The sequence below is a fragment of the Cynocephalus volans genome, chromosome 9, assembly GCF_027409185.1.
Source record: "Cynocephalus volans isolate mCynVol1 chromosome 9, mCynVol1.pri, whole genome shotgun sequence".
NCBI classification, from domain to species: domain Eukaryota; kingdom Metazoa; phylum Chordata; class Mammalia; order Dermoptera; family Cynocephalidae; genus Cynocephalus; species Cynocephalus volans.
The window spans coordinates 91,588,884-91,733,062 of NC_084468.1; the positions used below are offsets into that span (position 1 = coordinate 91,588,884).

At 36.6% G+C, this 144,179-nt stretch overlaps 1 protein-coding gene and 2 non-coding genes across 3 annotated transcripts; 2 read left to right on the forward strand and 1 right to left on the reverse strand.

The window, feature by feature from the left end:
• Nucleotides 1–4,743: 4,743 nt before the first annotated feature.
• Nucleotides 4,744–107,123, forward strand: TET2 (tet methylcytosine dioxygenase 2). The gene is made up of 11 exons (XM_063108152.1): nt 4,744–4,831; nt 42,846–42,991; nt 73,727–77,151; nt 78,739–78,829; nt 80,232–80,325; nt 80,958–81,166; nt 93,757–93,907; nt 96,306–96,395; nt 98,987–99,124; nt 101,403–101,757; nt 103,999–107,123. Exons 3-11 carry the CDS (start codon nt 73,773–73,775, stop codon nt 105,480–105,482), a joined length of 5,991 nt encoding a protein of 1,996 aa, XP_062964222.1. The 5' UTR covers nt 4,744–4,831; nt 42,846–42,991; nt 73,727–73,772; the 3' UTR covers nt 105,483–107,123.
• Nucleotides 22,388–22,522, reverse strand: LOC134386701 (small nucleolar RNA SNORA70). The gene has a single exon (XR_010024527.1). It is a non-coding gene; the product is annotated as a small nucleolar RNA SNORA70 (small nucleolar RNA).
• Nucleotides 50,275–50,432, forward strand: LOC134386732 (U1 spliceosomal RNA). The gene has a single exon (XR_010024550.1). It is a non-coding gene; the product is annotated as a U1 spliceosomal RNA (small nuclear RNA).
• Nucleotides 107,124–144,179: the final 37,056 nt, after the last annotated feature.

Sequence of the window (144,179 nt, forward strand, 5' to 3'; positions counted from 1 at the left end):
ATTGATTATTGAAGCTCATCATCAGATTGAAAAATCATTCTCAAAATAAAGTAATATTAAACGAGTCACCAAATTTGAATGAGAATTAAGAGTGGTTACTGGATTGTGAAGTAAAGAGGAGAAAAAGTGTTCTCCAAGTTGTAGGAGATTGGTATTAGCAACGTATTTGCAATACTTCTGGAGGAATTTCCATAGTGTTTGTCCCACTAATGATTCCAATGTTTTTTTTTTTTTTTAAAGATGACCGGTAAGGGGATCTTAACCCTTGACTTAGTGTTGTCAGCACCACGCTCAGCCAGTGAGCGAACCGGCCATCCGTATATGGGATCCGAACCCGAGGCCTTGGTGTTCTCAGCACCGCACTCTACCGAGTGAGCCATGGGCCGGCCCCCCAATGTTTTTTTTTTCTAATGCCTTTGGCAATACTTTAATAGGGCTAAACTTTCAAGTTTCATCTGATATTTTACTTTGTCCTCCATTAAATTAGTACACACATTGAATAGCTCCTGATTTGAGTAATTTAGGGCTATATCATTTATATATGTTCCTTTAAAATTTCCAAATTATATAAAGAGAAATGAACCTTATAAAATAAGATCAGGAAAAAAGTAAAAATCATATTAATAAGAGACTATCGAGACCCTCATATTATCCCTGGCTTTAGACATTAATGATTTTTATTAGACAATAATGCTTTTTATTAGTAATAATAATTTATATCAGTAAGTTAAAGTGTCATGTCTAAATGTTTCATCTATTGAAGACTTTTTTAAAATTAGCATTCTATCTATGTTAAATATGTACATATGCAGTGAAGTAACCAAACAAAAGAAACAAGAAAGCTGCTTCACAGTGATGACTGCTATGTTGTTTGAAGGTCAATTGTCTTTTAAGCATACAGAGAATCTTCACAATGTTATACTTCAGAAATATGTTTTTGGAGATGAGAAACAACAGGCCATGATTTAATGTTTTTGTTAAACCACTATAATTCTTTCAAAGCAGTATGTATCACAACTCCTTCTCTCTTAAAAAGAAAAGCAAATCCTTAGAGAAAATGTCATATTCGGCAGGTGGGGAGGAAATTAAGAATGCACCTATCGTTTTTTCATTAGTATAATACAAAAAAAAAAAAAGTAAAGCAAACTGCTGTTGTCAGCTCTTTAATGGACAACAGCAGACAGGAAGCTGCTTCAACCCTAAGAGGCTTAGAGACCAAGCAACTAAGTTAGACAGCAGGTGCTCAGGCCAATCAAGTCAATTTTCTAACACAGAATAATAGCATGCTCTCAGTTGGTTAGAGCACAGTCCAGTAACACCAAGGTCAAGGATTCAGATCCCCATAGAACACAGCCTAGTAACACCAAGATCAAGGATTCAGAGCCCCAAACCCGCCAGGTGCCAAAAAAAAAAAAAAAAAAAAACAGCCATAAAACTTGTTCTTGAAGTCTTTTTTCTCTGTTAAGGAAGCAAGGATTTCTCTGTGTGAAAGCAGTGCTGCTATTTCTACTTTGAGAAAAAATGGTAACAAATTTTATAACAATTCTGTTGTTAAACAGCAAATTATCTTTTAAAAATAGATTATCCACACATATAAGAGGAGGAAGCTTAAGAATGCACACAATTAATAAAAGCCGGCCCTGAATTGTCCTTACAAATGTGCACTAATGTCCAGTAAACACTGATTATGCACACTATATGCTTTCTTTCCCAGAAATAGCAGCTAAGAAGTTTTTAAAAATAAACAAAACAATATCTAACTAAAATATTTTTAATTTTGAGACCTTCAGAATTTTACTTCCTTTTGCTGTTGAAGAGTCACCAAGTAGCCAAGAGGAGTATGTATTTTCTTTTAAATTAACAAATGTCATAGTGGTTAAGGATAGGGTGGGAGTGCAGAGAAAGAAGTTGGCAAGAAAAAGTTCAGGGCCTGTTGCAAAACCAACTGCAAGCCAAGTATGAGTCTAAATAGACAAGAACCACATGTTACAACAGAGAGGTTTTAAAAGATGAAACGAGGAGGTGACCTTAAAGGTCATTTTTCCAATTATAATATAAAGGGACATGCAGATACTTGTATCATATGCATGTGAATACAATATTTTTCATATATCAAATGTAAGAAGGCATATAATTATTTACATATTTCTATAGTCAGAGAAAAAAACCAAAAATCTCCTGGAAGTAAACAGTTTATTATCGGTAATAATAATTACCTCGACATTTACCCATTGTCTTATTTAATCCTCACAACAATCCTGCTGGGTTTTTTGTTTGTTTGTTGGGGGGAGGGGGCTGCTGGCTGGTATGGGGGTCCAAACCCTTGACCCTGGGGTCATAAGAGTGCCCTAACCAACTGAGCTAACCACCAGCCCAACCCTGCTGATTTACAGGGTGTTTAACAGATGAAGAAACTGATACAGAGAAAGTTAAGTAACAGGCTCAAGGTCACACAGTCAGTAAGATGGAGTCAGGCTTCACTCAGGTCTGTCCAACTCCAAAGCCTATGCTTTCAACAATTCTGCAATACTGTGCACATACATAAATGTGTGTCATAGTCTTCGGAGAACTTCCTGGACTTGAAAAACAAATCACAAGGAACCTTCCAAACAGCTGAGGTTTTGAAGTGCATTAACAATTGACAAGATCTCAATGACACGTTAATGTACAGCTAGAAAAGTGGAAATTTATTTTCACGTGAAATGTTTTAAAATGAACGATTTTGGGGCCGGCCCGTGGCTCACTCGGGAGAGTGCGGTGCTGATAACACCAAGGCCCCCGGGTTCGGATCCCATATAGGGATGGCCGGTTCGCTCACTGGCTGAGTGTGGTGCTGACAACATCAAGTCAAGGGTTAAGATCTCCTTACCGGTCATCTTTTTAAAAAAAAAAAAAAAAAAAAAAAAAAAAGAACGATTTTGCTTAGCCTATGCAAAATCAGAAATCTGAGTCAACTTTGTTTCAAAATGGAATAAACAATGTTTCATTAGAACGTACTTTAAACATTCTTCTTAGTAACAATGTGGCACGTGTGAAGAGTTCCCTTTTTTAACACTTTTCAAAGAGGAAATGTTTCGATTTTGTAAAATTAGGGAAAGGCTCTTCATTCACTTCTAAAGAAATTACAGACTAAAAACAAACAAAAAAAAAGGTGGGGAAGGGGGTCTACACAATTTAAGTAGTGTTGACCTAAGGGTATCGTGATCACAATGCAGTGATGCCATAAAAGATGTGCCCCAAATACCTATCTAAAATTTGAATGTCAGTAATGAGGGAGCTTATTAAAAGATGGCGGGTATATTCCAAAAACTATTATCTGACATAATATGATGTACAGGGGCTTCGTTCTTTACCTCATCCTGAAATTAAAAGTTGATGATTAGAAAACACAGTATTATAAAAGAGAAGTAAATGAAACTATTTGGCAATGGGAAAGAAAAACTCCTGTCAATGGAAGAATCCCGAATGACAGGGAAAAAATCGAGCGTCCGTCATTCGAAATCTAGCTCCTTACGGGTCGGTTTCTTCATTATGTGCGTACATCTATTAATTGTACGAGTGAAATTTTTTCAAAATAGAGGCACTTACGGGAGGCAACTTCAGCATTTGAAAGTGCAGGTATATTTCTTACTGGCGCGAAGTAGAGGGTCACTGGTGAGAAACCCATCTTGAGTGTGTGACACCCTCTCCTTCCCAGCGCACGTGGCCAAAGTAAACAGAAGTGGGCCGGGGCGGGGAGAAACAGGACTAGGTCAATTTCCTAATTTGTCGAGTCTTTAAAAACACAGGCCCCTAAAGCACTAAGGGCATGCCCCGGCGAAACTGGGGAGCGCTTTTGCTGAGCGAGATCAAAGCGACAGAGAAGGGAGGACGCCAGGGCGGGGACGCCAGGGCGGGGACGCGTGGACCTGAGAGGCGGTGGGGGAGCGGGCTTTCGCGGGGAAAGGGGGTGCGAGCAGGGGTATGTGCGGGGATACGTGCACGTGGGTGGCGGAAAGGCGCAGGGAGAGGGCCCGGGGCTGGGTGCGGGAACACCTGCAAGGAGGTGAGAGGAAAGGCGCTGGGGCGTGTGCGCGGGCGCCGATACCCCTGAGCTGGGTGGTGGAGAGCGGCACCAACAAAAGTTTCACAGGAAAATCTGCGATCTCACGTCCCCGTCCAGGCACCCACTCCACGGCCCCTTCGCGCCGGCCCCACGCCTCGTCCGCGGTGGAGGAAGGGGGGGAGACCCGGGGGCGACTCCCGGGGCCCGGACCCTGCCCCGGCGCTCTGCGGCCCCCGCCCCGCGCTCCTCCGGGCGCGCCGCTCCGCCCGCTCCACTGCACAGCGTTAGGGCAGCCCGGCCTCGACTTCCCGCCCCGCTGGACCCCAGGTGCCGCCGGCTTTTGTGGGGGACACCCCGGGCGAGGGGCTGATTGCCGCGGAGCCGGGGCTGAGGGTCCCAGGGCCGCGGCGGAGGCCGGGGCGGAGCAGGAGGAGACCGGGGCGGAGTAGGGGAGCCAGGCGGAGGAGGAGGAGGTCCGGGCGGGGGAGGAGAGCCGGTGGCAGCGGCGAGACCTCGGGCGGCCGCCGCCGCCTCCCCGCGAGCGCCGCGCGCCCAGGCCCGGCTCGCATGCGAGTCACGTCCGCCCCCTCGGCGCGGCCGCCCCGAGACGCCGGCCCCGCCGAGTGATGAGAACAGACGTCAAACTGCCTTATGAATATTGATGCGGAGGCTAGGCTGCTTTCGTAGAGAAGCAGAAGGAAGCAAGATGGCTGCCCTTTAGGATTTGTTAGAAAGGAGACCCGACTGCAACTGCTGGATTGCTGCAAGGCTGAGGGCGAGAACGAGGTCAGAGCGCGTCTCCTATGCCGCGAAACCCTCTCTTTCCTCTCCCCCGCGTTTTCTCTCGGGCTTCCAGGGACGGGGGAGCAGACCCTGCAGTGTCACCCACAAATACCAAGAGGGAAGAGGGAAGCTTCACAAATTACTGGAGCCTCTTCAACATGGCTGACAAATATAGTTTTAATTTGCCCCCTTTAAACCTGTAGTTCTGTGTTCTCTTCTCTCTCTCTTGCTAATGCTTGTCCCCTCCTTACCCAGAAAACTTACCTTTGTGCCTCTGACGAGCCGGTTTCCCGGCTCTATATCTTCAGGAAAGTGATCTTTTTCTTTGCTTTTCTCTCTAAACTTGTTCAGCTTTGGGGGACACTACTTTTCCCTTTAACCCTCCCCCTCCCCCTGTCTTTCGTGTAAGTCAGACGAGTCTCGTTTGTCCTAAGCAGCCCCGGAGAGAACACTGACGGGGTGTTTTTCGGTAAAACTGCTGTAGGGTCTGGGTCGCGTCTGCCTCTTCCTACCCCCTGGTCCCCCTCCTTTTGGGGGGGGCTGTACTAAGCGAATGTCACGGATAGTGGAATTGGAATACACTTAGTGGGGTCTTGTCTTTTTCTTAAGTCCGCGCGTTTTGTTAGTAGCGCTGAGTGAAAGACGAAAGAACAGTTTCTCTGGTCCCCCAAACAGGACCAGAAGCCACTTTTCTCAAGATACGTAAGCTCTGCTCTGGGTTGTGCCTCCCAGCCCGGGCGATGTGTGTAAGAGAATTTGTGGGCAAATCTGTGTCCTGGCTTTGTGCTTCTCCCGAATCAGCTTCGTTTGGTTCCCTGGTAAGTGACAGGCAGACACAAAGGCAGGCGCAGGCCGGGGGAGGGGGCGGGGAGCGGGGCGTTGAGAGTTGCAAGACTGCAAGGTCAGGGGCGCCCAAAGAAATGAAACCCAATCCCGGCAAAGAAGTGGAGAGCGGATTTCTAACAGTCCCATCCAAATTTCTCTTTCTGCCTTGGCTTTTCTCTTTCCTTTGGTCTTTCATCTCTCTGCCTTTCTCTCCATGCGTCTCCTCTCTTCTTTCTCCTCTTCTCTCTCTCACTCTCTCAACACACAACATTCTTCACTAGCATCTTGCTGAATCTTTTTACGGGTACTGTCTACTGTTGTTAACTTAACAGGGTTTCTGTGGAGAGTTTTCTACCTATGACAAAATAAAGTGTGGCCTGGATAGACTCCTGGGAAGGTTGAATGTGAAATATAAGTGTTTTTTTGCTGATTATTACCCTCATGATATACTTTTAATTGCATTGAGTGATTCCCCCCCCCCCCCCCCGCTTCATTTAGTTCAGGGATTGAAAAAAGGGTTATTTTCCACTTGTTTGCTTAAAATTTAGTGAAATATTTTTTTTACATTTGCCTGACTATAGAGTAGAATACATCCATGAATTTAAAATCTCAAATCACACATTGTGCTTTTCCCGCTCCAATCAGGGATTATAATGGCAAATCCAAATCCGGAAATATTCATAAACAAATGATCCAACATAGAATTAAGATGGTATCTTAGGGGAAGTTGGGATTCACAGAGAAAAGATACTGGTTTGGTTTGGTTTAAGACTGTGGGTATTGTTGCCTGGCTAATGAAATCATTACATTTGCATTTTAATGAAAAGTTGAAATACTAAAGGGGAGTTATATTGTTTTACATGTTTGCAAGTGTTTTTCATAGTAGGTTGGGAATAGAATATAAATTTCAACACAACAAATATTGATTTTTAAATGTTACTAAGCAGAGAAGTGTTAGTGAAGTATTGGAGAGTCAAACTTAAGTTTAGGAGGCATTTATAGAATTAAAAGATAAGAAAAAGCAAAATAATTGACGTTAGTCAGTAAATCAAACTTCCAAAACTATTTGTCCTCAGTAGTTTACTTTGTAACTGTCTCTATTTTGATCTTGGAAAAGCAGTTTAGTTCGCTTTAATCATTGATGCTAGAGGGTTGTTTTTTTTTTTTTTTTTTTTCTTTCATGATTACAAGGAAGAAGTATTACTCATCTCTGTGGAATAGAAACAGTTTATTGGTTAGTTCTTATTTACCCTCAATAAAGAGAACACTTAGGATTTATCATAAATGCTTACTTTTGTTGCGAAAACTATGGTTAATTATTACAGCAATTCAGAATTAAAAAAAACAATTCCTTTTGCTAACAGGCTAGTATCTAACTACTTTTTTTTGGACAGCTTTTCAAATGTTGTGGTTGTCAAGCTATTCAAGTAGTAATATATACAATATTTTTCACTCATTGATAAATAAAAATACATACACTGGTTAATAATTTTGAGTGTGACTATGAAAGCTTATTTTTTCCTAGCGTCACATTTGAACTCTTGTTATTTTATGTATCCTTCTTTATGCTGAAAATAGTTACTAATTAATATTGTATGAGGGGTTTCAATGATTATAAGGAGATGTATATATTATTCACCAAAAGTAACTCTTCTCTGTTAGAAAAGAGGAATTATTTGAATAAGTATGGGGCAAATCATTTACAATAAAAGACATAACCCCAGTTCTTCACTTACCATATATGTGACAGTCAGTACCACCTGGATGCTCCAAAAATTCCATTCAGCTGTCTTGGATAATTGAAGTTTAGGAGTACTAATGAACAATAATAAGAAAGATAGCTTTTCTTACACTACAACATTGTTTTGCTTACTTTCTTATTGAACTAATTGTTAATGAGAAAGAACTTAGAATGAGAGAAGTCCCTTGATTTGTTTAAATTCACACATTCACATCTCTTCTTTATGCTTTAATTAGATCTGCCATTGTGTTGGTCCGTGCCAGGAGCCAGAAGGATTGATATGGTTTTGATGGAGTGGCACGTGGTCCTAGACATTGGCAATTCAACATTACTTCCAGAATAAGTGAAATGCACCTGCCAGGGAATTGTTATGACAGACTTCCAAAGTCCTTATTGGCCACTGTACTTGTACTAGGTAACAAAAACTGGAGTTTTGGTTTCATTTACCGAAGTTAGAATTTCTCTATCAATTTCTCCAAGGCTCCACCTACACACAATGTTATAAGCCAGACGTCACTGTTAAAACGTATTTCCTTATTTGCTGACCTCATTAAGAAGCCATTCTTATGATTCACAGACACATCTAGCAGAAACTATTTTTCATCCTGCCCCAAGTTCAAGTTAGTAAATTCTTAAGAAATTACCTTAAAATAAAATGTGTTCAGAAGTTATGGATGTTTGACATTGTAGAATGTAAGTGTTTTGGAATGTCTAATATTTACAAAATATTAAATCTGCTTTTTATGCTCTAATTACTGCTTTTATTATTTTTTTTTTTTTTTTGGAGGCAGCTTTTTTTGGGAGGGGGGATCAAAACCTTTAACCTTGGTGTTATAACATCTAATTGCTTCTATAAAAGTTTGGTTGTTTTTGTTATAGTTGTTTTAACAGTCTTACCTAGCCAACTAAAGTTGCTAAAGGGAATCTTCTTTGCTTTGTAAATAACCATGTAGACTATTTCAATATAGTTTCTTCCTATCATGGATACAGGCTAAAACTTTGGAGTAGCTGTCAGTATTGGTTCATCAAAATAACACTTTCTTGATGATTATGGTAATTCTTAAGAGTAGTAATAGCACCAAAGCTAGCAGCAGGAAATATGTTCCAAGTCAGCTTTACAATTGGACCCTTAACTGTGGGAGAGTCCAGTTGCCAAGCAGAGCTGGTGGTTATCTTGGAAACTGCTGAAGAACACAACTACAAATGGTTTTGCCAAATATACGGTATTTACTTAGTCTAGATCTCCAATTTCTATTTTGACTTACTGCCAAACTTAGTGAATACTGTGACATTATTGAAGGAGGTTGTACAGTACATCTGTTGGTTTGATGTAGAGTAAGAGATAAGGATTCTACAAAAGGAGGGGATAAAGTGAGAGACTGCAAGCCAAAAAGAATTGTGTATATCTGCTTATTTTCAGCATTATTCTGAATAATGCAGTATCTTTTTTTTTTTTTTTTTTCTTTAAAAGGTGACTAGTAAGGGGATCCCAATTCTTGACTTGGTGTTGTTAGCACCACGCTCACCCAGTGAGCTAACTGGCCATCCATATATGGGATCCAAACCCATGGCCCTGGCATTCTCAGAACCATACTCTCCCGAGTGAGCCACAGGCCAGCCCCGATTTCTTTCTCTTTTTTTGATGGCTTGCTGGTAAGGGGATCCAAACCCATGACCTTGGTGTTATAAGTTTGTGCTCTAACCAACTGAACTAACTGGCCAGCCTCCAGCGTTATTATGATCCTAGACTGTACATTGTAGAGAATCCCTGACTTAAGATAAACATATAATCTTTGCTCAATAAAATGGATTTTTGGTTGTCCATTCCAGAATAGCAAATCCTATCAGCTTTGATTTATGTTTTCTCCATTTGTCGTGAAGTATAGTTAAAGGTGTCAGGCTTCAAGAAGTAGAAATATGTAGTAGGTAGATTTTCAATATTTTGTATAAAAATAAGTTCAGTGTTAAATGTCAACCTACCTGCAGTTTTAAGAATTTGGAACTCAATGATTTATATTCACTGAAAGTTGTTACTCAAAACTGACTCGAAATCATGTTCCAAATCTGAGAATTAAAATAATAGATTAATAAATTAGGATGAAGTGTTTTTGAAAGACAATTTAGGACATAAAATGAATTAGTTGCTTCGCTAAAAATGCTACGAATATTTCTTTTAAATTAGATTTCTTTCTGTCTTTTGCAAGGGAGGCACTGATTTCCATGTCTTTGCGTTCCCTAATAGAACTAGTAGTGATGTACTCAGAGTCAAGATTGAATGAATGGCATAGAACTAGTGAAAAACAATATATTTAGCTGGAAAATGTGTTATCTATTCTAAATGCACGAGAGAAAAATAACAAGAGGTCTTGGTAATGGTGTCAATGGTATTGGTGATGGTGCATTTTCCCAATGTAATTTCTGCATGCTATGGTAGTTTCCCCATAAGAGCCAACTATTGTAAGCGTATAGTTTAATGGTTTTTAGTAAATTTATACTGGGGTCATATTTTTTAATTGAAAATTTTATTGATAATTATAGATTCATAGGTAGTTATGTGAGAGATCCCATGTACACTCTGCCCAATTTTCACATTGATGTCGTCTACCAGTCTTATTTAGATTTCCAGTCTGACTTGTGTTCATTTGTGTATGTATATTTAGTTCTGTACCATTTTATTGCATGATCACATATTTTTAAACCTTTTTTTTCCTGAAAACAGAAGATTAGCACAGTTCTACTTTATCAATTATGTGATTGTGCTATTATGCCTTATCAAAATGTGTATCAAAATGTTTTTGTTTAAGTTTTGTTGCATAGAATGGCCTTGTTCAAAATACTTTAAATGTTTTGTCACACTGTAAGCTGATGTCATTTAATTCTCATCACAACCCTAGAGATAGATATTATCTGTTATTCCTACTTAAGGATGAGGAAACTGAAACATGGTGAGGTTGAATAAGTTGCCCACATTCATACAGCCAATCTGTGACTTAGACTGAATTGAATTAAGAAGTCTGTCTAAAGAGCCCTGTCTTAATCACCATATTGTACTGTCTTATTATAATTAATAATAAAGGTATAGCTATAATGTAGACTATGTAAGGAAAGTCATAAAAAGAAACTTTATTCCACGCAAAAAGCTTGTATCCAAATGTCTGTAGCAGTATTATTAAAAATGGAAACAACCCAAATGTCCATCACCTCATTAATGGATAAACAAACGGTGTTATATCCATATAACGTAATATTAGTCAGCAATAAAAAGAAACGAATTGCTGATAAATGCTACAACATAGGCGAACCTTGAAAGAACTAACTAAAGGCCATATATGGTGTGAATCCATTTATGTGTAATGACCAGATTAGGCAAATCTAAAGAGACAGAAAATAGAATAACCATTGCTAGGGGCTGGAGGAGGAAAGTGACTGCTAAACCCCATAGCTGGGGTTTCTATTGGGGATGATGAAAATGTTCTATAATTACATAGTAATTATTGCACAACTCTATGAATATACTAAAATCCACTGAATTGTACACTTTAAAAGGATGAATTTTATTGTATGTGAATTATATCAATAAAGCTGTTATAAAAATGCATACAATTAAGTTAAAATACTTAGTTTTCAGAAAATATCTCATGTCTTATGCAAAAGAAATGTAGATACTGTTTGAATTGAATGGGATTAAGCATATCTTTCTAGGAATATGGTTTTATGCAGTTAAATTGCCTTTCTCTTATAGATGAGAATACATATGACTTAAAAGTTTAGTTGTATAAAAGCCTTTAGAACTTAACTGGGATTGACTAGACAGATGATAGGTTAGGTGACTTGGTAAACAGTACTTTAATGTATTATTGCAAAAAACTTTCTCAAATATATTCACCTACCTAGCCATTTTCTAATTAGTCAGGAGATGTAACCCAAGTGTTAAAAGGAATGTCTATAAAAATTGCCATTCTTGTTTAAATTGCCACCAAATGTATAGTTTAATCTAGAAGTGAGGAGAAATTTCTAGACTGCATATTTCAGTAACATTACAGATTGTTTTTTGTATTAAAATGCCTTCTACCTAAAAACAAAAGGGCACTGAAGGACATAGAAAGTGGGCTTCAAAACTCTGATTTTGTTAACTGTTTATATCTCCACTTATTATTGTCATATTTCAGATTTTTAGATTAAAATAGCCAAGTATCTCATAGGGTTTAAGCAAGTGGTTCTATTTCTGTGTACTGATATTTATGGCATGTGGTAGATGTAAAATAAGGTTGAAGGAAATTGCTCTGAGCAGTCTTTGTCATGCCAGGAAGAGTGGAAATTAGGGTCACAGTGATGATGTGATGGTTCTCCATGTTTTGCTACACATGGCCACTATATTCACAAACACCAGCAGAATGTTTACAGGCTTGTTAATGGTAAAATGAGTGCAAATTTTTAGGACTAGTCCTTATGAAATTAGGACTTGTAATTTTGGATACACATTGTGAATTACTTGGAGTTGCTTGTAGTTGAATGTCTAATCTTATGTAATTCTAGATACCAGACATTCTTGTTGTGCAATGCTTCTCTTCCTTTTTATTCTGATGAGAATGTTGGATCATTGCCAGTTGCATCCCATACCTTGGGACCTTGACTGATAATGAGGGTGGGGAAAATGCACTGATATGGAAGCACTGAGCTTTAGGGTTTAGAGACAAGTTTAAGGTATACATGTTATTGTACTCAATAAGGAAGTATTCTGGCTTCATGCAATTGCTATAATCATCGCTTTTTCAAGGAACTGCTATAGAAATGACCCAGATTTCTACTGTTTAAGAGTGTAATGATAGCACCTACGTGTAAGTTTGTTTTATATTTGTGACAAGCACAAGGTAGACATTCATGTTAGAGCCTTTAACCCATCAAGAAGGTGGTGTGGTGATTGTTTAGGGAAAGCAGTAAGGTGGAATTTAGGTTTTGGGAAATGAGTAGTTTATTTGTTTTTATCCTCTTGTTTCTCTTAATACTTTGTGAGTCACCTCAATTGAAAATAGATTTTTGTACTAGAAACTCCATAATTTAAAAAAAATTGTTTACTAAGTTTGAGTGTATTACTCCTTATTTGCTTTTTAATGCACTTACAAGAATTGTGAATCTTTTCAAAGAAATTAGTAATATTTTGATATACTGATATTTTTAGCTTTGCTTTTTTATAAATAATTGGTATGAAAGACACCCTATATCCAAAAGAAAAAAATTGGCCTGGGAAGTTTTGCTGATAGACTGTTCTCTTTAGAGAGAATTACCTGTGGTCAGGCATAAATGTAGGCAGGTATTCTGCCATTAAGATATGCCACACATTATATTGATGTTTTTCATTTGCTGCTTTTACCATTTTGAGATTAGTCACAGTTTGTTCTGTGGGTGCTGCAAAGTAATGATAATTTTAATTACAATTATCATGCTTCATTAGTCATTGCTAAAATCTAACTTATTAAATCACTTGTTTTCTTGATAGAGTATTAAATCTAGTTTCTATGTCCAGATTGTACCTTAATGGAAACTATTCACCCAGCTCTTCAAATGGATTTCTTTTAAAATCGTATTTTGTCTTGAAATCAGTGTATTTTGTCTCAAAAATAGAAGGGGACTTAAATAATAATAAGGAAAGCCAGATTATATAACATGGTATCTTGTAGTTATTCCTCCTGTTTTTCTTCCCTGTCTGCACTAAGAAACAAAGGCACCCATTAAAAAATAACTTAATTATTAGTTGTGCTGCTTCTAAAAGTAAAGCACTAGAATCTGCAAATAATACAGTGATACCACACCCAGATTCCATCCTTAACATACTGTCTTGCTCCTATTAATTTATTTTTAAATCTGTTTGTTCTTTCAGCACTTTTTCCACTTTTGTTTGAAGTCTATTACTTTGAAGTTATAGAATTTTCTATTTGCCATTAGCTATAAAGTTCTCTCAGCTCCTTTATAAGCTTTCATGATTTTTGCATTAAAGATCACTTTTAGCCACCCTCTAATTAGTTCAGATGATTATTAGCTTTTTGTTTGTTTTACTGCATGTATCATAATAGAACAAAAAACCATTTCTGCAAATAAAGTATCTGATAGTTTGAAAAATTAAAGAGAATTCAGTTATTAAAATACTAATTCACTTACATTTCTATTTTAACGTAATAAACATAACTGAAAAGGAAAAATATCATAAGTGGGCACTTTTCAAATTTCAGGAAAGAACAAATCTTCTAACTTATTAAGTAAAAACAAAAGCTGGTATATGTTAACAGGAAAGAACATATTTTAAATTTTGTACTCCAGATTTTATCTGCCTTTATTCCAATCCAATCACCTAAATGCTTATTTTTTTTCTCATAAGTTATGTTACCTATATGTTTAAATTAAAACAAGGTTATATTTTAATTTTGGAACTGTCTACCACATTATAGCTTGTAGAAAAACATCAGCAGAAAACAAATCTAATAGACATTTTTCTAATGGCTCACCTTATTAATGGCTGGGATTTAATTATATTTTTCTACTGAAAATCAAAATTGGAAAGGACATTTGGTTACTAATTTGGGGAACTAACTTTTCAGTATTTTGAAATCTAATCTGCTTACACTTGAAAATGTGATTCTTATTTCAAATAGGAAATTTCATGGCCATCAACTAATTTTTAACATACAGTTTTATCAAATGTATTTTTCCAGTGTATAAGAAATACAGGATATGGCATTTTTAAATGACTTAAACTATGCTTGGGATTTTGTTGAAGTCAGCTGGCCGGTATGGAGACGCAGCTGGCCGGTATGGAGACACAGCTGACCCACATGGGGACCCGAACCCTCAACGTGCTTTAGCCGACTGAGCTAACCAGCCAGTCCTATTTCATTTGTTTGTTTATTTTTACATTGTTTTAATTTGTCATGTTTTAAATAATCCTCAAGATTATGGGAAACTTCAAATTTAGGGGTAAAATCCTTTAGTTGTTGACAATTGACATTTTCATTTTTCTCTTGTTTCCTGTTCACAAACCCATTGTAAAAGACAATGAATGTAGATGAGGGTAAAATTTGAAATAAGATAAAACACTAAATTGTTTTTCTCTTTTATTGGATACTTTTTGCTGAAGGGGTCAGGTTATTATTTTATTTGATGTGATTTGTCAATTTGCAAATCATTTGCCTACCTAGTGTGTATCTCTAGTGGTTACGTAATGCCACCTCATAATATCTCAGTTCACACTGAAGTAAATGAGCAAAGAAAAATAATTTTGGCGTAAGGGGAAGTAGTAGAATGTGCATTCAGAATGCATTGCTGTGATTACAAAACTTGTCCTAGATTGAATTAGATAGATAGGGCAGTTAATTATGACCCTGTTAAAGAAAGGAATGGGATGGGGAGGGAAAATTGTAGACATTTTTGTCCAGTTCTTCCCTTTAAAGATAATTCCTTAACATCCACAGGGTCGTTTATAGAGCCCAAGAAATAGGTTTCTCTTTGGAACTTGTTGAAGCTTTCTGCCTTCCGATTACACGCGGTCACAACATTTGACACGTGGATACTGTGCGCATGGCAGCGCTATTTACAAACACAGTACTAGGATTCCAGAGACTCTTATGTAACAGCCGAGAGAGTAGGCTTTGTGTGTCTGTGGGCGGAGGAATCAACACAGTTTAATTCATAGTCCGGGAGCCCTTGTCTGGCTCTGACAGGGTCACGGACCAAAGATCAAGGTGTCTAGGTCAGTATCACCCCAGTGTAGTTAGGCTACCAAAGCCTCAAGGGCTATGCCTAAATACAGAATTAATCTTTTTTCCTTCTTCAGCAAACGGAACCAGCAATGCCAAACCTTTTTCATTATTTGGGAAATGTGGGTAAATTATGCCTTGGATCTGATTATAATTTTACAGTACCCCTGTGAATGAAGTGTGCACGCCTGCCACCCAGCCTTTTTATTTGTTCCTTGAGAAACAAGATAATTCATAATCTGACTTCTCAAACTGGACAGTCCAACCAGAGAACACTAAAGAAAACTCTTAGTTGATCATTCTCCATATCCCATCCTATGCCCAACTTTCCCCCTCCCACTCCCACCTGTAAATCTCCTTCACCATACCTCCCTCCACACCTTCCACAACCCTGTCCATTTTTCTTTCTTCCTTCCTTTCTTTCTTTCACCCTGTCCTTTTTAAATTGCACATCAAGACCTGGGGTTAAAACAACAAAGCTTTAAGTCTCTATACTCAGGAAATTTTTCCTCCTTTCACAGATCAATTTTTAGAGTTTTAAAATTCTATAGTTATTAATATAAAACAAAGTATTGAGTTAAAAAAATATATAAAGCACCAAGAATTTAAATGTCTAACTCTGTAATTGGTGCTATTCATTAGTTGTAAGCAGAGCAGATAGAATATTTAAATTATTGCACCTAAGGATAATTTTAGATAGATATCATAATTGATCAGCCAAAAATGGAAACCTTGCCTAACAAAGAATTAAAATTCAATCAAAAGATTAACTTGTAGTTAAATGAAAAGTTGGCTTGTTTGAACTCTTCTTTCATGGAAATTTTTTTTTTTTTTTTTTTTTTTTTTTGTAATTACACTACCTGTAGTGTACTGAATTATGTCTTCCCAAAACTCACTGAAGCTTGAATTGTGTCCCCCAAGTTTATGTATTATAATCTTAGCCCCACTGTGACTGTTAAGAAGGTGGGAAATCCTATTATGGTAATTGAAAGGTGGGGCCTTGAAGAGGTGACTGGATTGTAGGATGGTGCAGTAGTGAATGGATTAAAAATGGTGGCCAGGGGCGTGGTTCTGAGGGCTTTAAAAAAGGAGAGTCTGTCTCTGCTCTCTCTGCTTCCACCATCTTGCAATGTGAGACCCCTGGTTCGCTGTTACCACCACCAGATGGGCTTTGAACTTCCCAGCCTCAGAAGCTGTAAGCAATAAATTTTGTTTTTCTTTATAAATCACCCTGTTCTGTGTATTCTATTATAAGCAACACAAATGGACTAATACACTACCTTTCTAAAAATATGAAATATCAGAGTCTTTGAAATGTGTCACTATAAATGAAAGCAATTTTTTTAAAAATAAAGCATCTTTTCCCAAAAGATAAATGAAAAACCAAATCTATCTTGTTTTAAGTAATAATTAGTATAAGAGAATTTCAGATCTAGAATAATTTAGAGATCATCTGCCCAAATCCATTATTTACGTGTGAGACCCCAGATTAAGTTTTAGCCATTTAACATCTTAATCTATTCTCATTTGGAAGAAATTATCAAAAGAATGACTCATTTAACTACCAATGAAATTGATTCTTTTTATCTCTGTTGCAGAGCAAAAAACCTTCTGGATTTGAAAAGATATAACTATTTAGTGTTTATCTGTTATAAGTTATTGTACATTTTTAATACATTGAATTAAGATGATGAAATTAGGTTACAGATTTTAGAAGGTTCTTTTTCCTTTGCTTGTTCTATTTGCTTGCTCTTCATTGTTTTGGACTAGAAATGATATATTTATCTTAATCATGCTAGTTCCAAATAGTGAAAGCTTGTGTGAAATTATTTTGAGTATTCTTTCCTGCACAGAGCACAGCCTTGTTTTTGGACACTGCTGAGCTTTAACAAGACTCATCCTATCTTATGTTAAAACATTAATATTTTCCCTTCTTCTTAGACCTTTGTTGGACAGTAAATCTTATATGGACAGAAGCCAAAAGTGCTCAAAATTTGATTAAGGCTATAAGGTAACACATTTCTGCTAAAAAGGGGATTTAAATATAACTTTCATTTGACTTTAGTTTTACTTGAAGGGGCAAGCATGCAATAAACATTGATTTATTTGATGGTGGCTGTCTCTATAAAGATAAGACTGAGTAGCAATTATATTATAAAATATCAGAATAGTAGATTGAATGTGAAAGGTGCATACCAAGGAATAATGTGAAAATTTTAGGCTGCTTATCCCTTTTCAATTACTCCTGTGTGTGTGTGTTGAACTTTTGGAGTTAAATCTTCTTTGGTAAAACTGATTAAACAGTGTAGTAAAAGTCTCTATAAATATGAAATGAAAAAATACTGTCAGGTAGTTTTCCATATATCTTGAAGGTGCACAAAATCCTCAGGATCTTTTGTATAGACTACTTTTATGCGGTCTGTGTAGAAGACAGGCATCAAATGCACCCTCACACAGGAAAGACAAACAACTGGCTTGGTGATAATAAAATTGATGCCAGAGTGTTTCCTCTTGCGTAGAAGTTCCAGGTTATCCTGATACCTTTTCAGGTAGCCAAACACAGGTGGCTTTAATGTTTACACACTGTTCCAAAATTCTGAAGACTAGTGTTGTAACAATGGGGGAGTGGACGAACAAATGGTCTGTAGCTCACAAATTGTTTAATGACTCGAATCATGAATATTGAAACAGCATAAAAGTACTGGCTGTAGTAAAACTTGGTAGATGCCTGAAGGAGGTTTTCCCCCCACCCCACATTGTTTATTTTAAATTCTCATTACCACCTGAAAGGAGCTTTCCACTTTGAACTTAAAATAGTAGCTTTTAACAAGTGAGTAAGCACTTCAGTATTCAAGCACTGGTGGTGAGGAAGCCCTGAAGAGTGTCACTCTCTTGTCATAACCAAGTTGAATCACTCTTTTAGAAGCTAATTGTATGTAACAACCATCTCTAATAATGTTGCTACATACCTGTTTAGAAACAGACACAGAGTTAGGGCTTCATTTCTCCTTGTTTTAAGTGTTTCTCACCCATTGTTTTATTTTTGAAAACATGTGTAAAGGTACATGACTACGCCACTTGTCGAGTAAGGCAAATCATAACTAAAGCCAAAATGTTTCATTATTTTAGTTATACTAAGTTTCTATTTGTATTGTCAGGGCTAGGTCTCAGACCCTTCAAACCCATTGTACAGACTGGGTCACCAGACCCCTCACACGCAGGTCTACGCTGTGTAATTGGGGAAAGATCTTGGGAGCCATCGGTAGATGACATGAGCTCAGTCCTCAGCAATGGCAGCAGCAACTTACAGGTCTCGCAGTGGCGGTGGCCTCGGCCTCACAGAGGGTCCCGGGGGCCCTGGCAGCAACATCTTGCAGCAACAGCCTCCAGCAACAGGAGCGGCCTCCCCATGGCCCCCCCAGGGGGCATCCCAGGGGTGGGGGGCAGGCACCATGGATCAGAGCCACTCATCCTTTATACCTAAGTCCATAACCCAGGACACCTGGGTGCACATGCATATTTATATCAAATGCTCAGCAAGATTCTGAACATCCAAGGGGCCCTGACCATTTTCCTATATTTTCCCAACAACATGTCATCCTATTACATATAGAAATGCTTTCCTAAATCACTGAGTATGCTTGTATAGAACTACTTTGCTGAATATTAGCCTTCTGTTAAAGAGTCTATATCTGCAACAGTATGGGGGTAGGGAACCCCTATTTATCTGATAGATTCATAATAAAGGGAAAGAAGAAAAGGTGAGAAGTCATTTTGGAAGATATCTAAAAGTGGTGATGTTTACTTAATGCCAACACTTGTGTTTAACATAGAAAAGTGACTAAAAGGGTGAGGGAAAAACGTGTAAAAATAAGAATACTAAGTTATCAATAAAGAAGAAATGCTTGATCACAAATTATGAACATTTTAAAGATCTGTTTCAAACTCTTTCCTACTTGTAACAAATTATCAGGCTTTTGAAATTTACCTTTCTTTGACCTTTTAGCATTTTTTTTCTGAACTGTAAGTTTAAGTCTGTGCACGTATGTGTGTTTGAATATGTTTTTATATTTTAGACCTTGATATGTAAACTAGAGATGTTTCCAGCTGCTTATAAGACGTTGTTCCCTGGATCACCACCACCTAAACTTCAGTACTCCAATAAATCAGTCATCAGAATGGAACAACATAGTTCATTTAGCGACGTAGAATTATAGATTATTACCAGCTGAAAAGGACTTTAGAGACTCTCTAACTCTCTAACTCACTTACAGATGAGAAAATGGAGGCCTGGGAAGGTAAAGTGATTCACCTCAAATTGCATAACAAGGTATTCTTAATTCTAATAATAGCCAATATTAACTAGCCTCTTATGTGTGTTAATAGTACATCCTAAGCACTTTCTAGAGTTTATCTCATTTAATTTGCACATCACTTCTGTTTTTGTTGGTGCTATTATCCCCATTTTACTAAGGAAAAAAAGAAGATATGGAGTTAAATAGGTTCCCTATACATTTTGAATTATCATCTGACATCTCCCTATTTGCAAATTTATCACTAAATGCTGTGCATTTGCCTTGTCCCTTCCTTTCTATTTCTGTTCCCTTACCCTTTTTTTTCCCCCACTTCATTTCTTTGTGACAGGAATTTCTTCCTCGTTGGTGTTCTCATTGATGTGACCTTTCTCATGCTTTCCAGTTCAGCTTTTCACTGTATCTTCACTCTAAAAGAATTTACATTGCCTCCTTGTTTCTCATAGATCGCAAACAACTTTTAAACTGCTGGATGCCATCAGTCTGATCTTTGGAGTTAGGAAGATATAGTTGTGTTTGTCTGTGTGTTTTCCGGTTTTATTGACATGTAGTTGACAAAAATTGCTTATATTTAAGGTGTACAATGTGATGTTTTGATATATCACAATCAAGCTAATTAACATATCCATCATCTCACATAGTCACCAATTTCTGTGTGTGTGAGAACACTTAAGATCTACTTTCTTAGCAAATTTCAAATAAACAATGCCGTGTTATTAATTATAGTCATGCTATACATTAGATCTTCAGAATTTATTCATCCTACATAACTGAAACCATGTACTCTTTGACCAACCCATTTCCCCTCTCCCCAGTGCTTGGCAACAATGATTTTACTCTGCTTTTATGAGTTCAACATTTGACTGAGATCACACAGTAGGAAAATCTAGTTTAGAATATTGACTTCCCTTTTTATGAGCTATGTATGTCCATATTCAAGTTGCTTTACCCTCTCTGAATCTACTTCCCCATCTGTAAAGTGGGAACAGCTAATCTTACAGGTTGCTGAGAGGATAATATGAAGTAACATAAGAAAAACATCCAGCATATTACTTGGCAAAATTGTAGTGATTGAATTTGTTTATTGATTTGTTTATTCATCAAGCATATGTTGAGCATCTATGTATCAGGAAAGAAGTGAGCCACCTTTGCCCTTGTGGAGTATGTAGACTCATAGGAAAGAATCAGTACAGTGATCCTTTTTTAATCAGAATGAGATGGAAATTAGAGGACTCATAGATTGGTTAATGGAGGGATTTCCCAGAATGGTTCCAGCCATCTGCTCAAAAGTATGATTCCTCAATTGCCTGAATGGTCCTAGGCACTAGAGTTGGCATAGCTTTCTCAGCACTGGGGCCTGAGGAATACCCCAAGGGGAAAGAGAAGAAGGATTATTTCCATCTTTTTTGTTTTAATCAGGATACAGATTATGAGCTCATCATGTCACCTCTTCATGATCATCCTGTATTGTCTTTACATTGAAAGGATACAAGCTTGTCCATACAAATATTAAATGATAGCATACAGGATTTAAAAACTAAGGATTGCAGATGTTACTTGTTCTTCCTCTATTTCTTATCCCATTTGTAGGAACAGGAACCAGATACCTTGGCTACCTTACTTAAAATAGATGGTAGTCATATCTGTTTTATGCTTAAAGATAGATGATAGTCCTAGTCTGTATCAATCCCAGGTGTTTCCCATAACATAAGTATGAAAATTTTTGGTACTGGCATGGAATTTTGGTCCATGTGAAAGATGTTTTGGAGTATCTCTCAAAATAGTTGAGTTTAAAAATATGTCAGTTATTTTTGTGTCAGAAACTGTCCACTTTCATCAAGATCAAAGTTTCTTTGAAAGCCAGGATCACATATTGTATGTCTGTTGAATCTCCCATAATAATTAGCAACCAAGTGAATAGCAGACCCTCAGTAACACTTACTGATAGGCTGGTTGCCATGTGTAAGGTGGGGTGTTCTTGAGTACTAAATCTGTAGTATCTTAGTAAGTCATTTGTGGGAAATATGGAATGCAAAAAGGGGCATTTGATTTGGTTGATTAGTTTCTACAGGATTTTTCAAAAAATACAGGAGCATGGGAACAACATCAACAACAACAAAAATTTTAAATAATACAATCAGGGTACATTTTAATTATTTTTCCCCAAAATAATACATTTAATTTTAAAAATTATTAGCCAATGTCAGACTACCTTACGGACTCTCCACTATGTAAGATGTGTAAATTAGTATTTCTCATTTCTCACTGCTTTTACTCTCCTGCCTTCTGTGAGCTTCTGTATTCTATACCATTACTCTATATTACTAAGTTTATAATATTTATGTTCTGGTCTGCATCTACTTTCTTGTGCTTTGTTGTTCAGTGCTAATTGAAAAAGAAAACACATCATTTACAATGTTGTGATGGTAATAAATATGAGGGGTCTTCAAAAAGTTATGAAAAGATTTGTGTTATCTTTCTATCTTTTTAAAAATTTAAATTAGGTTTTATTTTTATTTTTATTTTTTTGGACAGAAAGTAGGATTCATTAGTGGACACGAGGAAGGAGGTGACAGCACAGTGGAAGCCCTATGAATGCAGGGCTCACCACTTGTCTAGGAGGCCACAGCTGAGAATGTATTTAACCCCACAACCATCGGGATGAGCTGCTTCTCAGCCACCATGTCTTCACGTTGATACACATTAAATGTGGTAAAGCCCCACTTCTTAGAGATGTGGATCTTCTGGCAGCCAGGGAACGTGAACTTAGCCCTGCATTGGGCCTCAATCACCTGCTTCTTATTCTGTAACTTGGTTTGATGGACCTGATGACTTGGCCACTGTGCCCTGGGGCTTTCCAAAGGCACTCTGCATACCTGTCTGGAGCCTAGGTGGGGACAGCACTAGGTCAGAGATGAAGATCATTGGAAAGGGCGGTCTCCAAGGTCCCTTACGGCAACCCATATAAGCAACAGGCTGCGTACACTACCGAGTAGGCTACTGTTTGCAGCCATTGCACACTGGATACTCACGAGGACAAGAGCATGGTCAGTTTAATTGGCTGCATATTTTGTTTGTTTGTTTGCTTGTTTATTTGTAGCCAGTATGGGGATCCAAACCCTGGACTTTGGTGTTATCATCACCATGCACTAACCAACTGTGCTAACCAGCCAGCCCCACATTATCTTTCAATTCTATTTTTCCACGAACTTTTTGTCATACCCTCATATAATTCATTACAATACCAAGTGGTACATTTGAACATGTAGAGGAGGAAAAAGTGATACTATGACACTAAAACTTGACTTGTACCAAGAATAATATTTTGAGCATTATGGTAAAGTGAATTTCCTTTTCTTAAATTGCTTCAATTCCTCAAAATTATTCTGTATTTTAGTTTCTTTCACATTTGGACTTAAATTTTCCTGTAATCATTCAATTTTTAAAAAATTCTAATTGCCTTTTTTGTTCTTTATAGAACAAAGTTGTTTTCATCATATCATAGTGATTTTCCCAATTTCTTGATTATACCATTTGATTAATGAAACATAGTTTCTTGAAGTCTGATATTTCTATTCTCTTCTAGAGTTTCTTTTCATTTTTCTTCTGGTTAGGCCCACTATTACTTTAATCCCAAGTCTATCTTTATATTTAATTTTCTTTTTATTGGTATATATCCCTGAGTATTTGGGGGGTGGGTGTTTCTTTTTTTTAATGGTTTGTGGAAAGTAAACTGTGCCCTTACATGTCCAGTGTTGTTGTGTTTAGGATCATAAGTTCAGAGTAATTTTCCCTCTGAACTTGGAAGACATTTGTACATTGTACCTTTCATCTAGTGTTGCTTATGAGATATCTGGTGCCAGTCTGATTCCATCTTTTTTAGATAACTTTTTTCTTCTTCAGGTGCTTGTTAGGATCTTTTATCTTTTCAGTTTTGAAATTCCACAAGAATGTATCTAGATATGGCTCTGTTAAAATGCATCCAATGATCCCGTGCAATCAGCACTCTGATCCTGTACAATCTGAAAACAAGTGCCTTTATTCAGCTTTAGGAACTTTTCTTCTATTGTACCTTCGGTTATTTCTTCACCTCTATTTTTTTTCTTCTCTGTCTTTATGGAATTCATGTTAATTGCACATTAACCATCCTGAATTGATTTTTCTTGTTTATTAAATTCTCTGTCATATTTCCATCGCTTTTCTCTATTTTATTTTCTCAACTCTTAATCATTATGATTTTTTTTTTATGAACTCAGTTACTTTTAATAACAATAAATATACCAAGTTATGACCATGGAATGTAAGTTCAGGTTAGACAAGAGAATTTCACACGTAATAAAGCATTCTGCAGTATATCAAAGTTTGTGTATAATGTCTCACCAACCAGCTTACTCATAAATCATTAATCACTTCTATTGTAGGTAATTTGTTTAACTTAACACAATTCTTGCAGAGAAAATTAATATACTGCACACATTTAGAAAGTGTTTATTTACCTTTGCGTTGGCACTTAAAATACATATTTCCACTTCAAAATAACATATAAACATTATTCTAATATAACAACAGCAAAAATATAATTCTGCAATTACAAAAGAGCCAAATTAGAAGCATAATTAAATTATGTTTACAAGTGTGATTCTGAAATAGATACTGTTTCTATGCAGCCCTGTTGTAAGCTTTCTAGATTTGGTTAAAACACACACATGCACACACAAACACTCACACTTTCAGTTGTGGAAGGCTATACAAATTACTTTCCATGCACTTTTTTAAAAGAGTTGCTCTAGCCAACCCATCCTGAAACTGAAGCAGTCAACCAGTCCACAAGGCAGGCGGAAAAAAGTTAAATTAACTGGGGAAAACAGGACTCCTATGTAACATCCAAAGCATGTGATATTCTGCAGCAATCTAGGAGTACTTCAGGGTTGGCCTAGTGTCTTCTTTAGAACTTCAGAACTTCATTTTAAAGGTTTAAGGAAGTAGATATTTTAACAATATCAAGTGGTAAGTTGAGGCATTTAAGTGGAAAGTTTCTTTTGTGTTGACTTTCCTTAGTGACCTAGTTAGTAAACTGTTTACTAATAATTTGGTCATTAGGCAAATCAAGCCTGCAAGAAAGAAAGCCAATATTCAGAATACTGTGTTGTCTGAATCCACTCAAATGATTTTTTTTTTTTTTTTTGGTCGTTTTTTCGTGACCAGCACTCAGCCAGTGAGTGCACCGGTCAGTCCTATATAGGATCCGAACCCGCGGCGGGAGCGTCGCTGCGCTCCCAGCGCAGCACTCTACCAAGTGCGCCACGGGCTCGGCCCCTCAAATGATTTATTTTTGATAAAAACATTCAATTCTTATTTTGTTATTAAAGTTCAATTTTTAAAAAATCAATTTTGTATCCTTTGATTCTTTTTAATAGCAGCCTGTTTTGTGGCTGAAATCCTATTGAATGAATTAAATTTTGTGGAGAAATTAGAAAAGTTAAATTTTACATTAATCAGCTATAAAAAACAGCTGCCTGGTCAACGCAGTTGATTAGAGCATGGTGTTGATAACACCACAGTCCTGTGTTTGGAGGCCAGCCACCAGAATAACAAAAACAAAAACAAAAAACAAATCAAACAAAATAAAAAACAATACAACCAACCTTAAGAACAAGTGTGTGTGTATACATATATAAACAAGTATGTGTGCATACGTATATACACACATATTCCTATATGCACACATGTACATATATATACGTGTATTTTTATAGTTTTACTGTACTTTATTTGCTCTCCCTTTGAAAAAAAAAAATAGTGCTAGAGTCTATGACTAATTTTGAAAACTTGGTGTGTATGGTTGTTTCCCAAACCTTCAGTATCCCCCGTCATACTTCAGTACTTCAGTCCCAGGCACAGTCAGTGGCTATGCTCATTGGTCCTAACAGAGGTTATTCCATGCAGATCTAAGGTGTTACTATCTCTGAGCTCTTGAAGTTATTTTGTTCATCATCTCTTTTACCTGTATTGCTGCTCAGTAACAGGTAAAAGTAAGAAAAGGAGATGAAACTCAAATAATTTCACTATTTTTCAATTTTTAAAAAATTGTTTTTAAAAATGTGAAATTTATATGGACATCTTTTCCCCAGAGCTCATCTTGCCTAGCTTCAGGAAATAAAGGGAACACAAAAAACAACAGAGACAAGTAATACTCAGTCCTTCAACAAACCTGTTGACTATCTTTGAAATATATCCAGAATCTGACTACTTCACACCATCCCACGATTTCCACCCTCTTTCAGTCACCTTCAGTTGTCACTTTGAATATTGCAGTATCCTTTTAATGTGTGTTCCTATTTCTGCTTTGTCTCCTCTTCCTCACCTAATCCAAACAAAAATTCAAATCTTTTACCAAAACAAAATTCCAAGTACTCATTTAAAAATTAGGTGAGATCATGCCTCTCCTCTGCTTAACCATTAGTGGGGCTAGCTGGTTAGTTCAGTTGGTTAGAGCGCAGGTTTACAACACCATGGCCACAAGTACGGATCCCATCCTAGCCAGCCACCCAAAGAAAAAGTAAACAAAACCATTAATGGGTCCCCATTTCACTCAAAATACAAGCTAGAGCCCTTTCCACGGCCCACAAGCACTCAGGTGATCTGGCCGCTATTTTCATTTCAGATGTCGTTTCTTGCCAGTCTTCTCCCTCATTCTGCTTTAATCTCCCTGGCTGTCTTGTTGCCTTGGCAACAAGATGAGCATTCTCTTTCCTCCAGGTCTTTACACTTGCTGTTTCCTTTTCCTCTATACTCAGTCACATGTGCTGCTTCTTTTTCTGATCTTTCTTTAAATGTTACTTTTTCGGGACGTATTCTACGTAACAGAACCACCACTCCTTACCTTACTTTCTTTCATGAGGTTTATTAGCTCTTGGCAAAGTAGAGTGTTTCTGCTTTTCTTTTTAAAATTTGTTTATTTTTTGTTCCTCTCAATAGACATGCGTTCTGTCAGATCAGGGACATATGTTTGGGTCACTGACACACAACACGGCCTCAGCATGTAGAACAGTGGCTGGCATATACTAGGCACTCAATAAACATTTGGTGAATGTGTGAGTGAATGCAAATGGTTAAAAATAATGGCAGTGATATAGTTTTATTTTTATTGCTTTTCTCTTTAACGCTACAGTGTTATGTTTAATCTCATTCCTCCGTACTAGAAATTACAGATAAAATCTCCATTGGAGTACATTTAGGTGAAATTAGGCTTTTGAATCCATGTGGCATAGCTGAGAGACAATCTCCCAGGAGCTTCTGGAGCCAAGGAGATATTTGTAGCTAAAATACCATACACATTTGCAACTGTATTTTCAAATATTATAATTGGATAGTGTTTCAGTTACATTGTGTGTTTAAAAGGCTTTTGTGACTACTTCAAACTATAAACATGACTTGCAACACTACTTTTAAGTTTTAATCAACTGAGTTGTAAATACCTTGAGAGCTCAAGCCTCTTGCAAGATGAGCACTGCCGGAGTTTTTCCTGCTTCATTTCTTTTAGTTGTGTATCTACCAACTTCCTCCTCCCTCTAGGCAAGGACAAATAGAACTGTTTGCAGTATCTTTAGCATCTGCTGTTGTGATAACCATTCCTTAGTTGAGTTCTGATGTCCTTGACATTTATTTCATAGTGACAAGTAGTTATAGGTAGATGATTTCTCATATACAGGTTTTCAGCTGGTTTTGAAATACCTTTTTTATTCATTTTTAAAATGGCCAAAGTAAATCCATGGTGTTTTGAGTGTGGTTTTCTTGCTACTGTTATTGCTGGCTCAAAATCCAGCAAAACTTCAATGTGACTTGCATGCTCCATGATGAGAATTTCATTTCTGTTCTGTTCAAAATGTTAATCTCCAGTGTCTAGCATAGTGCCTGGCACATTATAAAACCACAATCAATATTTGGTGAATGTAGACCAATACTTTTAAAGAATTCTCATGCCAGAGATTTATTGGCATAAAAAAAGATAGTGATGAATATTGTACTCCATGCTGGTAAAATGAAGTAAAGATTATTAGAGTAGTTCTTTTTTTACTTTTCTTCCATACATAGGGAACTTTCTGAAATCAGAAGAAAATTGATTTATGAGTTCTAATATCTGTTATTGATCATAATAATACGTAGCCATATAAGCAGATAAGAAAATAGGAGCTAGTAGTCCCCCATTTATTTTTTACGCTTTAAAAAAAATGACAAAAATGAGAATAATAGAGAAAATAGAGGTCAGAAAAATATTTAAATAAACAGTGTGACTTACTGGGATATCTTTTTTTTTTTTTTTTTTTTTTTAAAGATGACCGGTAAGGGGATCTTAACCCTTGACTTGGTGTCAGCACCATGCTCAGCCAATGAGCGAACCGGCCATCCGTATATGGGATCCGAACCCGGGGCCTTGGTGTTATCAGCACCGCACTCTACCGAGTGAGCCACAGGCTGGCCCTACTGGGATATCTTCTGTATTCTTTAAATTCTGTACTGGTGCTACCAAGTTACAACTCAGCTACAACTGCCTCTGGATAGAGGAGGCTGGTCCCTGTTGCTAAGGTAATACCTGCTCATACACAGTAGGAAGCACATTGTGTTCTTGGGATGGGGAAGAATATAAAGCAGCAATTGTAGCTGGGGGTGGACCTACAGAAACAGACTAGACTCTTTCTTCCAAACTGCATTATGCATTTTCACATAATTGTCTTTACCTATTTTGGAAGTCTGTTTCTTCCAAAGCTTATCATCTCCTTCATATGTCTGTAGTATGCATTTTGCAGACAGGAAAGACATGATGGATACATATTTGGTGTTGCAAAAAGGCTTTTGTTGTCTTTAAATGAGATCTTTGACTTTTCTTGTGCTGCTGGAAGGACAGTCTACTATTTCCTTACCTATAAAACGAAGAACTTGGACAAGATAACATTTTCTGAAATTCCATTAAACGTCAAATTCAGCATAGTAGATAGATATAAACACATGACTATTTGCAGCATATCACAGACATTAAATGAGTATTTGCTGCATGGCATTTTGTAAGTGACCTAGTCATTTCCTTTCAAGGAAAAAAAATAGTGTTCCATTTGAATGCTGCCTGTATATGAGAAACATCTCAGAACTATGAAGGTTGAATTCAAGGTTTCTTACAGATTATATTTATATTTACTGCAGTGTTAGAATAGTGTGAGAATATTAGCGGTCTTAAGATTGAAACTGATTTACTGTTTGTGCAACTTAAAAGAAAATCTTTCAGTGAGGAAAAGGTATTCATCAGAAGTGTTCTTCTAGTAGATGTTATATTTTTGGTAACGAAATTGATACCGGCAATTAACAGCTTTTTCTAAGTTGGCTATGCTGCTACTCTCTTGTTATGCAATGATACTGCTTTTGTGACAGCAGAAACAAAGTTACTTTAGCCTTATATCCATAAACTAAACTTTATATATCCGTTCAGGAAATAGAAGATGCAAAGAAGCTACTTCTCAGACCTCTTAAGAATATAAATTTTGTTCTTAAGAGGAAGTTCACTCCTGCATGCCAATACAAAGGATAAAAATTCTTAAAGAGAAATATGTGCATAAAATTGCCATTTAGTGTGTGCTATTTACCAAAGTGAAAATTCCTAGATTAATAATTTCAGAAAAATTAAATCTTATTTTAAAAACTTTAGATAACAATGAGTCATCTTAGTAAGTAAAGGAACTATGAAACTTCTAGTTTGGGAAATGACAGATCTGCTACAAGAATGCAAAGGTGAAGAAACTAGGAAATTCAAAGGGATTTGCCAATTTATTTTCTCTGTTCAGTGAATGCAGGCCAAGAATCCATTTATTTAGATATTTATTATATGTTAATTAAACATCTGTAAAATCAGGCTAATATCCTTAGAATTCCTGTTAACAAAGTGATTTATAAACAGGATTACTATAGATTAATATAGGTTAAAGTCTTGAGACTTCTTCAGGACTTCAGTTTAACAAAATATTGACTCAGGGTAGATGTATATGAGGAAATATAAAATATTTTACCTATGTCAATATAATGTATAGTTCTTAATAGTAGGTAGCAGTGACTTCAAAAAACCATAGATCTCCCTGTCAACATACATAGTGACAAAATAATTATTTACATGAACTTAATATGCTAATTCTGTTTTCACTGAGAGTCTCAATTTATTCTGTAACTCTGTATATGAGTAAAAATTTTAGGGGTATCAAAAAGAGTTAGAAAAGGGCCAATATATGTATGATCTTAGTAAGCCTATTTCTTCAAAGAGAAGCAAAATGATAAAGGTTAGAAATTCAGGTCTACATAAAAGAGCATCAGAATGAATAAATGAAGATAAAATGAAAATTTTTTTCTTAATTGATCTAACAGTTCAAAATTATAATAGCAGAGATGTAGTTGATTATGAATGCTTCTTTTATGTATCTTTATGTATAAGTAAAGTGAGTGACAATAATGATACAAGGGATGGGGGATGAATGAGGAATATTTTGTATTTATAAGGTACTTGTACTACCTTTGAAATGGTATGTGTTATTGGAAAGTGGACTTGGATTTGTTGTGAAAGTATATCATAAATCCTAGAATACCCACTTTAAAAAGTAAAAAAAAAATAAAAAATAAAAAATAAAAAAAATATATATGTGTATATATAAATATATTAATAATTGATATGCTAACAAAGGAGAGAAAAATGAATCATATAAAAGGCAGAAAAGTGTGGAAGACAAAATAGGAACAATGAACAAGGGCAAAAATTAGAAAACAGTAACAAATATGGTAGATATGAATCCAAGTAGATCAGTAATCACCTTAAATGTAAATGGCCTAAATACACCAATTAAAAGGCAGAGATTGTCAGAATTGTCCACAAAAAAACCACTTTAAAGACACATAAATCAAAACTAAATGGATGGAAAAAGTAACAACAACAAAAAGCAGGAGTAGCTTTATTAATTTCAAACAGCATACTTCAGAGCAAGGAATGTTATCAGGGATAAGATATGATGGACACAGTCTGGGTCATAAGACACACCTTATAAAATTTAAAAGAATAGAAATCATACTACATTTACTCTTAGATCACAATGGAATTAAACTAGAAATCAAATAAAAGGATAGCTGGAAAATCCTCCACTTATTTAGAAAAGGCTCAAAGATGAAATTTCAAGAGAAATTAAAATATTTTGAACTAAATGAAAATGAATACACATCAAAATTTGTGGAATGCAGTGAAAGCATTGCCTAGAAGAAAATTTATATCATCAAATGCATATGTTACAAAAGAAAAAAAATCTTACAGGATCACTGTCATATATGTGGTCCATTGTTGACCCAAACATTGTTATATGGCATGTAAATGTATGATCCTGATTATATGACATTCTGGAAAAGGCAAAACTATGGAGATGTTATAAAGATATCAGTAGTTTGCCAGAGTTTAGGAGAGGGAGGAATGTATGTGCAGATTTTTAGGGCAGTGGAACTAATCTGTGTGGTGGTGAATACCTGTCACTATACATCTGTCTAAACCTTTAGAATGTACAACTCCAAGAGTTTACCCTAATGTTGTAAACTACGGACTTTGGATGATAAGGGTGAGTCAGTGCAGATGCATCAGTAATAACAAATGTACCACTCTGGTGTGGGATATTGATAGTGAGCAAGGTTGGGGGGGTGTGAGCACAGCTGGTATATGGAAACTGTACTCTCTGCTCAGTTTTAATGTGAATCAATTTTACTACTCTATAAAATAAAGTTTATGATTTTATCAGAAAGTAGGAGCTCTTGAGCTATGCTCTAGTTGATCCATTCAGGAACCTAGAGTTTTTGCAGGTTTAATGAAAGTTTTTTTCTCATGAGTTGTTATAAAATTTTTACACAAAGTCATAAGTGATTTTGTACAGGATACTTTGGCAGCGATCTCAGAATTTCTTTATGTTGATTTAGTAGAAGGAGATACAGAATGCCATGCTAGATTTAGAACTCCTGAGGATGCTCAAGCAGTAATAAATGCATATACAGAAATTTAAAAGAAACATTGCTGGAAACTCGAGGTCCTTTCCGGTGATCATGAACAGAGGTATTGGCAGAAGATTTTGGCTGATAGACGGGCCAAACTTAATCAGCCTCGGGAAACGAAAAGAGGCACTGAGAAGTTAATCACAAAAGCTGAAAGATTAGACTAGCAAAGACTTGACAAGCAAGTAACACATTAGATTTTCTGAATATGATTGAAAAAAAATTATAGTTCACTTCTTATTTCGCTAGATACTTGAGCTATCTTAGGAAATCCATTTTTATTATGGTAGGACTGCATAATGAATATTTTTCTAAAGCCTATGTTTAATTAGAAGATATACCTTTGTTCCTCACCTTGTAAATAAGACATTTTTCTAGAGATACGTATAATATATAACACAATTTTTCATTAAACATTTTATTTGGTAAAATTACCTTATATTTATTAACTTCAAGTGACTTGGTAAATAAATGTGTTTGAACATTATTTTGAAATGTGTTAATTTTGTTTTTGTTACAAAAACAGTACATAATTACAAAAATGCAGACATGAATATAAAGTTTAGAAAAATGTTTAACAGTGTACTCTCACTGTATTTATTATTTTGGATCTTATTATTTTTCCATTTCAAATATCGTGGATAACTTCATGTTGATATAAGCAGACACGCATTTGTAATATTTCATTCTATTTATTGCACTTTGCCTATCTGAGCTTCCATTTCATATGAACTGTTTCCAATTAAAATGTTACATTTTAAAAATAAATAAATAAATAAAAATAAAGTTTATGTAATAAAAAATTTAGGGAATCTGAAAAAAACTTAAATTTGAAAAAAACTATATGTAAAAGTATGTTCTCTCTTTTATGTGTTGCTATAGTGTTTCAATTCATCTTTTTGACCATTATTTTCAAACTTGAAGTTAAGGAAGATAACCTAGACTTCTTGACCCGAAACCTTATTCACAATGAACAATAGACATCAATATAGGGGTGATTCAGTTGCCTTCATTCAGCGCTCATGATACAGCAAGAGGCTACAAAACAAATTCATGTACCTACAGATGCTACACTTTTTCAAGATAAAAGTGTCTTATTTGGTTTTATGTGAGGATTTTCTCTCCCATCTCTCCTTTAAAAAATGAAGGGTATATATTTTCTTCATTTGAGAAATGAATACTTATAATAGAAAGTTATTTGTAGTCAGCTGTTACACTTAAATGATTTATGTCACCTCTGACCTGCTTTCTGGTAACTCATGACTTCATTCATGGCTCTGGAGGTGACCTGTGTACCCTGACCTGGCATAAACCTAGAGTGCTAAGTCATTTCAGCACTTGGAGGGGAAGATTGACATCCCACTGGAAGACTGTGTACAGTGAGGTTCTGTAAAGCAGCTGCATTCCTGGTGAGACATGATTAAGTTTAACCCACTATTTCGTTCTTCAGTATTACTCTTCTTGCCCAAGAGGAAAGAGATTTTTCTAGCATGCAGAATATCTGTCTTTTAATGGCTGCTTGGCTGAAATAACATGCATACAGTGATGGTTGCTCATTTGTTTGTTTCCTTTCTCTTCTTTTATTGATTCATTTGTGGAGGTTACAGTAATGCCTTTCTCTTCAGCTGACAATGAACCTGTCTTAGAAATGACACTTCACATCTCCAAGTGCAAAGAGTGAGATGCTCCAGTCTTCACTTAGGTTCCCATCCAAAGTGAAAGACTCTCAGAATTGATTGTCCATGGCCTATGAACCCAAGTCAACTTAGCAGGAAGAGCTTTTCCAGACCAGGTTCTCTGACAGCAGAGTGGCTCCTTTTTTCCAAACTCCGCTTTGCTTTTAAAAATGGTGATTTTATTCTTTCATCTCTACAAATATGTACCCCAATTCCAAAGTCTTAAGTTGTTAGTACATGGAGAAAAATACAAATTGTCACATGCCTGCTCTTCTCTGCTTTCTCATACATGTATAAAATATAGGCAGACATATGTCACAATTATTGAGCTCTTTTGTACTAGGGGGCTAAATTATGTTTACTTGTTTCAGATCTTCTTTTCTGCACTCTAGAATCTCATGGCACTGAAACTCTTTCCAAAACCATTTACTTCTCTATCTTATCATCACAAACAGTATTTCACGTTATAATTGATATTGGACTTTCATCATTCTATAGAATTCAAATCCTCACATTTATGTCTCCATGTTCTTTATTTGCCTCTGTAAAACCAATTTTAAAAGTCTTGATTCTATACAGCATCATTATTATGCTCATTTATATTTCTATCTAGAATATTTTGAAGCCCTTAATAAAGTTTCCATTATTCAACTCCCCTTTGTAAGCTATAATCTGTATACTCTTTTTACCGTGTCTTTTGTTATTTTCTTTTTTTGGAGTGAGACAGTATGTGTGTCTTTCTGTCTGTCTGTCCGTCTGTATGGTAGTGGTTTGTAAACTCTCAATTTAGTCACAATTAATATGCTTTTAGAGGAGTTACCTTTTCCTAGGAATTTTTACTTGGCCATGTGATGAATGTGTGTCAAAGCACCATAGCACAGGTAGTGCTTTTCTACTTACTTGCACTCATCCATTGTAGAAGAATTGGTGGTAGACAGCCAACTCTTCTTTTATTTCAGTTTCTACAACATGGAGGTTGCTAGGAGACTAATCCCTTTCAACAAAGGACAATTGACAAAAATAAATTCCTGTTGTCATTAGATTTGGATACCCCAACTATCAGATCTAGCAAATAAAAAATGATTGGAATTTTTTTTAAATGTACAGTTCTGTGTAGACAGTCTCCTATATCTATAACATTGCACCAAGTATCTTTATATACTCAATTATACTGTTATTAAACGTTGTGATATGCTTATTCATAAGAAATCAGCTGGTAAGTAGCAATAGTTGAATCCTTTTTCCAGGAAACTTAAGACATGAAAATTCCATTTAATATTATAATGATAATTACTATTATGAAAAATGTGTGGTAAGTTTGTTACAAAAATATTCATTTGGCTTTCTTATTAATTTATATAACTCTCCAACCTTAAGTATGATCACATTTACAGCTTTTATACTTAATGTCTTCTTTAGTTAGGGAGAAGTATATTTAAATTCTATCATCTTGGTCATCGCTTGAAGGTCTAAGCTCATACTCATTTTTATATAATTTTAGTAATATAAAATATTTTTTCATGTATAATTCTGAATTATACACAAGCTTTCATGTATAATTCTGAATTTTTAAAAAATGTTTGATCTTTAAATTTTTATTCCACCAAATTTTCCCCATCGTGTTGCTCTTCAGGTACAGCCAAAGTTAATAGTTCCATTTTTTCCAGTAACAAGTGGGAGATATGCAAAGACTTGTAACAGTTGCTTAAGGTCTTTTTTTATCCCTTATTTAAGAATCATGCAGACATCCAGAGTTGATATGTAACAGGTGCACCTAAGTGTTGTTGTGCTGATAGCCACTGAAATATTTCCAAGGTAGCTAGTAATTCTGCTGTACTAAGCCACTGGCTACCTCCTCATGACTCCCTGGACCTCCTCACAATCCTGCAACTGAAATAATAATGCCTATATGGCCTGTAGGACCCTCCTCCAGCACTATGTCCCATGCTCTGACATTCTAGCTGTTAAATACTTTGGTTATCACTCGTGGGGGAAGAAAGACATCATCTCATTGTCTTAACTTTATGACTACTAAACTGCTTTTAAGAAAACCTGATGATAGAAGTATTTTATGTTAATGACACTTCTAGTTGTACAAACACATAATTTGTTGTTGTTGTTGTTTGGTGGCTGGCATGTAGATCTGAACCCCTGACTTGGGTGCTGTAACACCATGCTCTAACCAACTGAGCTAACTGGCCCCCTGCCAAAATGCATAATTTGTTTTTAACAATCTAGGTAAACATAACTCTGGAGTTTTCCTATATACTTTAAAATCTTTTTATAAAGTCTCTTTATTTTGACTTTTTATTGAAAATAAGATTTGGTGAAATTGCCTTGTTTTTATATTACAAAAACAATACATAATTACAAAAATGCAAACCTTGGCTAGGTGTGGTCTGCACCACGCTCAGCCAGTGAGCGCACCAGCAATTCCTATATAGGATCTGAACCTGTGGCCTCGGCGCTACCAGCGCCACACTCACCCGAGTGAGCCATGGGGCTGGCCCAAAATTGCCTTGTTGAATCTTGTTTCTTAAAAATAGCGACAGAGCAATTTTTGGCAGTTTTATAGTTATCAGGCATTAGAATTTTTCTAATTGATTGTGTGATGTTTGTATTGATGATATGAATGTAATGGCTTTAAACTGCAGTTTATCAGTCATATTATTTACAGCATCCTTACATGAAGCTGTTCTCTGGGCTATGAATAATTTATAACAATTAGTAAAAATTTATTCCATTACTTTCTATTCATCTTGAGGAAAGGAAGGGTTAATATAAACCTAATACTTTTCCCGCAAAAAAGAAAAAGTGAACTCTTTTGACAGATTTTTTAATTGAAACATAATTGATTATATATATATTTGTGGGGTACAGACTTGCATATCAATACATGCATACAATATGTGGTGATCAAATCAGGATAATCAGTATATGCATGTTTACAAAACATTATCAATCTTTGTGACCCTTAACTAATTTCTCTCTAATTCCCCCTCCCTCTCCCACCTCTAATAACCACAGTTCTGTTCTCTTTTTTGTAAAGATCAATTTATTACTATGATTTCTTTCTTTCTTTCTTCCTTTCTTTCTTTTCCTTTCTTTCTTTATTTTAGCTCCCACTGATGAGTGAGGACATGTAGTATTTTTCTCTTTTCGTGCGTGGCTTATTTCACTTAACATAATTTTCTCTAAGTCATCCATGTTGCTACAAATGGCAGAATTTCTTTCTTTTTTATGGTAGAATAGTATTCTGTCAAGTATGTATACCACATTTTCCTTGTCCAGTCATCTGTCAATGGACATTTAGGTTGATTCCAATTCTTGCCTATTTTAAACAGAGCTGCGATAAACATGGGAGTGCAGGTATCCCTTCAACATGATGATTTCCATCCCTTTGGATATAAACCAAGCAGTGGGATTGTTGGATCATATGGCAGTTCTCTCTGTAGCTGTTTGAGGAATCTCCATACTGTTTCCATAATGGCTGCACTAATTCAGCAGTAAAGACATCCTGTCCGTAGCTTTTCTTTGTTGGGAGACTGCTGATTACTGCTTCAATCTCTTTGCTTGTTATTGGTCTGTTCAGATTTTCTATTTCTTCTTGGTTTAGTCTTCGTAATTTGTATGTGTCCAGAAACTTATGCATTTCCTCCAGGTTTTCAAATTTGTTGGCATATAGTTGTTTATAATAGTCTCTAATGAGTCTTTGTATTTCTTTGGTATCAGTTGTAATGTTTCCTTTTTCATTTCTGATTTTTGTTATTTGGGTCTTCTCTCATTTTTTTAGTTAGAGTAGCTAATGGTTTGTCTATCTTCTCGAAAAACCAACTTTTCATTTCACTGATCTTTTGTATCATTTTTTTGGTTCTTTATTTCATTTAGTTCTGCTCTAATCTTAATTGTTCTTTTCTGTCTACTAATTTTGGTGTTGGACTGTTCTTGTTTTTCTGGTTTTTGAGGTGTAGCATTAGGTTGTTTATTTGAAAATTTTCTATTCTTTTGATGTAAATGTTTATTGCAATAAAATTCCCTCTTAGTACTGCTTTTGCTGTATCTGATAGGTTTTGGTATGATGTCTTTATTTTCATTAGTTTCAAGAAATTTTTTGATTTCCTGTTTATTTGCTTCTTGGACCCGTGTGTCATTTGGGAACATGTTGTTTAATTTTCATGTGTTTGTATAATTTCCAAATGAATTCCTTTTTTAAATATGTAGGTTAATGACATAGAATTGTAGGCAGTTTTTAAAAAACACTTAGTCTCTGGTCAATCTATGGCTATTATAAATGGATACAATTAGCAACTCAATCTAAATGAACCATCGTAGTAGACTCATTACTCTCAAGAATCTGTTCCATCACTTGTAATATAAAATTACCAAATGTAAACAATAGAATATATGTTGTTAAAAATTTCTTTGGAATCAATAACGAGCATTCTAGCAATTACAATGACATATTGTAATGTAAGGAGTATTCTCTGTAAAGTTTTAATATCATGAGTGTGATGCCAAAAATGCCTGAATGTTAGGATTGGCAATTCTGTTGTTGAGAATTATATTTTCTACTTTAGGGGTAAAAAATAAGTTATATCCTTCACTGGCTGTTTAGAGTTAAGATTTTGGGCACACCCTCCATTGGCCCAGTCTCTGATCAAAAAGGTCAGGTATTGAGAAGTGTCATGGAAATGTTTCTTTCAGATGCAGAAATGTATATGCATTTTCTGCTTGATTTTTATATAGTATTTTCTAATGTGTGTTTTCTATCTTGGTTTTTAAGAATACCTGTTTTAAAAATATCTACTTCCTCATAACTTTTGTTTCTGGAAATTATATTTGTTGATCTGATAATCTACACACAATGCAAAGTTAAATTATAACTGTACCTCTTACATTCCTCCTACACTGGTTCTTAAATAATCTCTTTGTGCAATGGAAATTTATGGTAAATGGTTTATAACTGCTGGTTAATATTTCAGCTTTGGCAATTTTAGTTCCATAAAGACAAGTTCGTGTGGTGTATCTTAGTGGAATTTGTTCTGCAAATGCTTATTGACTTCTTCCTTGGGAGCCACCACTTTGTGTATGTTAGGAACAGTGGGAAGTAAATACATGTGAGGTCCTTAGTTTTCTTCGTAGAACTTTAAACAGTAGTGGTTTGTTAAAAGCATTAATAGGAGAACGGCCATTGCTGCCAAGTTGCTGGCATTTGAAATAGCTCTTCCCTTTGGGCACTGTACAGTTAGGATCATTTACTTGCGGAGAGGTACACATATATATGTGTGTAAGGGAGGAAAACCATTTTGTGGGCACATCCTGCTGAGGTCAGTAACTTGCTATTCAGCAAACTCCGGTCTGACCCCATTTAGACCTGGAGGAGAATCACCTCATGCAGCTAAGGCAGCATTTCAACAGGAAGGAAACATCTATTGCTGGGAAGCTTTGAAGAAATGTACAATGAAGGTGTTCTAGTACCACAAAAGGGAAGGGAAGGATCAGATCTAGCATGATAAATATAGTCCCCTGTTTGTAATGGAAGCATTTGATGACTTTTGATCAATGGTGGATCCATCTATTGAAAGTAGAGTACATTTAAGGCCCAAAAGAAAGATTCCTTTACAAGGTCCATAACTTGTATTAATATATGCACATTTATAGGTAGAGGGACTGATTTTTAGAGAAAAGTTTTTTCATTTTTTCTTAAAGAAAGGTATCTGCTTCTAGGGTTTGAAGTATAGAATTTTTACCAAAATGAAATGTTTTCTTCACTGGATCTCCTACAAGCCTGTGGAGGCCATGAAGCATGGTGGATAAGAGCACAGGCTCTGGAGGTCCTGCTCCCTACAAAGTGTGTGTTAAGGTTCAGAACTGATGGTATTTTGAAGACTAAATGACTTAGAATGAATGCATTCAATAAATCTTAGCTATTTTTATTGTTATTTTAAAATCTAATTTCTGGAAATTATTGCTGAAAGTAGTTATTGCCTCTTTGAAACATAGTGAATAGTTGATAAAGATAAAATATATAAGAATAGGCATCAATCTAGGGAAACAAAGAAAAATCTAAGAACCATAGTATCCTCAGAAAGATTGCAACTTTGTGAAGTTTATTTCATTCAATTAAAAATGTGTGTGGGAGGGAGAACATTTAAATATGCTCAGAGGCTTTTATTCTTAAATTCTTCCTCTCCCCCTGGTTCTTACTTTAACCTCTGTCTTCAGCATTTTTCCTTTATATACTTTTCCATTTTGTCTTCTAAGTGATTTTTTTTTTTTCTTTTTTAATTGCAATATGTCAGGTGAGAGGGAAAACCCAATGTATACTCTGGCTGACAGCCTTTTGCATTTTCTTTGAGAGTATTTAATTTGGGATTCTAAATATTATTATTAAGCTTCTCTGTCAAAATAGGTATCTAAGCATGTGAGTCATCACTATATTTATTCTTGAGTATTATTCTGTAGACTTTTCAAAGCTGTGTAAAGCCAAGATCATTGACCATCAAGGAACTTTGTTCTCACAGGAGAATATTCTGTTTTTTGGGGAACGGGTTCTTTTTACTAAGGGCACTGTTTTGGGCATAGAAAACTGGAACTTCATTTTTCTTCTTGATATTTTGCCAGCTTGATTTCCCGCCAACCAGATAACTGACACTTATAGTGACACTCAGTCCTCTAGGACTCCCAATCTTGTGCCAGCCCTTAGAGGGCAATCCCACTAAGCCTGATCACACCATTCTGAGAACCAAGGGCACCACCATCCTGCAGTATAGATAAAAATCTGATACCAACTCAAAGGACTTCTAGCTGAAGTTCCGATAAAACTCTAAGTTTAACGAATATATTATCTTTACTATTTAAGTATTGTTTTACTACTTTAAACAGAAAACAAGCAGAAATGACTGCTTTTCTCAATGTTTGGTTTATTGCTAAACTAAGCCTTATAGATTTAAACCTATAGTGAATGAACATCTTCTAATGTTACCAATTCTTCTTTGACCCTTTCAAAACAAAAAAAGAGAGAGATTTTATTGTCTCTAACCCTGACCTAAATTCCACCTGCCTGATGATAATTTATTCAGGATACATAGATTTTTTCAAATGCATCATGTCAAGAATTTATTTTGTCATTTCAGATTCCTTTCTAGAATTATCTGTTCCTCTGATTAACACCTTCATCCTTTTATGCCACCAAAGTCAAAGCTTTGTTACTATAATTGAGTCTTTTTCCTCCCTACATGTAGAATTTTGCTAAATTCCATTCATTTCCTATTCAATCATTTTATTTCATTTTCTCTGCCACCACCTTGTTTAGACTCTTACCACTTTACACCTGAATTGCTGCAATAGCCAATGTCTTGCATGTGCTTATTTATGATACCTGAATCTTCTACCATTTTACACTCACTGGGATGGATATAATAAAAAAGACATACAATAGCAAGTGTTGGTCAGGAGGCAGAAAAATTGGAACCCTAATACATGCTGATGAGAATATAAAAATGTATAGCCACTTTGCAAAACAGTTTGGCAGTTCTTCAAAAGGTTAAGCATGGAAATACTATATGACCCAGCAATTCCACTCCTAGGAATTCCACTCCCAAGAGAATTATTATTCATTATTGATAATAACCAAGTGTCTCTAGGGATACATGAATAAAGTGGGGTATATACCTACAATGGACTTTTATTCAGCCTTATAAAAAGGAAATTCTGACACATTTTATTTAACATGGATGAATCTTGAAGACATTATACTAAGTGAAATAAGCCAGACACAAAAGGACAGATATTGTATGATTCCACTTATATGAGGAATCTGTAATTGCCATTTATAGAGACAGAAAATAGAATGGTCGTTGCCAGGGGCTGAGAAAAGGGGAGAAGGGGGAGTTATTGTAAAAAGGGTACAGAGTTTTCATCTGGGGAGACAAAAAGTTCTGGAGATGGATTTTGGTGATGCTTGCACAACAGTGTGAATGTACTTAATGTCACAGAACTGTATACTTAAATGTGTTAGAACTGTAAACTTTTTGTTATATTTTACCACAATTAAAAAAAAAATACTTGTAGATGGATGTTCCTAGAAGCATGGTTTATAATATTCAAAAAATAGAAATAACACAAATGTTCATTAGTAGATAAAAATGTGGTATAGCTATACAGTGGAGTATTATTCAGCCATAAAAAGGAATAAAGTACTGATACATACCACAACATGAATTAACCTTGAAAACATTATACTAAGTGAAAGAAATCCGACACAAAAGGCCAAATTTTGTATGATTTCATTTATATGAAATGTACAGAATAGGCAAATTCATGGAGACAGAAAGTTGGTCACCAAGGGCCAGGGGAGGGGTGAATGAGACCTGACTCCTAATAAACTGGGTTTATTTTGGAAATAATGAAAATGTTCTGGAATTAGATAGTGACAATAGGCAATAGTGGCATGACTTTTTGAATTATATTAAAATCCAGTGAATTGTACACTTTAAAAAGGTAAATTTTATGGTATGTGAATTATCTCTCAAAAAACAAACAAAACTCCTCGAATCTTAACACATGACTTTTGTGATGCCATGCTTCTACAGAAACAGCATGTCTCAGTCTCAGTTTACTATTTCAAGCTAAGTGACTTTGAGAAAAAATTAGAAGACTTCCCTTCTTACTCCGTAAAATAGAGATAATACTAACTCCCTCACCAGATTTTTGTGAGTGTTAAGTGAGGTAAGTCATGGAGTGCATCTAGCATAGTGTCTGACATTTCCTAAGAACCTAGTAAGTTTAATAAGAACCAGTAGAACATGCTCATGAACATGTCAACAGCTTCTAATGCTATTCCAGATACTATATTTCAGGATATTCCAATACTGTTTCTGGATATTCAGGAAAATAGCTCAACTCCTTTAGCCATTTTACAAAAGCTCTTTAGATTCTGTTTCAAATCTATCTCTCCAAATTCTTTTAATCCTCCTTCATAGAAACCCTTCAGTCACAGTGGGTCTTTTAGTCTTCCCCAATTTGCCATGCACATTCCTGCAGCTGTATCTTGGCCTGAAAAGACTGTTCTCTCCCCTTTCCTGTGTTTCTGAATTTCACCCTGCTTTTGGAACTCAGTGGACTTCTCCCATGTGTTAAACTTTCTTCCTTATTCCAGTGTATAGTCATCCTGTGTGAACAGGTACTTCAAACTGATTGTCAATCTTGGCTTCACCTTAGAATCACCTGGGGAATAAGGCTTCATCTAAGCTCAATGAGTCAGAATCTGTGAGCATAAAGCAATACTCTCTGCACCAAGGTGGTACTCTTATAATCCAGGCTGAGAACCATTGGAATCAATATATGAAGTAACGTTAAGTCAGTCGTTCCCAAGCTTCATTGGCTATTGCAATCAAGATGTGGGGATCAGAGATGCTTTGGGCATTGAAAAGTGCTCTACAAATATTAGATAACATTGCTGTGATGTATTTGCCAGTGTCATTGCTTTGAGAAAAATCCTATAACCCTAAAATTTTTAACAGCCAACAGTGTAATGAAAATACCCATTTATAGGAATCTAAAACCTTTTCAGGCCTGCATAATAGCTTTCATACCAGAGGTGTATGCCTTGTTCCCTTTTGCTAGTTTAAAAGTATTCAAACTCTGTGTCTTTTCCAGGCTGGCAACCATTCAGCAGCAGACCCTCTCAAGATTGTCTATTTGCCCTTGCTCCTGTTGAGTTACCACCCTTGGAAGCAGGAGATGGGCTCAGCATCAGCCAACCGGAAATGATCCAGGAGGAGCAGTGAGGGACGGAACTGCTGGTAAGACTGTGGGGGCAGTTCATTTTTGTTTTGCAAGTATAAACTTATTCCTGATTTAATGTTACTCTGTACTTTCTCAAGTGCCTTTGTTATCTATGCTTAGGACACATGGATTAGGCTTTAAGATCTGTGAATCCCCTAAAGTTGTGTGCTGACTTTTGTTTGTATCTGTATTTTTCTGGAGAAAAAGAAGATTTTCAATGTCTATGAATTTTTTAAAAAGAGATAAGAATCATTCAAATGTAACTATCATCTTGGAGAATTGTGATGTCTCCAACCACTTGTCTTAGTACTTCTCTATTTTTACCTCACTAACGGCCACTTTGTCACAGTCTCGCTAAGGACCAGATAAGTGGTATTTGTGGTTATTTGCTGGTCTGACAAGTATGCATCTATAGAGCCTAGGCACTGAAATTTCATGACAATTTGGCACCATACAGCTAGCAGAGAACGAAAATATGAAATGGCAGATCTCAGGAGAGCCTATGTGATTTTTCATTTGATTTTTCTGAAAATACAAATAGAGGCAGTGGCAGAGAGAGAGATAACAAATACTTTTTTCATCACGTTCTTAGAATTATCAATTTGCTGTGAATGCCACAGCCTGCCAATGAGTGTCTCAACCTAGAGGTTATTTATCAGACCCTTTTTGTTCATATACATGTGTAGAAGTAGGTAACTAATGTATTTTTCCCAAAATATTTAAGGTGAAGACTGGAATGAATGCTACTTTATATACGTTTGTGTGTACTGTAAGCCAGTTAAAGCTATAGAGGCATTGTAGAAAGAAACTGGAGGTTAGGTAGAAAATAGGAAGAATTAGGCATTTTTTTCTATAACTCTGCCCTCCCTCCAGACGCCTGAGGATATAAGTATCCACTCTGCCACTTGATACTTCTTTGTGTCCTCAGTTAAACTCCCATGATTCCTGGATGTTACCATTTTCAAGACATAGGGCAAGTGCATCTGCCTAGATTACTTCTCTACTGTTGGAATTTTAAGTCAGCCTGTAAGGGAAAGAGAACTCGACACAGTAGTAACTCAGAATGAAAATTTTCCCCTTGCATGTTAATATTTTTAGAGTAATCATTGTTACTGAAAATAGACTTCCTCTTTCCCCTGTCATGCTGGAAAATCTTAGGTAATTATGAACAAAGCATTCTTTACTTTTTCCCTCCTCCCTTAATGATTGCTTTACCTCATATTGTGAGAACTGGCGCCACTCATTCCGTTCTTGTCCTTTGCAGGAGAACTGAGAACATACTTTTAAAATGGACTTTTTATCTCTTTAATGAAGTCATAACATTAGTCAGAAGATTTTCTCTTCTTAGAAGTGACGGGTGGGAAAGGAACTGCAAAACTTTTATGGAAAAGTATATGATAAATTACTGACAAGAAATTAAAATGTTAGCTGCTTGGGAAAAAGATGTTACAAGTAGCTCTCTGAGGAGTTCTTGTTTTGCATTCAGTTTTTTATAGCTGGATAAACTCAGCCTAGCACTTACTTTCAGTAGCAAAAAATCCCAGGGTTTATTTTTAGTACATTTATTAGGAGTGTGTTTTGAGGGAAATTATTCAACCTCTTTAAGCTTTGCTTTATTTGACAAGGAGGAGAGTGGGTAATAATACAATGGTTTTATGGATAATATGTACAGGGTCTGACATTTAGTAAGTTTTCAATTATATATTAGCATTTGTATTATGATCATTATTTATTATCCTTACTGTTTTCAGTTTTTATTTTTGTTGTTGTTGTTTTTTTTGATGGCTGGCCCGTGACCTTGGTGTTATATCATAGTGCTCTAACAAACTGAGCTAACCAGCTAGTCCAGCTTTCAGTTTTTAAAATACGAATTTACTCAAAAGTATTTCTGGAGCACCCATCAAATAGGAGTTGGAGATGCATTAAATAAGCAAAACAGACAAGGTGAATAAAAATGTATAGTATGCTAAATACCAAGAAGTGCTAACATAAAAATATAAAGCAGAAAACAGAAATTGGATTGCATGGTGAGGTAATAATTGAAGATACAGTAGTCAAGGGAGGCTTCGTAAGAAGATTATCTTTTGAGTAAAATCTGATAAAGATATAGAAAAAAACCTAGAGTAGTAAAAGGTTCTCAGAGTGATTCAAAAAGAATTAGAGCATCTTATGTAGCTTATTATACCCAAGTAAGTGATATGGATAAGAACTTTGGAAGTTCCAGAATGGTAAGGTCTTTCTGGATCATAACAGTTACAGGCTTCACAAGGGAAGGTGGCAGGCATGGCCTAAATCTTGCAGGATAGAATGAGTTCGGATAGATAATAAGGAATGCCATTCCCACAGATAGAAATAAGGATGAAGGCTTTGAGGGCAGGAGTGGGCCAGGCAAAGGGCAAATGGAGGAGAGGCTACCTTGTATAGAGTTCACGTGGGCAAGTAGTGAGCGAGGATGGAAAGGCAGAGTAAGGCCAAATTTTGCAAAACCCTAAGGTCAAACTAAAGCTGATTAAATACTAGCCTTCAGATACTGGGGAACGATTGAAACAGGTGAGTAGCAAGGTGAATTCACATCTTTAGCATTATTATTATTTTGACAAATTTAGAAGAGTGGGGAGATAGAGGTAGTGGTTGGAGTGATTCGGGAGTAAGATTGAAGACATGGATTATGATAAGACAGATAAGAATTTGAAAAGAGATGACAGATTTTATGTATTTTAAGGAAAAATCTTGAGAATTTAATTACTAATTGCACAAAGAAGATGGAGAAGAGTCAAAGATTTCTCTTAAAGTTTTTAAATGATCAATTAAGTGTTGGCATTAAAAGAAATAGGGAAGTTGGGGGCATATTGTGAGTTTGAATTCAAGGTGAGTGAGGGAAGACAATCCAATATAGATATCCTTAATGCTTAATGCTACTAAAGATAAAATTTATGTAATATTTCACGTATAGGCAGAACTGTTTGTAAAAGCTGTTCTTCAATTTGCATTAAAATCTATGTAAGAACTAACAGTGCAAAAATTGTTTGCATGAGAATGTATGTATCCAAATTGTATATTTTTATACTAACTGGGAGTAACAGAGAATCAAAGCATTATTGATTTGGGACCATTAGACATGAGCTAGTCCAGTTTTCTCACATTATGGAAGGAAAAAGGATATCCAGATATGTTACATGACTTCCGTAAGATCATATCCTCAGCTGTACAGAACCTGGTCTAGCCCCACATCTCCACATCTCCGTACTGAGAATCCCACCCTCCCCCACCCCAACCCCCACCCCTGTGGTGTTAGTGATTTGTATTTTGCCAGCTTGCTTGTGGAGAATAGGATTAGATGGTGTGACTCGCCTATTAGCATGTCTTGTAGCCATTCTTCTAATTAATGTGGACATTTTTAACCCTCTCTCATGACACAGATCTAACTTGTTTTGAAGCTTTACTCTTCTTGACTTAATCATTTTCTCCCACCTATAGTCATTATTGAAGTTTCCTAATTTCAAGTAAATCATCTTTCTATCTGTTCAGTAGTTTGAGAAGAAAGGTATTTCTTATATCGTGCTCTTTTTCTGTTTATTTTTCAGAAGAAAAACAGCTTTTCTTATTGACCTACAAAACTGTTAGCCTATAGGAAATAGATCGAACCCTGCGCTTGATATTCTAGATCAGGCTCCTGATCACTCTTCAAAAATAAATAATGATTTAGAATTTAGAATGAAGACTTCAATGTTCCTTCCTCACAAACCATTCCTATAAACTAAAATCCACAGTTAGTCTAGCAAGCCTGTTCAATTTATCCTTTGGGTCACAGGATTTTAAAACAAAAATAGACTCTAGAGATCATTTAAAGCAGTGCTCTTCAACCTTTTTTTTTTTTTGCTATCTGTTTTTTACTTGTTTTCTTATTTTTAATAAAATGTAATTATCTAGCAAGTGAGAAGTGTATTAAAAAAGAGAATGTTTTTCTATTTCCAATAGTTCTACTATTCTTTATGCATTTCTTTATTCTCTCCATTACACATTCCACAGTATGATATAAGGCATGACTGAGCTATGTGAAAGCAAAACTTCTCTATGTATGGTGTCATGTGTGTGTGTTAAGGCCCACACAGGTTTTAGTAGTCTCTGTATCCCAAGAGACTAAATTAGAGAAGATCATTGATATTCTCACAGGATTCAGCTGAGAACTTTGGCAATCCCTAAATTCACAAAAAGCTTTATAGCATTTTTTGCATTAATGTACATTCACATATGACGCATCCTTTGAGTTTAGAACACATAAGCCATGCTAAAATAACCTATGAAAGTTATTTTCACTTTTTTTGTGTTTCGGGTTCCTCATCAACAGGTGAAGTATTAGTTGCTTCTTTTGATCTCAGGATATTTTAAGCAGAAACACTATGAAAATACTTTGTATACTGAAAGAAAGTAGCAATGCAAATAAAGACACTAGATATGTTTACCCACCTGTACAAATGTTAATCTGACCAGATATTTCTCAGAAAGTGAAAATAGCATGAGTTATCTTAGAAGATTTTTTTAATATTGAGAAGATTGGGAGAACAAATAGTGATTTTCCAGGCAAATCTGTGATCACAAAATTAATGTTGTGTGTATCTAACACTTGCAATTTTCAATCAAAGGCACATACAGTACTTCAGTCTTGGTGAGGGTCTTGGAAGGACTCATAAAAAAAACTCTGGCCGTCCTCTCAAGATCTTGAATCCCTCTCCACACTTGCACATATGCACACACACAGGCAACATTGTTCCCTCAGTTTTTCCCACTGGCTTGCTTCCTACTTCATTGAGAACATGAAATTTGTTGAGAAAGAACTAATACTATTTTCTTTTCCACCCATATGCAATATCCAGCTTAGGCACACCTCTACCTATTCTTCCCAATGAATAAAGTCAGAAGCCATATGTCTGATGTTAATAATATAAGTATATTTTTAACTCCCAGGTCATACTTTTAATCAAAATGAGAAAGAAGGTTGACTTTGCTGAGGTGTTTATGTTTTGTTTTGTTTTTATTTTATATTCAGGCTTTAAGTTTTATGTTCATAAGATAATTATGTCTTGAGATTCTTGGTAATACCATGATTGAAGTCCCTGTTGTTGAATCCTTCAACCCCTTGAAGACTGAAAGAAGATTTAAATTTAGTTATTTATCTGAATCATATAAATACTTATAGATAAAGAGTTTAATTTAGAGACATTAGATTTGACATTTTTTAAAGTTGGATGAATTGGACTTTAAAACAAAATCACCTCTTTTTCAAAAAAGGTACCAATTTCCCCCCCAAGTACATAATTAAATTGTTTTTTACTGAAGTGGTTCATACTTATATAACTTAATTGCTGTATTGTTTACAGCAATGTATTTCCTAAAAAGTTTATGGAAAGTGTAACTATTTTTATGCATGGTAATAAATAACGCAATAGATGTGTGAGGCAAAAAAGAAAAGATTTAAAAGATAGTAAATAGAAGGTACATTTGTGCTATGCTTATTTTTATTCCCATTTCAGTGCTCAATTACTACAGCTTCTAGTAAATAAAATTATCAGTTGATAATATTTAAACATTTTGTAAGTGAAGGTATTGTTTATTTGTGAGTTATGGTTTTTTAAAACTTAATTTTACTGAAGGGCTTTCAGTACTGCTAATTATGAATTTTACTAAGCAAAGTATAAAGCAACAGAAGGTCACCTCCAAGTTGAGGTGCCAGTGTAGTTAAACCTGATTATCATTAACAGTACACTTTTATCCAAAATCTATAGATTACCAACTTTTGCCTTCCAGGTTTGCATAACCTTGGAAATCACTTCATAGTTTGCACAATAACACCTGTCCACATCTTCTTCATAGTCCTTGACATATTGCGAACACAGACATTTTGTCCAGTGAACTAGTTTGCAGAGTTAAAAATGTACATAAATATGTCCCTACATAGCTATCTCTTCAAACTTTATTATAAAAGACTTGCAAAAACTGTGGATAAATAACATGTATTTATCTTAATTAATGGATATCTGATGCTAAAAATAATGTGAAAATTATATAGCCCTCACTTTGGAAGCCTGAGCCTTCTTAAAAGTGAGGTGACTGCTTCAAGGTGGAGTATTGAATTACTGGTGGCACTGGGTCTGTCCCTCACTACAACATACCGCCTCTTTATCGTCCATAGTTTTATAATAGGATTACTGTCAACAAAGTAGTGGATACTATGTGCACACCATAAATTTTATTGTGAAAACATGAAATGGCTGTTAACTATAGGAGACAAACTGTAAATAGTAAATATAAACATTTTCTGGAACATTGCAGAGTATTAGTAAATAAAAGTATCAAGTATATTTGGATATCTGGCCAAATATTTTTACTTTTTCTTCCCCTCTTTATTTTTAAAGGAATTTATTTATTTTTTAATTGAAATGTATTGATTGTACATATTTATGTGGTACAGCGTTATATTTTAATACATGTGTACAATGTGTAATTACAGATATTTAGCACTACTGTACACCAGTAGAACCTACTTTTCCTGTCTAGCTGTAATGCCAAATGTTTTTAAGTGTCTTAAGAGATGTCATTGGAAACATTAGAATTGCATAGTTATTCATGGACTTAATGGACTTGAGCTCAGAAGTACTGGACCTCTCTCTTACTCTTATTCTGATCTTTATCAATAAATGTTTGGTAGATGAATAATGATTATCATTGATTTAGTGACTAAGGAAAAGAGTCGGGAAAGTGCTATTAATATCAAGTTAGTTCCTTTGAACCATTTTTATATAAGATTTGAGAGAAGAATAAAAAAGTACCATATGCTTATGCTACGCTAAGTTAAGAACTACTTCCATTCTTACATAGACCATATAAATTCATATGCAGCCTATATGATTTCACCAGAATACACAAAGTACCAAATTAGTTTAGAAGATAGTTGGAAAACAAAGTGGTTATTAAGCTATGTATTTACTGGAAAGTAACTATATTTTCTTTTTTTAAATATACTAATCAATACTGTAATCAGTTGGGAACTGAATGTGCTTTGTGCCAGAATAAGGTCTTTGTATATTTACACAGAAGAGAATGCCTGGCTTTGCGAAATACACCTACCTGAACTCCTAATTATAGTACCAATGCTGCCAAGCAGCAGGTAATACCTAGAGCAAGAGCCATGATTAAGGACCTTGAGGAAATGTCTTGAGTAAGATTTGAGTAAGTTTTGTTTAATTTTAATAAAGGATACACACTCTCTCTCTCTCTCTCTCTCTCTCTCTCTCTCTCTCTCTCTCTCACCTGGCAGAGGATATACCATGATCGCAAAGACGGTTTTCCTAGAATGTGGCTCATCCTTTGCACCCCACGTATGCTGGCCCATATAATTTCCCCAATGTGGGAAACTGCATAATTTATGGCCATGGGAGACTGCATTTGGGTTCTTCCCTGAATCAAAGGGGAAAAAAAGTAATATATAGTCTCTGTGAAGTCATCCCTAATTCCTTGAGGCAAATTTAATCTCTCTTCCCTCCCCCCCCCCCTTTTTTTATTTCTCCAAAGCATGTTGTATGTAATCTATTAGAAAACTAATCACATTGTTTTCTTATGATGCTTTAAGAGTATCTCTTCCTCCGGGAAAAGAATCTTGAATCCTAGTACATATTTAGTAGATATTTATGAGAATAGTGAACTACTGGTACCCAAAAAATACAGACACCATGCAATATCAGGCATACAGTCGATAGAAAATAGTGCTGTCAACTACTCACAATAATTTACTGCTGGAGGGATCTGTTAATTTTCCCTTCTTTTTCTGTGCATTGTAAAATATATGACATAAGAGTCATATGTTTCCTGGAGCATTGAAAGAGTATGGGCTTTACATCCAATCACAGAATAATAATTTGAAAAGATTAAAGAATATTTTTCATGGGCATAAATTTATTTAGGCTTTATATTTCTACTTGAGATGCTTTTAGCAGTTTGTTTCCTCATAACATTCAGTCTATCTAGGTTTTCTAATTTATTGGTCTAAAGTACATGGCATTGTACTATTCTTTCACTATTTTTCAGTGTCTGTAGATACAGCACCTCTGTCTACACTAATTATTTTATGTGGATTTTTTTCCTAATAGCCTTACTATTTCTATTCACTAGATTCTTTTTCAAATAACCTACTCTTGAACTTATTTATTAAGCCTACTATATGTTTTTGTTCTTACTTAATTCTCTTATTAATTTTGTTAATTACTTTTCTCATCCTTACTTAAGTTTGTTTTCCTAAATTATTGATTTGGAATAATTAAATCATTTATTTTTGCTCTATTTTATTTGTCAGTACAAGGGTTTTAAGGCTGTACTTATAATTTGGCTACAGCATTTTGAAATGTGCTGTACTTAGTACCGTTATTTTCAGAAATTTATTATTTCAAAGTTTTACTTTCTTATTTGAGCAAAGGGTTATTTAGGAAAAGAAACAAAAATCTCTTCAGCTTGTTCTCCACTTAACTAATTTTGTTATTTGCAGTACTCTGTTTTAGGTTTCTTTTAATACTGCTTTATATATTGTTTTGAAATTGTTACTGCATTATTTTTCTTAACTTGTTGATGTTCTTAATTTCAGTCTGTTTTCTAATTTAATCATTTATCTGTTTCAAAGAGTACCTATGAAAACTTTTCTTTGGCAGAATAAGGCACGTGAAGTCTAAAATTTATTTCTAGAATACTAAGCAAATCATTTCTGAAAGCATGTTCTTCTACTATTGAGTAATATGTTTATTTTCTTCTCAGTTCAAGGTTTGTTTTTTCTTTTTCATAGATACTGTTCTAGATTTGTTTCCCCTATTCACACATCCATGAAGGAGAGCTGTTTCACCTATGCCAACAAAAGTATAGAAAAATCTTCTGAGAATATTCAAAACATTCTCTTAGTGGGGCATTTAGAACGTTATCACTGAAAACTTTTTGTTTGTTGAAAATATTTCTTAATATTCCTGGCCCCACCCCCCCCCCACCTGCTTCGAATCTTTCTTTTACTTGTCCTGGCCTCTAGTCCAGGTTCATAATTTGGTTGTGTCAGATTTTTTTGTGTGTGCATGCTTCAGCTCACCTGGTTGGTGACGAGCTCTATCCCGTTTGGACCTTCCCCTCTCCTCGGGAGCCCTACCACTTTAGGAAATTCAGCTATCTTGTCTAAGAGAGCCCACTGACTGAGAAGCCAGGCTGGAGAAGAGACCCACCACCCCCAAGCTTTCTTGTACTTCCTTTGCCCAGCACTGCTGCCTTTGGCTGCTTTGTGGTTCAATAACACATATCTTTTTCTAAAAGCCTCCCTCACCTTTAGCCCTGCTGCCATGCAGGAGGAGGGGAACTTTTGGTTGGAAAGACTCTTCCCTGTGTCAGGGTGTGATTGCCACAGGAGTAGGTAGCTCAGAGAGTGTGATACCATAGCACTGCTGAGTTTCCGTTTTGTGTTTCCATTTACCCCTCATGATGCAGAGGTGGAGGGCTTCAATTGCAAAGTCTCCCTCTCCCCTGTTTGTTTTGTCAGCCCTAACTCATGCCCTCCAAATAAGGGGGGATGGAGCAGAGCAGTCTGATAGGGCTTTCTTAACTTATTTTCTATAGCATGCCACAATAATAATAGCTTTAGAAGAAGGACTGTGATTAGGCCGTCAGTGATGTCCTTTAATGTGGGTTTACCTGCATTTTATCTAGAAATTCTCCAAACCTTCTGCCTCTCAGCTGGCACTATTCCCTGGTATTTTAGTGTCAATGCAGGATTTTTTCTTCTAATTTTTGTTTTTCTTTGATTATTTTAATCATTTACTGGGAAGAGGGCTTAGATATTGGCCTTTCTGTTCCCATTTTTCTACAAGTCATCCAGCCTAATTTTCTTCGTGGACTTGATGGAAATTAGCTCCTTAAATGGCATTAATATTAGATATTGCTTTCAAGGAAATTTAAAATAGAAAGCAGGCTTTCAAGAAGAGAGAATAAATTACCAGCCAATCTCACAAGGACAGAAATAAGCCAAATCTTATAAAGGATGCTTTGGAGTAAACATTTTTTACATTTCAAATTCAAGTTGAAATCTTCAAATGAAACTGCAAAGCTAAAAACTTTAACTGATAAGGATTCTAAGCATTAATATATGGGTATTTATAAACTCACCTGAAATTTTACATAAATTTTGCTAGGGGAGAGGACTACTTACTTTCATAAGATTCTCAAATCACAAAGCTTAAGGACTAATGCTATAAATGTATAAGAAATTAAGGCAAAAATTCATCTTATGAGTTTCTAGTTTGGTAATAAACTTAAATATGTAAGAAATTGCTTTAGCACAAACATGAAAGCCATAACTATGAGAAATTCTCCTTAAAGTGAACTGAAATTGGAGGTACAGAAAACAATTTGCTAGGATTTGAAATGCATCCAGAATTACGAACAGATTTTAAACTGTTTTAAACTGTTTTTTGTATTGCATAGGTCCTCTGGTATTTGTGTTGAAGGAGGAAAAAAGAGGGAGTATTAAAAGACAAGTGGAAAGCATGTTCAATCTGTTTTGTCCATGGCTTCCCTTTCAGTGTCTGTATTAAGGGATTATAAAAAGAAACAAATGATCGATCATGATGGCAATTCTGTTCTGTGGTTTCAGAGGTGGAAACAGTCCTGCTACTTTCCTAATTCAACCTTTTCTGCTGGGGAAGTCACTGTAAATACCTTCATTATGCAGTTAGGCATTAGCACAACAAATAAAGTTCAGAGGGGTAAGAATAAAATTTAATTTTCTCACTCTTCTGACTTAGAATATTTTCATGTGTTTTTTGTTTTGGTGGGAAGTGGTAGAAGATGTCCATTTGTGGACAATCCAAATGGCCAGCATTGGGCAGGACTCAACATATTTCTCCGAATTACACTTCAAGTCCTGAAGGGTCAGTTTCCCAAATTGGGACACTCTGGTTTTCTCATTTAATTTTATCATGTAATTATTTTTCTTGCCTTTAAGTGAAGTATGAGGGACATAGAGAGACATGATTGATTTTTATGTGCAACAAATCAAAAAATCTAATTAGGGCATCTTAGTTTACCCACTTAACCATCTTACATTTCTTGAGTCTTCTCCAATCATGAAAAAGTTCCTGAGCATGCCCAATTTTATTTACTAGTTTATAGCAAGAAGAGTAAAATAGGAGTAGATAGTGTTTCCAATTAATCTCAAGATTTGGGATAAATTTATCATGAATTCTGTCCTTTGGTATGTATCTTCCTGCTTTTTGACGTGATAACCTGTCATAGCATAGAGGAAACAACAGGAAACTTGGTACCAATTAAAAGTCTCTTTCCACCAAAGAATTGAACTGTCAGGAAATAACAACCTCGAATTCAAAAAAGTGATAACGGTTTTAAAATGAAACGGGAATAAGAAAACAAAGGTGTTAAATTTTAACACGCTGAAAAACAATCTAAGTGCATGCCAGTTTAGTTAAGCTTGGTACTTAATAAATTACAACATGCACAGCAGAAATATACATAGATGCTTCATGCATGGTGTATATATGTTTGGGTGAGGGCCACTTCCAGCAAAACTGAATATGCTGAGATAAATGTCTACATGAATATTTTTCATCTATATACCTTTAGTGCTTATTCCAGGCTCACTCAGTTTTAGTTTGTTTATCAGTGATTACTTTTGTATCTCATTAACATTATTTGAAGTTTGAATTGTTGTAGGATGAGCCAAGTGTAATAACAGGTTTCTGTATCAAAATGAGTCTTCAGCCAGATAGGGAGGAAATCTGAAATTTTCTGTTCTTAGGCTGACTGAGATGCTCTGAATGAGCCTAGACACAGAGCCCACTGACTTTGGATCTTTATATTAAATAGTCAGGTGGATTGACCTGTAGGGCTAGAAGTCTAAATATTCTGTATGCCCATTGATGCAAGGTCCACGGCTGACATGATTGCTTCCAACAATTTTCTTTTAACTAAAATGATATATGTGCTAGGTTGGTTTGTCACAATGGAAACAGTACAAAATTCTGACAATAAATGTCTCCTGTATTTTTTGTTTTTCTTAGTGGAATTAAAATAACTGATTTTACTCTTTTATAGTGAAGAAATTTTCATAATAGAGGATGCTTTTAAGAAAATTTAGAAATCTTAAACTTGTAGATATCCATGAAAGAACTATTTTAAACAAAAATAGTATAGAGGTATGGAGGATTAAGAGGATCTACTGAAAGGTTGTAAGTAAGTAGAGAATAGATGGTGTACAACACTGGGCTTCAGTATAAAGAATAGGTAGAAGATGAGCAAGACTAGAGGCAAGAAGTCCATTTAGTGAACTGTGCAGTAATCCTGGAACAAGAGGGTAACACCATAAGCCATGGTAGTAAGAGTGAGGATGTGGATAATTTTTGGATTCCAGAAGGTAAAACCAATACTTGGTGATTGATAGTATGTTAGTAAAAGGAAAGAAAGAATTAAACATCCAAGTTTTCTTCTTAAGTAGCTGGAGAAATGATAGTACCACTCACTCTAATAGGGAATACAGATGACAGGTTTGGATTGCCTGGAGTCATCCAGATAGAGATAACTAGAAAATAATTGAAAATTTGAATTGGGAACTATGCTGAAGGTTAGAAGTAGAGATCTGAAATTGATCTGCTCCTTGAGTTTGTGAGCATAACGTAGGTCATCCAGCAAATGAATGATTATCTCAGTGTTCTTTCTGGCCATCTTTGGGTCACCTTGCTGACTTTTGTTTTTCTTTACAGTCTCTAAATTCTAATGTTCTTAAGCCCAATCTTGGACGACCTTCTCCAGCTACACTCTCTGTAAGGGTGATCTCATCTAGTCATATGGATATCAGTGCCACTGAGAGGGTGATGCAGCTCAAAGTTATTTCCAGCTTAGACCTCTTACTGAGTTCTTGACTTGTATACCCAACTACCTGCCTAATACAAACACTTGAATGATAATATGCATCTCAAATTTAGCTTGTTCAAAACAGAAATCTTAATTTCCTCATCAATCATGTTATTCCTGTTCACCTGTGTCTCAGTAAAAGACACCATCACCAACTTTATAGCTCAAGCCAAAATTCTAGGCATTATCCTGGTTTTTTCCCTTTCATGCACTCCCTCATATCCAATCCATTACCAAGTTGTTTTGTTTCTGCCTCCAAATGTGTCCTAAATCCATTTACTTCTTTGCATCTCCAATGCTATCCCCCTTTCTCTTGGATTACTGCAGTCTTCAAACTTCATGCATCTACTTTCTGTGTATGGCTTCAGTTCATTCTCTATACAACAACCAGAGTGATCTTTAAAATGTCCAAACACCTTGCCTCTACCTGGCCTATTTATACCTTTAACGTCATCTCAAACCACTTCTTGCTCACTAGAACCAACCAGACCTGTTTCTCTGTTACTCAGAAATGCCAAGCTAATTTATGCTTCAGTGCCTTTGTACTTTCTGTTCCCTCTGAGTGAAACATTCTTCCCCAGCTCATCTCATTCTAAAATTGGCATTTTCAGTTCAGATAGATGTCAGCAGATCAAGAGAGTCTTTCCCTAATTGCTCTATCTCAGTTCTGTTTTAGTCCCTCTCTATCTGAAAATAAATATCAGATATATTTTCTTCATAGCACTTAGATTGTCTTCATTTGGCTATGTGTGTGTCTAAATAAACTTAACTATTGAATGAACCCAGACTACCTTGTTCACCTCCACATCCCTAGAACCTAGAACAATACTTTGAATATAACTGTCTGTTGAATAAGTGAATAACTAGATGAATAAATGTTAAAGAGAAGAGAGTCTAGACCAGAACCCTGAGGTCACCAGCAATAAGCAGAGGAAGAGGAACTTAAAGATACTAAGAAGGAGCAATGAGGGCTGGCTACTTAGCTCACTCAGAGTGTGGTGCTGATAACACTAAGGTAAAGTGTTTGGATCCCTGCATTCACCAGTCACCAAAAAAAAAAAAAAAAAAAAAAAGAGCAATGAGAGTGACACTATGGGCAAGGTGTCCTACCACAGGTCTAAATGAAAAGCGTGTATAGAAGAAAAGGACAGTCCTTCTGGCTGAGAGGAACCAGGAAAAGGCATGGTAGAGATGAATTTTTAATTGAACCTTCAAAGGTAGGGAGGGAAATCCTGTAAGAAGGAGTAAATGGAGGGCAGAGGCAGAGAACAGAAGATGCACACCTGTTTGGAGACTAGAGAGTCATTCCATTTGTCTTTCACGTATCTCACTTAATACTTAGAGTAACCCCTTTAGTGTCAGTGTTGTCAATAGACTGAAAAACAAAGACTCCATCAGGATCACACAGTAAACTGAACAATAAGATTTAGAAGCAGATCTGTCTGACTGCAAAACTACTTATGGCAACTTAAGTCTTTGAGCTTGCCTACAGGTACCTCATACTCACCCTGTGCCAGTGTCGGAATGAGGTATGAATAAGTAGGGTGGCAGTAGAGACAGATACTCTTAACTTTGATTATTCTCATGATAGCCTCAAGAAAAATTGAGGTCAAGGGTAAAATACCTATTCCCATGTCAGTACTTTATCTGTCCTGAAACATGAGAAATTTCAAAATGTTGAAACCATGCAGTTTCTATTCAGTCAGAAGTTCAGTTTACCCCTAATAGTAATGAAGAATACCTATTCTTTATCTTCTATGTTCTGCTAAATAATCTGTACAGATTACCCAGTGCACCTTTTTTATTGAGGTAAACTTTCAAAAGATTTTGTTTAATTACAAAAACTCAATTACTAAAACAGTAAGCTCATGCTAGTTTCAGGTGTTGAATCATTTTACTTATGTATTTAGTAACAATTATGTAGAATGACAGGCAACTTAGTGTTTTATGGTAGATTGTTTGCCTGTATTTGCCTATACTTGTATGTATACACACATATTTTAAGCCAGACTAAAGTCGTTTTCTTGTGCATAGTAAGTCAAATTTAGGAGTTTCAAAACTTTAGAAACTCAGATCATGTATGGCTGGTGCATATTTCTCCTAGGGTTATTCTTTCCACCTTAAATGACATTAAAAATTGAATTAATGGTATTAGTCTATTTTAATTTTCTATTTTTACATTATTTAAAAACATAATTAAAAAGAGAGCATGCCCAGGATCCTAGGCAAGGAGCTGAGGGCCACGGTCCTCTCCACCCAGAAGCAGACAAGAGAGCATGCCTGAGGTCCCAGACAAGGAGCCAATGGCCAAAGCCTCCTTTGCCCAGAAGCAGGCAAAAGAGCATGCTTGGGGTCCTAGGCAAGGAGCCGAGGGCCACAGCCCCATCCACCCAGAAGCAGGCAAGAGGGCACGCTGAAAACACCACTTCCATGTGGGTGGCCCACCACAGCCACTGCCATAGCCACATATGCCAAAAAAGCAGCTCGACACCACAGCACCACCACAACCACAGCTGCAGTCACTGTGCAGACAGCCTGCCGGACGCTCAGCTGCACTGATGTAAGGATAAACACCAGCAGACACCGGGGAAAAAAGAAGAGGACATCTCTCTACTCAGAGCCTATTCCAGAGTAATAGAAGAAGCAACTGCTCTACCAGGTGACCAGATGTCAATGTAGAGATACTAGAAACACAAAAACCCAAGAAAATATAACACCAACAAAAGAATACAGGAATTCTCAAATACCAGACCATATAGAGCAGGAAACCATTGAAATGACAAAAGCAATTTCAAGCAGCAATCTTAAGGAAACTCACTAACTGACAACGTAATGAAAGGACAAAAAAATCCAAGATATGAAGGAGGAAATTTATAAAGAGATTAATACCTTAAAAAAGAATGTAGCAGAACTCATAGAACTGAACAATTTACTCAACAAAATAAAAAACACAACCGATAGCTTAAGCAGCAGGCTAGAACAAACAGACGAAAGAATTTTTGATCTTGAAGATAGTCTTCAAAATAACTCAGGCATACAAAAAAAGGAAAAACTTTTTTCAAATGAAGAAAATCTAAGCTAGCAGAGAAGCTTAAGTGCACAAACACTTTAATCATGAGTGTCCCAGACAGGGAGGAGAAAAGAGAAGGCATTGAAAATTTATGCAATGAAATAATAATGGAAAACTTCCCAGATATAGGGAGAGACACGGACCTTTAGATCTAGGAGATTCAAAGATCCCTAAACAGATTGAACCCAAAAAGACACATTATACTCAAACTGGCAAAGCTCAAAGCAAAGAGAATCTTAAAAGAAGCAAGAGAAAGCATCAAGTCACCTATAAGGGAGCCCCTGTCAGACTAAACAGCAGACTCCTCAACAGAAACTCTATAGGCCAGAAGAAAATGGGATGATATATTCAAAATACTAAAAGAAAAAAAACTGCCAGCCAAGAATACTATACCCAGCAAGGCCACCACATGGCCAACCTTACAAGAAATTTTCAAGGCAGTCCTGCATCTGGAATCCAAAACGTGAAGATCACTACCATGAATATAGAAAAAAGAACAAAACCAGCTGGTAGGTAGAACAAAAATGCAAATGAGAAAGAGAAACTAAATCTTACCACCACAAAAAGCCATAGTGACAATGTAATAATGCCCCTGTTTTATTTCTGATTTTAGTAATTTTGGTCTTCTCTCTTTTCTTGGTTTAGACAAAGGTTTGCAAATTTCGTTGACCTTTTTAAAGAATCAACTTTTGTTTTTGTTGATTTTCTGTATTTTTTAATTCCCTATTTCATATTTCTGTTGTAATCTTTGTTATTTACTACTTATATTTCCTTTTGGTTTTGTTTGCACTTTTTTTCTATTTTCTTAACGTAGAAGTTTACATTACTGATTTGAGATTTTTCTATTTTTAATATAGGTGCTTACAAGTACAAATTTTCCTCTAAGCAGTGCATGAGCCCTGCATCCTATAAATTTTGATATGTTGTTCTTTAATCTTTATCTGTAGTATTCTCTAATTTCCCTGTAATTTCTCTTTTTGCCCATTGTTTATTTAGGAGAGCGTTGTTTAATTTCCACACATTTGTGAATTTTCTAAATTTCTTTCTGTTATTGTGGTCAGAATACATCTTTGATATTAGTCTTTAAAAAAAAGAAATTTAAACAATTCATTAAGTGGACTTATTGATAGCTTAGAAATTAATTTGCCTTTGCAAAGTTTATTCATCTTCCTCTGTTGAAACTAATTTGATATTTGCAGGCCTTTGGAAGACTTTAGAGAGCTATTTCAAGTAACTGTCGAGTTTATAAATGAAGTATGTAGATTTTAATAAGTTTTACATCTCCAGTTTTTGTTAAAATTTGAAGCCCTACTTTCTACAGAGTATTTTGTTAATCATCTGTTATTCACTTTATGTATTTGTTATTTGAACAAATAAATGTGCATATCCTTATTATGAAAAAAATGAAATAGAATAAAAAGGAATATATCAGAAAAATAAACAAATAAAAATTTTTAAACAATCAATTTTCCACACACACCCCGCCACATGCACACACCAAAGGGCTCCATGAGAGTTTTGTTTTACAAATGCTTCAGCTCATTTATTTTCTTTTCAACTGCATAGATCAGTTTTGCAAGTCTGAGTTTGTCTTAACTCCTCAACCCTTCTTCTGACATGGAAATATGTAGCTACAGTATGAAATAGCCCGCAATAACTGGTTTTGTGGAGTTTAGTATTTATAAGCATACTGATACAACCTGCTGAAGTTTGAGAAGTCCATATACTTATTTGCTTATCATTAGGTTGTAAAGGTAGAATCTTTAGGAAGCTTCTCAGCTTTTCAAATATATACAGAAGAGATAAAATCTATAAGAAGCATGGAAAGGTTTTTTTAGTCAATTTTAATTAATTTGAATTTGAAAGTTACATGATTATACACCAAAAGCTTGTAGTGGCAATCAAATATAGCCTTCTCAAAATGACACACTAATTTCTACCACATCTGTACCCCTTTCACTCTAAGATTTCACATGTACCTATGCTTAACCAAATGGATTTCTTGCTATTTTAAGATCTTTTTCTGTGTTTATGTCATCTTTGTATAAATTTTAACATTTTCCTTCACATAGGATATACTTCTTTCACTACAGCTGAAGAAATTCTAAAATTTCTTCAAGCCCAGTACCAAAAATCTCTGTATTTCAATGACCCACCTTCCTGTGAGTCACCATAGCTTCGTGTTTATATGAGTCTGATTGCACTTGTCTTCTTATAATTCCATGGTCTGCCTCCAAATTACACAAAAGCTCTTTGAGAGAACTAAACCAATCACTGTTGTGTTTCTCGTGGTGCCTAATACAGTGCTCAGCTCACAGGCTCAATAAACAATGAGGTGAGCTACAGTTTTGAAAATATTTGTCAAGGGCCGGCCCGTGGCTCACTCGGGAGAGTGCGGTGCTGATAACACCAAGGCCCCAGGTTCGGATCCCATATACGGATGGCCGGTTCACTCACTGTCTGAGCGTGGTGCTCACAACACCAAGTCAAGGGTTAAGATCCCCTTACCGGTCATCTTTTTAAAAAAAAAAAAAAAAAAAGAAAATATTTGTCAAAAGCGTACCATAAAAGTTTGTCATGTATAGTGTTAAAGCATATGATGCTTATTTTTACAGAAAATGCTACATGAGATCTTTTCATAAAATCTAATTTTCTTCAACTGAGTAGCATTTTAAACTGAAAAGAATGGGTTATTTCAGTGTCTCTCTGTAATAACATTTTGTGAACACTTGCCAGACCGTGAAATACATACTCTAGAAAATAAATGAAGGTGCTTTTTAAACTTTGTGACATTTGACTTATATTTATTACTGAAAAGCCTGAATTCTTATTCAGCACTTTATAGTTTTAATTATTTAAAATTTAAATGAGCTAGGAAGTACTTTTAAAGATTGGTAGTTGTATGGCAGGCTTCCAAAGTTGGGATTGCCAGAGTGGGCTCAAGCAAAGATTTAGAGTTTTGAAGGTATTTTGAACAGAGAAACAGGAAGGAATGCAGCATTTTCCCAGCACTGTTTCAGTAATGCTGTTTTCTCCATTATCTTAAAGCATTAACTGCAGTGAAGATTAAATCAGCCAGTTTTCTTTTTCCCTCAGCTGCAGTGATTTCACCATCTCTTCATGCTGCATCTTGCCACAAAGAGAATATTTAAACGTGGGAAAGAGTTTGCTTTTAATTTGAACCAGAATTCCAACCCAGTTCTGGGATTCTAACCCATAACTCCTTTCAGTAGAACAGTGTTGAAATTTTTATGCAGTACCATAAATGGTTGGCCTGAGTAACATTTGACTGTAAGTCAGTACCTTTGACTAGAGGTGTCTGACAATTCAGAGTTCTGTTTTCTCCACGTGTGACTGACGTAACATTCCCATTAAGAGACTAGCCACCATTTCCTTCTACTCTATTTTCCTCTCAAAGTTAATTTAGCTTCAGAATATTTTATGATCTTTACTAGCTGTGGGTTTAGAAGACAGTGTAAAACATTTCCATACTGTGAATATCAGAGCTAGTGTACTCAGAGTTTGGTTAGAGTTTCTTGGGGAGGTGGAAGAGGACAGATAAAGTAGAAATGAATAGTACTAAAGCCAAAGACTAAAACAAAGTGCATGTTCTATATGTGTTTATTTCACTGTAATTCTTTGCAACCACACAGGAGAAGGAGAGTTCTATGGAAATACTGTTTTAAATTTTTAATCATAGTTCTTTCACGGAAAATGTTGGTGTTTCTGGTTACTGCAATTCTGTTACCTTTATGAGTTGATCCAAGAAGTTCTTTTTCTCCATCCTAGTTCAGTGATTATTTTAACTACTGGACTTATATGTTGCCGTATTTATAAGGTGACAAACAGTTCCTACGTACACTAAAAGATGGAAAAGATAGAAGGGGTAATAGATTTTTTCTTTTAGAAAATTTTATTTTTGTTTTATGAAAAATGCCATAAACTTGGATCACTCACTGGTTAATTTGAAGGTGTTTTCAAACAAAAATCTAACTCATCTTTTAGCAGATTTAGTTAGTCATGATAACAGATGTATAGCTTTGTATATTGGACAAACTGTTGGCCAGATAAATCTAAATGCATCATTCAGTGTGACAGGAATTTATGATATCCCCTAAGTAATGCTAAGGTTTTACGGAAATTTCTTTGTAGGTAGTTGGGTCTTGTTTTGAATTCAAATGTTATTTTTTTTTAAAGAGAGATAAGAAGAATGGGATCTAGGGTTCTATGATAATATAGGGAGACTACAGTTAACAACAAAGTATTGCATATGTTTAAATAGCTAGTCACAATGATGTTGAATGTTCCTAATACAAAGAAGTGACAAATGTTCAAGGCAATGAATATACTAAGCACTCTGATATTATCATTACCCGTAGTATAAATGTACCCAAATATCATATTGTACTCTGGAAGTATATACAATTATCGTGGGGTCAGTTAAGCAAAATAAATTAAAAAGAGAGAAATAGAGAGTAGAATAGTGGTTATGAGAGGCAGGGAAAAGGAGCAGAGAGGGACAGCTGGGGAAAGGTTGATAGAGTGGTACAAAGTTACAGTTAGGTAGGAAGAATAAGTTCGGGTGCCCTAGGGTGACATCAGTGAATAATATTGTATTTTATATTTCAAGATAGCCAGAAAAGAGGATCTTTAATGTTGTAACCACAAAGACATAATAAATGTTTAGGCGATTGATATGCTAACTGTTCTGATGAGATCATTATACAATATATGCATGTATCGAAGGAACAAACTATACCCCATAAACATGTACAATGAAAAAAATAAATTTAAAAAATATTTTTAATATAGACAGACATGCAAGTATATTTCTGTTTTTTCTGAATGCTTACTTAGATTTAGTGAATTGACAATCCCTCTTTTTTTTCATGTTCTTTTTCTTTGTTCTTCTTCCCTGCATGCCTTATGAAGATATATATCAGTGCTATGCAGCATTAAAGGAACAATCACCCAGAGTACACCCTGTGAACAGACCTTCTCAACTTCAAAGACATAACTTACATGGTCTATTTAGCTCATACTGAAAAAAAGGTAGTGATTTTCTGTGTATTTGGGCAAACTACAGAGTAATACACAATAGTTTAATGTAAATAAAATTTCTGCTGGGATTCTGAATTTTCCTGTTTGTCTTCATTTTATTTTTAAACCCTATACATTAGGGTTGTTTTATGTTGCATTCAACACTAGTGCTGAAGATTGTATCCCATGTAATACATGTCATATTTGGAAGGATTAAGAAGAAAATAGTGATTTCATACTAATGTTATCAAAGTCTGATAAACTTTCCCTTTATTATGTGCGAATACTGGTATTTCTGTTTTCTCTATGCTCTAATGTAAAGAGTGATATTTAGAAAATGACTATAAAAATGTAAGGCTCTATTTCTATTTTAGTTACTCAATATTACCCTTAACTAGATTTCTTTATAGTGCTTCAGTTTCTCACCTCTAATCTGATTTATTTCTATTTATACTTATATAAAAATTTACATTACGTTTTTGGTGATTTGGGATTAAACAACAGGAGAGATTTTCGTGATGTGGCAGGTGGGAATGTAGACACCACAAGACTATGTCTATGAGATTTAATCATAAGCTAAGTTTTCTTTTGTCTCTAAAATTAATACATATATGATGAAAATAACTTTTAGTGTTACCTAAATAATTATTCAGAGTTATCAAGAAAAATTAAAGTTACTATTTAATTAAAATGTTATGAGTTACTATTTCAAAACTCTTTAGTTTTGAGATTTTGTATCCACTTTTGAATATTTTCACAAAGAAGAAATTCTGAGCTTTGCAAGACACTTTTCTAAGGAAGAGCTTGATTTTTTTCTTTTAGGCAGGAGGGACAACTGGCATCAGGATACAAAACCTTGACGTTGGTGTTACAACACCACACTCCAACCAATTGAGCTAATCAGCACGTCCAGCTTGAATAATGAGAACAGCAATGTGATTGAAAAAAAGTAAATAAAACAAGGAAGATAGGCAATTTTTTAAAAGTCCAACTTGAAGCTAAAGAGCAAGACTTGGCATATGGACATGTTCTTGGCTCTTGAGGGTGTACTCAGAATTCTCCATCTAAGTGGTGATTTGAATTTATTCTCTCATAGTGCACAGATTCTCATCAATGCCTCAAGATCCATGCACGTATTAAAACTGCATAAATTATCATGTGCAACTGTACACCAGTTTTCCAATGTGTGCTATTCCATGGCATATTGGTTTTGCGGGATGCTTTGTAAACAATGATTTTATACCCAGAAATGCCACATTTCATAGGACCTTTTTAGAGGTCTCATCATCATATTAAAGGCTTTGAGACCATGCATTAAAGAAAGTTTTGAATTTGTTGATGAACAACTTTTCCATACTTCTTTGAGCACAGAACTTCATTCTTCCTCAGTCTGGACCTCCCTTTTAAAAAATGATACATTAATATTCCATAGAACCAGTGTCCCTTAGATCACTTATTATATAACCCTGTGTCAGTAGTGTGTGTATGCATGTGTGTTCATGCACCTGCACATTAGGACACATCTCTTTATTAGCGCTGCACTTTTAAGGAGACATGACAAAGATGTCAGGAAGACATCACTTCAGGTTATACACCACTACCCAAGATCTGATCCTTAATATTAAAAATCCAGAAACCCAATTTTATCTTCCCTACAGAGATGATTGGATCGACTAAAATTAAATTGTTTTAATCAAACTCACATGAGAGTGATGTTTTAAAAAAATTAAATATCAATAATCAGGAATTTCCATTTCTAATTAACGAAATATTATTTATGTCTGTTGTCCAGGGTACTTGCATTAAGAGTACCCAATGTTTCTTGGAAGTGGAGAGACTTAAGGAATATTTTCTTGTCTAGACCTCAATGAAGAAAGCTTCTTAATCATCCTTGCCCCTTAGTAGAACTTACTTGAATACCTTGACAGGTTATTTTTATGACAACTCTACCAATGTCATTTAAAAACACTGAATAATTATGACACTTGTTAGAAATTACCATCATGTTGGACTTATAAATCTAGTTTTATTGTAAAAATCACACCTCAAATTATGAAAATGGAAGTATTTTTTCTCCTATAATTGACCCTCAAATATACTGATAGTCTGCCCCTTCCCTATTTTCCCTCTGGTGTCTTCTCAGTCAGATTCCATCGTTTTTATGGCATCTTTTGGTTATTAGAACAATTTTATCCCAATCTTTGAAACTCAGTCCTATTCACTTTGAAATTCTTAACTCAAGTCTGAGTCAATACTCTTCTTTTTCTAGTACAAGTTTAAACTCCGGTTCCTACACTTGGAGTTGACAGTAGGGGAGTCTCACTCTCATTACTGCGCCACCTCCACCCTGATCAAGCACCTAGGATATTGGGCAGTACTGAGGAAGAATGAAAAGGGGCCTAGGGCTCCTTAGGCACATGGACAAGACGACAGGACTTTGGAGGGTGCTATTGTTGTGCCTGATAGTGGCTATTGGATGCCCTCTGTGGGGCAGGCACTCTCTTGATACATATGGGTGCTTCTTCAGAGGGACCTACAAAGACTTTCACTGCAGAGCTCCCCTCATCCCTTCTATCACCACACCCACTTCCATAGCGTCCACCCCCAGCCTCTTTCTGCTGAGGATTATGAAAAACCTGACAGGACTTCCCCTGTGAGCAAGCAAAGCACCACAAGAAGCAATGCACATGATGTGTGTGTGCAGCTACTGGTCTAATTATCACACTTTCAGAAATGTAGCAACTTTCTCTGAGGACTTTGGCATACTTTTATGTTCACTGATCATTTTTCAAGAGGTGTGAAGTACATCTTCGATTTAATATTAAGATTGAAATTTCTTACAAGATGAGAAATATAAAAGTCAGCTTTGCCATTCCAGGTTTAACATGTAGAAAATATATGTTTTGGATTAATTGATTCTATTTTCCTTTAAAATTATAGCTTTAATAATATTACATCAAATATTAATTTAATGTTAATATTAAATGAATGAATAGTTTTCAAGTGTATAAGAAGTGCCCTATAAAATAACACTTTGCTTACGACAAGAGTGGCACTTAGCAACCATACCAATATTATATAGTAATTATGAAAGTTGAACTAATTGAAGGGAATTTGATAGACAGAAGATAGGAATTCAAAGCATTTTGGTAAGAATTTTAGAGCACTATCCACAGGGACATTCAGTAGACAACAATGAGATCCATTGTCCTGCACACATCTTGAAATAAGTGTATAATTGACAGAAATTATGTCCCATTTGTATAGGGAGAATCTAAAATAGTTTCAGAGAATAGTGCCATCTGTGCAGGAGGTGTAGTCAAATACATCTTTACTCAGTATTTTTCATATCAAGAAATAATTAATTCCTAAAACTCTGAATTACCAATAAGGGCAAAGCCTGTCAGTGGAAGTGATATATACAGTAGTCCTATAAGGTCGATGTTGAAACACATTGACTTTGGTAGACACAGTCCCCACAAGTGGCCAGTCTTTATTATTTGCCCCCACCAATTTGAATATACTAAGAAACAGGATGAATCCAATGATGGTGCATTCAAAGTTTTTTTACAGAAAAAAAAATTTTTTGCCTTATTAGTGTGGCAACTATGCAGATCTATAAGTTGATTCTTTTGTCAAAAACAGCTGACTGAGATTTAAATATGTATTTTTTCTCTTAGAGCAGTATAGGACACTACCTACAAAATCAATAAACCTAAAAATAAAAGCAAAAACCAAAACTCTTTTCCCAAATTTTGAGAATCATCTATAGCTTTACGTGGTAAAAGATACAACTGCCATTCTTGAATGAGTCAAAAGGAGTCAAATGGTGTTGAGCTAAATTACAACCCTAAATGCATATCGGTGAAATGAGATGCTGATCCATTTGCACACTAATGTGCTATTTTTAAGTCATGCATCATAGCATCATCAAAGAGGCCTGTCATAATTATGATGGATTAGACTGCAGAGTCAGTTCTAGATGCAGTAATTGTTTCACAGATGCTGCCGATGCAAGTTGAATTTATAATAAATTATTGTCAGAGGCGGGAGAAGTGCAAAATCAAGTATCAGAGGAAAACTGCTGTGGCTAAAACCTGTTTTGGTTTTATGAAACCAAAAGGTTAGCTCCTAGTCAATGAGCCAGTATTTTCAACTGAGATAAATCTGCTTCATTAATGTGTACCTCTAACGTAGAATGTAAAGGTTGACGTAATTGGGATCTCAGTCAAAATAACTCTTTTTCAGAGCTTATGAAAAATCATCCTCGGGCATTAGCTGAAATTACGGAGTGGCCATAGATGATTTTACACATTCTTGTTTATGTTAAATTGCCTGGTTATAATTTGACCTATAGAATTTCCAAAAACAATTGGTGGTATTTATAGTACATAGAACTACTCTTTTTGGTTCTTTAGAAGGCCATGCTTTATGAAGAATATTACACTATTAGAATGACAAGTGGAATCTAAATTATGACATTTTTCTTTAATTGTGATGTAACTAATCATTGTCATTTTTAAAATGTCAAAGCTGGTTTTGTAATTTGAATGCTACATTTTGTTCATTCTTCAAGTTTAATTCAACTTGTTGCCTTTATGGTAAACCTATTATGAAACCTCATGCTGTATCACACAATCAAAAACTGTGTATTTGTGTGTGTGTGTGATTTGAAAAATGAGCTATGTATTACGATTTGATTAGCAAAGATAACTGTCTTAGTAGCAGATAAACATACCATGGCTTTTCACAGGTTAAGGATTTATAATCAGAAAAGTTTACTTAAGTCATTTGTTGAATGTTACTAGTTTTTTGTTTTTGATTTAATTGCACTTCATTGAGTTTTTCATATGGTCTCCTCTGTACTTGATGACAACTGATATATATGTTTCTACTTAGGTCTCTGGTTCTTCTGCCTGTCTACAAAAAGTGTTTTAGTACATATTGAAGTTAAAAAAAAAAATACTACCTTATTCTCCCTCTAAAATGGCAGTTTATTGACTTAAATTTTCTGAGTCAGATTCGTAGGCCAATAACAAAAAGTTCTCAAATAACAAATTATCCTTATTCTAAAACAGAAAAGTATAATTTTCCTGCCCTTCTTGAAAAAGTTAGCTATTAAACTTTTCACATCCAAAGGTTCTACATAGGAAGGGAATTGCTGTCACAGACAGAATAGTTTTGTTGATAAATATAAATTACTGTTTAAAAATGGCTATTGTGTTTAAAATTTCACCTTCAGTTCTTCTCAGGAGCTATTATTATGCTCATAAAGGATTTGTAAACCCCATCTATTGTAATTTTGCCCTTGACACTTTAAAGAATGTCCAAAATTATGTGGAATGAATCATAACTGAGAAGAATGTATTAAATGCTTAAACTGTTCTATACCTAGAAAATTAAGTAGGACGACATGAATCGTATACAGAATCTACAAGTTTATTGCTTTGGTTTTTATTTTTTTTTGTTTTGGTGGCTAGCGAGTACAGAGAACTGAACCCTTGACCTTGGTGTTACAAGGCTGAGCTCTAACCAACTGAGCTAAACTGGCCAGCCCAGAACCTATAGGTTTTATATAAATATATAATCATAAATATACACACGTGTGTACATGTCATTGGTCTGTATGTGAATTGGTTTTGCGTCACCAAAAGAAAGCTTTTTTTTTTTTTTTTTGTAGTATTTGGAAAGCTAATTTACCCAGTCTCTGTAGGATTTATCTAGGCTTGTTTCTATGTTCCTTAATTTTTAAAAAGTAGTCATGCCCCGATTTTGAAAAATCCCCTTCTGTCAAAGACTACAAATCAATTTTTATGTTACTACAACCTAAAATTTCTCTATTAGAGGTTATTTATGATTAAGAGCATTCACCTAGGCTGGCTGGTTAGCTCAGTTGGTTAGAATGCAGTGTCGTAACACCAAGGTGAAGGGTTCATATCCCGCTAGTAGCCAGCTGCAAAAATATAAACATAACAAGTAAACAGAAACAAGTGAAATTAATTAATGAAATATTTTATTTAACCAAATATGTCAAAATAGTATTATTTTAACATGTAATAAGTATGTTTTAAAATTGAGATATTTAGCAATTTTTTTCCCAACAGTCATTGAAGTCCAGTGTTGACTTAGACTTAACAGCACATCTCAATTTGGATTAGTCCCATTTCAAGAGCTCAGTAGCCATATGTGACTAGTTGGTGCTGTGTTGGATGATGCCTATCTAGCCCATCTCTTAATATTTGGAAGGAAGTAGGTATAGCAGAGATAAAGACATTAGTTTGTTGCTTTTCTTTGTCCAGTAGGAATTACAACTTCTTAATTTAAATTTTATTTAGTAGTTAAGTAAAATACATGCTTTTAAGTTATTTTAAAGAGACACAGTTAAAAGCAATTTTGCTCCCACTGCTATTCTCCAGCTGCTCCATTCCATTTCCTGGAAGCAAAGTATTATTTTGTATTATTATTTATTTATTTGTTTATTTTTTGTAAATGTACAGGTTATAGCATTGTTATACCTACTATTCTGCAGTTTGCTTTATTTAATTACTTGGAGATACCTCTATCTGAAAATAGGAGATGCCACATCCATTTTAGCACCTACGTGGTGTTACATTATGTGGCTGTCTCAAATTATTTAACACATCACTTATTAATGAACACTTAAGTTGTTTCTAACCTTTTTCTGTTACAAAAGATTATTCATCCATTGATTTAACATAGATGAGGGGTCTTCAAGAAGTTTATGGAAGGGTTTGTATTATCTTTTAATTCAGTTTTTCTACAAGCTTTTTGAAGTACTCTCAAATATATGAGCATATTTGTTGGATAAATTCTTTTTTGGATAGCTAGCCTGTGAGAGGACCCGAACCCTTGACCTTGGTGTATTACTGAATAAATTCTTAAAAGTGAAGGGTCAAAGAAGGTTTTTCTGAAATATTGTAGATATTGCCAGATTTTCCTACTTGGTATTTATATTAGTTTTGACTCCCGAAAACCGTGCAAAAGAGCATCTATTCCCTCACATCGTAGCCAGCATAGCATATTAAACTTTGATCTCTGCCAATTTGAGAAGGGAAGGAAAAACTGTAGCTTGTTGCAGTTTTAATTTGCATTTCTTTTTATGAGTGGTACTGGACATCTTTTTAAATATTTAAAAGCCATTTGAATTTCGTTTTCTGTTCATTGTCCATGTGCTTTGCCCATTTTTCTACTAGGTAGTTGTTTTCCTCGTCAATTTGTAGGAGTCCTGTGTATTAAGAAAAGTTTTATCTGACTTTTTACTTTGCTTACAGGTTTATTTTTGCAAATAAATTTTAGTGAACTTTCCCATCTTTTATGACCTCTACATTTTGTGTCACAGAGAAAGAACTTACCCATTTTTTTTTAAGTTTTTTCAAACTGTTTTTAATGTTTCTTAGGGTTTTGTTTTCTATAATCAACTACTGAATTTATCTAGAATTTATCTTGGTATATGGTGTAAGGGATGAATCCAACTTTATCATTTTTTCAAGACTACCCACTCCAATACCATATATTTATTTGAAATGCCATAATTATCTAATACCATATTTCTGTGTATGTTTTGATCTATTTTGGGGCATTGTATTTTATTCCATTGATCTTATTAATACTGTGTTGTCTATGATGTGCAAGCACAAACTGTTTTAGTATAGTAGCACTTGTTGCTTTTTAGTATCCCTTAATTTGCCTTACTGCCCCACCCAGGCCCCTTACAATTCTTTTTCATATTATTACTGGCTACCCAACTTTTTATTTTTCCACATGAACTTTAGAGTCAACTTCTTTCATTCCTCAAAATGGCTTTGCTAGAGTTTTTATTGAGAGTACATTATATGGTAGATTAATTTGACAAGTATCCAAGAACATCTTATAGCTATCTGCTTGTTTTGTTCTTGTGTTTTCCACAGTTTTTTTATTTTTAAGTTTTATTCAATTAGGTCTAACACATTTTGGCGTAAGTTTATTCCCAGTAAAGCTTTAATTGGTTGTTGCTTTTGTATTTCAAGGCTATGACTTTTTCTTCAGTTTTTCAGTTGATTCTCTTGGTTGACCAGTATACAGTCTTATTGTGGGCAAATAATGATAACTTTTGCTGCTTCTCAATGTTTATATCTTATTTCTTTCTCTGTTTCATTTGATAAGTTAACAATGGCTATCTTAACAGAGCATTTCTTATGCCAAAGAAAAAATAGTCTTGATTTCTTTCTATTTACATCCTTTAAAAAAATGTAATGAGAAAAACTGTGGGAAAACAAAGCATGAATGGGGAAGCAGTCATCTTGTACAATGGATTATTTTTTAGTGCTCATTTCCCCCAGCTTTCCCTATTATATGGACTTCATCAGTACTGGTCTCAAAAATGTTTGAATGAATGATGATGAAATGATTATAAGATGAGCAAATTTGTATCAATGCAGCAAAACTTATTGGATGCTCACTCTATTGTATACATAAAAAATGAAAAAAGTAGAGGGCTGGCTGGTTAGTTCAGCTAGTTAGAGCACAGCCTTGTAATTACAAGGTTACAGGTTGAATCCCCAAACTGGCCAGCCTGCCCTCTGCAAAAAAAAAAAGGAACAAAGTAGAGGCTCCATTAAGGAGTTCACAGTATGGTGGGAGAGTAAACAAAGTACAATTAAGAGTGATATGTTCAGTAATAGACCATATACGAGATATAGAAGAAGATAGAAATGGGACTGATGAATTCTAAGGGGATTAAGAAGGCATCCTAAGCAGACAGAACAACAAAAGCATGGAGTTCTCAAACAGCTTACCATGTTTAGGTATTTATAAGCTCTTGTTATTGTGTGTTGTTGTAAACTGTGAGAGGGAGTAGAAGAGGAAAATAGAAATCTACATATGAAAAACCATGTATATTAGGTAGAAATTCTTAATAGAAGTGGGCAGCCAGCCTCTGTAGATGGAAACATTCAATCACCTAGAAAGGACATTTTATCAACTACACTTTTCCTCCCTGTCCCATCCCCTGGGATAGTGATAAGACTGAAAGGAGTGTGCCTTATCTCTCGGGTGTGTTAGTGTAAAACAGTTTGAGAACAGCTGATGCAAGCAAGGTAGGGTCTATAAAGTGTGTTAATGAGGGTATGACATCAGATTTGTATTTTAAAACATTCCCTCTGATAACAAATTGAAGGAAGTCTTGAAGAGCCAGAGGGACAGGGCAGGTTGGACTAGGGGAGAAATCGTTTTAAAAAGCTACTGCAATAGATCGTGAGAAAAGGTGATGTAAATCTGAGCTATGAAGTGGCAGTAAAGATGGCTCAAGGAATATATAGGAAGTAGAATAGAACTTAGCAAGTGATTGGATCAACTAAGTGCTAGAGAAAAAGGAAAGGTAATTTTTCTCTCTTCTTGACATTTTGACAAAAAAGAATTATCTAGGAAGGAAAATGATACAAGTTAGTAACACAGTATGAACTTTCACATTAGCTGGTGATTTTGATCATCCTTGTTCTCCATGACCATAAATATTTGAGAGTTGATGGGAAGACAAGAACAATCATATCTTGAGTAGCTATTTGTTGTCACTATGAAACTTGAAAATGAGTATTACAGCTATGTCTAAGTATTTCAATATTGTTTATGCCACAATTCTGTAAGATGTATATTAATTTTAGATATATTAATACATTTTAATTTTTATTTTTATGCTCTTTAGAATTCATTCAAAGGGCAGCCTTGTGGATGGCCCCGAAGCAAGCCTGATGGAACAGGATAGAAACAACCATGTTGAGGGCAACAGACTAAGTCCGTTCCTGATACCATCTCCTTCTCCCGTTTGCCAGACAGAACCTCTGGCTCTAAAGCTCCAGAATGGAAGCCCATTAACTGAGAGACCTCATCCAGAAGTAAATGGAGACACCAAGTGGCAGTGTTTCAAAAGTTGTTATGGAATACCCCATATGAAGGGAAGCCAGCTTAGTCGTGTGAGTCCCGACTTTATACAAGATGGTAGAGGGTATTCCAATTGTCTGCAAAATGGAGGAATAAAACGCACAGTGAGTGAACCTTCTCTCTCTGGGCTCCATCAGGACAAGAAATTCAAACAAGACCAAAAAGCTAATGGAGAAAGAAAGAACTTCGGGGAAAGACAAGAAAGAAATCCAGATGAAAGCAGCAGTCAACCAAATGTCTCCGCTTTGAGTGATAAGAGAGAATCTGTGAGCTCTGTAGCCCAAGAAAATGCAGTTAAAAATTTCACCAATTTTTCAACACACAACTGCAGTGGGTTTGAAAATCTAGAGCTTCCGATTCCGAATGAGCAGGAGGGGAAAATTGCTAACTACCACGACAAGAACATTGTATTACTTCTTAAAAATAAGGCAGCGCTAATGCCTAATGGTGCTATAGTTTCTGCCTCTTCCATGGAAAACACACATGGTGAACTCCTGGAAAAAACACTGTCTCAATATTATCCAGATTGTGTTTCCATTGCGGTGCAGAAAACCACATCTCAAGTAAATGCCATTAACAGTCAGGCTACTAATGAGTTGTCCTGTGAGATCACTCACGCATCACATACCTCAGGGCAGATCAATTCCCCTCAGACCTCAAGCTCCGAGCTGCCTCCAGAGCCAGCTGCAGTGGTGACTGAGGCCTGTGACATTGATAATGCCAGTAAACCAGCTGCAATGCTAGGGACCTGTTCCTTTCAGAAACCAGAACAACTACAACAACAAGCATCAGTTTTTGAGATATGCTCATCTCCTGTAGAAAACAGTAACATCCAAGGAACCACAAAGCTAGTATCTGGTGAAGAATTTTGTTCAGGTTCCAGCAGCAATTTGCAAGCTCTTGATGGCAGCTCTGAACGGTATTTAAAACAAAACGAAATGAATGGTGCTTACTTCAAGCAAAACTCAGTGTTCACTAAGGATTCCTTTTCTGCCACTACCACACCACCACCATCACAATTGCTTCTTTCTCCCCTTCCTCCTCTTCCACAGGTTCCTCAGCTTCCTTCAGAAGGAAAAAGCACTCTGAATGATGGAGGTTTGGAAGAAAAGCATCACTACTCCAACCAAAGTCACACAGCTCTTTTAAGGGAAGTGGAAGTAGAGGGTCAGCTTGAAGCATCACCATCCCCGAGTCCTAATCCACGTATATTTGTATCCAACCTTTCTCTGATGCTTCCAGAAAGGCCTCAGAATAATTGTGTTAACAAGAATGACATACAGACTCCAGGGACAATGGCTGTTCCAAGACCAATATCAGAACATCTCAAGCATAACCCACCAGTTTTTGGTAGCAGTGGAGATCTACAGGACCACTGCCAGCAGTTGATGAGAGACAAAGAGCAGAAGATTCTGAAGGGTAAAAACAAGGAACAAACACGAGATGTTGTGCTCCCAACACAGCACTATCTCAAACCAGGTTGGATTGAATTGAAAGCCCCTCATTTTCATCAGGCAGAAGCCCATCCAAAATGTAATGAGACATCACTGCGATCAGTTCTTCAGTATCAGCCCAACCCCTCCAGTCAAATGACCTCCAAACAATACACTGGAAATTCCAACATGCCTGGGGGGATCCCAAGGCAGGCTTACATCCAGAGAACAATGCAGCTGGAGCAGAAGTCACAAATGTACCAAGTTGAGATGAATCAAGGGCAGTCTCAAGGTACAGTGGACCAACATCTCCAGTTCCTAAAACCCTCACACCAGGTGCACTTCCAGACAGACCCTTCACCAGAAGCTCATGTACAGTCACTGTGTACCCCTAGATTACATTTTCAAAAAAAAGGAGATCCTCAAACTGAGAAACTCATGTCCCCATTGTTAAAACAGCACTTGAATCAACAGGCTTCAGAAACTGAGCAATGTTCAAACTCACACCTTTTGCAACATAAGCCTCATAAACAGGCAGCACAAACACAACCATCCCAGAATTCACATCTCCCTCAAAACCAACAGCAGCAAAAATTGCAAATGAAGTGTAAAGAACAAATGCCCCAAACTTTTACTCATCCCCATGGCAACAATGGTCAGCAAACAGAAGGATCATTCTTTGGCCAGATTAAAGTAGAAGAGTGCTTTCATTTTGAAAAACAGTATTCAAAATCAAGTGGGTTCCAGACTCATAATACCCAAATGGGGTTGGAGCAAGTACAGACTATGAACAGTAGAAATTCCCCTTATGGTCAGATCTTGAAATCAAGTGCAAGCAAAGTACACATTTCTTGTTCAAACAATACACACCTAGTTCCAGAGAATAAAGAACAGACTGTACATTCTGAACTCTTTGCAAGAAACAAGACCCAAAACTTGCAATATTTTCCAAATAATGTGACCCAAAAACAAGATGTTCTTCATAGGTGCTTTCAAGAACAAGAGCAGAAGCCTCAACAAGCTTCAGTTCTACAGGGATATAAAAGTAGAAACCAAGATATGTCTAGTCAACAAGCCACACAACTCGCTCAGCAAAGGTACTTGACACACAACCAAGCAAATGCTTTCTCTGCGCCTGACCGGGGAGGAAGTCACATTCAGACTCCTCCCCAGAAGGACCTTCAAAAGCATGCTGCTCTAAGGTGGCATCTCTTACAGAAGCAAGAACAGCAAGCACAGCAACCCCAAATTGACTCTTGCCATAATCAGATGCACAGGCCAATTAAGGTTGAACCTGGATCCAAGCTGCATGCTTGTATGCGCCCCATGTCAGCACAGCCAGAAAACAAAACATGGAAAAAGATAACTAAGCAAGAGATTCCACCTCCAAGCTGTGATAATGTGCAGCAGAGGAGCATCATTGAGACCATGGAGCAGCATCTGAAGCAGTTTCAGGTCAAATCATTGTTTGACCATAAGGCTCTAACTCTCAAATCACAGAAGCAAGTAAAAGTTGAAATGTCAGGGCCAGTCACAGTTTTAACTAGACAAACCACTGCTGCAGAACTTGATAGCCACACCCCAGCTTTAGAGCAGCAAGCAACTTCTTCAGAAAAGACACCAACCAAAAGAACAGCTGGTTCTGTTCTCAATACTTTTTTAGAGTCACCTTCAAAATTACTAGATACGCCTATAAAAAATTTATTGGATACACCTGTCAAGACTCAGTATGATTTCCCATCATGCAGATGTGTAGGTAAGTGCCAGAAATGTACTGAGACACATGGTGTTTATCCAGAATTAGCAAATTTATCTTCATATGGAATTTTCTTCCTTTTTTAAAATTTTAAGTCTGACAGCCATTTGTAAAGGCTCATAAAAATCTGAAGTTTACATTTTTTGTCTTTAAATTATAGATGCTCGTGCTGAGCAAGAGAGAACTTCACTTACATGCAATTTTTCCAAAAAATTTAAACAATTGTCCGTGTTTATTTCTTCCTCTATTCAGACCCTTTAAAATTCAGATGTATCTGTTTTAAATTAATCCATCTATTTAACTCTTATATCATCTCCTAGACAGAAAACCAGGCAGTAAAAAATCTTTTAAAATGGGAAAATAACTGCCATATGAAAATTAACGTAGGAACTTTGAATATATATATTTTTTTAATCCAAGGCTTAACGTATTAGTAATTTTACAAGATATCTGCATAGTGGGGAAATTATTGTCTTCAGTCTTGGTGAGTTGGGGAAATTATAATGCTGAATCTCTCAGTACTGCCTTTCTCCATTATGCACTTGAAACATTGTGATTTATATTTATTTTGATTCCATTTTCTCTAAAGTTCCACTTTTTTTAAACAAACATTTTTTATTAAAATTCAGGATTCATGATAGGTATTTAGGAATAAGGAAACATTTTTGTTGGTGGATGCAGATATATATGTGGGTAGAGGAGAAGATCTTAATTACAGCTACTCAGTATGGATATAGTAGAAGACATTTGAAAAAACAAATGTTAAATTAATTTAGTGTGGCTAATGGCCCACCCACCCCATGCTGTCCCTCTCACAATGAGATGCCCCACAATTTGAAGGAGGTGGAGAGAGGACCTCTACCCTCTTTGTGTGTGGTCATTAAGTTGCCTGCCTGGGCTAAAGTGCCACACGTCATAGATAATATTAGGTAAGTTATATACATCTTCACTCCCTCCTCTTATCACCCTAACCCTTCCCACTTTCTGTCTTTGGGGATTTGCAACAGCCCCTTCCTTTTTCCTGACTCTCCAGAGTTTTCTCTCATCATAAATTACTCTAAAGTGCATACGTATAGGTCTGGATTAAATATTTTTATTTTCTAAACAGAGTAATTGAATGTTGTGGGGAAATGAGGAGAAAAAGTGATCCTTGACAATAAACCGAGCAATATTCTGGGGGTGGGATAGGACAGGAAATTTTATTTTTAATCTTTTAACATCCAAGTGGCAGGCAGGCTTGTAGTTAGCTTTAAAAATTTTTTTCCATCTAAAAAATTGGGTTGTAGTTACACTACATATAATACGTTCTAATTCCCTCACTGTTTTCTTTCCACTTACTTGGATTAAAATAAATAATATCCTATATCTGAAATGTAATTTATTTTTATCCAGCAGCCAGCATGACATATACTTATTTGGCACATTTTCTAATAGATCAGTCCATCAATTTACTACTTTTAAAGAAAAAAATTTTTAAAGTCACTTTTAGGGCCCTTAATGTGCAGTTGGGGGATAAGCTTTGTGGATGTAGCCTTTATATTTAGTATAATTGAGGTCTAAAATAATAATCTTCTATTATCTCAACAGAGCAAATTATTGAAAAAGATGAAGGTCCTTTTTATACCCATCTAGGAGCAGGTCCTAATGTGGCAGCTATTAGAGAAATCATGGAAGAAAGGTAATTAACTCAAAGGCACAGGGCAGATTAACGTTTATCCTTTTGTATATGTCAGAATTTTTCCAGCCTTCACACACAAAGCAGTAAACAATTGTAAATCGAGTAATTATTAGCAGGCTTAGGTATTCCAAGGTTTGCAACACTACACACTGTGCTATTCACCAGAGTCACAATATTTGACAGGACTAATAGTCTGCTAACTGGCACAGGCTGCCCACTTTGAGATGGATGCCAGAAAACCGAGGCACGAACAAGGATGGTCCAGCCAGCCTGCCAGGCACAAGGGCACTGGCACAGACTGCAGAGAGGCCCCACTCTGACTTTCCCACTTGATGATAAAATTGCTGAAGAAGAAAGGGCAAAAGTGTGGTATAAGAAAGGAACCACTGAGTTAAATTCACCTAGTGCTGTCAATGAGTAGTTATCTCTAAGGAGGTTTTCTCTTACTACAAACAGAGCAAGTGATAAGTTCAATAGAAATAGAGACAGATTCTATTTATAGCTGCCTTTTTTTTCAAAACTGTCAGTCACAGGTATACAAGTATTTGCCTGTATCTACAGTTACTCCTGCATGTAAAAGACTATCATGAATGACATAATGCAGAGAGGTCCTTTCATATAGATATCTACAGCTATGAGCTGTTACTCTACCATGGTACCTTTTCATTAAGAGGTAGACAGTGTTATCATTAAAATACATTAGGGTACCTTTGGGCAGCAGGGACATGTTCAGTATCATTCTTGCTCCATTCCCAAATTATACATTTCTAACTTAGCATGTAGAATTTCACTAAATAATCAAATCTAGTGGCCTGGCAGAAATAGTGAATTTCCCTGAGAGCTCTCTTTTTTTTTTTTTTTTTTTTTTAGCAAGCAATAAGGGGTATTTTGATCATATGGGAAAAATATAGTCTATTTCTAGAACTATCCTATATTTTCAAAATGGCTGAATACTAATTATTTACCAGCCCCTTTAAAAAAATAGTGAGAGATTCTTTGAGGAACAGCTCTAACTAAAATCTATTATGACTCCCCAAGTTTTAAAATAGCTAAATTTAGTAAAGGACAAAAATCAAATAGTATTTTTTATAGCAAATAGCAAAATTTTGTGCTTTGTGAAATTATGTATAAAAATAAGCTTTCCCATTATTTTCACCCAACATATAATTTTCAAAATAGTTATTTACAATTATCAGCATTTTTTTATTCTGAAGAAAAATAAGGCTTAAAAACTGTTATCCAGTTTGCTTGGCTTAGACCTTTTTTTAAAAAAATAAATTGAACTGTTCATTTCTCAGGATGTGGTCAGAATAAAATTGTGTTCAAATGTTCAAATATTTTGACTGGCTCTTGAATTCATTTGCTAATTGTATGTGTGTGTGTTTCTGTGGGTTTCTTTAAGGTTTGGACAGAAGGGTAAAGCTATTAGGATTGAAAGAGTCATCTATACTGGTAAAGAAGGCAAAAGTTCTCAGGGATGTCCTATTGCTAAGTGGGTAAGTGTGACTTGACAAGGCCTTTGGTCTTCAATCTTGGGCATTTTGATTCATTAATGTAATCCTAAGATTTCGCTTACCAAGACCTAAGAGTCATCCCAGTTGAAAAGAACATTGCCTATATTTGTTTTACCATGTGTTATCACTTAAGAAGAAGGCAGATTAGTAGTAAAATTAACAAACTATTTAATTGAAAGAATTTAATGGTGGGGAGGAGGTCCATTTTAGTGCTTGCTAAAAAGCACTTTTTGGAATGTGAGGAAGTGGTCCTTAATCCTTTAAATACCTTCATTTAATTTTTATATTGTCATTTATGAAAACCTTAATCTAAGACCTGCATGTCTTTCATCTAGCTCTGGCTTTAGTGCAGCTGGCCTTTAATTGCCCCCACTGTACTGGATGTACTCTGCTAAACATTCAGGAGTAGTTTTGAATCTCTTCCTCTTCTGACGCCAGGGTAAGGCCCTGCTTTACAGATGGGCAGCAAAAGGCAAATTGCAGATTGCCATAACTGTGAGCCAGACATGAAAAAATATGCATACATAAATCGATGCTCTTATCTGCTGCAAGTGACCCTTGTTTTGTTTTGGTTGGGGTGGGGGGTGTTTGGGGTGGAATGGTGATCTGTACAGGTGATTCGCAGACGCTGCAGTGAGGAGAAGCTACTGTGTTTGGTGCGGGAGCGAGCCGGGCACACCTGTGAGGCAGCAGTGATTGTGATTCTCATCCTTGTGTGGGAAGGAATCCCGCTGCCTCTGGCTGACCAACTCTACTCAGAGCTCACCGAGACGCTGAGGAAATACGGCACGCTCACCAATCGTCGGTGTGCCCTGAATGAAGAGTAAGTGAAACCCAGGGCCTCTCCCGTCTTTGGGGCCACTAGTAGAAAAGCCGAATCTTTGGTTTGAAGGAAAAGAATTGAACTTGCATTTTTACATTTATAAAATGGGGATCAAATGCCTGTTTCACAGTCATGCAATAAGAGGTTGTATTTGCTAACATGAGTAATTTGAGGTGATTTTGATACCTAATATTTTGTACACTCAGTGCATCTGTTAGGAGCAATTTACTGGAAGTGTAAGTATCTGTATCCACATGGCTTCAATTATACTGTAAACTTGAAATTATTTTGTTCCTTCATGCTATGGGTAACAACTCTTGTGTGCCTGGCCACCACTTTAGTAAGTATTCCATGTTGCAGTATCTGAAGCCAAGTAAGTTTGGGAATTCCCATGTCAAGGACCTTAATACATATGCAGCAAACATAAAAATAAAAGCCCTGTGGAAGTTCTGACTTTTACTTCCATTCAATCTAGTTCATTATTTCCACAATAGTAATCAAAATTGCTTCCATTTTTACTGATGTTAAATTACCTATGGATATACATTATTTTTCAGTAATCTAAAAATTTGGAACAGGACAACAAGGGTATGCAGTTAAATATATTTAGTGCATCCTTTTTTCTCTTTTCTTTTTTTAACTTCATCCACTTTGCAGGAAGTCTAAACCTTCACTTGGAGAGATTTTGCCCACAATCGGTTCTAATATAATTTTAATTTTGCACTACTTTTCTCTGCATCCACCAAACTACAAATTAACTTACTAAGCTTATTGAAATATTCATGCTGCTCATTGCAGTAACCCATTACTAACCAAATTTGTTGTTTTGCTGACTATAACTCTTAACTGGTATGATTTAATTAACTTTTTAGCATAGTTTCTCTCAGTGTGCTGTAGGGGACAAATCAACTATAAATGATCTGTTTAGGAAAGTTACTCTTCTTTATGAAAGTCTGACCTGATTTTCTATGATAGTTATGACCCAAAAATTTCATGTTGTGTATCAGACTGCCATAAATCCACTTTGACAAATGATTAGTTGGAAGGTAGAACTTGTCAATTTATAACATATGATTTGTAAACTTATATTGGACTTATTGAGGTGAAAAATACTTTTCAATATACCCTAACTTCTCTTTTTCTTTCTGAAATAAATGGATGCGTAGGTACCCTTAATCAGAAAGAAAATAAAGATTAAGGTGCCTTGGGCTGCTGTTGGTAATAGCATTTCTTTCTCAGGAATTGAGTAACACTGCATTGTTTTAAAAGCAGAATTCCTTTTAGATTGGATGGTTTGAAGTTCTATATCACTGAAGAACTGCTTGTGAAAATTTTTGAAGTTTCATGCAAATTATATGTCACGTTTATTATAATTAATTAAATTTTTATTAATATTATGTATCTCTGGTATTTTTCCCCTGAAAGCTTTTCCTTAACTTCCCATCAATGCCATTGCCTGGAATGGAATCTGACTAGAAAGAAATTTTATGTAAAGTACTTTCGTAAATTTTGTTATCTTGCATTTGAAAACCATGAACAATGATTGGACCAGGGTCTCAGAAAAGTTCTGATTTGTTTTATTGTAAAGAGGAGTATACAGAACTATTAGAAGATTTCAAATATAAGATTTTTTTTTTTTTTTTTTTTAAATAACCAGTAAGGGGATCTTAACCCTTGTTTGACTTGGTGTTGTCAGCACCACGCTCTCCCAAGTGAGCAAACCAGCCATCCCTCTATAGGGATCCGAACGCATGGTCTTAGTGTTATCAGCACCACACTCTCCCAAGTGAGCCATAGGCCAGACCCACATATAAGATATTTTAAAGTCTCAGCTGTACACTTTTGCTTTTCTTTGTCTAGAATTTCAAGGTAAAAAGATGATGTTTAAGCTTGGGCCTATACCTACTAAGAGCAATTCTCCAAAATAAAAAATTTTTTGAAATACTTAAGAACTACATTATTAAAACAGACACTGATCAAATGGCAATACAGACTTGATTCAGAAATAGCTTTTGAAGTTTCCTCTACCCATAAATAAATTTTATGTTATGGCTGGCAGAAGTTAAAATTATGACTTTTTGCCAAGAACTGGATAATCTCAGATTGGGGCTGCTTATTCAGTGTGATGTTCATAGCTGTGTGAACCTCATCACTGATCTTATAAATCCATGTGCCCACATGCACCATAACCACGCACTGTGAGTTCAGAAAAGAACTCTGAGAGCATCTTTCAATGGGAAACTCAAAAACTGAGTTTGACATTTCCTTTGAGCCAACCCAGCTGTTTCTCCTTTAAAGATTTTCCTTTGAGATTTCCATTTTATGACTAAGCCTAACCAATATTTTTTTGGCAAGTAATAGTTGTGGGAGTGTATCTGTCATCAAAAGGAAGTCAAAGACAAAAATGCCTTCTGTCATGGTGGGTGATGTTAAACATTCTCAGAAACTTTATATTGTAAAAATTGTCAAGCATACATGAAAAGAAGAGTACAGTATAATGAATCCCATGGAGCCATCACACAGCTTCAATATTTGTCAATATTTTACCAATATTGTTTCATATATGTCTCTCACACTTCCTGTCCCGACACCCACACTTGCTAGTGTTTTTTTCCCAAGCAAAACACAGATACTGTATCATCTCACCTGTAAACACTTCAGTATGTAGCTCTAACAAATAAGGACTTTTTGTTCAAAACCTAATCACAGTGTCATTATCATTTATCTTAAAATAAATGATAATGATTCCTTAATATCATTTAATATTCAAATAATGTCAGAGCAAATTCCTGATCAGATCCTATTTTTAAAAACACACACAAATGTAAAAAGATTCCAAAGACCACACCTTACATATAATTAATGCTTTGGAGTGGAATGGTCCCAGTTCATACCTACTGTCTGACATAATTATTAAGTGGAACCTCCTTTCACTCTTAAAAGTGTCCCAGTTTGGAAGATAGATTACATAATTCACAGGCTTCCATAATAGTTTCCCCCTCTATGGATTTATTTGTTTACAGAGACTGTATGATAAAATTTCCCACATCTGGATTTGGCTGATTTCATATTTGTCCTTTTTGCTTAGTTTTTTCTTTTATCCCCAGTATCCTTTGTACACTGGTAGTGAGCTACTTAAATGTATGTATGCACACAGTACACATTAGCAGAAATGCTTCATAACTGGTGCTGAAATCTTTGTTCTCCATATCCATAAGGAGTCATATAATGTCTGCTTGGTTCCAATTTTGGTAATGTTAAGAGTATTCAATGTGTTCAGGTGTTGTCAGCCTGATCCAGTTCTTCCTCAAACTTTCACCTGACAGTTTAGCATCCATTAGTGATCATTGCCTGTTTCCATTAATTTTTTAGAGTTTGCAAAGTGATTGATGCTGTATAAATTTAATTTATTTTGCTAGTTTTTCCATTCTGTGTACATTTGAGTAACTGATCTAATTTTCATTTTAAAAGAGTTAAAAATCCAAATGGTAAATCAAAGGTAAAAAAATTTTTTTAATCTCTTTTATACATAAACATTATTAGGGCTGGCTGGTTAGCTCAGTTGCTTAGAGCTCAGCCTTATAACACCAAAGTCACAGGTTCAGATCCCCATACCATCCAGCTGCCATCCCCCCTGCCAAAAACAAAAACAAAAAAAACCCCATTTTTATTATATTTTCTCTATTGATTCGTCATTTAACCATGAGCCAAATTCGGAATCATATTAAAGTTACTGTCATGCGCTAATTCCAACAATATTTGAAAGGCTCCTACAGAAATAAAGTAGACACTTCATGTTGGAAATCAACTTGAAGTTACTCTACCTTGTTACGGACGGTTTGTTTTTGAGATATAGTTCATATACCATAAAATTCACCTTTTTGAAGTATATTATTCAGTGATTTTAGTATATTCACAAAGTTGTGCAATCATCCCCTCTACCTAGCTTCAGAAAATTTTCATCACTCCCAAGAGGAAACCCATGTCTATTAGGAAGCCACCTCCTATTCTTTCATTCTCTAAATGGCAACCACTAATAAACTTTCAGACTATATAGATTTCTCTGTTCTGGGTATTTCATAGTAGTGGAATCATATAATATTTAACCTGACTGGCTTCTTTGATGTACCTTAATATTTTGAAGGTTCATCTATGTTGTAAAATGAAATCAGTACTTTTTCCTTTTTATTTCTGAATAATATTCCATTATATGTGCATACCACATTTTCTTTATCCATTCGTCAGTTAATTGACATCTGAGTTGTTCCACTTTTTGGCTATCTTAAATGATGCTGGAATCAACATTTGTGTATAAGTTTTAATGTAGGTATGTGTTTTCAGTTATCTTGGATATATACCTAGGATTGACATGGTTGGTCATATGGTAACTTTTTGAAGAACTTCCAAAGTGTTTCCAAAGCCACTGCACCATTTTACATTCCTGCCAACAATGTATGAAGGTTCCAATGTCTCCACATCCTCAGGAAAACTATTATCTGCCTTTTATTATAACCATCCAATGGGCGTGAGGTGGTTTTAATTTGCATTTCCCTCATGAATAATGATGTTGGCCATCTTTTCATGTGTGTATTGGCCATTCATATATCTTCTTTGAAGAAAAGTCTACTTGAACATTTGACCATTTTTTAAATTGTGTTGTTTTTAGTGTGTGTTATATGAGTTCTTTATGTGTTCTGGATACTAGAACTTTATCAAACATATGGTTTGCAGATATTTTCTGCTATTTTGTATGTTGTCTCTTTTGATAATGTTCTTTTTAAATATTGATTTAGAAATCCAATGTCTATTTTTTAATTGGTTGCTTGTTTTTTGGTGTTATGTCTAAGAAACCATTGCTTGTTCCAAGCTCTCAAAGATTTATACCTATGCTTTCTTCTCAGAGTATCATGCTTTTAGCTCTTACTTGGTCAATGTTGAGTTAATTTGATGGTGTAACGTAAGATTCTTCCATGCCTCATTTCTTTTTAGCATTGAACAATATTCTACTATCTGGATGTACCACACAGTATGCATTCACCTACTGAAAGACATCTTGGTTGATTCCAAGTTTGGGCAATTATGAATAAAGCTCTTGTAAATATCAGTGTGCAGGTTTTTGTGTGGACATAAGCTTTTAGCTCCTTTGGGTAAATACCATGGAGCAGGATTGCTGGATTGTATGGTAGGTTTAGTTTTATAAGAAACTACCAAACTGTCTTCGAAAGTGGCTGTTACCATTCTGCATTTCCACCAACAATGAAGGAGAGTTCCTGTTGCTCCAAATCCTCCATCAGCATTGATGTTGTGAGAGTATCTGAATGTTGTTTTAATTTGCATTTGCATTTGCCTGAAGACGTATGATATAGAGTATGTTTTTACATTCTTATTTTCCATCTATATATTTTCTTTGGTGAGGTGTCTGTTAATGTCTTTGGCCCTCTTTTTAAATCAGGTGGTTGTTTTCTCATTGAGTTTTAAGTGTTGATAAGTATGTATATTTTGGGTAGCAGTGCTTTATCAGATATGTCTTTGGAAAATATTTTCTTCCAATTTGTACTTTGTCTTTCATGACTTATGCTTTTGATGTATCTGTAAAGTCATCAACAAACCAGGGTCATCTAGATTTTCTCCTGTGTTATCTTCTAGGAGTTTAATAGTTTTGAATTTTACATTTAGTTCTGTGATCCATTTTGAGTTATTTTTTGTGAAGACTGTAAACTTTGTGTCTAGATTCACTTCTTTTCCATGGAGATGTCTGGTTGTTAAAAAGATTATTTTTGCTCCATTGTATTGCCTTTACTACTTTGTCAAAGATCAGTAGATCATTTATGTTAGTCTGTTTCTGGGCTCAAGTGTGTTCTGTTGATTTATTTGTCCATTCTTTCACCAATACTATACTGTCTTGATAACTTAAGCTTTATATCTAAGTTTTGCCATCATGTGGTGTTAGTCCTGAATACTGAGTTGGCTATTCTGGGTCTTTTTCCTCTCTGTATAAACTTTAAAATTCATCTGTCAATATACACAAAACAATATGCTGTAATTTAAATAGGGATTGCATTGGATCTCTAGATCAAGTTGGAAATAACTGCATTTTGACAATATTGAGTCTTCCTATTCATTCATGAAAAAAGAATCTCTCTCCATTTATTCTTCATTGTTATCCTTTGTGAGAGTTTAGTAGTTTTCCTTATATAGGCCTTGTACATATTTTATTACATTTGTATATAACTGTTTCATTTTGAGGGGTGCTAATGTAAATGATAATGTAGTTTTAATTTCAAATAGTACTTGTTCATTCTATATTAACCTTGTATCCTGCAACCATGCTTAAATTATTTATTTCAGTTTTTTGTCAGTTCTTTTGGATTTTCTAGATGATCATGTCATCTGCAAACAAAGACAGTTTGATTTCTTCCTACCAGTCTGTATCTCTTTTCTTCCCTTTTCTTCTTATTGCATTAGCTAGGACTTCCGGTATGATGCTGAAAAGTCATAGTGAGAGAGAACATCCTTACCTTGTTCTTAATCTTAGTAGGAAATCTTTGAGTTGAGCTGTAAGGCTTTTATAGACATTCTTATTCAAGTTCTCCTTTATCTCTAGCTTACTGAGAGATTTTTTTTCTTTTTCTTTTTTCCTCCCCTGCCCCCACCCTTTTTTTCTTCGGGCAGTTGGCTGGTGTGGGGATCTGAACCCTTGATGTTGGTGTTATAACACCATGCTCTTAACAAACTGAGCTCACTGGCCAGCCAGTGTTGGATTTTGTCAAATGCATTTTCTGCATGTATTGATATTAATTTTTTTATGTTTAGCTTTTTGATGCAATGGATTATATTAATGGATTTTTAAATGTTAAACCAGGCTGGTATATCTGGGATAAATCCTACTTGCTTGTGATATATTATTCTTTTTATACATTGTTGGATTCAATTTGCTATTTGGTGAGAATTTTTACATCCATGTTTATGAGAAGTATGTTCCTCATAAGTACTCTCACATGCGGACTTTGGTTTTTGCATTAGGGTCATATTGGCCTCATAGAATGAATTATGAAGTATTTTTTTCTGCCTCTGTCTTCTGGAAGAGATTGTAGAGAATTGTGTAACTTCTTCCTTAAATGTTTGGTAGAGTTCACCAACAAACCCATCTGGGCCTGGTGCTTTCTGTATTGAAAGGTTATTAATTATTAATTCAATTATTTAAATAGATATAAGCATATTTAAATTGCCTTTCTTTTTGTGTGAATATTGGTAAATTGTTTCTTTTAGGGAATTGTTCCATTTTATCTAGATTATAAAATTTGTGGACATAGATTTCTTTATTATCCTTTTAATGTCCATGTAGTGATGTTCCTTCATTCATCTCTGATATTGTTGTAGTAGAGTTGGGTATTTCCCTTCCTATACATGCAAGGCTAGATCCAGCTGGAGTTGGGTATTTCTCTTGCCCTGGGTCAGCAAGCTCTGATAAAACCTCAGCAGTTTAGGCTCTGTTTAAATAGTTTCTTTAAAAGCAGAACTGCCTTTGAAAGCATGAAGAGAGTTTTTTCTCCAGTATTCACTGTGAGAACCAGGTTGAGCTCCTAGAGGTAAAAACTCCCAAACGTGTGAGAGCCCCACTATGACTGGATGCCTCTGAAGATTTTTAACTCTGAGTTGTCTACACTAAACCTTCAGCAGTTGATCAATTACAATTCAGATTTCTACCCCAGCAATGATTCCCACAGAGGACATGGATATCTGCCTGTTTGTCTCTCCAATTTTGGAAGCAGTGATTTGCCCTGTGACCTCTTTCTCTGGTGGACCTAAATGGTGGTGTTGATGTTTTTTGTTTGTTTTTGTTTGGTTTTTTTTGTATGTTCAGCTTTGTACTTGTTAAGAAGAAGTGGCAACTTCCAAGTTTTCTCCATGCCAGACCAGAAACTTAAAGTCCTGTGGGAAATCTGTTGATTACTAACTCAGTCATTTTACTTGATGAGGTCTATTCAGATTTTCTATTTCTTCTCAAGTAAATTTTGGTATTTTGTGTTTTTCTAGGAATATGTCCATTTCTTCTAAGTTATCTAATTTGATGAAATATAATTTTATAGTATTCTCTTTAATGTTTTTATGTATGGTCAGTAGTAATGTTCTCTTTTTCATTCCTGATTTCAGTAATTTGAGTATTCTTTTTTTTTTTTATTAGTCAGTCTAGTTAAAGTTTTTTTCAATATTGTTGAGCTTTTCAATGAACCTTTTGGTTCTTTGATTTCTATTGCTTTTCTCTATTTCATTAATTTACCCTCTAGTTTTTACTGCTTTCCTTGTTTGGTGTTTAGTTTGCTCTTCTTTTCCTAGTTTCTTATGGTGGAATAGGGTGGAAAATGAGCATGGATTTGGGAATTTTCTTTTTTAATACAGGCCTTTGAAGGTATAAAATTCCCTCTGGCCCTGCTTTATTAGCTCTATTCCATAAAATTTGCTTATATTGAGTTCTCATTTAATTTACCACAATATATTTTCTAATTCCTCACATGATTTTTTTTCTTTGATCCACTGATTATATGTGTGTTCTTTTATTTTGTTCTGTTATTTAATACCCAACCTTGCTCTGTCATTCATTCGTAATTTCCTTGTCATCAGAGAACATACTTTGCATGCTTTTGACAATATTACATCTATTTAGACTTGTTTTATGACTTGACATATAGTCTGTACTGGAAAATGTTTCATGTACACTTGAGAAGACTGCGCATATTCTGTTTTTGTTGAATGAAAGTATTCTGTAGACATGTCTAGTTAGTTTATAGTGTTCTTTATAACTTCTGTTTCCTCCTTGATCCTTTTGGCTAGTTGTTCTAGCCATTAGTAAAGCAGAATATTGAATTCTCTGTTTCACCCTTTAATTCCGTCTTTTTTTTTTTTCCTATGTATTTTGGTGCCCTGTTTCTCAGTGCATGTATGTTTATAATTGTTACATCATCTTAATGGATTGACCTTTTTTATCATGAAATGTACTTGTTTGTATGGTTATAATATTGTCTTCAATTCTTTTTTGTCTCTAGCCACTTCAGCTCACTTTTGATTACTGATATATCTTTCATTTTTTTTACTTTCAGCCTATTTGTGTCTTTAAAACTAAAGTGTGTCTCTTGTAGACAGCATATAGTTAGATCTTTTTTAAAATCTATTTTCCAGTCTCCGCCTTTTAATCATTTCATTCATATACATTTATGTAATCACTGATAAGTAGGATTTAGGTTTGCCACTTTGTCTATGTCTTCTGTCTTTTTTGTTTCTCTGTTCCTGCATTACTAACTTTGTGTTCAGTAAATATTTTCTGGTGTGTCATTTTAACTACCCCCCCCCCCCTTTTTTTTTTCTATAGTTTTTGTAGTTATTTTCTTACCGGGGATTGAATATATTTTTTGGAGTTATTTCTTACTGTGTTGCCCTGGAGATGACAATTAATATTTTAACTTGCTTGGAGTAATATCAATTTAATTATAATAAGGAAAATTTGTTCATATATATATATATATATATATATATATATATATATATATATATATATATATATATATATATATATATAATATATATATATATATATCTCATTTTTTCTTTTGTGCTGTTATCGTACAAGATATATAATATACATTGTGTGCACATTAACAGCGATTTATAATTATTGCTTTATCAGACAGTGCCCTAATTTGTTACTCATCTTTGGAAGATAGTTTTGCTGGATATACAGTTCTTTTGATAGTCTTTTCTTGCAGCATTTCAATATTATCCCACTGCCTTCTGGCCTCCATTGTTTCTGATGAGACGTCAGCTATTAATCTTACTGAGATTCCTTTCTACATGATGAGTTGCTTCTCTCTTGCAGCTTTCAAGAATCTCTTTTTATCCTTGACTTTCAGCAGTTTGATTACAATGCTTCTAGGTATAAATGTCTCTGAGTTTATACTACACGTAGTTGAGCTTATTAAACACGTAAAATGGTATTCATCAAATTTGAGAAGTTTTGCCATTATTTCTTCAAATATTCTTTCTGTTCCTTACTCTTGCTCCTCTACCTTGGGGACTCTACACTGTATGGTGTCCCACAGGCCTCTCAATTGACCTATCTTCAAGTTCATTTCCACCCTTCTTTTTCCTGTCCCTCCTGCTGAAATCTATTGAAGCCCTCTCATGTATTTTTCATTTTTTATTATACTATTCAGCTCCAGAATTGTACTATTCAGTTCAAGAATTCTATGTTTCCTTATTTCTGTCTCTGTTTCTCATGGTTTTATCTCATCTATTTCATGAGACTTTTTCTACTTTAGTTATTTAAACACAGTTTCCTTTAGTACTGTGGGCATACTTGAAATAATAGCTGACAAGTGTTCTAACATCTTGACTTCTCAAGATCAGCTTCTATTGACTTTTCTTCCTCTATATGGACCATAGTTTGCTTCTTCATATGTCTCTTGTTGAAAACTGGACAGATTAAATAATATAATGTGGTAACTCTGGAAAACAGATTCTAGCCCCCTCTCCAGAATTTGTAATTGTTTCTGGTTGTTTGCCTTGTGACTTGTTTGAACTATTTCTGTAAAGTTTGTATTGTTTGTCATGTGCAGCCATGGAAGTTTCTGCTTGGTTAACTTAATGGTCAGCTAATGACCAGAGTTCCTTAGTTGCCTGAAACCAATAAGTCTCTCAGTCTTTCCCAAGGAGGTCTGTATGTGCATTGTTGCAAGGCTTCAACACCCAGCCAAGCTTAGCTTTTAATCCCTGCTTGTGCAGAATCTCAAGGTTAGACTGTAATGAGAGCTTAGGGCTTTCTCAGGTCTTTTGAGAGCATGCATATAGCCTTACTCATGTACATGGCTTTCTAGATTCCCAGGAACATATTGGAGTTTTACAGAATCTCCCATGGACTTCTCACTTCTCAGGTTTTATTCTAAACTTTTTTGGTTACCCTATTTTTTTGCTCCAGCTGTTAAATACCATCTCAGGCCAGCAACAATATTCAACAGTTGGCTCTGATTATTTTTAGCAAATGTGAAGAAAGGCTGTTCACACTAAGTTCTAAGTCACACCAAATGAAGATAACATTACTGGTGGGATCTGCCCGAGAACTACCAAATAGGTCAAATAATGTCAGTTCTCTGGGAATGGGGCTTTGGAGGAAATCCAACCCCATTTGGCACCTTCCTGTAGCTGGCAGACTGCTGATTTTCATCATAAATGTGGACTGCTATCGTGAAGCTATGGGGAGGATTAGAATAAGGCAAGTTAAAACCCACACAGCTCACTCTTCTTACCAAAATTCTGTTTTTCTTGAATAGATACTCCCTGTGTTGCTGAAAGCCTTTTGTTAATTTCCAGATTTCTGAAGAAGTTGATTCTGACAATACATACTGATACTCCGACTGCTTTTATGGAGCAGAGACTTTTTGGAGATCCTTATGCTATTTTTTTCTGACATCTGTAAAATAGTACTTTCTAATTGTAATAGTTCTTCTGCATTTATTAGCTGGAATTCTTTAAATAACTTTTTTATACCAACTCTTTGGTCACCATTGAATATAGTTTGTAAACAAATGACAGAAGAAACGTATAGTAAGAATCTTTAGTTGCCAAATTTCAGAGATCACAATCTGTGTCCAGATTTGCTCTGTGCTTCTGAGATGTCATTACTTTTAGGCTTTTTCAGTGGCAGACACAGGAAGTAATTATTTCTAAGAAATAATTTTGAATTTTTAAATTGAAATTATGAGTTCATATTTTTTTCTATTCTTAGTTAAGATTATAGGGTATTTACTTTTATTTTACACTGAAATTCTTGGTTTTTGACATTATTTCTGTATATCATATACAAGTACATACAATAATTTCAAAATATTAATACTCATAAAACTACTTGAATATAGTTTTCTTTGTAGGTGATTTTATTATTTGGGGTTTGGGGTTTTTTAAATTTTTTTTTTTTTGTCTGTTTATTGTCACTAGAATATATTTGATTAGGGTTGTAAAAACACAAGACTGTATTTTAGCCAAAATAGAAAGCACTCAAATGCCCCTGATAGAATAGTTAATTTGTGACGTATTTATACAATGGAATATGGTACTTAATGAAAATGAAAAATGTACAACTACATGCAATGATACGGGTAGATATTCAAAATATAATGATGTAAAAAGAGCCAGACACAAATAATTTTATATACATATGTATTTATCAAGTATAAGAATAGAGAAATTACTGTTAAAGGGACAGTACCTGGAAGAAAGTATGAGAGGAGATTCTAGGGTACTAGTAAATTTTTTTTTCTTAGTTTGACTATTTACTTGGGAATGTTTTTTTATGAACATTTTTGAGTAAAATTATTTGTACTATTCTGTAGTGTATTGTACTGCAATAAAAAGTTTAAGTTGTATTTTACAGTCAATTGAAATAGTTCTGTGTGTGGTTATGCCACAACTTAATTCACAGTTAGGTTAGACTTCTTTTCAAGCTCATTTTACGTTCATTTTGCATATGCTTACCCAGAATACAAAAGTGGCAACCTGGATAATGCTATCTGTAGCCTTGAACTTCTCCTTTGGCTTCTCAGGAGAACCTGTGCCTGTCAGGGGCTGGATCCAGAAACCTGTGGTGCCTCCTTTTCTTTTGGCTGTTCATGGAGCATGTACTATAATGGATGTAAGTTTGCCAGAAGCAAGATCCCAAGGAAATTTAAGCTGCTTGGGGATGACCCAAAAGAGGTTGGTATACTTCCTGGTATATAATCTCTTTATTTTTCATAGAGAACTGAAGTTAAGCTTGTGTTAAGCTGTCTAACAGAATTTCACTTCAGATGAATGAACAAAACTCTGGTTAAACTTTAGACATAATATTTTACAAAGTTAGCATAATAATAACCATATTATACCAAAGTAATAGGAAGAGTTTCTGTTGCTCAAATTTTATCTATGGCCTTTTATATTTATTATTTATCTTAGTTGGTTCCAGAGTTTTACTTTTCACTTTCAGTTGCTTCATTTTATTGAATTAATCTAAAATTTTTTTATTGTAATATGGTTGATTATACATATTTGTGGGTATCAATACCTGTGTGCAGTATGTGATGCTCAAATCAGGATAATTAAAATACTCAACACTATACAATATAATCATTTTTGTGTCCCTTTACCAATCCTTACCTTACAGTGCCCTCCCCTTTTCCCACTTTTGGTAATTCCAGAATTTTAAAGGGCTGTCACTTCAGTTTTAAAACTAAAGGAGGATTAGTAATGTCTCCTATCTTTTGAATCTGAAGTATGGAAGTCATGTTTATACCTGCTACATTCAGACCACTTCTAGTCACATTTACATGCTATGAGATTTATTTTTTTGTGGGTGGCCAGTATGGGAATCCAAACCCTTGGCCTTGGTATTATAATACCACACTCAAACCAACCGAGCTAACTGGCCAGCCCCATGCCATGAGATTTAGATAGCTTAAAGTTACTGTGTAATGAATGCATTGAAGTAACTAAGACATATTTAGATTGTAACATAAATATGCAATTGACATAAATGATCAATGATTCCTCATATTGAAGTCACTGGGTTTTGTCTTTTCTCTACAATATATTTCCTAAAATATAATTTGCAAATCGATATCAAATTTAACAACTTTTGGGCCACACGCAGACTGGTGTATGCTAAGTGAATGATCAGAAAACTTCAGTATATTTAGCATTTAGATATGAGGAAATTTTTAGTCTCTACACCTTATACTTATCTTTTGAATTTTAAATACAATTAATATATACTTGTATACCATAGATATTACAATATTGATGAAAAAATTAACTTTATTATTTGTGAGTATAATTGTAAGTGAAAGTACAATAAAGTGCAAAATTCTTGAAATCACAATAAAAACTTTTTTCAAAGGATAGTAATGTTTTCAACAACATGGCTTAAGTGTACTAGACATCCTTTTTTCATAAAAACAAAAATTTTTTAAATTCATGAAGAATAACAATTCTGAGAGCTTTTTCACCATGATTTTATAAATATGTATCACTTTAACCAGGTTTCATGTAAAGCAAATCTAGAAGGAGAGCTCTGCTCAGAAACCTCACCTTCTAAGATTTACATCTCTTCCAGGTTAAGTCTCCCAACTTTTTCCTTTTTTTTGGGAAATATCAAATCTAGGGGTGGCCAGTTAGTTCAGTTGGTTAGAGCATGGTGCTGATAAAATCAGGGTCCAGGGTTCAATCCTCATACCAGCCAGCTGTCAGAAATAAAGATAAAATAGAAGTATCAATTTTAACTTAGAACTTCTAAATATGCATGGAACAACTAAGTATTGTTACTTACCATTTTTTTTAAAAGCATATTAATCGGAAAATCTGTTCTTCCTCAGCTGGGGGGTGGGGGATGGAGGGCTGGTAGTATAACTTACCATTTTCCCTCTCAGGTGAAGTTTTTTATATATACACTTGTTCTAGTTTTGTAAATTTTATCTATATATGAAGTAATTTTTAGTTGTATGGAGAGATTATTTCTACTTTTGAAATGCTATCTTTATAAACTTTGTAAAAGATAAAGATTGGAAATAGACCAATTAAGACAAAAAAAAAACTTTCCAATAGTTCTGTCTTCCTTGGCAGCTAACAGCGACAGTGGAAAATATGACTTCTTTAAGACCATCTGCATGCAAAGTAGAAAATCAGTTCATCTTACTGTTCGTGGGACCAAATAGCTAGATTTTAATACCACATACAGAAATGGTTGCTATATGGTCTATACCTTTTACTTAGAAAGTCATTTTTTAAAGATGCTTTAGTTATTTAATAATAACACTTTATTTTTATTTTATTTTATTTTTTTAAAAGATGACCGGTAAGGGGATCTCAACCCTTGACTTGGTGTTGTCAGCACCACGCTCAACCAGTGAGCTAACCAGCCATCCCTATATAGGATCCGAACCCGTGGCCTTGGTGTTATCAGCACCGCACTCTGCCGAGTGAGCCACAGGCCAGCCCTTAATAATAACACTTTATATTGTATTTTGGATCCAACGTGTAGGGGGAATAATCTGATAGCTCCTCTCATATAGAGAGGGAATGAATTCAGAATTTAATATTTAGAATTGTTCATTTTATACAGGAAGAGAAACTGGAGTCTCATTTGCAAAACCTGTCCACTCTTCTGGCACCAATATATAAAAAACTTGCACCTGATGCATATAATAATCAGGTAAGTTTGAATAATTATTGGCAGTGATTGTAACTACTTCCAGAAACATTTTTAAAGCAATGATTTTCCTTTGTTTTTTTCATTTTTAAAAAATATATTATTATATTTTTACATTCTAAGATGTGGAGCAATTGGGAGGGAGGGGGGATAGGGTGAAAGGAGGATGAAGTGGGGGGCGGCATGGCCAAGGCCCGTGGTACCCCCCTTATTCCAGCAGGGGAGCCCAGGGAACTTCTGGCGGCAGCTTGGTGGTGGCTGGGCTGGATGCAGATGTTCCGGGGTGTGGGGGTGTGCACATGGCTGGGTAACTTTTTTCTCTTAATTGCTGAAGCCACTGAAGTGTTCTGTTTCTGGTATTTAAAAATTATACCATCCAAAAGAGCATATTTTTGGTCTTTTTAGCTGTAAAGATAATAAGCTCTTAAGGCTCACAAGCTCTTTTATCTATTAATTTTGTTCTCATATGGGTAATTTTGTCTCTGTAAGCAGACTTCAGTGATTACATTAAAATGTTATGGCCCAAACTGTACGTTCTAACCACCTATTAACCATTTTCACAGGAAGTCTGTAAATATAAAGCTATGAGTGTACTACATTACAAGCATATATACCTGTGTTCAGATGTCAGATTTCGCCAGATCCTCTTCCATTTGGCACTGGTTTCATGAACCAAGCCAAAACATTTTTTTCTCCCCCTATTTTAGATGAGTGTCCTGGGCTGTACCTAGTTAGCTAGCTAGGTAATTTGGTCAGAAATTGCTCATGAAGGAGGCAAAAGACTGTAAGTAACATCAACAACAAAAACATTCAGTAAATGGCTGTTGCAAGCCAGATAGTTTAGTAACTGATGACATAAAGAAAAGCAATGCAGCCTCTCTCTCTTTAGGGAATTTCTTCCTTAGAGAAGACAGTGACATGTGATGTAGCAATTACAGGACAACACTGGAACATCTAGGATAGAGGTTTGTGCAAATTTCTGAAAGAATGAAGAAGGACTATTCTGAGAAAGTAGAGATGTCACAAATGACCCTGTATGTAAAATAAAGATCTTTGAACTTTATCCTGTAGGTAATCATTGGAGTGTTCCAAGAGGTTTTTTTATGAGCAAGAGAAGGTGAACTGATTTAATTTTTATTTTAAAAAGGTTACTGAATGAGCCAAATATGTAAGGAAATGTAACAGAAATCAGTGTAAGATGAGAGAGAGAAGGAAAGTATTGCAATCATTGTGCAAGAGATTTTTAGGTCCTAAATTAAAGAATTGGCAGGAGTGATAGAGAAAAGGAAATAAGTACATAAAATATTTGAGGTGGAATTTATACAACTTGGATTTATGAATGAGCCAAAGAGAGTTGGGGATCCACCAAATTTCAGGTTTGGACAGGTGGTTCTGTTAACTAGTATCAGGCACTAGTGAAAAATAGGAAGGTTGGGGAAGGTATTAAATTATTATTCTTATTTATTTATTTTTATTTATTTATTTATTTTTTCGTGGCTCTCCAGTACGAGGATATGAACCCCTGACCTTGTGTTGTAACACCATACTCTAACCAACTGAGCTAACCAGCCAGTCTTAAATGTCATTTTTGACATGCTGTGTTTGACATGCTTCAAGGTTAATTAGATGGAGAATCAGTAGAAAATTCCAGGCTAGCACTATAGATTTTTATCATTGGCACTTTAAGTATGGGGAGAGAAAGAGAAGCCAGTGAAGTAAGTGCCAGGGGAGAAGGGGAGGAGAAATGGAATAGAGGTTAATTATTTAAGGGAAAGGGGTAGACTGATAGCTGCAATAAAACTGGAGGTGATGAGAAAGTATCCAGAGCAGAGTACACAGCAACAATCAGTATGGGGGTGTGTGACAAATTATTAAAGACTCTAATAGGATTTGATTAGTTTACACAGCATAGACACACTAATCCTAAATATTGATTTAGCTACTCTTCTGTGGTGGACTTTAACACTGCTCCTACAAATACAACTTTTTTTTTTTTTTTTTTTTGATGAGAGCATTGGAGATAGATTTTGATGACGGTCTATAAGTTGTTTTACGTCACAACTTATGTTTTTAGAAATGTGTGTGAATATGAAATTTTTAAATGCTGTTAATAATAGTGGTAATAATGTGTCAGATCACACAGGACTATAAGGAATACTTCAGTACTGTTGTAAAAGTTTAATTCTGGGCAAGAAATACTACAATAAATCAAGCTATTAAAAGAAAATGAATTAATTTTAATAAAGGCATTTCCATCAGGAAAAGTAATATTTTTATCCAGTGTTGTTTGAACAATCGGATAATATGAGGGAAAAGTAACCTTGACTCTTAACCTCATATAAAAATTAACTCCAAATGGATACACTGATATTAAATGCAAACTAATCTATAAATGACATAAAGCAGATCAGTAGTTGTGTGGGAACAAAGTGAGAGGCATGAATTATAAAGAGGCACAAGGAAACTTTTAGAAGTAATGGACATGTACTTTATTTTGATTGCGATTGTGGCTGTGGTTTTTTGGATGTATACATATATCAAAACTTTAAAAATCTAATTACTTCCCCATTCACACACACACTATTTTTTTTCAGATTGAATATGAACACAGAGCACCAGAGTGTCGGCTGGGTCTAAAGGAAGGCCGTCCATTCTCAGGGGTCACTGCATGTTTGGACTTCTGTGCACATGCCCATAGAGACTTGCACAACATGCAGAATGGCAGCACATTGGTAAGTGCAGCTGGAGACAGCTTAGCAGTGCCTTCTGTTGAAAAGTGAAAGGATGAGAGTTAGTAGCATTTGGTTAGAGTAATATGTTCTCTGCAGGTGTCACTGGACAACAGTGTTCTCACGAATGAATTGCTGTTGCAAGGTGACCTTCTTTGGCATAACTAGCACTCATAACAGGTTGGTACATTCACGGAAAACTGTTGACAGTCATTAAGAATCATGGACATTCTTAGTGCTAATTAGAGTTAGCTGCAAAGAAAATTTCTCAAAATTCAGTGAGATATTGGTGGGTCATAATCAATTAAGGAAAATAAATAAAAACCATATACAAGCCAAGGAATCAATGCACCTTGCAGAGAGAAATGCAAATGAAAAATGCATAGTCATTATCACAGTAACCATCATAGAAAGTTAAGAGTGCAAACCAGCCCGTTATGACTACATATTATGGTGGGAGAAATGGGTTAGGTCTTGTAATTAGAGGCTGAAATGGATAAGGTCAAAGGGTGGAGCAATGTTCCATACCAGCCATTGCCTTGTATGTAAAGGGATGATCCAGAGTGGAGATAAAGAACAAAAACATGCAGATGAAGAAACCATAAATGAATCAACCTAGTGGGCCCTCAGCATGGGAATAGGTATAGTTGAGGAAGATGACCAATGAGACCTAAGGTGAAAAATAGACACCAGGCATTAAAGTCAAATTCTAGGGTAGAAAACAATGAAGGTGAGTAGTAGATGATAGCTGAAGTAATTTGAAGAAGCTGGTGTGAAGTTTCTGTTGAGAAGCAGAGAAGGTATTGGTTTAATGGTCCAGACCAGAAATTGGCAAGATAGTAATGTTTTAGGCTTCACAGGCCACATGAGTCTCTGTCACATTATTTGTTTGGGTTTTTTTTATTATTATTAATCCTCTGAAAATGTGAAAAACGTACTTAGTTTGCTGACTTCTGATTCAGAACCAACACAAGGCCTACCAACCACCCTAACATCTTAAACCAGCAGTAATCATGCATTGAGCACCTGCTCATTATTAGGAGGCTATGCTGGATTCTGGGAAATGGAAGAAATGAATGACAGCTGGAGCTATAGTAGGTCCTGAAGGCAACCACATTTCATTCCAGCAAGGTAATGGAGAATGGGAAGATGAGAAAGATGTTTAGAATCAAGGGGAATTTGCCTGAGATAGATCACAGGTTCTTTCTGTGAAGTAAAATGGAAGGAAGCACTAAATATGAACTGAATAGGTTTAACTGTATGTGGGAAAAGTTAGTGTGCTCAGAGACATGAATTTGGACGACTTTTAGGCATAGGGAGTGACAAACACATTATACCTCATGTTAAAGTTCTTTCTATAAGGTCAGTCCATTATGATCACATTTTTTCAATGATTTTATATTACCTTGTGCTTTAGCTCACATTTTCCCCACTGATCAAAAACACTAAATACTACTATTTTAAAAACACAAATAATCTTTCATCATAACCTTTTTTGGCTAAGAAAAAAGTATAATTATTAAAGTAACAGATGTAGCTTTTTTTCTTTTCAGGGTATGTGTAATATTTCAGAAAAGAAATTGGAGAGAAGAGAAACGATAAGTTAGGCTTACTAGGGTGGAGAGAAAAGAGAAACAGTGTTAAGTTACATACTACCTATATCGAACAAATCGTCAACTCTTCATTATTTAGATTTTCAATTTGGAATCTTGTGGAAATTTCTTCAACACAGAGAGTTAGTGGGAAATTTCTTTGTGTACAAAAGTATGAGTTGAGGTGAATGTGACACTGCCAGAATCAGAGGTTATTTGATAGAACAAACTTCTGGCCTCTTTTTTTTTTTTTTTTGTCTTTTTCGTCAGTGAGCGCACTGGCCATTCCTATATAGGATCCGAACCTGCGGCGGGAGCGTTGCTGCTCTCCCAGTGCTGCGCTCTCCCGAGTGCGCCACCGGCTCGGCCCCTTCTGGCCTCTTTTTGAAGAGGCTTCACATCTATTACATCTATTTTTGAAGCGTGAAAAGCAGGAGATTGCCTCACTGTAGGGGGAGTGTTGTTTCTTCCCATCACAAATGTATAGACTCAAAAGGGGGGGGGGGACACAAGACGGTCTTGTCTTTGTCTCCCTGTACCATTTTGGTGCTATTTTTATTAACAAAAAGATAGAAATGGTTTTATGGTAATATGCATATCACTGATGACACTGAGAGGGAGAAAGATACACACACACACTTTTCTTTTGGACCTATAATTGAGGCTGTGATGTCCCACTTCCCTACTAGGTATGCACCCTCACTAGGGAAGACAATCGAGAAATTGGAGGAAATCCTGAGGATGAGCAGCTCCATGTTCTGCCTTTATACAAAATCTCTGATGTGGATGAGTGTGGGAGTCTAGAAGCTCAGGAGGAGAAAAAACGAAATGGTGCCATTCAAGTACTGAGTTCTTTTCGGCGGAAAGTCAGGATGTTAGCAGAGCCAGTCAAGACTTGCCGACAAAGGAAACTAGAAGCCAAGAAAGCTGCAGCTGAAAAGCTTTCCTCTCTGGAGAACAGCTCAATTAAGAACGAAAAGGAAAAGTCAGCCTCATTGCGTACAAAACAGAGTGAAAATGCAATTCAGGCTAAACAGTTGGCAGGTAAATTTAATGTGAAGTATTATAGATGTGTGTTGTATGATACTTGTATTTAGAATTACATCAGTTGTGGTCTTCGTTCTGTACCAAAATCTTTCATCAGTTAGCAAGGGCCAGGCTTTGCTCTCAGAGATGGTAAGGAGGTGCCACACCGTCAACCCCAGCTTGAGGGAGAAGTTAGGATTTTATTCTATAATAAAAACAGCAATATTTAACAGGTAAGTGATAGGGTGAAATTACCTCTCTGCCAATGCCAGATTAACACTAGAGGACCTAATAGTTTGGAGAAAGATGCAGTAAACCAAGAGTGAGATGACAAGACCTTGAATTTTGGTGGGAGTAGTGAAGATGTAGCAAAAACAATGCATTCATTACAAAACATGGAATGAAGGAGAACAGTAATTTAAGGATGACTTCAGAGTTTTCAGCCTAGATAATGAAATAGTATTTTTTATTGAAATAAATTTATAAATATGATTTATGGGGGAGAGATGGAAGAGAATAAGATACCTTTCTTTTTTTTTTTTTTTTTTTTTTTTTTTTTTTTTTTTAACCTTTTTATGTATTTTATTATTTTCACTTTACATACAAAAACTTTTTTGTTTCCTTCACATTCATAAAAATCCCAATAATGTAAATGACAAGTAATCCCTCCCTTACCCATCCCTTACTTAAATATACAAACAGCTTCAAAAACATGCAATTTAAATTGGTTTAATCTTAAAATGTAATCCAATGAGACTGAAAACTAAACATTTCAGGTCCTGTACCAAATAGTAAAATACTCGAAGGCCTTCTGGATCCTTTGACTGATTTACATCAATAAGAGAACCTATTTTTGATGTGGTGAAAGAAATGTGTTCATCTCCAATTACAATTTCAAGCTCCTGTCGGCCAACCCTATCAGGGGGAGGCCACAAAGCATCATCTTCTTTTGTAATTTCACTGTCATAAGATACCTTTCTTTAGACATGTGAGTCTGCGGTTTAGGAAGGATTCTACCTGTAACCATCCTATAAAATTCTTACCCATCGAAATAGAGTATACCTATAGTAGTAGCAATACAGCATTATTCATCAACACTGCTGATATTTTCTTTCCATAGCCCCTTGCTTTATGCCTGCAGTTAGTGCTATTAAAAAAAAAAAAAATATCCAAGTTTTGGAAATGGCATTGGCCTGGACAGTATCTTTTAAGTTTAGTGTGCCAGTTTGTTTAGAACCAACCCTCTTTGCCTATAAAGTCAAATTTTCCTACTGATTCACTTACAAGCTCAGAAAAACTAGGTAATTTAGAACAATATGTTAAAGATGCTTAATAAGTATGTGTTGATTGATTGACTTTCACTAAGAGAAGTAAATCCCTGATTCAGGTTAGCTGCAGAGTATAAACAGATAAGACTTTGTCTCTGGTCCCGTCTAACTGGTTTCTACAGATAGTAATCATTTCAGTTCTTGGAATGGCCATTGCACTTCCCTTTATTTGTTCTTAACTCACATAACTTTTTTAATGTAGCAGAAGTATGACTTTTAAAAGTTTTACAGAGCTGAAAGTTTCTTTAAAATGTTATCTGTAACTGTAACTTTCCTTTCTGGAAAGCCTGCTCATGAAGTAGGGTTTGCCGGTTATATAAGATGCTTTTTATGTTTAAATGAACATCATTGTTTTTCTCATAACGTTGTTGAACCTTCTTTAATTACATAAATTCTATTGTATGTCAGGCCTCAGAAAAATAAAATAAGACATGGTTCCCCTCCCTGAAGGAACTTGCTTAGCAGTGGGAAGGGGCTAAAAATGGATATAGTACATTATGAATACTGCTTTATCACATCTGTGTTTGCAGTGGGTATTACAGAAGCACTAGCACGAGTTCACAGAAACCTTCCTTGAGGAAGAGATGACTAAGTCAAGGAAGGGTAGGGAGATGGGGTTGAGGGAGGAAGGCACTTTTAGCAGAGGCACATTGAGAAGCCCCAGAGAATGTGATGCTCTCAGTGGAGTAGCTTCAGATGTTTATTATGTTTTCTTCAGATTGTACTGTAATAAGTTCTGCATTTTATTTCTAATGCTTTAGATGCAAAAATTGATGCTAGATAGTGATCAGAACCCTGACTTTGCTCTTGTCGTTACTTAATGGGTGTTGCATAATCCTGGTGGTATTTTTCACATACATTTAAGTATCCTCACTAGCCTTCGTGAAATAATAAGCGTATTTGTTACTGCTCTCTCTTACCCCATCTACAGAACTTTTACGACTTTCAGGACCAGTCATTCAGCAGCCCCAGCAGCCCCAGACACAGCAACTGCAGAAACAGCAGGCCCAGCAACAGCCACAGCAGGCCCAGCAACAGCAGCCACACCCCTTGACTAATAACTCTCAGTCAGAGTCTATCAACTCTTACTCTTCTTCTGGATCCACCAGTCTGTACATGAGACGGCCCAATCCAGTTAGTCCTTATCCAAGCTCTTCACACCCTTCAGATGTTTATGGAGGTGCCAACCCTATGAACCTGTATTCCACCTCATCCCAAGCTGCAGGTTCGTATTTGAATTCTTCTAATCCCATGAACCCCTACCCTGGGCTTCTGAGTCAAAATAATCAATATCCATCATATCAATGCAATGGAAACCTATCAATAGACAACTGCTCCCCATATCTGGGTTCCTATTCTCCCCAGTCTCAGGCCATGGATCTATATCGGTATCCAAGCCAAGACCCTCTCTCTAAGCTAAATCTACCACCCATCCATACACTTTATCAGCCAAGGTTTGGAAATAGCCAGAGTTTTACTTCTAAGTACTTAGGTTATGGAAACCAAAATGTGCAGGGAGATGCCTTCAGCAGTTGTACTGTTAGAGCAAATGTACACCATGTAGGAACATTTTCTCCTTATTCCACTCATGACATAGATGGCCACTTCATGGGAGCCACCTCTAGATTACCACTCAACTTGAGCAGTCCAAACAGAGACTATAAAAATGGTGAGCATCGTGCATCTTCTCACACAATTCATAACTACAGTGCAGCTCCAGGCATGTTCAACAGCTCTCTTCATGCCCTGCATCTCCAAAGCAAGGATGACATGCTTTCCCACGCGACTAATGGGTTATCTAAGATGCTTCCAGGTCTTAACTATGATAGAACCACTTCTGTCCAAGGCAGCTTACATAAATTAAGTGATGCCAACAGTCAGGAAAAGCAGCCTCTGGCACCAGCTCAGGGTGTGGCTTCTGCTGCAGAGGAGAACGATGAGGTCTGGTCAGACAGTGAGCAGAACTTTCTGGATCCTGACATCGGGGGAGTGGCTGTGGCTCCAACTCATGGGTCAATTCTCATTGAGTGTGCAAAGCGCGAGCTTCATGCCACAACCCCTTTAAAGATTCCCGATCGGAATCACCCCACCAGGATCTCGCTTGTCTTTTACCAGCATAAGAGCATGAATGAGCCAAAACATGGCTTGGCTCTCTGGGAAGCCAAAATGGCTGAAAAAGCCCGTGAGAAAGAGGAAGAGTGTGAAAAATATGGTCCAGACTATGTGCCTCAGAAAACCCATGGCAAAAAAGTGAAACGGGAGCCCACTGAGCTGCACGAACCTTCAGAGCCCACTTACCTGCGCTTCATCAGATCCCTTGCGGACAGGACCATATCCATGACCACAGACTCCACAGTAATGACATCTCCATATGCCTTCACGCGGGTCACAGGGCCTTACAACAGATATATATAATGTCGCCCCTTTTGTTGGTTACCTCATTTGAAAAGACCAGAACCAACCTGTCAGTAGTGTATAGTTCGCATGATGTTGGCAATGGGGAAAGGTCACAGTATTCATGACAAATGTTGTGGGAAAATCCTCAGCTCACCAGCAAAAAAAGAAGTAATCTTACCCTAGCACTTAATTTCCACTGACTCCCAAGTGGTCACAGATGGCATCTAGGAAAAAGACCAAAGCATTCTATGCAAAAAGAAGGTGGGGGAAGAAGGTTCTGCAATTTACATTTTTAAACACTGGTTCTGTTATTGGATGAGATATGTAAATGTGATTTTTCCCCTTACGACTCTACACATCTGTGACCACTTTTAAGGATATCAAGTTTGCATAGTCATGGAACACAAATCACACAAGTACTGTAGTATTACAGTGACAGGAATCTTAAAATACCATCTGGTGCTGAATATATGATGTACTGAAATACTGGAATTATGGCTTTTTAACATGCAGTTTTTACTGTAATCGTAATATTAACTTTTATTTATCAAAATAGCTATAGGAAGCATAAATGAATAGCAGCAAAACACTGAATTTGTTTGGATGTTCTAAGAAATGGTGCTAAGAAAATGGTGTCTTTGATAGTTTAAAATTTAATGCCTTTATATCATCAAGATGCTATCAGTGTACTCCAATGCCCTTGAATAATAGGGGTACATTTTCATTCAACTTTTTGTCATAATTACCTGTTCTTGCAAGTTTAGTTTTTAAAATGTGGAAGTTTTAAAGGCCTCTGGATTTTGCTCATCCAGTGAAGTCCTTGTAGGACAATAAACGTATATATGTACATATATACACACATGTATATGTGCACACACATGTATATGTATAAATATTTTAAGTGGTGTTTTAGAAGCACTTTGTCTACCTAAGCTTTGACAACTTGAACAATGCTAAGGTACTGAGACGTTTAAAAAAAAGTTTACTTTCATTTTAGAATGCAAAGTTTTTTTTTAAGGAAACAAGGAAAACTTTTAAAATATTTTTGCTTTTAGCCAGGCATCTGCTGATGAGCAATGTGTCCATTTTTAACACAGCCAGTTAAATCCAAAACAGGGCTTACTGGATTCAAGGGAATACATTAGTCCACAAAACATGTTTTCTGGTGCTCATCTCACATGCTATACTGTAAAACAGTTTTATATAAAATTGTATGACAAGTTCATTGCTCAAATATGTACAGTTTTAAGAATTTTTTATTAACTGCAGGTAATAATTAGCCGCATGCTACAAGACTCAACAAAGCTAGTTCATTTAAGGCTATGCTTTTTTATAGACCTGTATGCTCTTCAGAGAACTGAATGGCAGTCTGCCTTTGTGTTGATAATTATGTACATTGTGATGTTGTCATTTCTTAGCTTAAGTGTCCTCTTACCAGGAAGATTGAGCAGACTAAAGCCTGCATAAGATGAATAAACAGGGTTTGTTCCATGTGAATCTGTTGGTTAAAAAGAAACAAAACAGGCAGCTGGTTTGCTGTGGTGGTTTTAAATCATTAATTTGTATAAAGAAGTGAAAGAGTTGTATAGTAAATTAAATTGTAAACAAAACTTTTTTTAACGTAATGCTTTAGTATTTTAGTACTGTAAAAAATTTTAAATATATACAAATATATACATATATATGTGGGTTTGAAGCAGAATTCACATCATGATGGTGCTACTCAGCCTGCTACAAATATATCATAATGTGAGTTAAGAATTGATTAAAGGTTTGAGTGATGTTCCTACTTGTCATATACCTCAACACTAGTTTGGCAATAGGATATTGAACTGAGAGTGAAAGCTTATAGCATTGTGTACCATCATTTTTTTCCAAGTCTTTTATTATTAGAAAGCATACCTTTTTTCAATACTTGATTTTCTGAGCAAGTATAACTTGAACTTCAACCTTTTTGTTCTAAAAATAAATTCAGGGATATTTCAGCTCATGTTCTCCTTATGCCAACATGTCACCTGTGTGTTTATGTAAAATGTTGTAGGTTAATAAATATATTTTTCAGGGATTTAACCATTTTGAATCCCTCCTATTTTACTTGTATATGTACTGGTGTAACTAAAACTAATTTTGTACATCTGTTGGCTCTATTGTAAAGAAAAGCATTTTAAAAGTTTGAGGAATCTTAACTATTTCAAGCAGAAAAAAAATAGATGAAAATAGAATGCACTGAGCTGATAAAGGGAAAATTGTAAAGCAGGAGTTTGGCAAGTGGCTGTTGGCCAGAGTCTTTAACTCTAAATAAAGCCTTTTTGATCCTGTAATCAATACAGGTACATACTCCATGAAGACAAATTTAAATAGGCAAAATATCTAATATTGTGTGCAATAGACTGTACAATTACATTTTGGTCTAAATATATTTTTGCTTACTAAATTCTTAATCAAAGGAGGCCTTTGAGTTTTATAAGCCAAATCTTTATGACTTTTGTCTTTTAAAAAAATTGAGTTTTTGGCTATGTCCAATTATAAACATTTCAAAAATGTTTGCTTTGCATACAAACATGATTTTAATGTTTTACATATACCATAATATTTAACCGAAAACATTTGGTTACTACATGTGCATTTGGTGATTTTGAGTCGGCCATCCTTAATGAATTTTTGGCTTCCACATCATTCACTGCCATTTGTCAAACTGCTGGCCAACAAGAGCAGGAAGTGTAGTTTGAGTAGGGAGGAGAAGTTGAGTGGCATATTGTAAATATCCGATCTATAATTGTAAATATCAAACCTGCCTCAGTAAGAGTGAATGAGAAGCAGATCTACAATTTGCTTACATAGGAATATCAGGTTGACTATATAGCCATACTTGAAAATGCTTCTGAATGGTGTCAACTTTACTTGAATGAAATTTTCATCTTGATTGATGCACAGTGATGTACAATTTACTTCTGAAGCTAGTGGTTAACTTGTATAGGAAGCTTTTGCAATCTGACACTAAGATTATGAATTTCTGTGTGCATTTTTCTATGCTTTTTTTTTTTTTTTAACTTAGTTTCATTTCATTTTCATGAGATGTTTGGTTTGTTTATAAAATCTGAGGATGTTTATAAATACTGTAAGTATTGTAATGTTATGAATGCAGGCTATTTGAAAGCTGTTTATTATTATATCATTCCTGATAATGCTATGTGAGTGTTTTTAATAAAATTTATATTTATTTAATGCACTCTTAAGTGTTGTCTGGCTGAAGTTTCTGTTTACTGCCTGAACGACTGCCACCTCATTGAAGAAAAAGGGAATGAAAAATTGCTTTTTAAAGATAGTTTAAGAATACAATATTAAGAATAACTATATAAAAACTCTATCTAAAGTAATACTCTAATTAAGGCCAAAGTATTTCTCTGGTTGAATAGGTTTTTGCCATTTTTTTTTTTCCTTCCAGCTTACTCTTCATGCAATTCACTTAACATGTGTAGACAGTATAAGTCAGTAATGGATTAATGGCACTTCTGATCTTAGCTTGACTGCCCTTTCCAGTGTGCCCTCTCTTGACAGCAGGTACACTAAGGTTGAATTCATATGCTTAGGTGTAAGACCAACTCTGTTTTCAGACCTTCCTCTTCATATTCCCTCTTTGAAGGAAAAATTCTTCTTCCTGCCCACCAGAAAGGCAGGCAAGTGTTAGGCATGAGTATCGGGGAGAGGCGGCCTGGGAGACAGCAGACAAAATGTACATGTCCTCATCACACGGCTTCAAGGAGCTGGAGGCTAAATCCTCATCTACCCATTCTCTGCCGTGTGGATTATCCCATACACAACACCAGTGCGCTCCAGCTGAAACACTTCCTAGAACCCTAAGATATTAAACGTAGTTAGACTTACGGGATTCTTCCAACTTTCCACCCCTTCCCAAATTGGCAGAGAAGTCATTTTCATCATTCCTGAAGTAAGGGAATTCCCTTTCCCATATTTCCCTTTCTGTTCAGCCTGGGCCAAATTCAATTCAAATAGCACAACCCAGGAAATGACTCCCATTTAGTAACCTTTGAGATCATTGAGCGGGAGATTCCTCCAGGACTCTGCTGCAAGCCAGAATATTAAGAGAAGCAGCAACATCACTGTTAAAAAGCATGATCTAATACTCTGACTCTTTCTTTGAGTGCTCTGGCATGTTGTCAACCCTCATTTCGCCATTCATCATCTGGCTGAACCTTGGGAACCTTCCACTCTTCACATTTGCAAGTCTCCACGGCTCAGGGCAGGGAGGATTTAAGACTGCAAGCACAAACCTTCTAGGGCCCCATCCTGATCCCAGTGACGTTAGCCCAGTATGAATGGAGGTCTAGGCAGTCCTGATGCTTTTGAGCCTCCAGGTGGATCAGCTTCTGCCTCCTTCAGGGTAAGACATCTGGAAGTGACAAGTTGTTATCCCCTTGCCTCCCCTGGAAAGAATTACCAAGAAGGAACTCTGTCTTGCAGGCAGGCATGCACACAGCTGCCCTGTGCTCGCATTTTGCCTGTCTCTTCAGTTTGTTTATCATAAACCCTCCCACTTTGGAAAATTCCAGCTTAGCTTTGACTCCTGCCTAATTCCACTGCTCTGCACTCAGCTGTGTGAGAACCAGACTGGGGGAGAAAAGTCATTCTTCAACAGGTGCCTACTCAAGCTGCTGAGAGCTTTTAATTGGTTTTGTGGGTTTAAAGGCCATGTGGAGGTAAGTGTGTAGCAAAAAAGAAGAGGTGGAGGAGCATCTTTCCATAGTCAACGTGAGGGAAGTGCTCATCGCACGAAACACTTACCTCCTAACTTGAATCACTCAACGTACCTGTGAAGTGCCAGGCACTGCTCGCTGCAGCCCTCCCTCCCCCGAAAAATACACTGTCTAGTTGTTGAAGTGGTGAGAAAATGCTCACAAATTTGCTTAGAAGAGAATTAACTGCAATTTACATTATTTCAGCTCTACCAAGATAATTCAGTTTTGAGGAACAAAGATACTTTTGTTCCCATATATTCAAGAACACCTGCCTAAGTCCCCCTATCTCTAACCAGGTAATTTCTCACAAATTTCTTTGGTTATCTAGTCCAACATTCAGTCTTTAAAGGAGCCACTCTTTTTCTTACGTATATTCTTGATGACATGCTTTCTATGGGGACTTCATTTTAGGCTGTTTCAAAAGGAGGTTATCTACTCAATTTAACATTTTATTCTCATTCTTAATACAAACAAATGAGATTTTTATTTAGTGAAATAGTTACATAAAGACACCCCACTTTCTCCTCTCCCCATACAAGAATGAATTTGGATAATTTAAATTCATGGAATTAAGGATTTATAAGCATATTCACTGAGCACATGCTTTTATTCTTTGCATAGATAGTCATATTTATAGAAATCTGGGTGGTGGTGCTTAAAACTTGAGATGCCCATGGTGCCCTTTTGGCTTTAAGGAACACAGTAAAGTACAGGCACCATAGGAGAAAGCACCTGGCTCTGGAGTCAGACTTAACAGTTTTACTAATTGTGTCATTGAGCATCACCTGAAATATCAGTATGTTATGCACCCAACACAGGGTTATGGTGAGGATTAAATAGAATGTAAAGGGGCTAGCCAGTTGGCTCAATTGGTCAGAGCACAGTCTTGTAACACCAAGGTCATGAGTTTGGATCCAGTACTGAGCCAGTCACCAAAAATAATAATAATAATAAATAAAGCTTTAAGCACAAAGTAGAATAGTTATAGAGTTTTTCATCTCTCTCCCTCCCAGTTGCTTCATTCTAGGAAGTTCGTTTTACTGACCACATCCCAGAGCACCCCTATTCAGGAGGTATTCCTAAACCCCTCCCCCGACAAAACAAGTTTATATAACAGCATAAAAACACTTAATCATGAAGCCTCACTAGAAAGGAAATAATCCCCTGGCTGTAATCTCACTAAGTATCAAATTGATTCCAGATGAGTTCACAATCCCCCAGTGACTGGGGAAGCTCCAGTGGTTGGAATGACATCACAAGGTTCTCACATACCAAATACATATCAAACACTAATAAAAGTCTCACAATTTAAGAACAAAAAGAGGAAGAAAAGAATTTTTAAAACAAAAAGGAAAAAAAGTGTGGAAATTATAATAGTTTTATCTTCATTACTTACAATGTCACCTAACAGGTATATTTCATAAAATTAAATGTTTAGAATATCCATGTCTGAAACGTGTATTAGAATAAATATTTTTAAGGCAGAGTATGTTAAAAGGGCAGGGAGACACTGGAAATGTTTTAAACATATCATTGCTTTTTAAAAATTTTTATTTTTATATTAGCTGGGAGATGATAGCCACTGCTCTGGGATCTGGCTGCCTGGGTTCAAATCCCAGCTCTGGCAGTTACCAGCTGCCTTAAGAGGTGATTAGATTGTAGGACTGTGCAGTAGTGAATGGATTAAAAATGGTGGTCATGGGCAGGGTGGAGGGCTTTAAAATGGGAGCAGGAAGAGTCTGCCTCTCTCTGCTCCACCATTTTCTCAATGTGATACCCTGCATCACTAAGTCACCACCAAAAGCCTTACCAGATGTGTTCCCTGGACTTCAGACGTCCCAGCTTCAGGAAATATAAACAATAAATTTTGTTTTCTTTCTAAATTACCCAGTTCCAGGTATTTTGTTATATGCAACAGAAACAGTCTAATATAGATCCTATCCTCATGGAGTTTATATTCTAGTTGGAAGAGAGAGACACAATAACATAAATATGGTAATAAGTGCCATGGAGCAAAATAAGGTAGGGCACAGAAGATAGGGAGTGCCGGATGTTAGGAGGGATGAAGGATTTTGTAAATACAGGTTGGTCAAGGGAGCCTTGGAAGTGTGAAAGAAAAGTCAAGGATGACCTCAAAGTTTTTGACTTGAGAAATTGGAAGAATGAAATTGCCACTTACCCAGGAGGGAAGAATGAAATTCAGGTGGGAAGATTGTAGGATGAGGAGGGTTGGGGGCTGGGGTGGGAAGTGTCAGGAGTTTAGTTTTAGAGATGCTGAGTTTGACTCACTGTTGGGAATATACCCAGAGGAATGGAAATCATCAAGTCGAAGGTATACCTGTTCCCCAATGTTCATCGCAGCACTCTTTACAATAGCCAAGAGTTGGAACCAGCCCAAATGTCCATCATCAGATGAGTGGATACGGAAAATGTGGTACATCTACACAATGGAATACTACTCAGCTATAAAAACGAATGAAATACTGCCATTTGCAACAACATGGATGGACCTTGAGAGAATTATATTAAGTGAAACAAGTCAGGCACAGAAAGAGAAATACCACATGTTCTCACTTATTGGTGGGAGCTAAAAATTAATATGTAAATTCACACACACACACACACACACACACAAAAACCGGGCTGGGGGGGGAAGAAGATATAACAACCACAATTACTTGAAGTTGACACGACAAGCAAACAGAGGGGACATCGGTGGGGAGGGGGGGGAGGAAGGAGGGAGGGAGGTTTTGGTGATGGGGAGCAATAATCAGCCACAATGTATATCGACAAAATAAAATTTAAAAAAAAAAATAGCACTGAAAAAAAAAAAAAAAAGATGCTGAGTTTGAGATGCCTAGTAGATATCCAAGTAGAAGCATTAAAAAGGCAGTTGGAAACAAAATCTGCAGTTCAGCATAGTGTGGCTAGAGATACAAATGTGGGAATCATCAGCATATAAATGACATTAAAGCCATTAGACTAAGTCAAGTCACCTGAGGAGCAATATGTCTAGACAAGACCAAAGACTGAGCCCAGGGCCACACCAATGTTCAGGCCTTGAGAAGTGGAAGAGAAACCTACAAAGGAGACCGAGCAAGGACAATCAATGTGGGGGGTGGGGGCTAGGGAGGTTTTCTAGAAACAAGAAAGGGCTCTAGGAGAAAGATATGATCAACTGGGGCCGACCCCGTGGCTCACTCGGGAGAGTGAGGCGCTGGGAGTGCAGCAGTGCTCCCGCTGCGGGTTCGGATCCTATATAGGGATGGCCGGTTCGCTCACTGGCTGAGCGCGGTCACAAAAAAGGACAAAAAAAAGAAAAAAAAAAAAAAAAAAAAAGATATGATCAACTGTGCCAAATGCTGCTGAGAGATCAAGAAAGATAAGGCCTGAGAATGGACCACTGGTTTAGAAACAGTGAGGTCACCGTTGACATTTATAGGAGTTGTGAGGGCCAAAGCCTGACTGCAGAGGGTTCGAGAGAGACTTGGAGGAGAGGAATTTAAGACCATGAGCACAGGTGGCTCTTTACAGAGTTTTGCTATAACGAGACAAAGTAAATGAGATGGTATCTGCAGGGTAAGTGGAGACAAGAAAAGGGCTTTCGAATATGGGATAGCAAATGGTATCTTCTTTGTATGCAGATAGGAATGATGCAGTAGAGACAAGAAATTGATAATGCAGGAGAACGAGTGAGGGGAGAATTACTGGAGTGATGTACTCGAGTAGGCAGGAGCCTTCTTTAAATAACACAATTGATAAGGAAACTGAGGCCTAGGGGAAAAGACAGCTTGGCGGAGGAAGTACAGCAGAGAGGGGAGAGCCCAGACCCTCTTCCACTGAGACACAGCTGCAGGCCCCAAAACTGAAAGGGGAAGAGAGGTGTAGGCAAAACCCGACGGACGGGGGACGCTCCACGTCTTCATGAAATAAGTGCCAGTTCACTACTACCAAACACATATCTCATTTCTAACAAAGTGGGGTTTTTTCTTAGGCAGAGGTGCTGGTAGTTCTTTCATACATAAATCTCATTCATAATTATCATAAAAACTTTCCATAGTAACAGTTCTCATCCCAAATGCTAAGGACATCATTGTTAAATCACAAGTAGGCAAATCTCTCTCTTACCACAAATACGTCCATGCAATTTGTTAACTAGAAAGCATCATCATATACAATGCGAAGGCTTTGCAGAGGTTTATTCCAGTTTCTGTGTATATATGTAAATGAGGAGTCTTCAAAAAGTTCATAGACAGACTCATGTTATCTTTTAATTCAATTTTTCCACAAGCTTTTTGAAGTACCCTCATGTATGTATGTGTGTATAGCCATTGTGTAAATCTTAGGAAGATATAACAGATATTTGAGGGAGAATATAACATTAGGTGCATTTTTAATAAAGTCCTTCTGTGAAGCGAGGTTCACCTGGGAATTAAATGTCAACTGGGATATTGTTGGTTATTTTGCTTTGCCACCATTTCAATTCCAATAATCGGTTTATCCAAAATTTATTATTAGATATTATTATTGATCAACCCATCTAACCTCTTTAAGCTTTGTTTACACATTGAAAAAAAGATACTTTCACTGCAAAGTTGTTGTGAACACTGAATACAATTATTTACACGAAACAGTGTGCGGCCCAATGCCCGGAACGGAGCGAACACTCACGTGTGGCCTGGCCCACATCCTCCTTCAATTCCATTTCAGCCAGTGGAGAAGGAAAGCCCACCTTCGGGCTTGCCCCCATCTTGTCACTATCATGAACAAAGTGATTATGTGCAAAGTGCTTTAGAGTCACAGAAAAGGTACACCCAGCGCCTGCCTTCAAAGACCGCAGCGCACAGTCAGCCCTGACAGTGTCTCCAAGGGGCTTCTCCCTGCGGTCGAGTTTAGCCTCCTCGACAAGGCTTGCAGGGCTCTCTGTGATGGGCCTCTGCTTTTGGCTCTGGTCACATCACTTTCCATTCCTTTGGCCCCTGCCCTCAGTCCCATTTGACATTCTAGTCACAGGGGGCTCTTTTTAGTTCCTCCACTGCAGCAGCTCCTCCAGTCCAGTAGGTTTCCCTCCCCCAGCAGCCCGCATGTGCCACTCTTCACACTTGGCTCCTTGAAGGCAGGAACCAGCATATCCAAGGGCCCTGGTTTTACTCCCCAGCACACTCACCCACCACTAATCTAGTGCCTGGCATGTAAGAGGAGTTCAAATGATACTGAATAATATTGACCTGAAAGAATTTATTGTGAAAATATATTAATACAAGACAGCATCGACTTAGAGCCCAATGAAGGCTGTGGCTATTAAAAGATAAGGGAACTCGAAAGAGGGAGACACCTGCAGGGACTGAAGCAGCCTGGGAAGGTGACACTTGAACAACCTGGAAAGATGCAGGGGCTTTTGTGATTAGCAAGGAAAGGAAGAAACTCAAAAGTCCTTGGATTTGGAGAAAAAAAAAAAAAAAGACAAAATTCAAAACAAAAGCAAACAGCCTGAGTCTACAAAATAATTCAGAGATGTGTTCTGCTCAGTTCATCAAAACATATTTCCTAGGTGCAATCTATGTTCAAGGCAGCTTGGAAAATAAAACACATGGGAAAACTTTACCCTTAAGAGGTTGATGGGAGGTGGAGATGTGCTATGATATAAAAAATGAAATAAGAGGGTCCAAAAGTAGGTGCCAAATAGGTGTCCAAACAGGCCTCACATCCATTTTAAGAAATAAGAGGGCACTGGGAGGCTTGAGGAAGAGGTGAGATCTGAGCTGGGCTTCAAAGGATGAAGGCATTTGGTGAGGTACAATGGAGAGAGAATTACTACTGTAGGGGCCCTCTATTTTAGGGGAAGCTCCCTTCACCAAACTATAGAATGGAACACCTCTCTTCTGAATAGTATTCTTTGAAAATTACCAAAGGTAAAAGACTTGGAGGCAACAAGGTAGAGCAGACAAAGTTTGGGCTTTAAATAATTTAGAGAACTGATTCCCAGCTCTGTCCTTAGGTGAGTTACATAAGCTTTTGGACATGATTTCCTCCTGTCTACCAAATGGGAACGGTACTGTTTCTCTCCCAAAGTTGTTTGTGAGGATTATGCAGGCTAAACATGAGAATGTGCCCAACAAGAAGCCTGGAGCAAAATAGGCTTGGCTCTTTCAGATAATTCAAGGAGGCTGCAGGGAGTATGAATCTGTACTTAACCACCTTAATCATTCTCTGGGCCAAGAAGAAATAGAATAGAAACGGGAAAGCCAGAAGAAAGATGCCTTTTAAGGAGAGAATTAAATCAGCAGAGGAAATAAGCAAAGGCCGCAATCATAAAATCCCAGGCATATGTATCTTTAAAGACAACAGAGAAGTAAAGGAAAGGAAGAAAAGTGCTGAACTGACAGAGGAAGCTCATGACACCAGGAGAGCTCACCCCAAACACTGAAGGCTTAAAATAAGAGAATTAGGGAAAGGAAATGCTTTTATTCCCTCCTGAATTGGGAAAATGAAAGTGAAAAGATCTAAACCAACAGTTAAATGATGGCTGAATCTGTAAAATCAGCAAATAAAGCATTTGTAATTTTTTTTAAACAAAAAATTAAAGGTAAAAGGAGAATGAAGCTTTGTTTGGCAAGACAACACACTGTGAGTACAGCCTCGGCTGGTGTCAGGGGGTGCCTCCATCCCTGCTCACCAACATCTTCTACAAATGGAAGAGAAAGAGTCAAAGTGAGCCCCGAGAACTTTCAGGCCTATGAAAATGGAGAAGGCTAGCTAAACGTTGGCCCAAAGAAACCCTAATACGAAAAAAGCTTTCAGCTTTCTGGATGGTGTGTTAAAAACAGCTGGGAACTGAACACAGTAAATCCCAAGCTGGGAGATTTTTGCCTCTGGAGAAAAGTTCCACAGATGTAGCTCACGACCTGACAGAAGAATCCACTCCTCAACTGGGCTGCTCCAAACCAAGGTCACCGCCTCCTACAAAGAAATTAAGAACAGCTGCTGTGGAGCCGACCTCTAGCTGGGCCTGTGCCCTGTGACTGCTGGGGCCCATAGAAAAATAGGACATGGCTGGAGATAGCCCTTCCAGACTTTATCCTGAGGCCCAAATTTGTAATGCAGAGGCCTGGGGACCAGGCCACTCCCCCTGGCCTCCTAGGATCTGGATCTCTGAGTCAGCCTTGGGCAAATTACCAAAGGAGTCAGCATAGATACAGTTTAAGACAGCAAAGAGGCCTTGGGAAGCTCCTCTCACGTGGTGCAGATGGATACAAGACAGCCACCTCTAAATTAGTACCAGCCCCTCTTCCCTCTAGTTAATCTAAATGCATATTTATTCCAAACAGCTTCTTAAAGGAGTCCTACACAAGAGAGACAAATTAGAGGAGTAAATAAAGCATGGGCAAGGCCAGTGGCAAAACTGGAGTGGAAGCCCCCTCCCCAGGGGCCTGAGACAGTGGGCCACAAACCTCAACCCCGCCCACTGCCCACCACAACCAGGCCAGCAATGGTGCCTGAAGTCCCTGGGGTCCTGAGAAGAGGGGGCTGAGGGCCTTTGCCCCACCACCCAACCACAACCGAGCCAGCAACAGAACCAGCGTGGCCAGCCTGATCCCCTTTCCCCCTCCCCATCCAACATCTTAGAATGTACTTATTAAAAAAAAATCGTATACAAAAACTTTGCTCCTGTACAACCCCTCCCTTTTTTATGCTTATTGTCATACTAATTACATCACTGTACATTATACGCACCCCAAAACAAACAAACAAATAAAGCATGGGCACAGCTGACACAGGGACTTGGATTGAAATGAGAGTTTCATCAGTTATAAGCTTGTTATTTACTAGCAAACTATTTAACCCGAGTTTCCTTATCAGACAGTGGGGATCATGGTACCCACCCCTCAGGAAACTGTTGACAGGGTTAAGTGCGATCACCCGTGCATGTTGGTTCTCAGCATAGTATCTGTCACTATGTGCTCAATAAATGGCAGTTATTGGAAGTTATTTTTATAGAAGTCTGAGATCTCACCTGGCATTAATTTCAAATTACAATATTTTTATAAAGTTTCAAAAAGTAACAAAGTTTAACGACAACCTCACTCAGCAATAAGGATGAATCTCACAAAATGTTGAACAAAAAGAGCCAAACACAGAAGAGTAAACACTGTATTATTTAATCTGTATAAAGTTCAAAAACAGGTGAAACAAATCCAGGATTTAGGCAGTGAAGGTAGCTGTTACCCTTCAAAGGGAAAATGAGGGGTGATGGTGGATGGTGACTAACAAAGGGCACGAGATGGGGGGACTTTTGCTTCCAAAGTGTTGATATTGCTTCTGTAGCTGGAAGCTGGTTAGACAGGTGTGTCCACTTGATGAAAACTCACTGACCTATTTATTTACTTAGGATAGGTACCCTTTTCTGTATGTAATACTTCCTTATGAAGCTCACTAAACAAAGCTTGTTTTTTGTTTTTTGATTGGTTTTGAGACTGGCTGGTATTAAACAAAGTTTTATACAGATAAAGTCTTCGTTTTTCCTCTCATATTTAGAAAGCTAGTTCCTCCTATTCATTCCTTCTGTAGATAGTTACTGAGTTCCCACTGTGTGCTGGGAATCATTCCAGATGCCTGAAGTGCATCAGCAAAACAAGCAGAGACCCTGCTTTCAGCTACAAGGAGATCTTCATATCAGTGAGGGCAGGAGGGGCAGCATGGGAGTGGGGAGAAGAATCCTGGCCAAAACTCCTGTCTACTAACTTTCAATTTCCTAATGAACAAATATCCTGCCTTCTTTTCAGAATATATTTATGTATTTTAGGCCCTATCAGGAAAAGAGAAAAACTGCTTCCCTAGGATCTCATACACAACACACACTGATCTTGAGAGTAATGCCCTCAATAATTTCCCCATAGCAGACATTAGAAAGGCTCCCCACTCACCGCCAACTCCAAATATAGCTCTCCAAGCCTCTTTACTTTGTCTTCTAGTGAGACTTTCTAGTTATTTTCATGTTTAAAATCCAGAATTCTGAAACAGTTCCTGAGAGTAATTTCAGTGAAAAGGGCCTTCAAAAATAAATGAATAAATTTCCATCAATACCCCCAAAAAAGTCATAAAAACTAAGTTGAGGACTGATGGCAAAAAATGGTGGGCTAGGAAACTCCAAACCCTCACTTCCTCATGGAAACAAACCAACCAACAAACAAAATACTGGCTACAATAACCTTACAGAAGCTCTGGGAAAATGGTAAGAGGTCTACAGCAATCAAGCAAATGCCCAACCAAAAAAATCCACATTCAAAATGGTAGGAAATTGTATGGTGTTTTTATTCTCACCTTTGCCACACACCACCTCCCTGGTAGGCACAGTCTTGGTCTAGAAGAGGCAGCATCCCAGCTAACAATTCCCTCCCATAAACCAGAGGGGCAGAGAAGATATTATTTGCAAGGCTCTAAACTGTCTGAGGGCTGCCTGAAGGTCTGGTCTCTGTTTTGCCTAAATAAGAGCTTAGGTTAGAGAAGCAGTGGGTGCTGCTCATGAAAGCAACAGGAATACTAAAATCAGCAAATGTCTGAAACAAGAGATTGTGGGTAGAGACATTACAATAAGCCATTTAAGGCCCTGAGAAGCTGGGGTGAGACTCTTTGGGGAAGTAAAACATTCAAGAGAAGGCTGGTATACGGGGGGAACTGAAAATGTCACATACAGGCTCAGAAAAGACTCATGCTCAGAAAAGACTTGAGAAGACCTCAGGTTTTCAACTTGAGCTGATCCCAAGGCCTAATTAATGAAGAACTGCCCCTTCCCAGCACCAGTCTGTAAAGACTACAAGAGATGGCTGTTTTTTCAAATGCCTAGTTTTCAAAAGAAATTCACAAGGCATACAAAGAAACAACCCCCCCCCCCCACATGCATGGCCTATTCCAAAGAAGAAAATAAATTGGCAGAAACAATCTTCCTCTTCCTCCGCCTCAAAAAGCATAGGTATCAAATTTACTAGACAAAGACTTTAACACTGTCTTAACAATAAAACCATCAACCCAATTAAAAATGAATAAAGGACTTGAACACACATTTCTCCAAACAACATATACAAATGGCCAAAAAGTACATGAGTCATTAGGGAAGAACATGACTAGTCAACACCACTAGTCATTAGGGAAATACAAAACAACAATGAGATAACATTTCATGCCCATTAGAATGACAATTATAAAAAAATTTTTTTTAAATAACAAGTGTGGGTAAGGATATGGAGAAATTAAAACACTTGTACACTGATAATGGGAATATAAAGTGGTGCAGTTCCTGTGGAAAACAGAATGGCAGTTCCTCAAAAATAAAACATAGAATTACCATATGATCTAGCAATTCCACTTCTGGGTATATTCCCAAAATAAATGAAAGCAGGAACTCATAGCACCATTGTTCACAATAGGTGGAAGCAACCCAAATGTTCACTGGAAAATGAATGAATAAACAAAACATGGTATATACATACAATGAAATATTATTCAACTTCAAAAAAGAAATATTGATATATGTTACAACATGGATGAACCTTAAAGACATTATGCTAAGTGAAATAAGCCAGATACAAAACTAGTATTGTATAATTCCACTTATACAAGGTAACTGGAGTAGTCAAATTCATAGAGACAAAAAATAGCATGATAGTTGCCAGGGGCTGGGTGTAGGGAGGAATGGGGATTTCTTATTTAACAGGTATGTTGTTTCAGTTTGGAAAGATGAAAAATTTCTGGAAATGGATGATGGTGATGGTAGTACAATAATGTGAATGCATTTAATGCTACTAAACTGTACACTTAAAAATGGTTAAAATGGTAAATTTTATGTTATGTATATTTTACCATTAAAAAAACAAATTTTCTCAAAGATGTAAAGAAAAACATGGATGAAGAACTAAATAAAATCAGAAAAATGATGATCAAAATAGGAATGTGAGAGACAGAAATTATAAAAAGAAACTAAACAGAAATACAGAAATTCTCAAACTGAAAAATACAATAATTAATTGAAAAATTCAATATACATGTTCAACAGAAGATTTGAGAAGGCAGAAGTAAGAAACAGTGAACTTGAAGACACATCATTTGAAATTATCAAGTGTGAGGAGCAGGGGATAAAAGAATAAAGAAAAAAAGCCTAAAGGACTTATGTGATACTATCAAGTGGACAAATATAGGCATTATGGGAATCTGAGAAGAGAAAGAGTAAGAGAGGGGCAGAGAGATTACAAAGAAACAATAGCCAGAAACTTTGCATATTTGATAAAAGACATGAATGTACAAATACAAAAAGCTTAACAAATCTAATTAGAATAAACCCAAAGAGACCCACACCAAGACACATTATAATCCAACTGTCAAAAGCCAAAGACAAAGAGAATGAATGTTGAAAAGAGCAAGAGAAAAGTGATTCGTTGTGTACAAGGGAGTCTCAAGATTTCCAACAGATTTCTCAGCAGAAATCTTGGATGCTAGAAGAATGATATATTTAAAGTTCTGAAAGAAAAAAAAACCTCAAACAAGAATTTTATATCTGGCAAAACTGTGCTTTAAAAATGAGGGAGAAATAAAGACATTCCCAGATAAACAAAAACTGAGGGAGTTAATAACCATTAGTCCTGTGCTATAAGAAATGATAAGAGGAGTCTTTTAGGTTCAAATAAAAGGATGCTAGAAAGTAACTTGAAGCCATGTTAAGACACGAAGATCTCTGGTAAAGGTAAGTGCATCAGCAAATATAAAAGTCAGTATTCTGGGCCAGCCTTGTGGCTCACTCGGGAGAGTACGGTGCTGGGAGCGCAGCGGCACTCCCGCTGCGGGTTGGATCCTATATAGGGATGGCCAATGCACTCACTGGTTGAGCGCGGTGCGGGCGACACCAAGCCAAGGGTTGCGATCCCCTTACCGGTCACAAAAAAAAATTTTTTTTAAATAAAAATAAAAATGAAAGTCACTATTCTTGCACCTTTGGTTTGTAACTTTTAATTTTCTGCATGATTTAAAAGACAAATGCATAAAATAATTATAAATTTATGGTAATTAGTGTACGATGTGTAAAGATGTAATCTATGACATCAATAATAAAGTGGGGTAAACAGAACAGCATAGGAGTAGAGTTTTTGTAAAAGATTAAAGTTGAGTTGGTATCAATTCCAAAGAGATTGCTATAACTTTACATATAACATATAGCTGTATGTAATCACCATGGTAACCACAAAAATAATCTATAAAATATACACAAAAGGAAATGAGATGGGAATTAAAATTTGTTATGCCAAAAAAATCAACTAAACACAAAGGAAGACAGTAATGGAGAAAAAGAGAAACAAAAGGCAATAAGGCATACACAACCAAATAACAAAATTGCAATAGTAAGTCCTTTTCAACCAGTAATTACATTAAATGTAAATGGATTAAATTCTCCGTTCAAAAAATATAGATTGGCAAGATGGGTAGAATCTAAAATAACAAAAAATAACAGGATCTAACTTTATGATGTCTACCAGAGGCTCACTTTACATCTATGGACACACATAGGTTGAAAATGAAAGAATGGAAAAAAATATTTCATGCAAATAGTAACCAAAGGAGAGCAGGGATGTGGGAGCTGGCAGGTTAGCTTGACTGCTTAGAGCACAGCCTATAACACCAAGATCATGGGTTCAGATTCCTGGGCCAGCTGTCAAAAAATAAAAAAAGCAGGGACGAGTATACTAATGTCAGACAAAATAGAATAAGTCAAAACAATTACAAGAGGCAAAGGAGGATACTGCATATTTATAAAAGGATCAATTCACAAAGATGTAACAATTATAAACATACCAAACATCAGAGCTCCAAAATACACGAAGGAATACTGATAGAATTGGAGAAAAAAATAGATGGCTCTTCAATAATAATATGAGACTGTAATACCCTATGTTTAACAACAAATAGAACAACCAGACAGAAGAGCAATAAGGAAATAGAGGAGTTGAACAACACTGTAGACCAATTGTATCTAATAGACATATAGAGAACACTCCACCCACTAACAGCAAAATACACATTTTTCTCAAGTACATATGGAACATTCTCCAGGTTATACCATAAAAAGTCTTAATAAATTTGAAAATATTGATATCATACAGATTATCTTTTCCAATCATAATAGAATGAAGCTAGAAATCAAAAGAAGTAAAAATGGAAAATCCCCACATACATGGAATTTAAACAATATACTCTTAAATAACCAATGAGTGATAGAAGAAATCACAAGGAAAAATGAGAAAATATCTTGAGAGAAATGAAAATGAAAGCACATTATCCCAAACTTAAGCAGAGAAAGCAGTGCTGAGGGAAATATATAGCTATAAATGCTTACATTAAAAAGAAGAAAGATCTCAAACCAACAACCTAACTTTATAATTTCAGAAACTAGAAAAAGAATAAATTAAACCCAAAGCTAGCAGAAGGAAGGAAATATAATTTAAAGCAGAGATAAAATACAGAATACAAAACTAGCGAAAATCAATGAAACCAAGAGTTGTCTCTTAGAAAAGATCAACAAAATCTTTAGCTAAAATGATACAAAAAAAAAAAGAGAGAGAGAAAAGACTCAAGTGAAAAAAAAATCAGAAATGAAAGAGGGGACATTACTACCAATTTTACTGAAAAAGGAAAAGATTATATCACTAGTTGCCAGGGGTTAGGAGTGAGGAAGGAATGAATAGGTGGGGCACGGAGGATTTTTAGGGCAGTGAAACTACTCTGCATGATATTATAATGGTAGGTACATTATTATACATTTGTCCAAACCCACAAAATGTACAATACAAAGAATGAACCCAAATGTAACGTGTAGATTCTCAGTGATAATTGTGTCAATGTAGGTTAATCCATGTTAACAAATTTACCACTCTGGTGGGGGATGGTGTTATCTTTTGTAGATTCCTTACAATTACAAGTTAATGTTATCTGCAAATACATATAATTTTACTTCTTTCCAAAAAAAAAGAATAGAGCCCAGAAATAAACCTTCACATTTACAGTCAAATGATGTTCAATAAGAGTGGCAAGACTATTTGATGGGAAAAGGACACTTTTCAACAAGTAAGGCTAGAAAAGCTCGATATCATGCAAAAGAATGAGGTTGAATCTTTACTTTACACCATATACAGAAATTAACTCAAAATGGATCATATACCTAAAAGTAAGGGCTAAAACTACAAAACTCTTAGAAGAAAACATAGGGGGAAAGCTTTGTTACACTGGATTTGGCAATAATTTCTTGGATATGACACCAAAAGCATAAGCAACAACAATAAAAAATAGATAAATTGAACTTCATCAAAACTAAAAATTTCTGTGTGTCAAAGGATACTATCAACAGTGAAAAGGTAACCCATGGAATGGTAGAAAATATTTGCAAATCATATATCTGAGAGATTAATATCCAGAATATACAAAGAACACCTAAAATTCAACAAAAAAGCCAACAACCCAATTCAAAAATGGGCAAGGGACTTGAATAAATATTTCTTCAAAGAAGATATAAAACTGGCTAATAAGTACGTGAGAAGATGCTCAATATCATTAACAATTAGGGAGACGCAAATCAAAACCACAATGACGTAGCATTTCACACCCATTAGGATGGCAATTATGAAAAATAAAGAAAACAGAACAAAAACCCCCAAAATAACAAGGATCGGTGAGGATGGGGAAAAATTGGAACTCTTGTACATTGTTGGTGGGAATATAAAATAGTACAGCTGTGATGGAAATGAGTATGGTGATAGTGGTTCCTAAAAAATTGAAAATATTATTACCTTATGATTCAGCAATTCCACTTCTGGGTATACACCCAAGATAATTGAAAGCAGGGACTCAAACAGATATATATAGAGAGAGAGTTGTGTTCACAGCAGCATTATTCACAATAGACAAAAGATAGTAACGACTCAATTGTCCATCAACAAATAAATGTATATACAAAATGTAATATATACATAAATAGAATATCATTCAGCCTCAAAAAAGAAGGAAACAGCTGCTACAACATGGACAAACCTAGAAGACATTATAAGTAAAATAAGCTAGACCCAAAAGGACAAGTATTGTGTGATTCCACTTATATGAGATACCTAGAGCAGTCAAATTCACAGATAGAAAATAGAATGCTGGTTGCCAAGGGCTGGGAGTAGGGGGATATGGGGTGTGTTTACTGGATAGAGTTTCAGTTTGGGAAGATGAAAAATTTCTAGAAATGGATGGCAGTAATGATTGCGCAACAATGTGAATGTACTGATTCCATTGAACTGTACACTTAAATATGGTTAAAATAGTACATTTTATATATTTTTTAATCTTTTTTTTTTTTATTGTGTTTTGGGTAGCTGGCCGGTATAGGAATCAAAACCTGGACTTTTGAGTTATCAGCACCACGCTCTAATCAACTGATCTAACTGGCCAGCCCCCTATATTTTATCAGAATCTTGAAAAACAAACAAACAAAAAAATCTAAATTGAAAATGTGGTAGGCTCTGCCACCACAGACTTTAAGTAAGTCCCTTTGTGCCCCTTTCTAAACATATTAACCCCCAAAATCCTTCTAATGTTTTATCATTTATTTAAACCTTTAGTAGGGTTGGCTGGTTAGCTCAATTGGTTAGAGCGTAGACTGATAACACCAAAGCACCAAGGTCAAGGGTTTGGATCCCCGTACCAGCCAGCTGCCAAAAAATATATAAATAAATAAAACTTCAACAAGTATTTATTGGACATTAACCATGTGCCAGGCACTGTTCTATACACTGGAAATAGTTTAAAAAATAAAATTCCTGTGCTTATTGGGACATTACATCATAGTGAGCACAGGAGTTTACATCATAATGAGCATGGGAATTCTAGAGCAACTAATGCCTGAAATCAACCTCTACAGTGATATGGAGCAGTCAGCTCTGCACAGCCAAGCAAAAGTGGCATTTGCGTGATATGAACTAATTTCATGATTATTTTCAGGATTATAATGGCCCTCCAATGCCAACTCAGCTGAGCATCTACAACATGCAAGGCTTTGTGGTAGAACCACAAAGAGGTTTGAAAATAAGGATAAGTACAGCTCAGTCCAAGCCCCTACAGGCTTCCTTTTAAGTACAACTGAAGGTTAAGAACATCCCACTCAAAGAGTACTAAGGTACCCGTGGAAGAAGATGACACTGACAGTCAGTCCTAGTATTTTCAAGTCAAGGCACAGAACTTTCAAAGGCTACGGTCTCATCTCCCAGGCAGTAGCAATATTACTTACATATTTGCAGCTTAGGAACTTCCTAAACTAGAGGCTTAGTAAGGATATTACTAATCACCAACATTGACAGAGAATTTTACTCTAGGCCAAACATTGATCTAAGTGCTTTACATGTATTGAACTCTTTCAATCCTCACTAACCGTCATTTAACTGTTATCTTCACTTATAGTTGATAAAACTGAGACATAGAATTTAAATAATGTTCTCAAGATCACAGAGCTAATACGTGGCTCCAGAGCCTGGGAGAGAGTCAGACAGATGTGAGGAGTTCTGTTTTATCTGGGCAATATGATCTTTGGCTGACCAACTGCAACAGTCAGAGGCCCAGTAGGTCAGCCTTTTGCCCTGCTGTCCAATTTTTAAAAGAGCTCCCAGGTGGCCACATGTATATTAGCCTCATCTAGGCCTGTCAGCAGAGTCCTGGGGATCACATTAATCATAAAAACTGGCTAAGAAACACTATTCACTATTCCTGCATTCCCTGGCCAAGGTGTCTCAGTCAGTGAGAAGTGGTGGGTGGGAGAGAAAGACAAGAACAGGAGCTCCGACGACACAGCTTAGGATGGTAAGCACATGTCACATACGTATTATAACTCTCCTAACTGGGTTGTACACTTCTGACTCTCAAAAGCATCAGTGGAAAACATTACACTGTGAGGTGACAACACCTGGGATCCTGCTCTGTTCAGTGCTTCCAGCTCTGAATGACGAAAGCAAAGCAGTGTGGGTGTAGGTGGGCGTGTCTGGTTCCAAGCACATGTCAGCAACTGATGTCACAGAGCCTCGCCTATGCCTCGGTATATTCAAGAGAGGTGAATCACGCGCTTGCATGGTCACCATTCATAACGAGAATTTTAGAAGAGGGAAAACCCCCAGGGTTATACAGAATGATACTCTCCAACGGAACAACAGAAAGACCAGAAGCCACTCGCTGAATCTAACCGTGAGATCTTTCAGGGAAAAGAGGGCCATTCAGCTTTTCTGAGTCACTATTAATGTGAGCCATCTGGAAACAGAAAGAATGACTCAAGAGAGCACTACCTATCCTGGAAATGGGGTCGATTCAGGGAGGGTGGGGTAAGGGTCGTGGGTGAGGCTGAAGGAGGAAGAAAGAGATGAGAAGCACATTTCCTCAAAGTTGATGTTCTCAATTATTCAGTGATGACACTGGCATTCTCAGAAGGCCACACTCAAAACTGGCAGGGTTCCATCTGGCTCAGAGACGAGCCCAGAAGTAAACCAACGTGCCCTCACAATCCAGTGTGTACAGTACCCACGTTTGAAAATCAGGAATAAAAACTGGTCTGGCTGGTTAGCTCAGCTGGTTAGAGCATGGCGCCGATAACACCAAGGTCCAGGGTTCGATCCCTGTACCAGCCAGCTGCCAAAAACCAAAAAATAAAAAATAGAAAAAACTGGGCTAGGCAAGAAAAATCTTCCATCTACTTTCTCTTCTATCTCACACACATGGACTCAATATGCCAATAATGGCTGTCAGGATTAATGAGAGAACTGGGGAGGGAGGGAGAGGGAGGCATAGGCACTAGGAAGTCTACAAGTTTAAAACTTCCCAGTAGAGAAAGGGAGCTATTCCTCTTCCTCCTCCTCCTCTCTCTATTACTTGCTATTCTGTTAGAAAAGAATGCTTATAAAGTCTGACTTGGGCAGTAAACAATTGTTGGACAAACCACTTCTCTTGAGGCTGATTAGACCCCCAGGAATATGTGTCAATCATGGTCGTCTTGAGACCCAGGGGCAAGACTATGCTCTGTGCATGAAACAAGAGTCTAACCTCAGAGAAAGACCAGCAGCTTTGTAGTCGACAGACTGGGTTCAAATTCTGGTTCTGCCATGTCTGAACTTGAACTCAACCTTTCTAAGCCTTAATGTCCTCAGTCTGAAAATGTGAAAAATGATGGCTATCTTGCAGATTAGCAGAATTTAAGGACATGATGTACTTAAAGGGCAACACATAGTAAAAGTGGCTTCTTTTCCAACATCAAATAAAGCCTCCTACACCTTCCTGCCTTGCATTCCACCCTGCCAGAGAACAATCAGAACCAGATAAAAAGTTTCATCTAGACTTTATACATTCACATTTCGTGTTTGTTTTGTTTATATTTTTCCCCACTAGGAAAAATAAAAAGCGACAATAGGAAAGAGAGAGAGGTGGGTGTGAACACAAGTCTATCACAATGTGTAGCTCCAGCTCTCCTGGGGCATTCAGCAGGTGGCCTCTGAGACTGCCAGTTCTCCTCCTGGCATGTGAACTGGACAAACTTGACAGGGGAAGGGACATTCATTTTCATTTCATTGGGATCTGGGCATGTTTATGCTTACCTTCAAGGAGAGGGAGGTCATGTTCCTGGTGCCTTGAAAATGGCAGCACAGATGTAAGGGCAGAGAAAGCAGAGAGCCACAAAGCCAATAACCTGTTTCACTCTTAGGTGTTGATGACATCCAGGGCCAACAGCTTCATGGGCATGCAACCAATGCAGTCACACAGGCCCCATGCTCAAAGGGATTTCAGGCTCTGTTGTCACCCTCTTGAAATTCTTAATAACTTTTAATTTGTATTTTGTAAGTGATGTCTGATAGGACAATGGGAAATGTGCTGAAAATGTGGAGCCTGGCTTGTGCCACTTCCCAGGGATGGGTTCTGGGCTGCCCTTTCTCCACTCCCTGGTGCCCCGGCCCCACCTCTGCAGGGTGGGGAGATGGGCTGCATCAGGCAAGTGCGCCAGGAGGCATCTCCAGGCAGAACATTGCTGAGGCTGGCCCACCCCGGGCTAGCAGCACCACGGTGTATCGCGAAAGCAACTGGTCAGGATCTGCATCTCGACGGGGGAAATCCCACCCCCACACATCCCTGATCCAGGTACCAATACCATCCTGGCCTAGAGGCTAAAAGATCCTTGGTGTTCTCCTGTGTCATGGGTTGGGGTATGGGCTGTGGGAAGGGAAGGAGGCATTCCTGGCTAACTTCCCCAGAGCCCACACTCAGCCAAGGCACAACTTGGCTGTCTGGGTGCTAGGGGGAATCAGAATCTGTCGTGCATGGCAGGTCATAGCCCCTGGGTACCTGTGAGGGTCTGCACTTTTCCCTTGAATATCCTCATGCCCAGGTGCCTGGAAATGGGGGGATCTTCCCTCTTCTAACCTTCCTGAGTCTGGCTTGTGTTTCTCCCTTCTGGCCAGTTTTAGGCACTCTTTGAGGGGGATGAGCCACAAAATTCAAATTGTGTAATTTCAGTGATTCTGCATATGAGATGCTCTGATATTTACATTTTAAACTTATCATTGCACAATATAAATGTGAATGGTTAAATTCATGCTAATAGTTTAAAATTTTAATTTTTCCTTACTTACAACACTAAATAGCAAATAGAAAATACCACATCAAGAGGGAGACCATGTGATGGAGTTTGGATGTGCGGTCCCCTCCAAAACTCATATGGAAATTTGATCTCCAATGTGGCAGTGTTGGAAACTCATTGAGTCATGTGGGAGGATCCTTTATTAATGGATTAATGCTCTCCCTGGGAGAGGGGGGAGTAATGAGTAAGTCTCACTCTATTAGTTCCCGCAAGAGCCTATTGTTTATAGGACCCTGGCACCTCTTGCTTCTCTCTCTTGCTTCCTCTCACCATGTGATCTGCTTGTACCCGCCGGCTCCCTGCCACTTTCCGCCATGAGTAGAAGCAGCCTGAGGCCCGTGCCAGATGCTGCTGTTCCAGAATCGTAAGCCAAATAAACCTCTCTTCTTTATAAATTACCCAGTTTCAGGTATTCTGTTACAGCAACACAAAACGGACTAAAACACCATGTAAGAAAGTTTATGTGAACTTTTAATGAGCATTTTTTTTCCTGCTTTTTGAACTAAGAGCCTCAAATTTTCACGTTATACTGGGTCCCCCAAATTATGTAGCCACCCTGATTAGATCATCCATTCACAGAAGTACTCAAGACCTTTTAAGTGTAGGTATCATTTATTCATCCTAAGATCTCCTTAGAATGAGTAAATAATACTTTTTCCATGCCTCTGAGCTCATCACTTATCCATAATTATTGTTTTTTAAAAAATTTTATTTTGCGTAACTAGATCATAAATTCTCTAAGAACAGGGATGGTACTTTATTTACCTTTTATCTAATTCCCCCTAAATCTACTGCAATGCTTCAGATAAACAATTCTCAATTAAAATTTGCTGTATGGCTGAAAATCAGGGAAACAAGTGTTTGAAATGCCTCAAGGAGCTTATCATATTGATATAGAAAATAGAACTCAGGAAAAAAGATAAACTCAAACCTTCCATGTCCAGGTTTCTCTCCTGAGCTTCAGGCCTGTAGCTCCAACTGCTTGCTGGATAATCGTCTTCATTTGAACGCCCCGTGGACATCTCAAATTCAACATATCCAGCTTATCTCTCTTATCTACCTTCCAACAACACCTGCTTTCCTTCTCCTGGAGTTTATATGTTAGTAAATGGTTCTACCATCCACCCTGTTACTCAAGTCAGAAATTTGGGTGTCACGTGTATCTCTTCTTCCTATCCCCGAAATCAACCAATCTTCAAGCCCATTTATTTATTTACTTACTTATTTATTTTGGCAGCTGGCTGGTTAAGACCATTTATTTTACTTCCTAAGTATTTCTTGATATTTACTTTTTAATCTCTTCATTTCCTTCACATTGCCTCTACCCCAGTTCAGGACATCACCATCTATTGCATGGACTACAATTGCCATTGCAGTCTTCAGCTTTTAACCTTTGCTTTCCCCCACTCCCATTTAATTGATATGATATCTAGAAATATTTGACAAGTTGATTTCATTATATTTCATTGTACTGGTGAACTGATATAAAAGCAGTTTCTGAATAGAACTGTTTTAAGTAAAATTCCTCAAAACCACAATGAGATCTCACTTCGTACCTACTAAGGTGGCTTTAATAAAAATGTTTTCAGTTAAAAAAACAGAAAATAAGTGTTGGTGAGGATTTGGAGAAACTGAAACTTGTGCATTGCTGGTGGAAATGTAAAATGGTTCAAGCACTGTGAAAAACAGTTTGGCTAGGTTTAGCTCACAAAGCTAAACATAAAATTATCCTATGGCTTAGCAGTTCTATTCTTAGGAATATGCCCAGAAGAAAATGAAAACAGGGATTCAACCAGATACTTGTACACCAGTGTTCATTGCAGCATTACCTGCAATAGCCAAAAGGTGGAAACAATCCGAGTGTTCATCAACAGATGGATGAATAAAATATGGCATGTACATACAATGGAATATTCTTTAGTCATAAAAAGGAATAAAGTTCTGATACATGCTACAACATGAATGGACCTCAAAAACATTACACTAAGTAAAATTAGCCAGACACAAAAGGACAAATATTATATGATTCCATTTATAAGAAATAACTACAACAGGCAAGTTTACAGTATCAGAAAGTAGATTAGAGGTTACCAGAGGCTAGGGCAAGAGAAAAGTAAGGAGTTATTGCTTAATGAGTACAGACTTTCTGTTTGGGGTGAGGAAAGAGTTTTGGAAACAGTGGTGATGTTTACACAACACTGTGAATATAATTAATGCCATTGAATTGTACACTTAAAACTGGTTAAACATGGTAGATTTTGTTATATATATTTTACCACAATAAAGAAAATACAATTCTTGCTAAAAATAACATCCATGTATACTAAAGCAAAAAATCTTTATATGGATTGTCTGAAATTTAAAATTACATTAGAATAATTATTCTTGGTATACTTTTGTGTTGTATTCACTTTCTGAGGTGTACATACTTTAACAGTGTGTGAATGTTATTTTTATGAAAAATGTATTAAAATTACCTGAAATTCTTTTTCTTTTTTTTGACAGCTGGCCAGTTCAGGAATCAAACCCTGAACCCTAGGGTTAACAGCACCATGCTCTAAGCAACTGAGCTAACCAGCCAGCCCTGAAATTTTTTTTTTTTTTTTTTGGCAGCTGGCTGGGGCAGGGATCCAAACCCGTGACCTTGGTGTTATAAAACTGCACTCTAACCAACTGAACTAAACTGCCAGACCCTGAAATCTTCTTTAAAGTTGAATTTTGTGGTTAACAAGTTTGAGTTGGTACACCTTCAATGAACTCTTCCTTGTAGTCCATAATACAGTCAGTCCTCTGTATAAAAAATATTTGAAAAAAAAACTCTATCAGTACTGAACATGTTAGACTTTTTTCTTGTCATTATTCCCTAAAACATACACTATAACTATTTATATAGCAGTTACATTGTATTAGGTATTATAAGTGATCTAGAGATGATTTAAAGTATATGGGAAGATGTGTGTAGGTTATATACAAAAACTACACCATTTTGTATAAGAAACTTGAGCATCCATGGATTTTGGAAATTGTGGGAAGTCCTAGAACCAATTCCCCAAGGATACCAAGGAATGACAATATTTTTCATTGAGAAAATATTCATTATAGTACATGATAAGCCCAGACCCAAACTGAACTTTGCATATTGAAACTATAAAATATAGTCAAATATCTTCAGATACTGTCTTTTTGCCACCCCTTGAAGTGCCTTTCTTTGATACATATTTTTACATAACAAATTTTTCCAAAAAGTTGCCTCTTTTTATGATCCTTTTGAATGTTTAATCAAATTTAGATGCTAAAAATCATTAGCCTTCTCTATTTTTCTCTCATTTTGGCACAGAATACTAATTTATCCAGTTAAAAACAGGAGCTCCATGGGCCGAGCCCGTGGCGCACTCGGGAGAGTGCGGCGCTGGGAGCGCGGCAACACTCCCGCCGTGGGTTCGGATCCTATATAGGAATGGCCGGTGCACTCACTGGCTGAGTGCCGGCCACGAAAAAGACGAAAAAAAAAACAGGAGCTCCATTACAAGAATCTTCCCACAAATCAAAATATTGCAAAGCAGAATTTAAAACTTCAGAATGAAATCTTACATGCCACTTAAGTTCTCAATATTCCCATTCTTTCCCTTTTGCAGGGATAAATTTGAGTGTCTTCCTATTTCTAAGGTTCCCTCCCCCCCCAATAACTATGATTTGCTAAAAACTTACATTTTGGGGTGATCCATTTATTAAATGTTTCCATTAAAAACTCCCAACTTATTTTAAACAAAATGCAATCAAAAGGTAAAGGAATTATCTACAAAAAGTTTTAGCACCACTATAGGTCAGTTAGGCTGATATAGACTTCTCCAAAGGCTCAGACATTTCTAAAATCCACTTGTTGAAGAGGAGCAAAGAAAAAAACAAGTTGTGTCATGATAAAGTGGTTTTGTGTATTCAACATTATCAGCATCATAAACTCCATTGTTTAGTTTTAAATATATGTAAAATATATTTCTTTGATATAGTCACAGTTCTAGCTACCCTGTGAATATATTAAAATGTATTTAATTGGTAGAATACAGCTTGTTTAGCTGCAATTATAAAGTGTGTGTACACCACAAACAAATCCAAGTAGGTTTCAGCTCCATAAGTAAGTTAATCTAGTATAAAAACAATGTTTATACATGTCTTTGCTTTCACAAAATTTGTATTTATATTATCATAAAATAATTTCTTGTTCAAAGTTGAACTTCTTTTTAAAGTAAATTTGCAATAGCATTCATGATAATGCCAACCGAATGAACTTCCAAAAAAGGTTTACTTTGATTCCATGAATTGGATTTTTTTTTTAAAGCACCACTATTGGAGTTGATTTCTATTTGAAGCATTTGATAATACTGATATAAAACTGGCATCACATAACTGATTGAGATTTTCTCTTCTGTTAGCGGAGCCAATATATTGAAAACTTGGGATTAAAGATGAGCAGAGTAGTCATTTGATCTAGTGAAAAGTCATGTTTCCTAGAGTGATAAGGAAATGCACTTTCTGTATCTGTAAACATTAAATTTGTATAGTCATATACAGTTTTCTTGTAAATACTAAGCTTTTAAATAGATGATTTTTCAGCAGATTTCTGGTTTCTGGTTTTCATTTGGTTAACATATTATGCAAGTTATCCAGTCAACATCAGCTTTCTCAAGAAACAATAATTCAGTATTTAATTTTTTATTGAACATGTGCTTTTCATTTTTTAACTCATGGCTGCTGAAAGGGTTTATTGCTAAATAAAAGAGTACCATCGAACAATAAAATTTTTAAAATAATTGTAGATTTACACCATACAATAAATGACAAACCGCTGTAGTAAGTATTGAGATTTCTGTCTTTATGCTCTACAGCAAGACCACCCAACTTCTATTTCCTGCTCCATTATTTCATGCACATTTAACATTTACTGTTCCTTTTTTTCTACTGATCATGGTGGTTTCCTGCGATTTCAATACTTATCCAACCACTAACCAAAACCTAACCTACGTGTAGTTACCTCCTAAGTGATTTGATTGTGAATGCTCTGCATTCTGGTTTTTTGTGTTTTTTGTTTGTTTGTTTGTTTTATTAAAAGATGACCAGTAAGGGGATCTTAACCCTTGACTTAGTGTTGTCAGCACCACGATCTCTGAAGTGAGCTAACCGGCCATCCCTATATACGGATCCAAACCCATGGCCTTGGTACTATCAGCACCACACGCTCCCAGGTGAGCCACGGGCCAGCCCCATCTGCATTCTGTCCTTGAAAGGGAGGTGCCTTTCAGAGTTAGCTACATGTTAAGTTGAGAATTCTGTTCACTGACATACATCTTCAACACTTCAAAAAGAAACCCTAGTAGAAGCTAGAAATATAAAGCAGAGTTCTTAACTTTTTTATTTTTTAAATAAAAATCTGGGCTGGCCAGTTAGCTCGGTTGGTTTGAGCATGGTGTTATAACACCAAGGTCAAGAGTTTGGAACCCCATATTGGCCAGCCACCAAAAAAAAAAAAAAAAAAAAAGGAAGGAAGGAAGGGAAGAAAGATCTAAAACAAATGGTGAAATGGACATAACACTAGAACAGGCAAATCACACTGCTTGGTTATCCAATTTAGTATCCTTTCCTCCTGAAGCCAGATTGATGCTTCTAAAATGCAAATTTGATTTTATCCTTCCCCTTATTACAATTCTTCAGTGGCTCTTGATAAGATAAAGTTTAAACACCTTGGGATAGCCTAGGACACCCTTCATGATATGCCGCCCCCTCATCTCTCACCATCCCTGTCTCACATAGTAGAGTCCACCTGCTTAGAATCAGAAGGGAAGAAGTATAGGGAATACTAACTCTATTTACTAGTCCAAGAAACTATCCTGCCATGATTTCCTTGCAAAAGCTAAGATCTCCCGTCTGTGGGTCTGGCCCTTCCTTCAGGTATCAGCCTAGAGGTAACTTCCACCAGGAAGACTTCCCCTTCTGAATGGCCAGTCTGGGTAAGGAGTCCTTCCTATCTGCCTTCAGGATGCCTCCCCCTCATAGCACTTACTTTGCTCTGTTATAATCTAGCCCATTCTCTTCTCTGATCCCCACCTGACTATAATGTCCAAGAAGACAGACACATGTCTCGTTTACCATTATATTACTAACATCAGATACAGTACACATAAAATACATAAATGACAATAAAAGACAGTATATCAGTGCCAAATTAGAATCGAGAGACAATAACCACTGTGAGTACAAAGAAGTAAAAGTGCTCTTTAGATCCACTAGATTTCACTAAAGATATACTTGCTCTAGGTCCCAAGGAGCTCAAATAGGAAGGGTCAGAGTCAGCGTTAGAGTTAAGCTTAGGATTAGGTTTAGGTCTAGATGCCAACAAAGTGGGGTTCCTACAACACATAATGAATGGAGCAACTTATCTAAAGGGTATATGTGAGGGCTTGGAACAGAATCAAACAGACTAGTGGAGACCCCATTGTAAAAGGTCTTGGATTTCATGCCAGGACATACTTACTTTATCTTGTAGGCACTGGGAAGCCATCGAAAATTTGTGAGCCAGTGTTTCACAGTATCGCTAACTGGATTAGTTTTGCTAAAGAACAAACTGGGTATCCTGAAGCTCTACATTTACAAAAAATACGTCCTTAATTTAGACTCACATCTGGGTCTGCCTTCTACAGCCACAGTCAAACTGACAGAATCAAAATAAAACAGGCAATGAGTTTCAGTAGATGTCCCAGAGATTCCTAGGAAGACAAACCATACCATCTCAGTTTCATTAGAAAGATGCACATGGTGATAACATCTCAGTACTGGGAAGGGACCTCAAATCCTTCTAGTAATGGAGCTTGATCTAGCTCATATTAGCAGTGATATTTAGACTGGTTTCTCAGATATGAATTTGAAAACTCTTGTTATATAAGTATACATGGAATGTTCTCATCTACTTGTCCTTTACTCTGAAGGCTAACTTCCTCTATCAGTCACCTCTTACCAGTTGAATGGGAGCCAGCGTAGAACAGTAGACAGTTTCTCTCTCACACACCGGGCCAAACTACGTGACTCAGAAGTGAATTATGGATTTAGTACAAACCTGTCGCCAGCCATGTTATTAAGTACAGTGCTCTAGTAATGTCTGTCCCACTCCCTGTGCCTTCATCCTCCCCTCCCACTGACCTGGCTGCCTTTCATTTTGAATTGAAGCACCCATTATAGGAATCCAGAACGGCTCTTTCTCCATTAACTCAAGCAACATTTTGTCACATACTGTGTGGCTGGTTGCCCATATGTATCTATCTTTCCAGCCAGAACACAAGAGCACATGTGGCATCTGTCCCTACAAAGTACAAATGCACGTGACAATTTGGGTGGAGTTCACTTAGTCAATTCAAATGGCAAATGGGATAAAAAATGGTAAATTTCACAGTTAAGCAGTAAAATAATAATAGCACCCTGTTATTTAACTGACATGGCCAACAATTCTGTCTTGAAAACACGCATCTGACAATTTTCTCTTCCACCCAAGGACATTCACCTTCCATAGACACAACCAATAATTTTACTCATCTAGAGACATAGCCAGTAATTTTGTCCTCCAGTCTCTGGATTGATAATTTTTTCTTAAAGAAATGAAGCTGACAATATTGTACCCATCAGTCATCACCAAAACTTGCCACAGATAAGATAATGTAGTTTAAATATTTTTCCTACTTTTAAGATAGCAGATTTTACCAAGGCCAAATGGTTCAGATTCCCTTACTGGCCAGCCACCAAAATAAAAAAAATATATACTAGCCTTTCCCCCAAACTATTTTTTGCTAACCAGAATAGTTTGCTTCTCACACAAGAATGAGTAATTTCCCATAGCTTGCTCATGCATACCACCTTGTTTTCATCATATGTTTTCTGTTCTCACTGCTGAACTTGGATCATGGTTTATTTTAATGGGGAAGTTATGTTGATCACATTATAGGAATGATTCCCACATATTATTGCAGAATCATTGGGAAAACCTCGTCTACTTTTTTTGAGCAGGATAAAAACATTCAGGAATCAGTGAGGCATTGAGGATCTCTCTTTTGCTGTAAAGATTCAAAATAAAAAATATTAGCTATAACTGGAAAAATCAAATAGAAACCCAGTCATGTACGGTTAGGTTTTGACTGTCAGATTCACAAAGCAGCAGACCTACCAGTCCACTGTAGTTCAGGAAACTGGACCTCTGAGAAGCCCGTCTTTGATTCTAAGCTTCCTACCATCCACTGACCAAGCACAACTCGTTGACATTATTGCCTGTTGTCCTCCTCTTGCTATGTTTTATTCAAAGAATAAGGGAGACAATCAGGGGAAGGTAGGGTGGAACTAGTCTTTTCTTGATAGAATAATATGATTATATTTTATTATATACTCATCCTCTACACATGTGGGCTCAACATATGAAACCAAAAATATATTAGTAAATCAAAATCAGTAAGCAAAAAAAAAGGTCAATAAGCAGTAATTAAGACACATTAGTAACTGTCCAGACAGCTGATAATTTTTGTTCTTTTTGGCAGATGGATTAAATTCTAAGAGCCAGAATGCATACGTCCTACGTTCTTTTTAAAAAAACCTGTTGGATCCACAGCACGCTGTTAATCGGTCTCAACTGCAGCACACACAAAGCAGCCAGATGCTCTTAAGAATACAGCCTCTGTAGGCAGGCTCCTCGCAAAGCTCCTCCCACACATTCCTCCCTCCTCTCTGGTTCCCTCCCTAACCCACTTCTTCCTGCTCTCCTCCTGCTTAGGATGGAGTTTTGTTTTCCATGAACAAGTCTGCTTATAAGGAACAAAGGAAATGAAGGGTTTCTAGCCCCTGCTTCTCTTTCTCTGAGCATCTTTACACTAATATAGCTGCTCAGCATCTGTGGGAAACAGTTTTATTAGAAGGATGCGGGAACACGGATTCAATGTATGGATGGGAAAAGTCGAGATTGCCGAGAGCTGCATTAGTGCCCTTGAAGGTGATGAAGGAAACCACAATTACCTCCCTGAAGAGCCTTTCACCGGGGCTGTAATTGGGCATCCTGTGTTACTCAGGGTCAGCCTCAGTGATGAACAGCCAGCCTGTCATTGCATGTACAGGAGATATCCTGGAGCTAAAGATCTGGATGAATTTTAAATTGATTTCTCATAATGTAATCAATAAAACGCATCATTATGACCCACCAAATCCCACAGATATTACTAGGAGGTATGAATGATGCCTTGCATTAGGTTGTCACATCTACACAAGAGAACAAATAAAATTCTGATTTCACAGCTTACAAACCTATAGACAATAAAGAACAAACCTACCCCCCACTCCCTAATTAGCACATCCTACTACTACAGACCTATTTTATTTCATCTCTTTTGGGGGTCCCACCATGTCAAATACATACTTTGGTAAAAACCTATCGGGATTTTGTTTTAAATTTAGGCCAAGTGAAAGAATCATCAACGTAAAGAAAAGTGCGCAGCATTGTGGCTATTGTCTTCTACAGCTTAGCGACAGAAAGCCCCACCTTTCCAGTGCTTTTAACTTTTCACCCTCCCTGATGAAATCCCAAACGTGAATTCTAAATTTCATAGAGGGCCACTAAGAGAACCTGAATCCCAGACCAAGAGACCACTGAGAAATGCCTAATGTGTTGGAAAGTGTGATTAGTTTGTCATTCAAAACTATGGGCTTGAAAAAAATAACTTTGATCACAGATCCAAGCACATGAACTTTCCCTAGAAACAGCGGACCCTTGCTGGAGAAAGAGGCTTAAACCTTCCCCAAGTAGTTCATGTCTCCCTCCTCTCTAGTCACAGCTGAGTTGACGAGCAGTGATCACTTGACAACAGGGAATGGAGATGTAGACTGAGCACAGTGAACGAGATTCTCCCTCAAGAATTTGAGCTAGGAGACAGAGGGACTGAATCAATAACATGATGATGGGTACAAGAGGGGGAAAAAGGACTGTGGAGAGCTTGGCCATGGCAGCCACGTTGGGCCATGTGTTGATGAAACCATTTAGGTCTGGGGAGAGGTACTGAGAAGCAGTGATAAAAAGAACACGTAGGCCAGCTGGTTAGCTCAGTTAGTAGAGACTGGTGCCAGTAACACCAAGGCCCAAGGTCCTGTGCCAACCAGCTGCCAAAAAAACAAAAAAAGTAGACTGAAATGACAGAGAAAGCACCTCACTTTTCAAATTTCCAGTTCTAGTTTCTACACGACCTTGCTCTACTTTGTCTACTCTTAAATGTCCATGTTCTACTTTAGCTTAAGTGAGTTTTATTCCTTAAAATCAATAAACCTTACAAAAATAGGATTATAACTGGCCCAAGTTAACAATTCACATGGAAGGACAATTTGTGTATTGAGAATGAATATACTACAAAACAAACAGTAAAGGAAAAGTGTCCTTCACATAATGGGTGTTTCCCATTTTTGATGCACTAGAGAACACATGAAAGTCCTCAACAGTATTTCCATTTTCTCCCTATCACCACCTCCAAGCAGTCTGGTGTTGTGTAACTTCTGGACCATAGAAATCATATATTGTGCCTGTATCTAAGGTCGCTAGATTAACACCATCATACTTAATAGTTGGAGCTACTCAGCCTACTCTACTGATGACAACAAATCATTTGAGGAAAAAAGTTTTTTTTTTTTTTAACATCATTCAGTTCATTTCTCAAACTTTGGGATTCCCCAAAAGGTAATTTCTTGAAAATTTACTGATTCCTACTCTCATCACCTGTATTAAGAAAACTGACATGAGGCAAAATCTTGGAAGCAATCAAGATGAAACATTATCACGCTTGAGGAAGTGCTATTTTTTAGGTTCTCTCTCTCCTTTTCCCACGTACTAACAGATACACCTATCTCCTTTCCCCTTGCTACACACCCCAGCTTGCTGAGGAACTACTCGAATGAGCCAGCACTGTCTTGTGACTTGACCTATCCTCTTTCACTTTTTCTCAACACGAGACCCTGCTTGTTTTATTCCTTCCTTTCCTATACACCTCTTACATTTTTCCTGTTGGTGTTTCTCCAACACATCTCATCTGTTTCCTTAACTTGCTCAATATCCTCCATCTCTCATCGTGTCTAGGAAAAAGAACTGGACTGAGAGACTGAAGGCACATGTACCAGTACCAGCTCTGCCTCCAACAGGTTGTATGACCTTACCCCCTAGTTCTCATCTGTATAATGATGGTTCAAATAGGTGACCTCCAAGAGCCTTACTAGTTTTAACCTTGTGTAACTTTGTTTCTTCCAAATGGAAAATGCTTTTTAAAATGTTTCTCCCATTACTATATCTTATCTTTTTATACTCACTACTTAGTACAATACTGGGTACTTGAAGGGTGCCTGATAAATGTCTACTTGTTGAATGATGGTATCACCCCCACCACCGATCTGGGGCATGAGCATTGGTAACATTTCATTGTCATCAGTGTCCTGAAATGGAAAAAATGTGCATTCTCCATAATTCCGGGTGGCAGAGGCGGCAGAATAACCTGAAAAGAATATTCCCCATAGAAGAAAGAGTCAAACTGACAGGACAATACTATACTTTCCAGGGTCTGCAGATCGTGAGAAGGGTCTTATGTCTGAGGCATTGTATTAATCCATTTCTGTTGCTTATAATAAAATACCTGGAACTTGGTTATTTAAAACAAAATTTTTTTTTTAATTTATTTTTTTTTTTAATTTTATTTTGTCGATATACATTGTGGCTGATTATTGCTCCCCATCACCAAAACCTCACTCCCTTCTCCCTCCCCCTCTCCCCCCCAACAATGTCCTTTCTGTTTGCTTGTCATATCAACTTCAAATAATTGTGGTTGTTATATCTTCTTCCCCCCCCTCCCGGTTTGTGTGTGTGTGTGTGTGTGTGTGTGTGTGTGTGAATTTATATATTAATTTTTAGCTCCCACCAATAAGTGAGAACATGTGGTATTTCTCTTTCTGTGCCTGACTTGTTTCACTTAATATAATTCTGTCAAGGTCCATCCATGTTGTTGCAAATGGCAGTATTTCATTCGTTTTTATAGCTGAGTAGTATTCCATTGTGTAGATGTACCACATTTTCCGTATCCACTCATCTGATGATGGGCATTTGGGCTGGTTCCAACTCTTGGCTATTGTAAAGAGGGCTGCGATGAACATTGGGAAACAGGTATAACTTCGACTTGATGATTTCCATTCTTCTGGGTATATTCCCAACAGTGGGATAGCTGGGTCGTATGGTAGATCTATCTGCAATTGTTTGAGGAACCTCCATACCATTTTCCATAGAGGCTGCACCATTTTGCAGTCCCACCAACAATGTATGAGAGTTCCTTTTTCTCCGCAGCCTCGCCAGCATTTATCGTTCATAGTCTTTTGGATTTTAGCCATCCTAACTGGGGTTAGATGGTATCTCAATGTGGTTTTGATTTGCATTTCCCGGATGCTGAGTGATGTTGAGCATTTTTTCATATGTCTGTTGGCCATTTGTATATCTTCCTTAGAGAAATGCCTACTTAGCTGTTTTGCCCATTTTTTAATTGGGTTGCTTGTTTTCTTCTTGTACAGTTAAAACAAAATTTATTGCTTACAGTTTCAAAGGCTGGGAAGTCCAAAGTCCAGTAAACACATCTGGTGAGAGCCTTGGCGGTAGTGATGATGATGGCAGAGTATCACATTGCAAAAATGGTAGAGCAGAGAGACTAACCTGTTCATTCACCCTCCTTTTAAAGCCCTCAGAACCACACCCCTGACCACCAATATTAATCCATTTAATACATCACAGTCCTACAACCTAATCACCTCTTCAAGGCCCTGCCTTTCAATTACCATAATAGGATTTCCCACTCTCAACAGTTACAGTGGGAATTAATTTTGGGGGGAACACTCAACCCAAGGCAGGAACGGACACTTACAAGGTGGCAGAGTGACAAGTGGACAAGGAAACTGGTAGAAGACCTTGTGATGTGATCTCTTTATACAACCCTTCAAGTCTTCAACAGTGTTACCAAATCCATAAAATCATTGCTGATTGGACTTTTCATGGAAAATAAGATGAAATGTTGAAGGTCTTCATATTGGCTGGTGTAGGCTGGATTATAACAGTATGAATATGTTAGGATTGATGATGAGTGGGGGAGATAAGTGGAAAATTTTTCTCCTACTATACTCTCACAAAATGCTTCTGACACCAGGTGTGTGGGGGGTAATCCTCAATATACTAAGGAATCAGGTCTGCAGCAGATAACAGCTGGGTACCTGCCAATTCAACTCCAACACTATGTACCCGAAGATACCATCATATCCTACAGGTTGAGGGCTCAGTCCCCAAGACTGTCCCCCACTTTAGGTGCCAGTCACAAGCCCAGGCTTCTGGAACTTTTGACCAGCTATAAACTGAGGTTCCCATGAACCCCTCCTATTTGGGCTCGATTGAGTTGCTTGAGTGGCTCACAGAACTCAAAATACCCACTTACATTTACTGGTTTATTTTAAAAGGATATTTTAAAGCATACAAATAAACAGATGAAGAGATACATAGGGCGAGGTCTGGAAGGGTCCTGAGTGCAGCAGTCCACGTTCCGTGGAGTTGAGGTGTGCCACCCTCCAAGAGTGCAGAAGATTCAGCTGTCCGGAAGCTCTCTCAACCCTGTGCTCTTGGGTTTTTATGTACGCTTCATTACACAGGCATGATTGATTAAGTCAGTAGCCATTGGTAATCAACTTAACCTTCAGCCCTTTCCCCTCCCTGTAGGTTGGGGTAGGGCTGAAAGTCTCAACCCTCTAAACACAAAGTTGCTTCCCCTGGCAACCAGCCCCCATCCTGAAGCTACCTAGGGGCTGCCAGCCATCAGTCAACTCAATAGCCATGAAAAGACACTCTGTTCACTTTGGAGATTCTAAGTTTTAGGAATCGTATGCCAGGAAAATGACAGGACTGGGACAAGACCAAATATATACTGCATTTCAAAATATCACCATGCACCCCTTGGTTTTCAAGGACATATAACTCAAAAGATAGTACCACATTACTAGAATCCCATTCAGTCATTAATAAGTAGTCCAATCCGTCATCATATTGTGTAAGTATTTCTCCCAGGGTGAGGTCACTTAGGTCTGAAGGTTTCTAGTCATTCTCCATAGGTCCCAAAACCAGGAGTGATCTCAGCAAACATAGCTCAATTATAACAGATACCTACAAGAGTGAAGCTAAGAGACAAAGTCATCTCTTGCTCTGAG

Bases quoted from the DNA above. Each gene is read 5' to 3' on its own strand.
- TET2 (XM_063108152.1), top strand. From the start codon at position 73,773: ATGGAACAGGATAGAAACAACCATGTTGAGGGCAACAGACTAAGTCCG. The intron at 77,152-78,738 runs GTAAGTGCCAGA...TTATCTCAACAG, and splicing joins CCCATCATGCAGATGTGTAG to AGCAAATTATTGAAAAAGAT. The intron at 99,125-101,402 runs GTAAGTGCAGCT...CTTCCCTACTAG, and splicing joins TGCAGAATGGCAGCACATTG to GTATGCACCCTCACTAGGGA.